At 43.3% G+C, this 144,179-nt stretch overlaps 2 protein-coding genes and 1 long non-coding RNA gene across 3 annotated transcripts; 2 read left to right on the forward strand and 1 right to left on the reverse strand.

Annotated features, from left to right (window-relative positions):
- Positions 1–15,347: 15,347 nt before the first annotated feature.
- SERINC5 (serine incorporator 5) lies at positions 15,348–105,666 on the reverse strand. The gene is made up of 12 exons (XM_058569482.1): positions 105,523–105,666; positions 65,118–65,285; positions 45,001–45,179; positions 44,442–44,524; positions 42,884–42,977; positions 37,625–37,836; positions 35,396–35,491; positions 32,849–32,975; positions 25,883–25,949; positions 22,872–22,911; positions 22,074–22,218; positions 15,348–20,127 (listed from the first exon to the last, which is right to left on the reverse strand). Exons 1-12 carry the CDS (start codon positions 105,547–105,549, stop codon positions 19,980–19,982), a joined length of 1,386 nt encoding a protein of 461 aa, XP_058425465.1. The 5' UTR covers positions 105,550–105,666; the 3' UTR covers positions 15,348–19,979.
- On the forward strand, positions 104,930–120,853 carry LOC131422380 (uncharacterized). The gene is made up of 3 exons (XR_009224078.1): positions 104,930–105,038; positions 109,468–109,585; positions 120,204–120,853. It is a non-coding gene; the product is annotated as an uncharacterized LOC131422380 (long non-coding RNA).
- A 19,101-nt stretch (positions 120,854–139,954) lies between these two features.
- Positions 139,955–141,142, forward strand: SPZ1 (spermatogenic leucine zipper 1). Its single transcript, XM_058524872.1, has one exon. It carries the CDS (start codon positions 140,012–140,014, stop codon positions 141,140–141,142), a length of 1,131 nt encoding a protein of 376 aa, XP_058380855.1. The 5' UTR covers positions 139,955–140,011.
- Positions 141,143–144,179: the final 3,037 nt, after the last annotated feature.

Genomic DNA, 144,179 nt, shown 5'->3' on the forward strand with positions numbered 1-144,179 from the left:
GAAACCACTACCACCACTCCTCAAAAAATGCAAGTGGCCCGGGCATCTCTGTCCCTCGGAGCAGCCCCAATGCAGGGCCTCGGCTGTGATGAGAGAATCCAGCAGCCCAACTGGCAACTCCCTGGAGATCTGGAATGATGTTGTGCCTGGACACAGCCTTCATATCTGGCCCTAGAGCCAGCTGGCACCATTAGACCGAGGAGAGGGCTCTGAGCTTTCTCAGCAGGCTGGCAACCTCCCAGCCTCCCTCCTCCCAACCCCCATAAAACCATCTGGAAAATAAAAATAATACCTTCTGCTTCCTACTAAGCTCCAGGGACCCTGTGAGGGACAGGGAGAGATTATCCACTAAACCCCCCACATTCCTAGAGAAGGTTGCCCTGGAATAGGCTAGTGTCTGGCCTCATTTGCCCTAAATAGCAGAAGGAAGATGCTAACCAGTGCTCTCTCCAGCTGCCTGGCTTTGCCTCAGGTCTATTTCTGCTTCTAGCCCCCTTGATTGAAGATGAGGCTTCCCACAGGGCTCCTGCTCTCAGCATGTCCTCCCCCCTGCCCCCGCCCAGCCTGCTCCCCACAGCCCAGCCCGTCTGAGTTTCAACCACCCGAGAGGTGAGTTGAGCAGTGCTATGCAAAGCCAGCGTACTCTCCAGTCACCTGGGGATTTGTTGGAATGCAGTTTCTGATTCAGCAAATCTGGCGGAGGCCCTGAGCATTCCTCCTGGTAATGCAGATCTTACTGGTCCGTGTGGAAAAGCGCTAGACAGCATAGCAGGAGGGATTTTAGTCTCAAAAGCGTTCTGGCAGAAACCTGAACTCCCAGTCAAGCATCCTGATGGTTGTTTGGAGGGAAGTGTGCTACTCTCCCTGGCGGCTCAGAGAGGGATGCAGATCTACCTGAGCTCCTGCCCAGCCACGTTTCCTCACGTTTCAAGGTGGGCACGCAGCCCCAGAGTCAAGGCAGCATTTATCCGGCTTTCAGTCCAGCCCAGCAGTTAATCTTTAAGTTAGGGGCCTGGGAATCCATAGATAGGCACAGCTCAATTTTGGAGCGTCCCTGAGAAACAACACAGCTCCTCTCCAGATGGGCTTCTCTGCACCTTCCCTCCCTCCAGCGGGGGCTGGCCAGGCCCCAGGGTGGATTCATTCTGGTTAATTGCATTTTTCCTGGCAGGGCTTCCAGGCTCATGAAATTCATCTCTTGCCAAAGGCAAAGGATCAGCTGGCAACAGAGAGCGCGGGCTGCAGCTAATCATTTGCAATCATTTTTTAATGACATCTTTTTTCTCCCTAATTATCGAAATTGTGCAACTTACTTTAGAAATTTTAGAAAATGTTGAAAAGTATAAAGAAGAAAATAATCTTGCAATCCTGCAACTCAGAAATAATCTGTTTTAACATTTTGAAAAATATCCTTCCAATCTTTTATGCGGTTAAGTGTAATCGGTATACAGTCCCACACTGGGCTCCCCAAATTCTTTGAAAGCATGATTTCCAACAGCTGCATACTAGTTTTGAAACTGAGCACGAAGAGGTTAAAAAGTCTTCCCTGGGCTAGAAGAAGAGAGCAAAAACTTGGAGATAAGCTTTGTTGACTGCAGCTGTGCATATTCAGCATAATCAACTGTTTAAAACTAACCAGGTCTTTCTGTCCCTCCTTAGTATATGAGTGAGCTGTCTTTCCCAGGAAATCAAGGTCCAGACATCAAGATTCAGCCTCACAAGGCCAAATGCAGGCTGAAGAGGAAAACTAACCAGGGGCCGGCCCCGTGGCTTAGCGGTTAAGTGCGCGTGCTCCGCTACTGGCGACCTGGGTTCGGATCCCGGCGCACACCGACGCACCACTGCTCCCGCCATGCTGAGGCCGCGTCCCACATACAGCAACTAGAAGGATGTACAGCTATGACGTACAACTATCCACTGGAGCTTTGGGGGAAAAATAAATAAAATTATTAAAAAAGAAAACTAACCAGAAAAGTCCAGACAGTGAAGGGAAAGAAATTCAGTCTTCAAGGCCAAATGCAGGCTGGTGGGAAGGTGCCAACCAGCACGGCCACATGCTCCCCCTCCCCTACCTAAGACCCCAGCACATGCTCTCCCTCGCAACCTTTAAAACCGCTTGCCTCCCATCTTTCCAGGAGACAGGACAAATTTGAGAGCTCTCGTCTCCCAGCTGACATCACCTGAAATAAAAACACTTTCCTTGCCGTAAGCCTGGCGTTCTGTCTTTATTCGGTCCCTCTTGTGTGGTGGGTAAAGAATTTGGGTATGTGTCTGCTAATAGTTTCCCCAAACAGACTTTGAGCAAGTTGAGGGCAGAACTTGCTCCTTTTTATATTCCTAGAATTTGACAAACAGTAGGTGGTGAACAAAATTCTGTTGAATAAGTGAAAATTTCCTGAGTTTACTGTTTACTGCATAAAAGACTATACATACATTTTTGCTGTTTTACATTTACTTCTTTTAAGGTATCAGTATGCTGACATTTGGCAAATATAACTTCAATCCCAGTTGAATCTCTGAAGGCTGGATAAGAATATTACAAAAAATATAAATAGAGTTCCAGTGCAGTTATCCTCTGCAAGCAAGGCCACCTAGAACTCTTCTATGGCTCTTAAACCTTCAGTGGGATTCCTGCCTCTGCTGACAAATGGGGAAAATTCTAGAAAGGATGGAAATCCTTGATTTGGGTGCTTAATGGATTGGTCACAAAGTTAATTCAACATTAGAAGGGGTAGAAGACGTCAATTCTACACAAATGTAAAAGAAATCAACAGTCTGGCATCATCTGGAAAACCCATGCCAGGGAAGACGGGGTGATAGATGAGTGTGGGGTGGAGCGGGCAACGCAAAATTGAGCCCTTACCTTTGGCCCCTCTGGCACTCATCTTGTCTCTCCCCGCCTTACAGAAAAGCAAGCTATGTCCCGTCACCTTTACAAATTCTAAAACCAGGCTTCCCTGTCACAATCAGGGCCAGAGATTTTCCATTCCCTCTTGTACCGAGGATATTTTACCTGGGCCTTAAGTCCATAACATTGAGAGTTTGAGGGAAAGGAGTAGAAATGAAAATCTAGCCTTATGTACCCCTCCTCTAACTGAACAGAGGGTGGGACCAGCCCAGTCAGTCCAGATGACTAGGAACTTCATAGGAAACTTCAGTCCGTACTCCCCACTCCCTTCTCTGGGACTTACACACCCGGCACGTGAGGTGGGCAGTGAGAGGGAGCGCTCCCCTGCTTTCTCCCCCACTGTGGGCAGAAGCTCAGCAACAGAACTCAGCAACTGGTGGCTTACCTCCAAGAGGGTGTCATACACGCCTCCAGCGGCCCTGAAGGAGCCAGAGCTCAGCTGGCATCCCATCCCAACCATTCACTCACTTGTTAACAAACATCCGCGGAGCCAGGCCTGCTGTGGCCTGGACAGGGATGCCGTACATTGAGGACTCAGGGTGGTGGAGACCATTGCTCACCCCAGCCCTCTGGCTCTGGCCACCTGAGATGGTGGAGCCCTTAACTCAATGGCTACACTTGTGCGTGAGAACTAACTAAAAGGGAAGGTGGTGTAGGGAACTGCTTAAGGCAAGACTGGGGGGTAAGACAGACCTGAGTTCCAGTCCTCGCTCTGTCATTTGCTGTACAAACACAGGTGGGAAATCGCCTCTCTGAGCCTCAGTTTCCTCATCTGTAAAATAGGCTAATACTACACCTACCTCACAGAACAGTGAGAGGCTCCACTGAGGTGAGGCAGGGGAAGTGCTGAGTCTTGTACCCAGCACAGATAAAGTGCTGTGACAAAGATGATGATGATGACGACATAAGTCTGACACCAACAAGACAAAGGGACAGATACTAACTGACAATTCCAGAGCCAGCTGGCTCCCCAAGTTCAGTTTTCTCTGGGTTTCCAGGGGTTTTTCACTCCGTCAGCGCACAACACTCCTTCAGCCCTGCATGCTCCCTGATGTTTTTACTTAAAGCAAACAGGTTGTATTACTTTCCTGTGGCTGCTGTAAAAAGATACCACAAACTGGTGTCTTATAACACAGAAATTTACTCTCTCACAGTTCTGGAGGCAGAACTCGGAAACAAAGGTGCTGCCCATCCTCTGCACCCGAGGGTCTCCATTCCTTGCCTCTTCCAGCTTCTGGCGGCTCTCGGCATTCCTCAGCATTCCTTGGCATTCCTCGGCTTGCAGCTGCCTCACTCCAATCTCTGCCTAGTCGTCACACCACCTTCTGTGTCTGTTTTCTGCTCTGTGTCTCCTGTAAGGACACTTGTCACCCACCTGGATAATCCAGGATGATCTCCTCATCTCAAGACCCTTAATGTCTTTACATCTGCAAAGGTAACATTCACAGGTTCTGGGGATTAGGAGGTGGACATATTTTGGGGCAGCTACCTTTCAGCCCATTATTCAAAGGAACTAAGCACAAGGGCTTTAGAATCAGCCTGACCTGGAGACCAGCTCCATCACCACTAACTGGTTAGATCACCTTGATTGAATTACTTACCATGTTTGAGTCTCAGTTTTTGTAAAAGGACCAAGAGTGCCAATTCCTCAGGGTTGTTTTCATAAGGTAATATGTAAGAAGCCCTCGGTAAATGGTAGCTGCCATCACTGATAGGTTTACCCTGCTAGGCTGCAAGCTCCTAACAGCAGGCACTATCTCTCTCTGCTTCCTTTACAGGTCTATCTAGCATAGTCTGCCAACAGTCCATCCTCAGTGAAGACAGGGTGATAAATTGGCTGAACAAGTGACCTAAACAGCCAATGTCACCATTACATGAGATTCCGCAGATGTTAGGAAAGTTGGGTTCAAGTTCTCCAGAGATCTGAAGGAGGCTGTTAGAGGGGTCCACCAGTGACCCCAACCTGAGCATTGCAGGGCCCAGCTGGGTGGGCTTTGGGCAGAGAAGAGGACCACTAGGGCAGGCACGGACTGTACTCACTGGGCTCTGTTGCTACCATTCTTTGAAATCCGCCCCCATGATCTCATTCCTGTTGTGGGTGTTGGGAGGGTGCCTACTCTGGAGAAGCCCCAGAATTTCATAAACAGATCAGGACTTTAATTCCCAGAGAGGGGCACTTTTCCAGATCACAACTGGGAATTCACCTAATCATTTCCCCTGTTCCAGAAGAGTCAGCTGCACTGGCATATTACAAACATCACAGTACATCTGAATAACACAGGGAGCTTGCTCAGTGCTGATTCCTGGGCCCCACCTAGACTGCCTGAATGAAGCTTTAGTGGGGTAGCAATAGGAATTAAACATTTTAAACAAGCCCCTTAGGTAATTCTGATTCACTTGGAGAAAAACAGCCATAATAATCAAATTATAATCCAACCCATCTCCAGACATGAGCTTGATCTCCAGACATTCCAGCTAGAAGCCAATATGTCAGACTGGAAAGAACAAGATCTTGTGAGTCAAACAAGATTGAGATCCAGACTTAGGTCCTCCATATAACAATAGCTGTGGGACTTTGGGCAAATTACTTGACTACTCTGGATCTCAGCTGCTTCTTCAGTAAAGTATTGTGGTGGTAATTGAATGAGAATTACATAAAATGCCAGCATACAGTAGGTTGAAGCAGAGACTGCTACTGTTCACTAATCCATTTCCTCTTCTTCATTGACACACAGTTAGACTGTATTTCCAAGCATCCCTGGCATTTAGGCACAGCCATGTGACTAATTCTCACCATGGGAATGATTGTAAGTGATGTGTGCTTGTGCAGACAGAAGCTGAAGGAACAGATGCGCCTCCTCCATGTTCTCTTTCATCTTGTACCAACTGAATGCAGGTAACAGGCCCTCGGGAAGTGGGGAGCTACAATACGGAAGGAGCCTGAGTCTCTGAATCACTGGGTAGGAAAGCCACTTACCAACCAGAATCCTGCCTTGGACTTTTTTGCAAATGAGAAATAAGCCCATATACTTTTGGGATCTATTTTTTACAACTAATATATAGGTGGTCAGGAAGTGTTCATCCTCTTTCTCCACCTCCAAATAATAATCACACATTACCCAGAATTGGTACAAGAGTTTTATTCTACTCAAAGTTCCTTTATAGTGTAAACCATGATCTCTCTGTGGTAGGCCAAATTCAAAGATGGCCTCTCTGAGATTCCTGTTCCCTGGTCATTCAGTTAAACACGAATCTAGGCACTTCTGTGAAGGAATTCTTCAGAGGTAATTCAAGTTGCAAATCAACTGACTTTAAAATATGGAGATTATCTGGGTGGGACTGATCTAGTCACATGAGCCCTTTAAAAGACAGAAGGGGAAGTTGGAGAGATTCAGGTGTGAGAAGGATCCATGTGCCCTTGCTGCTTTGAAGGTAGAGGGTCCATGTGGGAAGGAATAAGACAGCTCTGAGGAACTGAGGGCAGCCCCTGGCCAGCAGCCAGCAAGGAAACAGGAACCTCAGACCAATAGCCAGAAATAACTGGATTCTGCCAATAACTTGAAAGAGCTTGGAAGCCAATTCTGCCCAGAACCTCCAGATAATAGCCCCATCTAGCCAACATCTTGATTTCCAACATCTTGGGGTACCCTGAGCATAGGACCTAGTCAAGCCTACCCAGACCTCTGACCTACAGAACTGTGAACTAATTAATTAGTGCTGTTTTAAGCCACTAGGTTTGTGGTAATTTTTTATAGCAGCAATAGAAACGAATACATTCTCTAAATCTGTTTCCCCACTATTTTTTCAGATGTTCTGTGGGGCGGTGGTAGAAAGTAGACTGGATGAGATCCAAGAACACTTTTAGCTTCCCATCTGCTCACTCCTGCTCGGTTGTATATTAGGGGCTCCTTGCCCTATGGCACTTACGAACTGGTGGGGACATGGCGCAGCCTGGGGATTAGTTGCAGCTTTAGGAGCAGAGATGATCCACTCCCCATTTCACCAGCCCCCAAAGCCAAAACTTAGAAGAGGGACTGCTGTCAAGGAAAATAAGGTTCAGCAAAATGATTTGAAAGGTGCTCACCTTCAATCTCCCAGTGGATTTCCAAGCTGCAGAATGTTGAAGATCCATCAGTACTTAATCGCTTCTCCACCAGCCCTGGGTGCATGGGAGGGGAAGGTGGCTTCTCCTGATTACATATCCTGGAACCCTCCTGGCCTGATGCATATACTCTGATTTCTGTGCTTCTTATCCTAAGACACTCTCCAAAATCAGAAAGTGTTCCTACACACGTTACACCCTTAACCAGATGAATTTAAGAAGTTCTCTAAAGTTTCTCAGTAAACAAGACATACAGGTATCGTCATGAGATACTGAATATACAAACAGACAATGGCCAGACTGAAAATAAAACTCTGACCCACAACCTGTAGCAACCAGTCCAGGAAGCCAAACAATAACTCTTGTAGCAATCAACCCAAAATAGCCAGGACTTGGCTAATAACTGGCAACTTTCTTAATTTTTGCCCCCATTTCCAATTTAGGACTCACCAGAGAAAGCTACATATGGGCCCCTAACCCATCACGTGGGATGCCCTGCTTCTAGGTAGCCCGCCTACAGCCTCCTGACGCCATCAACCTCCAGTCAGGGCATAAGTGACTGGAGTCTTCCCTTTTTTCCACTAGAAAGCTTTCCCCCTCCTCTGCCTGCCTTTGAGTCTCTGCCAATCCCAAGTGATGATGGCTGACTCCCTTGCTACATAGCAAGCTCTGGATAAAGAGCCGTTGTTAGTTCTCCTTTAGGCAGTCTTCATTTACGTCCACCGTACTTACTTTACAAGCAGATTTAGGGCCCTGAGACAGAAAGTGATACAGTAGTTGTTTCTAGTAATGTGAATTATTCATACCAATTCCAGTAATAAAAAGGGAAATTTCATATAGGGCTTTGGGAGTGTTTTGTGGAAACTCCAGATCAGGAAAGTGTCTGGGCCATAGGAAGATCCTAGAACCAGAGTTTGGAAAAGCCATCAGAGCTCTCTCACTATCCTGCATCTTGTCTCAGAAAGCTTTATCTTGTCTTGTTGCAAACAGGTTTCTCGCTTCTCTGGTCCATATGGCAGAAAACACGACCATGGACAGGGCCTGTAATTAATGGTGCTTGTCCAGTCACCTGCAGGGAGACGACTCTTTCTCTGTCCTGATTCCAAGTGCCGGGGGAAGGGACATCCTCTGGACCACCTTGGGTCAAGTGCCAGCCTAGAATAACTTACCAGCTAAGTCCCCAACCCCCTAACCTGGATGGGGAGTGGCTGTTGGCAGTCTTGTTTATGAACGTGGCAATCAGGAGCCCATCACTATAACTCTGTGGAGGGAAGACTGGGGAAGAGATTGTGCCTGGAGAAAATGTAGAGGAGCAGACAACCCAACTGGGGTTCACTCCTTTCCTGACAGCACAGTGAGACAGTAATGACATGGTGCCAGACTCTGTACCTTCCAGTATCCCAATATCACTATCCAACGTGGTCTAATCACTGATTCTCCTTGTGAAGACATTCATCCATCTGTTCATTTAACAAACTGCAATTGCACACCCCAGCATTATGGTAGATGCTGGGTATACAATGGTGAAAAAACCCCATAATCTCTGGCCTCATGGAAAGGGGGATACCACCACATAATTGGACAATTACAATGCCATGGAAAGTATTATGTTCCATCTATAAATCAGATCAGGGGTTAGGCTGAGAGGGGGCTATCAAGAAATGCTTACTAGAGCCAGCCTTGATGGCCTAGTGCTTAAAGTTTGGCGCACTCTGCTTTGGCGGCCTGGGTTCGCTTCCCAGTTAAGGAGCCACACCACCTGTCTGTCAGTTGCCATGCTGCGGCAGTGGCTCACATAGAAGAACTAGAACAACTTGCAACTAGGATATACAACTATGTACTGGGGCTTTGGAGAGGAAAAAAAAGAGGAAGATTGGCAACAGATGTTAGCTCATGGTGAATCTTTCCTGCAAAAAAAAAAAAAAAAAAAAAATCTTCAAAACAGCAAAAATTAAAGGGAAAAAAAAAAAAAAAAGAAATGCTTCCTAAAGAACATGATACCTGAAAGGACTCTTGAAAAATGGAGAGGTTGGTAGAAATAGGGGAAGGAAGAGTGTTCCAAGCAGAAACAAAGTTCATTGTCGAGGAAGGACATTTGGCAGGACCAGAAGTAGTATAGTAAGGTTGACATGAGGTATATTGGGGTGAGAGTACTGCGAGGTACACTAGAAAGGGGACAGAGACTAGATCTGAAAGGACTTGAAAGCCAGCAGTATGACAGCAATGGGCTTCCAGCACAAGAGTGATCAAGGTGACAATTTACATTCCTGAAAGGTCACCATGGCTGAGAATGGATTGGGGGTATCTGTAGATGGGGAGACCCAGTTGGGCAATTGCTGCAGTTACCCTGGGGTTGCTAAGGTGAATTAAGACAGCGGCCTTGGAGATGGAGAAGAGCAAACTGATTCAAGAGATGTCATCACATGGGTCAAAAAAAGGCCATGGTAGGTGGGGTGGTGAGAGGAAGATATATAAATAAAGTTACTACTTGAAATAATGAAGAAAGATTGAGAGATTGATTCTATCACCATTTATTCGGCAGAATCACAAGGCTGAATCACGAGCCTCCCTGCAAACCTGAAGTTTGTTTAGTTCAGAGATTATCTGAGCGAGGAGGAACTTATAAGTCACCCATCACCATGGTCTTGTGGGCTTTCTCATCTCCATGGGACAAAGAGGAAGTAAAGAATAGTTTAGGGTCATCATTACGAGAATTCAGTTAAATACACTGAAAAGCTAAAACGGTGCGGTTAGGGGAGAACTGAAAATCTGATTTAGTCCTGACCACCAAGTAGAAGTGGAACAGAAACAACCAACTAGGCAGAGATCCAATTTGGATTACAAAAAGCCAGTTCATCAGTAGGATTGGGACAGACTGGAAAATCAGAAGCAAAGGAAGGGTCAATTAAGCACACAAGTTTTGCTGTGGCAATATGCAGTGAAATCCAAACTGCACCACATATAAAGTTTCCTGCCAAGGAGAAACGTAATCTTCCCTGGTGGCAAAAGTCAGAATCTCATGACATCAGCCAGAGAAGCACAAAAGAATGTATCTCATAATACAAGATGCCTCTAAGCCATCATGAGAATATGCTCTCCCCACCCAGCTAACCAACATTCACCATTTACTGATTTATTTATCTAACAAGCACATTCCATTTCATAGCCACATTCTTTCTAAGCTGACAGGTTGAATAGAGATATGCCTAAAACGCAAGCTCTCCAATGTACATTTTTTCCTTCAATGTTGTGAGATGTATCTTTCTAAAGCACTGTTTTACACACACCACCCTTCGTGTATTAAAAACCACAAATTAGGGCTGGCCTGGTGGTGTAGAGGTTAAGTTTGGATGCTCCGCTTTGGCAGCTCGGGGTTAGCAGGTTCAGATTCCGGGCGCCGACCTATGCACCGCTTATCAAGGCCACGCTGTGGCAGCGTCCCATATAAAGTAGAGGAAGATGGGCACGGATGTTAGCCCAGGGCCAATCTTCCTCAGCAAAAAAAAAAGAGGAGGATTGGCAACAGATGTTAGCTCAGGGCTAATCTTTCTCAAAAAAAAACGACAAATTAGTTATCCACTGCCTTTTTTGTCCAAATAAAATTTATAAATTTTAATCTGGTTACAATAGAAATTTTTAAGTTAAAGTTTTAATTTAAAGATTTAAATCTGGCTTCAAAAGAAATATATTTTCAAAGAAGAAATTTTCAAAGAAGAAAATTAAAATCACCATAATTCCAACACCCAGAAACAATCACTTCTGTAAGTTAGGACACATTGATAACATGTGTGACAGGGGGAAAAAAGTAAATTATAAGAATTTTTAAAAAATCTCCTTATTCCTCCATTATGGTAGACTGTGTTATCATTTAAAAGATGTGCGGCCCCACCCTGAGAGAGGATAACACTTTCCTGCCTCATTGCATCAGCGTGGGTACATGATTGAGGCACCCCGCCTGGCGGGAGGGTTCTATATCCCCACCCTGTTGACCTCAGGAGTGGCCATAGGACTTGCTTTGCTCAATGAGGTGATAGAAGTGATGTTAGCAGAAGCTTTAGGAGTCACCATGTGCTTCTGCCATGTTCTCTCTTTCTTCCATGAGACTAGTGTAGGGGAGGAAAAATAATTTTCCCCCTACCCTTCTGAGTTCTTAGCTGAGACCGCTGTAATAAAAGACAGATTAACAAAAGAAAAACGAACAGAAGTTTATTGACATGTATGCTCATATATATATAGGAGATACCCAGAGAAAAATGAGTAACTCCCCAAAGTGGCTTAAAATTCACTTACATACCATCTTTTATAGGAAAAGGGGAGTAGGGATGTAGGCCTTCTAAAGGGGAGTAAGTGGCTTGCAGGAAAGATGAATGGGCCCTCAGAATAGATGGGAGGTGTGATAGTTTGTGACAGTTTGTCTGGGTGTCATGTCGACTTCTACTCTCCCCTCCTGTGATAAGGGTCCATCCTCCCTGGCTGACGTAACTCCTGGGGAGGGGATCTATGACAACTGAGTTCCTTTTGGAGGATCCATCTGTAGGCAGATAAGGGGAGTTCAAAGAAAGTCTCTCCCTGCATTTGCTGTTTTTCAAGTGCTCAAGATAACCAATGTACCAAAGTGGCATATTTGGGGGTGGCCTGTTTCGCTACCCTTCCTTCTATACTGCATGTATACGTAGGAGATATCCAGGGAAAAATGAGTAACTCTCAAAGTGGCTTAGAACTCAGGCTTAAATACCATCTTCAGCTAAAGGTGAAAGAAAGAAAGGTATGGGGCAGGCCAGTTACGGGGAGGTGACCAGGAAAAGCTGGTAAACAAGACCAAGGTTTGTTATGCAGATTTAAGGTGACACCTTCTCCACTGAGAAGGGTCCAGAGTTGTCTCCAGGGATTAATGTTTGTCCTTCCTCACAGAGAGGGGAGGAGGGACACCTTTGTAAATTTATGTCTCACTTTTAGGCAAATAGGGGGAGGGCAGAGAACTTTACTTCTATCTTCTTCTCAATTACCTTCAGCTCAAAACAATCCTTCTGCCGAAATGGCATATTGTGGGGTAGCATATTCCACCCCTCTTCCTCAACAACGTCCCAAATAAGGACTGCTGTATCAGCCTTGTTCCCAGAGTGAAGACAACTCAGAGCAGAGCTGCAGACAGCCCACAACTGACATGTAATGTGAGCGAGACTGCACTTCAGTCATTGTAAACCACTGAGGTTTTGGAGTCACTTGTTACCACAGCATAGCTTAGCCTCTGCTGACTGATAAACCCAAAGAGTCAACTGAGTTTTTCTTATGTCTGAAGAGAGCTTTTACGCATTAAAATAAATAAGTTGAGTTTCAACTTACATTTTATATATTTAAATTGTATATTTTAAAACATAATTTTTAAGTCTTTAAACTCAAGCGTTATTTTATTTACAAATCAATTAATCTTGTGTTAATATTTTATTAGCCAATTTTATTTGTTTTTTATTAATGTCTAATTGGCTTATAAATTTGATAAAGCACACCCAAATGTTTATCAAATTTTTAAAATTATATTTTACATATTTCTGGGGTGGGGCCGGCCTGGTGGCGCAGCGGTTAGGTGTGCATGCTCTGCTTCGGCGGCCCGGGGTTTGCAGGTTCGGATATTGGGCGTGCACCATCGCACTGCTTGTCAAGCCATGCTGTGGAGGCGTCCCATGTAGAGTGGAGGAAGATGGGCATGGATGTTAGCTCAAGGCCAATCTTCTTCAGCAAAAAAAAAAAAAAGAAAGAGGAGGATTGGCATCTGATGTTAGCTCAGGGTTGATCTTCCTCACACACACACAAAAAAAAGAAAAAAAGAAATTTCAAAGTAAAATCTAATTTTAATACATTTGATTCTCTCAGGCCCTTCAGAAACTCAACAAAGACGACTCACATTTCTATAGACAAAATCTTTCTAAATATTTAAAACACACTAAATCTAAAAAATTTAACCTTATAAATTTAACAAATTATAATAACTTAAACATTTAAACATTGATCTCAAACCTAATTACCTGTATCTTCTTGTGAATTTATATTAATATTATAAGTCTAATTCATCAGTCTCTTTGCTCACATTCTCACCTTAAAAGGAAGAAAAATAAACACAGCATACTATAACAATTACAAAACATGTCTAGATAAAATTCATTACTAGCCATAACTTAGCTTGTCATCAAAGGGTCTTTGAAAGTATTCTTGTCTTCTGGCAATAACAAGATATTCCAGACCCTCATAATTCCTGCCCTAAAATATGCAATGTGCTTCCCTCCAGGGAGCCCCTCGCCCTTCCTTGGTCCTCTGCCTGGAACACAGATAAGATGGATCTGCAAAGCAGCCCCTGAGGGCCACAAAAAAAAGCCAGAAATTCACAGTAACCTTTGTCCTTGAGATGCAGAACCAAAATCCCAGATGTTTAAGCTGCCGAGGTCCAGTCTTACTCAAATGCAATTCCTTACTGATTATTATATGAATAGAGAAGCCAAGAGAAAGCTCTACTCATGAAAAGGACAAATTGACCTAAAGAGGAAGATCTAGGGGTGGAGGGCGATAAAGAAGAGAAAAGGAGATGGGAAAGGTGGTAGGGAGAGAGGTGAGATTTGGTAACCTCTGTAAAAACAATTGCATTTAGTAAGGATTTTTTAAAAGTTTGCCTTTTTTCCTCATGTGTAAAATGAGGATTGGAACAGTAACGTCCATAGGATCATTGTGAGAAATGCGCCAGGCAACATCAAGTGCTCAGTAAACGTGAGCTATCGTTACTATTTTAAGCTGGGTCTCCAGAATGGACTAGAACTGGGGGTTGGACACCATAGGAAATCCAGAAGTCCACTGTTGCTCTCTCTCCCTCCCTCTCCGTCTCTCTTTCACAACTGCTCCTCTGCACATCTGCTTTAATCCTATCTCTTCCTGCACATTGGCCTTCTCCCTGTGGCCATGATGCCTAAAACAGCCATTAACAACATCTTTTAAGTTTCCCAACTCCTTGGTTCAAGGCAGCAGGCAGGGGGCCGGCCGGGTGGCATAGCAGTTAAGTGTGTGCGCTCTGCTTCGGCAGCCCAAGGGTTCGCAGGTTCCGATCCAGGCGCAGACCGACGCATCATTTGTCAAGCCATGCTTTGGCAGTGTCCCATATAAAGTAGAGGAAGATGGGCAGGACGTTAGCCCAGGGCCAGTCTTCCTCAGCAAAAAGAGGAGGATTGGCATCAGATGTTAGCTCAGGGCTGATCTTCCTCACACACACACACGCACAAAAAAAAGACAGCAGCCAGTCTAAAGCTGCATTTTCAGTTTCACGTTGAAATTTCCAGAGAGGCTGACTGCCCAGCCCGGATGGCAAGTCCACTCCTGGATCAGTTAACTGTAGCTGTGACGGGGGAGTTGTATGGAAAGAACATAGCTGCTCCTGCTATAACCATGAGAACAGTTTCCAAAACACGGAGGGGGAGAGCAGGGTGGGTCTGCTGCTGTGAAGACAGAACAACAGGTGAACACTTGGGTACACTTTCGCTGAGTGCGTGAGCATGCGCATGTGTTCTGACAAAGACCCTGACGAGAAAGTCTCACATATTGAGCTATATGGGGTAACTATTTGGGTTCAAAACTGATTTGGCTAGAACTAAGAAGCCTGATTTATGGCTTTCAAACATACACTGTACATCTGCTTAACCATTAAAGAACACACTCTCTTAAGATAAGAATGCATACTTCCACTCCTACAAGTAACGCCCTATTGGTAATGCCCAGATTAGTTCCCTTTCCCCGCATCAGGGTCACGTTGACCTACTTGCAACTAAATACCTCTTTGAAATTTTGATGAAAATGGTAACAATTTTACTAAAGAAATTAAAGACGATCTATATAAATGAAAGATATAATCATAGGTCAGAAGACTCAGTGTTGCTATGACATCAATTCTTCCCAAATTCATCTAAACAATCAATGCCATCCCCATCAAGGGAATTGACAAGTTAATTCTAAACTTTAAAGGGAAATGCAAAAGACCTAGAATAGCCAAATCTTGAAAAAGAAGGACCAGGTTGGAAGACTAACACAACCTTCTTTCAACGTCTATCCTAACTGTCATATTTCAGATAGTGGGTCACTAGCATAAGCACAGGAAAAAGGAGGCAGGTCACAGGGATATTCAGCAGCGAATAAGGCAAAAAGCTTGGGTTTTCAGGTTTGTATTTTCATTCTCAAGAATCAGAACAGACTCTATGAGTCTGACTTAAGAGAAAGCTGATTGACATTTGAAGGCAACATCTTTGGAAAACTACCTGGAGGACTTCAATTAAATGTATGCAACAGAAGGGAGAAAAAACAACGTGATTTTCAATTTTTTAATTTTATTAAAGTACAGAGTTAACAAGTTTTGAGTTTTCTACATAGGAAAAGACTGGTCAACTTCAGACATTTCATAGAAAAATGAGCATTCAAAAAACAAACATAAATCCATAGTTGCCTTTGTGACTAAAGGGAAAAAAATAACTATTTTAAAAGTTACCAAAATTCTAACCATATCCGAGACCATTATAAATTTCAAACAGTAGATTTACCACACATATTACATTTCCAAATTCTAATAGCAAGACATAACCACATAATTTGGCTACAGCTAATTGTTTCAGAAAAGTTAAAAAAATTAACAAAGTATGCTATAAAACTTTTGTAGAGTTTTTTTTTGCAAAGTAAAAAAACCTTAAATCTTCAATAAAGGAAAGCAAAAAAATCCTCTTAAATTTCTTATAAATAGCTCTCAAGACATATATTACGCATCTGCTGCAAGCTCTCTTTACCTGAGAGAATTTCCCAGGATCCTTTACCCCAAAGGATTACCTTAAAGAATTCTTCCATTATGTTACTCACATAAATATAATTAAATTTTATAGAAGTGGATTTGGACGTATGTATTCTTAATCCGCCCTTCCCCAATTAAGTTTTTTCTGAAAGGATTTTGCTTTAAAAAAAAAAACAAACCTCTTTGGTAAAAGCCAAATATTTTCCCCTTTCAAAATGAATGCCTCTGCAAATGATTTTCTAAGGGGAAAAAAGAGAAAGAAAGATCTTTAGAATGGCTAGTGTTAGTTCTAAAGACCTGTGTAAACAGCTCTCCGGTCCTGTGAAGTAGTTCCAACATTAGAGCCCATCTCTGCCTGAAATGCAACACTAGATTAAAATGTCTGAGGCTTTACAAATATATTAAAGATGGCAGGAAACACAGCGGCCTTAACAACAAAGTCATAGGGAGTTAGTTCTATTAGCAAATTACAGAGATATCCTAGGGAGTTCAAAGAGCCAAGCGGCTACTGCACCGTCCCTGGTTAAGGAGGGCCCAGTGTTCTTTCTGCACATGCAGGGCCTCAGCTCAAGGTCAGAACCTCCTTAGCCGTAGGGTGAGCCCTCTTTCATTTCCCAGAGGGGTAGGACACGAATGGACACCAAAATCAGATGCTATTTAGAAAGGTAGGAAAGGGAGAAAAAAGCCCAGACAGCTTAAATACAGACTCTGGGATTCCCTTTGCAGGATGACTTGAAGCACCAACGGTGGGAAACTGGCCAACATTAAATGAGTACATACTCCTAAAAAGTCAGAGGTGGGCTGGCCTAGTGGTGTAGCGGTTAGGTTCACGTGCTCTGCTTCAGCGGGTTCACAGGTTTGGATCCTGGGCGTGGACCTACACACTGCTCATCAAGCCATGCTGTGGCAGCGTCCCATATACAAAAAATAGAGGAAGATTGGCACAGATGTTAGCTCAGGGACAATCTTCCTCAAGCAAAAAGAGGAGGATTGGCAACAGATGTTAGCTCAGGGCCCATCTTCCTCACCAAAAAAAAAAGGCAGAGGTGACAATGCCAGGGGTGATTAGTACTACACAGAGGACATCCAGAATGAAGAATCCTCTGAGGACTAGAAATAAACAGTGTGCTGTGGGAGCCCCCCAATGGTCATTCCCGATGGGCACCAGAACCCCAAAGCCCCATCACCCCACAGACATACAGTCCAGCTACTCTACAAAGGAGCTCCAAATTCTTCTGGCAAACAACTCCTTCAAGCCATTTCCCAAAAAACTATGAGGACAAAAGCAAAATCAACTAACCAGCATTACAAAAACTCAACCCAGTAAGGATAAAGGAGGGTTTCCGAAGGCTTTGATAGAAAAGTCTCTAGTCAGGTGCCACGTCTAGGTACACAGCAACACTCTCTTCCCCCACTTGAGAGTTTTCACTCAGGAAAACGAGAGGGGAAAAAATTCCCACATCATATGAACAGCACAGAGGAAACATACACATACAGTTTTTTAAAAATCTTCTCGAGCTTTCATCATTAAGGGAGTCTGACCAGCAGCTTCAGGGAATGCACTTTTTAAATCATATACAAAAAGTTGTAGGAAGCAAAGGTCTATTATTTTAAAAAGGTATCAGCGAGTTTATCAAATGAACACCGTCATTATAGCAACTCAAAGCAATTGGCACAAATTTTCCAGTTTCTTAACCCACAATAGCACAAAAATGTAGGTTCTTTAAACCCATGAATGCTGACTCATCACCTGAGTATTGTTTATTACAATTAATAACATGAAAGTCAACTTATTTATATGCCCTCAGTCCTCAGAGTACATCCACATCTCTCTTGATCATTCAGATAAACTTGCTTAAACTTTCAGTTGAGAGTAAAAGTCAGAGTGACTGTAACTCTTCCTCCTGCATCAGACCAACCTTCAGAAAGGAACTTCAGGCCACAAACCGAGCCGTATGCAGCTGGAAAGCGTGGGTTGGCTGGGCAGGCTAAGGAAGGAAGCTCCGAGGGCCCTGCCAATGGCAATGTCCTTTCCTCTGTGTTTCCCTGAGCTTTTCTGCAGGGGAAGGGGCCCAAGAAAGGCCAGCCAAGGGATACATGGCCTTGTCAGCCTGACTGTGACCTGCTGTAAGGGCCAGTTCTAAAGGCACACGGCTGGCCAGACCCAGCGAGACCCTAGCAGGAAGAAAACGTAACGAAACGAGTTACTGATACCACCCCAGCTCTTGATCTGCCTCTCCTCGTGGCCTTTCCTAAAGCCAGTCTCAGGTTCCCCAGAGCCATGTGGCACTGCACCAGCCACTGCTACCCACACAACCCCTCCCTTCCACCCGACGCATCCCACAGCACTCCCACTTCCACTGGCCACACAGGGAGGCTACTCATTCGTGACTCCAGACGACCTTCAACCCGCAGAGCTCAAAGAGCTCCTGGCCTATAAAAAAAGAAACTTGATCAAGTTTACAAAACAAGGCTCTCTCACACATACACATAAAGAGTACCTTTTAAAACTGAATCACAAACATTGTAAATAAGGCAATTCCTAGAGGAATTCATCTGTTGTATTTGTTTCCCCCCTTGTTTTCTTGGGAGGAGGGCAAAGGAGTAGAAATGAAGAATTTGACCAATTTCCCAGGCCAGCATTTTGGCACACTGGAGCCCAGCTTAGGTGGGACTCGTTTCTGCCAACGCGTACAGTGGGGCACAGACAGAAAGCACAGGCCGAGTCCTCTCATTCTCAGACCCTCTCTGCCAGGAAGCTCGAGAGGATTCTTTCCATCCTGAATGAAATAATACCAGGAGCGTCCCCACCATGACTCCACTGGGGTCGCTAATGGACTTTCCACTGAGTAAAAACTCTTCCCTGACGGAGAACACCAACACTGAAAATGGACATATTGGGCAGCTGCTTAAAGTCAAATCTCATGAGTATTACTTCACAAGTATGTATTCTAGAAATTTCTGTGGATGTTGTTTATGGCTTAATTAAATGCCCCTACCACTCACCTTTTCTTCTAAGTATATGTGGTCACTTCCCAACTTGTACGATAGGCCTTACCTGGTCAGCCCTGTCTGAGGTGCTGCCTGGGATCTTCACTTCAGAAAACCTACTCCCCAAAACCCACAATGGACGTGAACGGTGTGGTCGCATTAAAGATCTAGAAAACAAAAGCGCTTTTGCTTTTAGGCCTCAAGGTGGAGGAGAAACCAGGGGGCTGACCTCAACAACTGGAAAAGGGGTGCAGCAGGCTTCAGCCAAGAAGCAGCTTTTCAGGTAAGGTCCTAAAGTATTATTACTATTAACAGCACAAACGAGTAAGAACTATAGCCCTCCGCCGTTAAGGCAAAGAAAACAACATGAAGATTGTTCCCTAATCATGTGAATAACACCACAAGAGTCACACTTATTGCAGTAACTCAGATCAGGTAGTGATAGCACGGTGAGGGGCCACACGGGCGGTGACGGCAAATTGTGCTTCTTCACATTATAACAAAGATGCTGAACCCAGGAAGGATGCGGGACCTCTGGGAAGGGCAAGGGCAGAGAGCGAAGTCTGATTCCCAGCATCACAACTTCGAAGGGAAATGCTGGGGGCCAGGAGGAAACAGCACAAAGGTGGAGTTCAAAGCAGGTGTTTCCTCTTGTTCCCTATAAATACCAGGGAGCCGTGGGCAGGGGGCTGCAGGCCGAGGGGTGGGAGCCCCTGCATTCTGGCAGAGGCTGAAGGCTCACGATTTTGGCATATTTTTCTATTCCAAGAATAAGAAGGATGGCCACACAAAGTAAGTTTTTAATCCCTGTGCTAAGATGTTGTGCCCCAAACTCTGTTTTGGTAAAAACAGGAAGAAGGAAAAGACTAAGCTAATTACCATCTCGGTTTTTAGGTATAAAACACATACAAAATATATTATCACCCATAATCACTTTGGTTGAAAATTTCAATTTTGGGGGGACAAACTGATAGTTTCTCTTCAAATTTCAGAATTAAAAAGCTGATTAGGAGATTTTTTTCTGAAAACTTTTTCAGACCCATTCAAGCCAGCCAGGGGATGCCAGCTTGCCCAAAGCGCCAGTCACTGCTCAGACCCCTGGGACACCTGTTCAAAGGACGTCACTTCCAGTCTGCAGGCCTGCTGAACCAAGGGGGCTGCTCAGATCCTCACACGGAGAACTGCCGAGAGGGACAGCAGAGGGGAGCGGCCAGCGTCCACAGGTATAACAGCACACACATCCAGCAGGAGGCCATCTTGACCCAGAAGATGGACCAGCTCCTGCTGAAGAAGGTTTCGATGTTGGCACTTTCATAGCTGTGGAAACAAGAGACCCGGCTACGGTCAGAGCAGGAAGAGAACAGGTGGGGAGAGGGTCTCTTCCGCCAAGTGTCTCCCTGCTTCTGCCCCCTCCAGCCTTTCTTTCTTTTTTTCGTAACAACTCAATTCAGATATAATTCACATCCATTTAAAGTGTACAATTCAACTTATTCAATTCGATTTATTATGTTCGTAGACTTGTGTAACCACCACTACAATCAATTTTACAACATTCTCACCACCCCAGAAAGAAATCCTGCACCCTTTAGCTGCCCTCCCACTTCCAGCACATGTTGTTTACCCATTCGTCAGTTGGTGGACATTTGGGTTGATCCCACTTTTTGGCGATTATGAACAATGCTGCTATGAACGTCTGTGTATAAGTTCTTGTGTGGACAAACGTTGCTGTTTTTCTCATGGGTGTATACGTAGGAGTGGAATTGCCAGATCATACCAAAACTCTATGTTTAACATTTTGAGGAATGCCCAACTGTTTTCTAAAGTGGCTGCACCATTTTACAATCCCACCAGGAGTGTAAGAGTTCCAACCTCTCTATATCCTCAATAACATTTGTACTTCCCTCTATTCTTCCTCAAGCTTCCCAAGGCGAAAGTCTCCAGGAATTCTCAAAGTATCACTGGGAAACATTAGAAACTCTGCCCCGGCATTCTCCCTCAGGAGGATGTTTGGGAAGAATTTCTTCAATGAAACCTTCCTGATCACTCTGTTTGAAACTGTTTTGCTCGCCACCCCCACCCCACTGGTCACTCCTTATTCCTCTTCCTCATTTTATTTTTCTCCCCATACTCATCACGGTCTGACATACTGGATTTGATTTGATTCTCCCCCATTACAATATAAGCCCTGCCACCCAGAACAGTGTGCACATAGGAGCCACTCAATATTTGTTGAATGAATGAATAAAAGAGCACAAGGAGCCTGAATGTCTCTCCTAAGTTATAAAAAATTATGATCCAACAGAAACTCTGGATCAGTCAAAAAATTATCCAAAAAGAAACAAATAGAATCTCTATGTAGTGGCAGGGAAGTCAGGTACAACATGTATCACCAAGTTAAAAGATCTCTCAAGAAGGAAAATATGTGTAATCGCATTTATGTCAAAAAAAAATTACATAGGCTTGTAAATGCACAGAAAATGAAAGGACGCACACCATGCTGTTAGCAGTGGTTACTGGGCGAGGGTGGTCTCTGTTACTTTTCAGACTTCCACATTAGTCAGTTTTTAAAAAAAAAGATGTTTCATACTTTTGTAATCAAAGTGTAAAAAAAGGAAAAAAAAGACTGACAAAATACAAAGTAGAAAGACGGGTATTTTCTCTTTCTTAAAAGCAGATGATTGCTTAAGAATTCCCAGTTTTTCCTCCATCACTATTACTATGTTCTTCAAGGCTGCTCTTACGGAGTTAACCTTCCATTTTCTTAAAGGTGCAGTAAGCACTGCCAACTCCCAGGGTTAAAAACGTGCTGACAGACTTTAAGAACTCAGAACTGTTTCTGTAAAGGTTGTGAAGACAGCAGGACTTGGAGAGGAGTTCAGTGGACTCCAGATTTGAGCTGTGTCTCAGCACTTTAAAGAACAGGACTTGGGGCCGGCCCGGTGGCACAAGCAGTTAAGTGCACACGCTGCGGTGGCCCGAACTGGGGTTCGCCAGTTCGGATCCCAGGCGCGCACCAACGCACCGCTTGTCAAGCCATGCTGTGGCGGCGTCCCATATAAAGCAGAGGAAGATTGGCATGGACGTTAGCCCGGGGCCAGTCTTCCTCGGCAAAAAAAAAAAAAAAAAAAGAGGAGGACTGGCAGATGTCAGCTGAGGGCCGATCTTCCTCACAAAATAAATAAAGAAAGAAAGAAAGAACAGGACTTGACTTGAATTTTTAAAAGACTGCCCCGTTGAAACGTCTAAGACAACAGGCCACTCACTTGAACCAGTTGGTGACGGTCATCATCACATAGAGGGAAGCCAAGAAGAACACGAAATGGAAATAGGAATAGCTGTAGACGGTGCCCTTCTTCTCATCATAAATGACCCGCGGTCCCTCTTTCACATTCTGCTGCTCTTCAGTGTCTGGGAACCACAAAGCCAGCGCAAACTCAGTGAATGAACACGCGCACACGTGCTGTTTTAGCAAAGCCACACTCACTAATTTCCACCCCAAGGGCTGCTGAGTGGAAAAGATGTCAAAAGCCATTTGTACCCTCAGGTGATTTTCATCTATGTCCTAAGTCAAAACCTCCACCCACCCCAGAACCTTCCTTAACAGGATGAGTCACCTAACATCACATTTATTTTAACAGAGCAGAAGAGAAACTTAAAAACAAAGCTTATTTTAAGCTCAGAAGAAAGTGAGAGAGAGACCCAAGCCCCCAGGATCCTCTAATCCAAGAAGAAAGTTCAAGGAAATAAATGGTCCAACAGTGAGGTGTCAGGGCCTCTTGGTATTTTCCAAATTGTTCCTTTAAAAAATGTACTTCCTGCTTCTCTAAACCTCACTGGATAATTTAACAAATATGAGCCAAAATGCAGAGTGATTTTCGCCTGCCAGAACCAAAACAAATAAAATGCAGCAACCCTTTGGGAAGAATGTGAAAAGTATACAAACAGTAAACCAGCTTTGGAATAAAAATTGCCCCTTACCATTTCAGTTACTTGTGCCCACAGACTAGAGATACAAGGCTGCAGGCCCACAGGGACGCACAGAAGGAAAGCTCCCCACTTACCCTCTCCACTGGGGCCGAAGCAAAAACAACACCGAGCTACCTGCGAAAGCAAAACCAACAGTCAGGTGGCCTGCTGTCTGTTCTTCGCTCTCCACATCAGGAAAGCACTGCAGGCCACCCACGTGCCACGCCTTCCCCTGCCTGAACTACTTTCCAGGCCCTGAACTGCCCACATTACCCTTTCAGAAAGTTCTAAGCATCTGTTCTTCCCAGATGCTCAGGTGCTGGTGACAGGAAATACAGTGGACATGGAGGTGAGCCACCTGCAGCCCCTTTAAAGGCGCGCACTGAGAGCTCGCTCAGCTACTGTGAGCGCTGGGAGCAGATGGAGACCCACTGCTCCAGGCTCTGCCCCAGCTGCAGAGTTGCCTTGCCCTAGAGCAAACCCTTCCTGGGCATCCCACACTGAGTGCTCCTGGCAGGGGTGTAAAGGCCCAGCCACTGATCCCTGGGCACAGCCCTGATGGGTCCTATCTGCTCTGGAGCCCCCACGGGGTCGGCAGAGGTTTTGTCCAGCCTGCAGCACCCTTCAATTTCACCCTCTACCCAACGCTACCTCTTCCCCTTCCTTCCTTCCCCATGTGTTGATCCCTAATAAATATCCTGCACGTCCTGCACTCCATCTTGGCAGCTGCTTCTGGAGAACTCAACCCGAAACGCAGGGTGAGCGAGACAAGATGCTCTCTTGTCTCCTGCTGCTCTGCTCTACTCCCTATTCCATTCAATCCCCTTCTACCTCGGAGGCTGGGGCTATTATCCTGTTTACAGTTGAGGAAACTGAGGCCAGGCAGGTTAAACAACTGGCCTGATATCACAAAACTAGCTTAGTGGCAGGGCTGAGACAGAATGCAGGATGGGAACTCTGAGATCCACAAGAGGCAGTAGGCAGCATGCAGCATCCAGGAGATGGCGGACCCGACAGAGCCAGAGGCAGTAAAGCTAAGGAGTCTGGGAGCAGGAGGCCTAGCCTCATCTCCTATGAAAATCAGGCTGCCGAACTGCTGCCTCGATGGAGGCAGGGGGCCGGGGCCGGGGCCGGGGCTGGATGGGATGCTGTCCTTTGAAGAGTCTTTGGTACGTTTCAAATTTCGTACCATGTTTCTGACCTACCCAAAACAATCAAGTTAGTTAAAAATATATCAGGTTATGGAAAATTACTGCATGATTCCAGAAGGGCTCTGGTAAACAGAATAAGGAACATTACATGTATCAAGACAGTCTGGGAAGTTCTGGGTCCTCAGCACTTTCTGGCTGATGATATTTTTACTGCAGAGAGCCAGAGACAAGGACGTGGGAGCTTGAGCCTTCGCCCCATTTATACACCTCAAGGCCAAGGCCTGGTTTCCCTCCTGCATCCAGGAAACTTGTAATAGAGGGATTGGCCCTGGCGGAATCTTGGATCAAGGACACAGCCTAAGATTCGCTAATCCATTCATTGGGCCCAAGACACGGTGTGCTGGGGTCCTCGTTCTTTTGAAGCGCATGCAACCACAAGAAACCACTAACTTTCTCTCAAAGGTATATCTTGTGAAACATCATGTGAGGACAGCAAACCCACTTCCACGCTGCCTGCTCTCCAGTTCCAAAGGAAACACTGGGACGTTTTTCCTTGGAATGAGAAGAAAAACATCCTCTCTGAAATCTAACTGAAAGACTGTTCTTTGAGCTTTAACTCTGTACACAATGGGGATACTGAAACCATAACAGTGCAGCCTCAGCAGGTGGCCACCCAGTCAGTGGTGAGAACAAAAGCCTGCCTTCTAGAGACCATTCTCTTCTGCAGAATAGGCAGGAACCTATTCAAACTCAGCACAGTGCTCTCCTTTTTTAAGTGACAGAAAGAGCTGGTGAATGATGCTGGCAGATTGACAGCCCTTCATAATGGTTCACTATCTCTAGGTCAGGTGCAGGAAAGCCCATCCCCAGAGACCCAGCTGCAGAGAAAAGTGCCCATCTCTGCACAGACAGCAGGGCTCTTGCACCCAGGGAAAGCGATTAGAGTGCAGCCCGGGCCGGATGCCAGGCCGGGTTAGCAGCAGGGCCAGGAGACGGCAGCTGAGCTCCTGGGCAGCAGTGGTGAGGAACACAGACTCTGGAGCCAGGGTGCACGGTTTACATGCTGACGAATCAAGCGTAAATGACTTAACGTTTCTATTTTTCCCTTCTGTAAAATGGAGATAAGACCCTCATTGGGTTTGTATGAGGATTCAACGAAATCACACACATAGCGCTCAGACCAGTGCATGGCACACAGCAAGTGCTCTATGTCTTAGGCCTCAGTGAAACCTCCCATTCTTTCCATTCTTGGGGTCAAGACTGGGTCTTTTCCTGCCTGCCTCCATCTGATTGGACCTTTTTGGATGGACGTTTGGGGGGTGTTCCATTTAGGACCCCAGAAAAACACTTTTACACAAGTAAGAAAATAACAGACATCTGCGGACCACCCTGATTCTTGGGACCTGCGTTGTTCACAATCCTGTTCCCAATGAAAGGCCCAGGGGGTGGAACTGATGCAGTTAAACAAGCTAATGTATAGGCGATGCTCAGGAGTGTGGCACAGAGCAAATGCTTGTTCCTTTCCTCCCTCATCTTTCTCTCCTCCTCCAAAACAGCTAGTATATAACCTCGTGGTCGTGCTATGTATGGAGGGCACAGACAGGTATAAAACAAAGGAATGGACTAGAAGTTTAAAACACCACACATATTCCATTATGACAAAGGAAAAGAGAAGAGAGAAGCATGATAAAGCTAACCAGGCCTCTGGTAGGAGATGGGCAACAGGACGCCACATAAGAAGAGGCCAATTTTATTGGAGAAAAATCAAGGTTCATTTTAATCCCATTGTATACACAGGACATTTCTTTTTTTGTACAAAAATTGTATTCTTCTTCCCCAAGGAGAAAAATGGGATCATAAAATGCAGATCAATGAAAATGCAAATAAACATAAAAAGGCTTCCTGAAAAATGGGTCTTCTGAGATGAACAGGACAAGAAAAAGAAATGAACTTACTTCCAGTTCAGGAGCTGCATACCGCCCCTGCAGAGCATCAGAACTTGATCTTGTTGTCGATGTCAAACTAAGAAACAAACAAAAAGGAGAGAGCATATAACGTGTCATATCACATTGCAGAAAGGGCAGAGCTGCCCGGCCAATGCTCCAGGGAGAGGCTCGCTGTAACCTACAGTTCAGGCTGCTCAAATAGAAGTATAGTCATGTGCCACATAATGTTTCAGTCAACGATGGACCGCACATACAATAGGATCCCATAAGATTAGTACCACAGAGCCTAGGTGTGTAGCAGGCTATACCATGTAGGTTTGTCTAAGTACACTCTATGATTGCACAATGACAAAATCGCCTAACGATGCATCTTTCAGAACATGTCCCCGTCATTAAGCAACATATGACTGTAGTCTGTTTTAACATTCCACTTTATTTCAAAAACGGCAGACCGATTCTACAGTTGATGTCTTTTTATACGGACTACATTAGATCATTTTATGCCACGAGAAATTTCTAGGTAAGAAATAAGATGTCTCTTGGTCCTGTGATCTTGATTTTCACTATTGGTTTTTGCTTCTTCTCCCTCAAATGCCAAAATAATTTTCCGATTTCGCTTTTATCTTTCCCCTCCCTTTGACTAGTCTCACAAAAGAAATGAAAGAACCCAGAGACGGCAATAAAAAGCAAAGGCCTGAAAAGCAGAGGTCACAGTTATTTACTGTGATAATCAGCCTATGGCAGAACAAGGTTTTCTGTTGGGAAATTCAACACTGAGTAGGTAGGTGTCAGCATGATTAAAAAAAACTCTTCCGGGGCCGGCCCGGTGGCGCAAGCGGTTAAGTGCGCGCGCTCCACTGCGGCGGCCCAGGATTCGCCGGTTCGGATCCCGGGCGCGCACCAACGCACTGCTTGGCAAGCCATGCTGTGGCAGTGTCCCATATAAAGCGGAGGAAGATGGGCACAGATGTTAGGCCAGGGCCAGTCTTCCTCAGCAAAAAGAGGAGGATTGGCAGATGTTAGCACAGGGCTGATCAAAACACAAACACAAAAACAAAAACAAAAACAAAAAAAACTCTTCCCACCACGTTCCCCATACCTACAAAGGCAAAATGCTATAAAATTTGGCTTACGGGAGTAAAAAAGGTATTTATTTTTCCTGGAAAAAAAAGTAGGGGGGAACATTTTAAGCAAATAGAAATATATACAATACTTGGAGTTCCAGCTAAATGTATAGGTTCATTTAGGAAATATTTGCTGAAGGCCTGCCATGCGTCAGACCCTGTTCTAAGCACTGGGGACTCAGTGAAAAAGACCAACGACGCAGAGGCGGGTGTTGTTGGCTAGTGGAGAGGCAGGAATTAACAGACTCATTTCAACCAAATAACCCACGTGAGGCAACACTGCCTTCTCCACTCCTTCTCCTCCTCTTTTCCAAGGAGAGAAGAGATCAGTGAGATGCAAATAAACAATAAAAATCCTTCCTCACCAAAAGGTCCTCTGGGATCCAAGCGCATTGTTTCTTTTGTGCTCCACTCAAGCCCAATAAGCATCACTTTCATTTCTGCTGTGAACAGACGGATGCTAATCAAGGCCCACTCCACCCCCACTTCCCGACTTTGTGCCCGGTCAGAGGAATGACAGAGACGTTTCCCAAGGGCTGTGCACCCAAGGAAGACATACGCCTTGCTCCTGCATTTATGAGTGTGCTATATTTTGTGCATGTGAATTATGATTTAATACAGTATATAGTTTCCATGGGGGTGGGGATGTAACTTTCAATTTTAGGAAGAGATTAATATCTGGAATTTTCATCTGAAAGATGATATTCCTTCTTTAAAGAGCTAGAATAAATATTCCATTTTACAAGGTCTTTGGAATAAAATGGTTTCAGAAAAACAAACTTGATTCTGGTACCTTTGCCACTTCACTTCCACCATCAGAGAGCACTGAACGGGGAAGTATTCCTTCTTACTTCTAAAAATACCTATATTCAGTTCATCGTTAGTGACACGTGACTTCTACGAGTATAGATATCACTGAAAAACAAGGTCTTTATTCAGTCATGGCCTTTCCCCGCAAAACACTCTTCGTCGAATTATCAAGAAAACATTGTTTTTACAAGCTCTTAAAAGGCATCACAAATTCTTAGTGTCTGCATTCTGGCTATAACTGACCCATCTGTTTGGTCAGTGCAAGACAAGTTGCTATGAAACAATTCCCGGATTATCCCTACCCTCTTCTCTTCCACGGCTAAGGTATGAATGACTTTAACCTAGTCCTTCCTGTGCAGGGTGGAAGGAGACTAACAGCATTTGGTTGAGACAACGTTTTACCGTACAGAGAATGTCAAGTGCACCGAGCGTGTTGACTCTCTCTCACCCCCACTCACAAAAAGCCAGTGGTGCCTTGCAGTCTGTGACAACCAACCTGGGAACCACTGCCGCGCCCAAGACCTCTTCCATATTGACAGAGAGATTCGAAATGCGGGTACCCCTCTGTATCTGCTTCAGCTGCTTTAGAACTGGCCAAACTCCCCTAGATGACAGAAAATCTCTAAAAACCACGTCCAGACTTTCTGGTTGGAGACCACAGATTCTATTCTGCCTCCCTGACAAAGTTACAGGGCAGGCCCTTGAGAGATCTCATGACTATTCCTAGCCTTTGTGTGATGAAGTTCAATTATGTTTCCCGTACCGTGTAATTGGTGACTCAGAGCTCCCAAAGGAGACCAGAGTCCTATATGAGCTGGAGGCGCACCTCAACATGCCTCCTGACACAGAGCCATGGACATTTCTAGCTGGTAGTTTAGGGAGTGGCACGAATCCCAAAATAAAGATACAGTGCCCCCCTCCCTTTTTTCCTAAATAAGAGTAGCAGATCCAGAACACACCAAAAGAATAGATACTCCTCCTTGATTTGCCAACTTTTCTCAGTTTAAGCCAATCTTCTCTCCAATGCCATTGTACCAACCTTGTATCTATTTCACATGGTCTGCCATATTGCTGTGAACGTCCCATTTTGAACTAGTAAGTTGTTTGACATTTTATAAAGATTCTTAGTTTTTCTAATCTTGTATTCAAATTCCTAGACAGCTTAAATAATGTTTTTTCTCTTATGCATAGCTAAAACTGAAGTAGCCAGGGACTGTCTTCTAGCACAAATGCCTCCTAATAATATAATTATGCGAGTCATCCGGCTTACCCTTCTACCTCAGTGAAGAACCTACCTTACTCCAAACCAGCCCAGGAAAAAGAAAATGACCAGTCTCTCCAAACACTCCAGCAAAGGAGACTTGAGGAAGGTTTCCTGAAATTGGGGGTGGAGAGCTACAGGATCGGCTCCATGCCTCAGTTTCCTTTTATGTACAATGAGGGGATTGAACTTGATTGACCCCAGGATCCTGTCCAACCTGGCAGCTTGAACTTGAAGCCAACAGAATAATAATTTCAATCAAAATCCAGAGACCAAGGAGGGAATTAGGAATAGTTGGAGGAAGCTGGGGCCTGTCACAGCAAGGATCCAGGGCTAAGGGGCGTGGGGGCCTCGGCCTACAGAAGGAGCCATTGGGGAACTCGTGCATGGGTCCAAGTCATGATGCTTCTTCACAGCAGTAATGCCTGGGTACAGTAGAAGGGGCTTCTGGAGCAAGGGCAGCCTCAGTCAAAAAGCCAGGGAGTGGGTTTTGGCTGACCCCTTCTTCCATGCTGAGACAGCGAAGAATAAGATATAATCACAGTGAGTGTGCCAGAAGTAGGACTGGGGACAGAAAACCAGAACCTGAGGATGGAGGTCCTCATGACAGCCCCCTAAAGAAGTGTGTGTGTGTGTTGTTGGGCGGGATGTTTAGAGGGGACTCCAGAGGGGTGAGAAGATAATGCAGTGAGCCTTCTATGACCTTACAGAAAAGTCAGCCCCAGGCCATCTTGGACTTCATTGAAAATGGGAGATTGCTTCTCCCTTTAATGTACACACTATCCAGTCTTGTGGCGTCCTATAATTTCTATCAAGAATTCTAGATATTCCTGCAATTGTGTTCAAGTGACAGTGTCCAGCTAGCCTCTTTTTGTAACGTCTTCCCCCCTTTCATTCCTCTGAGTCTGGGAGGAAGAGGTAAACCCTAGGAGTCAGGATGTGAAAGCCTCCTAACCGGGCGCCTCCCACCCCAGCAGCATTCCCTTTTTTCAAGGCCCTACAGGCCTGAACTCACTTCCTTGTGAGCTCCAAGATGCCTGGTTATAGAGTTCAGCGAGCTGGCTCCTCCTGGAGCTACAATGGATGATCCCAGCAAACACTAACCCCCAGATCCCAGCGCGGCCTTCACTGACCCCTGGGAGGAACCAGCTGCCGTCGCAGGGACTGTGCTCAGGCCACGTGTTGCACGAACAGCCCAGAGCTGCCTGGTTTCTCCTCCTCTCCACTTGGTGCGGCTGCTGTCCCAGGGCACTAACGGTTTTACAGTTTAATGACCAGCATTCAATAACGTTTGCTATTGGCATTTAGAGGTTTTAAGTAGCATCCGTCAGCTTTGAAAATTATCATCTTTTGGGAACATCAGACTAGACCATACCAACCTCCACTAGGGTGCCTCTGAATTCCAGAAGAGGCAATGTTTTATTTATCATCTTTCACTCAAGGGTGGCAGCAAAAATCGGACAGGGTGAAAATTCTGTGATGCAAAATAACGCCATTTGTGGCAATTCTATCAGCCTGCTAAGTAGAATTTTTGCCCCTTTCCATCAATGGGTTTATAGCAAATCTAAGCCTTGTTTTATCTGAGGGGCAAACATTTTTTTCATGTGCTATTAGGCATCTAGCAACCCACAAAAACATATGATTTTATTCTGTCAAGTTATCTTTATAGCTTTTTTCTTTTTTTGTGAGGAAGATTAGCCCTGAGCTAACATCTGTGCTAATCCTCCTCTTTTTGCTGAGGAAGACCGGCTCTGAGCTAACATCTATTGCCAATCCTCCTCCTTTTTTTTCCCCAAAGCCCCAGTGGATAGTTGTATGTCACAGTTGCACACCCTTCTAGTTGCTGTATGTGGGACGCGGCCTCAGCATGGCCGGAGAAGTGGTGCGTCAGTGCGCACCTGGGATCGGAACCCGGGCCACCAGTAGTGGAGCGCACGCGCTTAACCGCTAAGCCACGGGGCCGGCCCCTATAGCTTTTTTCTGATAATACAAAAACAAACAAGAAATGCTAGCTCACTGTAAAAATAATTTTTTAACAAAAAAACGATACAAGAGAAAAAAATAAGTTATCCCTAACACCACCATTATTTTAAGTGTGGTTTATCTCCTTCCAGGATTTTTTGTATCTATGTAAACATAATTTATTTTAAAAATAGAATATTCTATATTTACACTTTATTTTTTTTGTGAGGAGATCAGCCCTGTGCTATCATCTGCCAATCCTCCTCTTTTAGCTGAGGAAGACTGGCCCTGGGCTAACATCCGTGCCCATCTTCCTCCACTTTATATGGGACGCCGCCACAGCATGGCTTGCCAAGCAGTGCGTCGGTGCGTGCCCGGGATCCGAACCAGCGAACCCCGGGCTGCCGCAGCAGAGCACGCACACTTAACCGCTTGCGCCACTGGGCCAGCCCCTACATTTACACTTTAGTAACCCACTTTCTCCTCACTTGATTTACCAATATTTTTTATCTATCAATACAAAAAAAAAAACGGAGTGACCAATAAAATTAGCCATGTTGCTGCCATTTCTCCCCAAAGCCCAACAATAACAGTCTCAGCAAGCAAACGCTTGCAAGAGGACCTAAGAATCAGGACTCAAAATTTGGGTGGCTTTATGGTAGTTTCCTGAAAACATTCATTGACTTGGGCCCAAACTCCATCTGCTGCTGAGTACACGGCAGATACTTACTGAACAATTACGGAGTTAATAAAAACGAAGGCCTGAAAGTGGGCATCACGTCCCTTCTGCTGCAACAAGGACACTGTCACTACGTCAGAGACAGACTGGGAATCAGTGCTACACAGCCTTCGTTGTAACCACCACCTGCAGCACAGCAAGCAGTCTACGGTGCGTGCACGACTCTGAACAAGTACTTGACACAACTCCGCTCTCCGGTCTCTAAGATGTCTGTGTCTATTGGTCCCCTCCTAGCATTAGGGGGTGTTAGAAGCCGTAAGAGAAAACGCCAACGTCTTCAGACAGACATTTTATTTATACAAGCTATCATCACCAGGATTGTTTAGTTTTAGCCAAAGGAAGATTATAACGCTCCTATGACAAGCTGACATCTTTATATGCTGAAATATAACACACAAAATATAAAACACAGAAGTAAAACCTAAATGGGAAAAGGTGACTGTCAAAGGCAAGTTCAATTACCAGTGAAATATGTACCCAGAATGAGAAGTTAATCATTTCTGTCCTTTTCTAGCCTTCTAGCAATCTGTGAAACATCTTAAAGGTGGCATCAACCCCACCATGAGCATCTGAAATGTCATACGTACTTTTGGAGCAGCTGCCTCCCCTCCTTAACAGCACTGTGGGGTTTTACATAAAAGAGAAGGGACGTTTCCTGTCTTTCTTGGACCAAGCACAAAATGACCCTGTGTGTAGTGCTTCGTACTCTTTCCATCAACAGCAGAACAAATGGTATTTCCCTTGGATTAGAAAGTTGCCAAAACATCCTGGCTCATACCATCTCTTCCTCACTTTGTGCTCCTCTGTCCTCCAATAATGCTTTAGCAAGTAACAATCAATTGTCTTTTAAAGGATGGCAACATACCATATTTATTTACCCCATATAAATACGAGTAAGGCAAATAAAGTCCAAACACCTAGATTTCATGGTGTAAGACTACCTTTTTACTTCGGGCTATTTTCCCTCTTCCTCAGATGGTATTTGTTTTGCTGCCTCATGGCTGCTGAAACTTATTTAAATTCTTCTCCTGTACTTTTAAAGTCTGCAAAGACAGCCTCAGGTAACTCCTAAGACTTACCATGAATATAAGATGCACGCAATTAAGAGAGTGGTACCCAGTCCAGTCACCAAGTTTTCGTCTCTGTACAGGTCCTGACCAAAGTCAGGCACACAGATCGTAACGTTCTTCCCATGTTCATCTAGAACTTGTAAAGAAAAGACAAAGTAATCATAGTCAAATTAGAAAAGCCTGTTGTAACTCACAGACGCATTCATTCTGGGAAAATTCAGGTAGCTTAGAATAGTGAAGACTTATCACTGGGAACTTCCACTCCACAGTCTGACTCGACTCAGACTAGACTGCTGCTATGTCAGAGTACCCCTCTCCCATCTCAGCACCCTCTCAGAACAAGACCCTCAGATTCCAGCTTAGTGCTAAAGGGTTCTTCAGTTCCAGGACCTTAAAGAGTCTTGCTCTTTTTCAGTACTGTTTAAACAATAATACAAAGTAAATTTAGATCCATTTGATGTGGCAACCTCTGAACAGACGTGGCGTGCAGATAATTGAGAGCCTGCTCCGTGTCTGTCCTCTCTGGAGGACTGTCGAGGCTACTCACCAATCAAACACGTACCAGCAGCGTAAGAGCCGTCTGGCCAACAGCCTCCACCCAGATGAGAAGTCGTTTTACCATCGGTAACAGGATGGTCATGACATCTTTCAGGCTGCACCCCGGGAACCTCCGAGGTGGTCTGGATTTTTTAAAACTTTGAGAGGCTACATCACAAAGATTTCTATAACATGACCAGGAGTGGTAGTTTACTTTTTATCTAACAGAGTCTTCAATTTTGAACCCACAAGCTGGGTCTGATTGCCAACTGTACCCAAAAATCAGGAACAGAAACATAAAATAACAGTCTAGAAACCATTTTACAAACATGCACAGCCTAAGTGTTTGAAGTTGGACTAAAATTATCACTGGTACTCACACTTGACACAGTAAACATAACTGTGTAGGCTGTGGTTTAGGGAATCTTTATTCTCAGGCCAATGAAAAATGCTTTTTAAAAAACTGACCAAAATATGGACTTTGTTATTTAAGTAGTACCACCCAAAATTAAAAATAGAAGTTTTTTCTGTTTTTAAGTGATAGCTGCCATTAAAAAAAAATTCTGTAACCAAAAACCCCATTAAATCAAAACCACAGATTAATAAACAGGCATAAAAGAAAGTCTTAGGGAGACAAGATTTAAATAAACTTACAGATCCAAGAAAGATTTAAAAAAAAAAAAAATTATATCCATGATAGACTATAATTAATATGACCAACAATTATATCACTCTGCACTATAAATGGCTATAAAGACAAGACCCATACACAGCACGTGTATATGCTAAAACTTTCAAAATTATCTTTGCATTTGCTTTCTAAATTTAAAAACTTCAATTTTCTATTTTAGAGAAAAGGGTACATTTATTTAACTTGATTTATACAAGATCAAATGTATGCAAACATGCACACATTTATATACACTTATGTGCATATATGTGTGTGTATACATTTATATATTACAAAAGTGATAAAGACAATGAAATAGGACGAGTTTGGAGGTCAAAATAAGATTTGGTCTTTTACTGGCAAGGCTCCAAGGCTCATCTAACAACATCTATAACATAATCGTATTTTCCAGCTCTCCAGGACTCAGGGCCACTGCTCTGCAATAATAAAAGCTAACCCTTGTACAGCGCCCACCACGTGCCAGGAACCGTACCTACATATACATATACACACATACTCACTGAATTCTTAAAAACCACCTTATAAAATAGGAATCTTACTTAATAATCTGGTAAAAATAATAATTAAAATTCTTATTTTAAAGGTGAGGTGTCTGGGCGGAGAAAGGTAAGTCACTTTGTACAGTTACGTAGGTGGCAGAACCAGGCTATAAACCCAGGCAGTCCAACCCCAAAGCCCATGCATGCTCTGTCGTCTCTAGAAATAAATGTCATTTAAGATGGTAATTCAAGGTCACACAGCCAGCAAAGGGTGCAGCTGGGCTCAAAGCCTGTCTCCTGCTTCCCACTCCTATGCTCTTTCCACTCTCTCTGTTACAGTCAGAGAAACGACCACCTGAAGAAAAGTAAATTAATAACCTGCTAAAAACCAAAACAGAATAAACAAAGCACAACACAAATGTTCCTTGAAAACACAGAGCAGGAAAATGTAGATCAGGCCTAAAAGCAATTTCAACAGCCCACGGCTGTCCATGTCTTTCCTCCACAGCAGGAAGGCTCAAAGGAAGGAATTTTCATTATCATATCCCACCTTAAGGATTTTATTTAATGAAAAAGTCTAGACCCTCTCTCTATTTTGATTTATTGCAAGCAAGGGGGCACAGCTCAGTGGGAGAGCACGTGCTTGGCATGCATGAGGCCCTGGGTTCAACTTCCGGCACCTCCAATCATTAATTACTCAGCCTTCAACGCCACCCCTGGAGAAACACAGGCTCAGCTTGATTTACTGCACCCCTGATTTTAAACAATAGCTCACAGAGACATATTTCTTCCTCCACAAATGAAAATATTCATACTGCAAGCACACGCTCCCTAACAAGGATGGCTTACCTACTTCTACAGGTTTGCTGGACAGAGCCGAGAAAGTGAGGTACGTGACATAGCAGCTTATGAGACCAGACTGCAGCAAGCCGGAGTTTGGCTGTCCTGGAAAACGACAAGAGACACGCTTTAAGTCAGTGTTTTAAATTTCAACAAGAAAGCATGTACCAAAAAAAAAAACAGGTCTCCCCATCCCCTAAATGATATTCCTCCAACTTGGACCCTCACCTTTAAAGGAAAGAAGGGTATATAATGTCTTTCTCAGATAACACTAAAAAGACTTGAGGGGGAGGGAGTTATACACTGACCCTCACTGCTATCGTAGGGACGCCGCATTCTGCCAAGTTCTCTACCAACACCTTATTTTGATAACAACTACAGCTGTACTTAAACATACTGCCTCGTCCCCCTGAGATTCATAACATTAGTTCTTAAATCACAAAATCTCAGAAGAAAATTTACTGTCATTACTTGTGAGATCACATAGCTTAGTGGGGTAAATGACAGATTTCACAGGGCATGGATTCCGATTCCACAAGGTCATCAGATACTTACAGTCCATGACAGTGGAAAATAGCCCTTATCTGTCAAGGGACAAAACCCTTTGGGAATATCAGAGTTGGTCCAGGCCCAAGAGGAAGGAGATGGGGCTCAGCATTCATCGGCAGAAGGCCTTTAATGTTACAATATTTAAATTAAACTAAGTGTCTGGATGGTTGAGAGTAACCAGGATGTGATAAAAGGGATTTAACATTTTTTGGTGAAATTTTCAACCAGCTGTTGACATGAAAGGATTTAGTTTTACCCAGTCTTTCCTCTGGTTAAATTTGTTGCTAGAATTAAAATTATTAAATTATAATGAACAATAAAGATATAGAAATGGACCCTTTTATAAAGTTGCTCTTTGGCATGGGAATAAGATTTACCTTAGCACCTAATGAATGGCATTAAACCAAATACTTCAAAATATTATAACTATTTCAAAAGGTAGGATTTAAGCCAAAGGATATTTTAATCTGAATACTAATAACATTTTAGGAAATTCTTAACTGACCAATTAAAGGGATTGGGATAATACTACTCTCAATTTCAATAATGGACTTGAAATTTTTAGTACAGAAAAACTTTTAAATTATTCAATACCAGCGGCCTTTTTAAATCACCATTTTAGGGCCAGCCCCAGTGGCCTAGTGGTTAAGTTCTGTACCCTCTGCTTTGGCAGCCTGGGTTTCAGTTCCCAGGGGCAGACCTACCACACCACACATCTGTCAGTGGCGATGTCATGGCAGTGGCTCACATACAAAGAGAGGCAGATTGGCAACAGATGTTAGCTCAGGGTGAATCTTCTTCAGCAAAAAAAATAAATGAATCAATAAATGAATAAATCACCACTTTAGAAAGGATTCAAGGGGCTATACATTTTTGGCCATATTTTCCTTTTCCTATCCAGAAACCTGAATGTCATGTGCATTTTCATCATCTATAGAGTTAGACACCTACAAAAGACCTACAGATACCTACATTTTACTGTAGAGTAAGAGAGCTACACTAGACAGGAAGGGACACTTCTCTCTATACCCAAAGACAGCAGACTGACTTCAGATATCAGTCGTTTATAGAAGACAATCTAGACCTATGCTTTCTAAAGCACTTTCAAATCCCATCATCATCTCTTCCTTTTGGCTTTGAAACACCCACGAGCAAGGTCAGGCTCACAGGTTTCTGTTGGCCTTGCTGAGGAAGGACTTGGGTCTGAGGAAGGTTAGCTCAGGGGGCCGGCTGCTGGCTGCGTCAGGATCGGATTTCCCGCTTCCTGACTCTTAGATCACACCATCCCTGATTTCTGCTCCACAGGCCTTGAGTGAAAGATGAACCCAGAAACAGCTCCTTCCGGAGCCTTCTCATTCAAGTTTTACACAGGGATTATAGAGAAGAACTTAATACACACTAAGAGCATTTTCCATTTAAAGGCTCCTTATGGTACATGATTTAATAATGGCAATATCTATCACCTTATTTATTGACTTCACTACGTTCAGATCTTTCTCAACATGAGGCATGGTTGACTGTCACATTCAGCCCAAGTGTGGGATATGAAGAGGAGACTGGAATCCCACCTTTCCTATTGCTGACCTATCCACGGCATGTTAAGGAATGACCATAATTTTTTTAAAAAATTGGATTAGCTCAAAGACATTTATAACATAAATAAGGAAGAACAGAAAAAACTGTGCTTACGATTTTGGACACAGGGCAAGATGGCTACCACTGAAATTAGCAGACACAGGCCTCCGTTTGCCCCCAGGAGAATTTTGTTTTCCATGCAGCCATCTTTCTGTGTATAAAACACTGCCATCAAAATCAAGCCTCCGGTGGCAATGGAGTACATGACGAGCGTCACCAGGGCCAGCGAGGCATACCACAGTTTGTTGCTGGCTGTGCCTGCAGTCCTGTTTCTCCAGGAAGTGGGTGGGAGGAAGGGGAGAGAAGACAAGTCAGTGGAGCCCCTGATCGATTCTCTGACAACATCTACCACCTCTGAGGCAAGAACTAACGCTATCAGGCCCCAGGCCATCTTAACCAAGCTATCCAGAAGACCTACCATTTCACCCATGACGGTGCCGCATCAAAGCTAGGAGGCACAGTAAATATGCAAAAACTTGTTGGTTCAAGCCTAGAATTTTTTCGAAACGCTAAAAGAATTCCGTGTTTGACTCAAGCGTATTCATCAACTAAAATGAATATCCACAGACTTTATTCTAGCTTCCCCATTCTGAATGTGAATTACCCTGGGACAGGTTTTGGCAGTATTAAAAAGCGGCTCTTTGCTGGAGTTCTCTTCAAGTTTTCCCTATCAACACAGAGCCTGGAGGTACCACTGTCTCTTACTCCAAGTGCTGCCAGCAGCTTCTGCCAATGCCTACCCTCTCTTGTGAGAGAAGCAAATTAACTTCCCTCAGAGAAACACTGGCTGACCTCAGCTCTTTTATCTCCACACTGAAAAGAAGGATCTGTAATAGTGCTGCTTCTCCAAAACAATGCAAAGTACGATTAAGGGAGAATGTGACATTAAAAAAAGTGGAGAATAAAATCAGCCAGAAAAAGAATAAAAATTCTACTGGGATTTACAATAAAGAATCTTAAAGAAGAAACTAATGTGCTTTCTACTTTATATACATATTAATAAAGGGATGGGAGAAATAAGTGGTGGTTTAACTATCTACAGAAATTGTTCAGAACAAAGAAAACAGTGTTTATAAACACTAGATGAAGAGACAGAACAATAGGGAGCAGGGACTGAATCACTGTCATCTGCCTCATGAGTAAATCGCCCTTTGTAACCACATTCTCACAGACCTTCACAGAGAAAGCAACTTAATGTTTCACAAAACTGGAAAGTGTTCAAGAAACCCAGCAAAAATGTTTTAATGATGAAAAAGTTACTGCAGCCAGAGACAAAGAAAATAGGGAGGAAAGGCCAAAATGATAATGACCATCCTATTCCTGAAACCAAGCCAGGCGCTCCAATGACCACAGAATAAATCTACAAAAGGGACAAAAAGGAAATGAAAGAAAAGGAGACAAGAAAGAAAAAAAATCTAAAAGCCAAATAGTAATTGATGACAGAATGCATTATATAGGAAAGGGTCAACAGTGCTGACAGCTTGTGGGTGGGGTCCAATTGTTCTTCTCTAGCCTTTTGGGTTATGTTACGAGTATATGAAGGACTTCCTTTCAGTCAATTTATGCTTATACTCCCAAAGTTAAATCTCCAACCCTAACCACTCCCCTCAACTCCAGACTCACGTCATCCAACTGTTCAACGCCTTCACTTGGAGGTCTAATCAGCATGTCAAACTTAGCAGGTCTGGATGAACTTCCCAATATTCATACCTCCACCCCCCAAATCTGCTTTTCTTTACCTTGCCAACCTCAGAAAACGATGGTTCCATTCTTCCCTTTGGTGGGAGAGGAGGGTAGAGAAACAGAACAGAACTGCAGGTGCCCTTAACCGCTGTCTTTCTCTCCCTGCTGCCCCACCACCGCCATGCCATTGCCATCAGCAAACCCTGCTAGTTCCAATTTCAGGATAAATCACAGTCTGACTGCTCCTACCATCTGGCTCCAAGCTACAGTCGTCTCTCACCTGGATTATCTCCCGCTGGCCTCCTTACTTACACTTCTGACTCCCTCCAATCTTTTCTGGACATAGCATATACATTACATCACGTTCCTCCTATTTCAAAACCCTCTGATGACCTTCCATCTCATACAACGGCCCCAGAAGCCCTACATGATCTGGTCCAGCGCCATCTCTGATTTCATCTCTCGCATCCATCCCTCATCACTGGGGTCCAGCCACAGTGGACACCCCTTTGCGCCTTACACAAGCCAAGCACAGGCCCAGCACAATCCTGCCTCCAGCTCTCCACTACGTGCTTCCTTTGTAGTTCGTCTCCCTCACACCTTATCATGAAGCCTTTCCCTGCCCTGCTCTCAATCTCCACACTCTGCTTTCTTTTTTTCCAGAGCTCTTTTCACCATTGAATCTGTTACTTATGTGCTTGATTATAAACTGATTATCTATCCACGTCCCCCCACCCGCCAGCAGAAGAACGTGAGCTCCACACACACAGCAGGGCAGAGTTGTGCCCACCGCTGTTCTCCTGTTTAGCAGCTGGCACACAATGAGTGCTTAATGAATAGTGGTGCAAGGATCGTCAACAGTTAAAAAATAACTTTATGCAGCAATATCAGCAGAGTGGCTGCTACTCCTGCTGCTCTGGATTCCCTTGGTCCTCCTGACGACATCTTGTTTTTGCAGACATCCCAAATAAGTGCCGTGACTTCTTTATCTTTATACTCTCGGTACCTACCACATCGTCTGGCACACAGTTAATACTCCAAAAATTCTGAATAAATGCTAAACGGAAAGCACTTGGACGGAGATAAGAAAAGGACCAGGCTGCAGAGCAGAGTGCACAGACACAGCAGGAAGCAGGTACCAGGCTGGGAGTGTTGGTGAGCTCGGGCTTAGGGTGAGGGTTAGGAATAAAAAAACCCAACAACAACGTGAATTAACAGTCCAGTCCATTTAGAAAATGGGCCTTCATCAGAAGCACCTGAGTACACTATCTACTTTTTTACTCCAATTTTGATATAGAATTGACACTTCAGATCACAAAATTTGACCTAGAAAGAAAACAACACATTAAACATCTAGTCCAACCACATCATTTTACAGGTGTGAAAACATGTCAGAGAGGCCAAGTGATATGCCTCAAGTGAAAGAGCAAGCAGTGTCCTGGTCTCCAAGGCCACGGCCTTTCCAGCCTCCTGCCTTTGGGATCTTCTCCTCCTCAGGATGGCTAAGAAAAGGGAAGAAAGAAAAGGGAAGAAAAGGCACTTTGGCTGCTCCCTGAAGAGTGATATGAGTATTATATTTTCTAGACTCATCTTGTAAGCAAAAGTCTCTGTTGAAAAACACAGCAAAAAAAACCTACTAAATTAGATGAATTTATCTGAAAAATAACAATATTAGTGAGCTTCCTAGCTTAATCCTAACTTTAGGCAGACAAGTCAACTATGAATATATTGACAAAAGGGATTTTGTTGGGATATCAGCCTCAAAGCCCAGACAACAGCAACGTCATTTGTTGCAAAGCTCTTAAGCCCTTATTATTGAGTGGTTTCTGGAAAGTTTTTAAAGCAACCAAACTCTTCCAAAATGCCTGTTAAAAGTTGGCACCAATTAGTCCCAGAAAATGGTTTCAGAATCAATCAAAACATTCAAGTCAGAGTGAAGAAGCACAGGCATTCTCAAGAGAACAGACTATTTAATGGGCAAATTAGGCACTCATGGTTAATATTTTACCATGAAGTACCCTATTTTGAAGTAGATTTGTGAAAATTTTAGGAAAAATTTAGGACGACATATTTTTTCTGTCTAATAAAAAATTCAGAAAGTACATTAAGTACATGAAAGTACATTAAGAATTATTATAGAAAGAGTGACAATTAAATTAATATCATTAAAATGCATTTCTAACCTATTGCGAGTATTTCTTCTGCACAACTGAGAAAACAGGGTCCCATACAAGATAGTCACCCATTTGGCTTATATTTAGGAAAACTCCACTGCCTCAAAACAAGATCTAGTGGAGAACCCAAACACAAATCTTGGGTTTCAAGGATGACTCAGAAAGCAGGACAGCATGTAATACTTTATATACAAGCATAACTCAGACCCGGAAATCTGTGTTATTGTAGAGACTGAGACTTGAGAAAATACCAAAACACATCCGTAGTGCTATTTGTATGACTATTCAATGTATCATAAACATTTCAAAACTAGGCTAAGTGTTTGAGTACTTACTCCAATATTTACCAAATAATAAAATGATCAACATTATCCTTTTACTCATGCATCTCATGATTTGACTTTTTAAAAACAAAACCAAAGAAACAGCAACTACTAGTACCAAGCTGAGGAATATAACCATAATGAAAAGTATTTTGAGAGAATTTGGACAGTACATTTTGTTTTGTCCAAGATAAATAAAATTCACACTCATATAGGACTTTCTGATTTTTTTCCCCCAAAACAGTATAAAATAACATTAATGCCCATAAAATCTACAAAATAACAAAAGCCTTACTGGGCACAACAGGCAGTTATTTTCATTCATATTTTGTAAGTAAAGTAAGACAGAGAGTAGCTATGTGCTTTGCCCAGAGTCACAGAGAGTCATCATGGCCTCCGCACTCCAGGGGCTAGACCCCTGTCTAGCTGTCATTTCCTCAATGAGGCCCAGCAAGACATAAAACTAGCTATTAATAGTTTGGCATTTCCCACTTATCCTGGGATGTGAATTCTATTTTCACGGCACTGAGAAAGAACCCATATTTTTAAAAGTCAGGATGGCTTCCCAAGGCAACAACAGCTCTTCCTAATGAAGGGGTCCTTCCACTCTTAGGCAGTTGAGAAGGAACAAAAATTTTTTTTAAAGTAGAGAACTCTTCCATTGCCTCTTCTTTGCAGAAAGTAAACCTCCAGCTCCAAAGTACTTTTTCTTTTCAATCTCCTAAGGATGGAAGCTTAGGATAAAGCCTACCCAAGTTTTCAGCCACCACCACAATCATAGAGCCGGGACCAAAAGGTGCCAGCAACATGGCTGAGTGAGGCTAGGTCACACCATTGGTTGACTTGGAGCCCAAATGAGAGACCGTGGGGGAAAAGAGAGCCAAAAAGGGAAAAGAAATGAAGTGGAAGAAGGAACATAGAAAGGAGAGAAAAATAGCACGGGAGAGGAGTGAACGAAGAGGTCCCAGGAGCAGGGGTGAAGGGAAGGCGCCAGCAAAAGCTGTTTTTGGTGTCCACAGGCTGCTGATCCCTGCCAACACAACTCAGATCAGAGCTTGATCAACGCTGTTCCGCGGGCAGTTTCTCTGAGTCAAGAGGTGAGTTCACTGGAAGCTCTCCATAAAGGCACATACCAGTTCTTGTTCCATTTATGTGCAAACTCCACAAGCAAGATGAGCTGGATGCCAATAAAGATGAAGCCTCCAATGGCCCCCACATAGCGCCAGGCTGCAAAAGAAGACCATCCAGAAGGAGATGAGGTGATTGCCCCAAGTGTTTAGCTCAAAAGAGAGTAATGACTACAGTTCATTTTTACTGCATGCTCACCATACCTGCAATACATTTAATTCCCACACAATCATATGAGTTGGGTACTACTATTATACCCACTTTACCGACGAGAAAGCTGAGAGTCTATGTAAATCCACAAAGTCCTGTAGCCAGTAAAGGATGTAGCTGGGAAGTGAACACAGGCAGTCTGGCTCTGGAGCATCCAAGCTTAACCTCCATGCTATCACTGCCAGACATCCTAACAGAGCAGTAATTCATAAAATCAACAACAACCCACAATTTAAAAGTAAAAACACTTATCACCAGAAAAATCAAGGGTTCAAATTTTATTGGACAGGGAACCACCAACGTCTGGTGAGGAAACGAGGTTCAGACTTGGGGTCAAGGACTCAGATCCTACTTCTGGCTCTGCTACAAAAAGCACTAACCTTGGATGAGCCATGTCACATCTCTGGGTTACAGCTTGTCTATAAAAATGACTGAGCTATTTCTCATTCTAAATATATTATTCTAACACATAAAAGTAGGTCTGTGGGGAATAGAAAACTAGTTAACAGCATTTCAAGTAAAAATGAGACTTGGGTATAACTTCCCTAAGGACTATGACCCTGAAAACTAGCCAGACTCTGATATGTGACTATTAGAGGGACTATGGCCCGTCCTTACGGACCGACACAGGGTGAATGTTTTGTTGTCTTAACGAGGAAGGTGAATCCACTTGGGCTGAATAGTGTTTTGAACCACTGAAATTCAGGCTTTTTTTCTCCCTAGCTCATAGAAGAAGGGTCCCCTGTTTCAACTCTGATTGAAGGCTTCACATTAAACTCATTTTGGTAAGTTCTATCAATAAGGAATGCAGTTCAGTGTCACACGGTTTCACATCAGGTACATTTAGAAATAGACTGGAGGATGCCTTTCTCATCCCACGAGAGCTGCCACAGGTTTGGAGTTGCTGAGAAGCCCTGTGCTCCGTGTCCCGGGCTGTTCTGGGTACTGCTCAGAAGGAACCAGGTCTCCCTGGGCCTCTCCAATTATGGCTGGTGGTGTCATGCTGACATGCTCAACTGCCTTTCAAACAAATTTTAAGTGCCTCATTTTCCTTTCAGGCCAATAACCTTAAAATTACCATTTCAATCTTCAGCCCACAGAGTAACTAAAGGTCTTCTCACACGCGGCCAGGGCGAGGAGGAGGTGGGGGAGAGGGGGAGAAGAGGTGGTAGGGAAGGAGGGGGACCGGGGGTGGAGAGGATAGATAAAGTATGGGCAGGTAAGGCAGGAATTTTTTTTAAGCCATAAGAAAATCAGTAATTCAAAACATCAAAGGCACCCTGGACTACGCTTTTGAATAATTTTACAAAACGGGTAAAAACAAAATAGGTACCCAAAATACCCCATCTGTACCATTCAGAAAGGTCTCCTGATCTGGAACGAAGAAAGCTCCCGAGCACATGGCCGCCAACAGCAGAAGTTTGAAGAACCAAAAGCTGGAAGGAAAAAAACAAGGAAATGTATTTAAATGATATTCAAGGAAGGACAAAAGGCCTCTTAGAACAGAAGCATCTCAGCCAGGATTCTGCCACTGGTGGTGGTCTCTCCAAACCGAGCGGAAGTAATTAAGTGACTGGAGACTACCTTTTCCCATAATTAGACAGCCTCAGTGTGGCCTTGGATTGTGCAAAACACCATTTCATTGCAGGGGTGGAAATGGCCTGGGGAAAGGTCTTCGTACAAGAAATTAACTCTTGTCTCCAGCACATGTCTCGTTAGGGTACGGGGTGTTACACATAGGATTCTAGCTCTCAGGCCTCTGTGTGGCAGCAAGTCCCACCTTCCCTGAAGTCAGTGTCACCAATTTCAACTAGAGGAAGAGCAGTGAGAGGGCTGATGGTAGAAGAGGCCCTGGAATACTGTTCTGAAAGTAAGGAAAGGGGAAACCACCCCCTGAAGAGCCAGGACTGACCCATTGTGAACACGCGCTCGGCAACTCTTGCTGTTGTTGATGTTTAAGGTCAGGAGGCAGAAGATGAAGAAGAAACAGGCCATCCCAAAACAGACTCTGTACACGGCGGAGTAGCCCACCAGGTTCTGGCAGGTATCTCCTGCTTTAATGCCTTTACAGAGGTCTTCGTAAAAAGGAATCTGAGGAAAAAGAGAAAACAGTCGTCTGTTCAAGCTGGGTGAAGAAGGGCTGTCATGCCCACAGGTCAAAATCTAATGTAGAGGGCCGCCGGTGGCTTAGCGGTTAAGTGCGCGCTCCACTGATGGCGGTCCGGGTTTGGATCCCGGCGCGCACCAACACACCGTTTCTCCGGCCATGCTGAGGCCACATCCCACATACAGCAACTAGAAGGATGTGCAACTATGATGTACAATATCTACTGGGGCTTTGGGGGGGAAAAAAAACAAATAAATAAAAATTAAAAAAAAAAATCTAATGTAGAAACGGACCATGCGCACAGAAAACGACGACTGAGGAGAAAGTCTCTCTTCCAAAGACTTTTTCTTGATTTTCTCTGAATCTTTTTAAATGATACAGTGTTCATAACATACCACTCAGCTTTTACTTACCTGAATGAATTCTGAAATCCAGCATCAGGATTTTTTAAAATTACACCTGTAATACATGGATATATTTTTCTTGAAATGCATAAATATATAGAAAAAAGTGAGCAATTTCCTTCACTCCCACTCCAAAATGTCACTCCCCTCCTCAGGAGAGTTAATTTGGTGGGTATTTTTATTATTTTACATATATGTGTGTGTGTGTGTGTGTGTGTGTGTGTGTGTGTGTGTGTGTATACATACCCCCATACTTATATACCACACACACACATATATATACTTGTATGGTACCATATCCATACCTATATAGAGAGACAGCTTTATTAAATAAGAGTATATGTATTGTTCTGCAATATTTTTTTTCCAATGGACAATAAGCCATGGAGATCTTTCCCTATTAATACATAAAATCCCACCCCATTCTTTTTAACCACTATGTAATATTTTATAGTAAGGCTGGATCAAAATTGATTAGCATTCCCATATTGATCTTTTGGGGAGGGTTTTTTGTTTTGTGTATTTGTTTTTGCTATTATGAACTCTGATTCAATAAACCCCATTGTGATGCCTCATTGCACATATGCTGTGATTTATATAGGAGAGACCCCTGGCCTAGAAATGGAATCAATGGGTCAAGTAGTATCTACATTTTAAAATTTCAAGAAATAAAGTCAAATCACACTTTCAAAGGCTGCAACAATTTATATCCCACCAATAATATCTGAGAATGCTCACATCCCCAACCTGAACACTCAATTTAAAGATAAAAAACACTATCTTTTTGGGGACCGGCCCAGTGGCGTAGTAGTTAAATTCGTGAGTGCCGCTTTGGCAGCCTAGGGTTCATAAGTTCGAATCCCTGGCACAGACCAACACACCACTCATCAAGCCATGCTGTGGCAGTGACCCACACACAAAATAGAGGAAGATGGGCACAGATGTTAGCTCAGAGCCAATCTTCCTCAGCAAAAAGAGGAAGATTGGCAACAGATGTTAGCTCAAGGCCAATCTTCCTCACCAAAAAAAACCACTATCTTGTTTCAACATCCATCTTCCTCATCACTAGCAAAGTTCACATCTTTTCTTAAATTTATGGTCATCTGTAGTTTTCTCTATGAATTGGTTGTTAATTGGGTTTTTTTCTTGATCCACTTTATTTACGTGTCTTAGTCTTCTAATAAATGTTGACAATGGTTTAATCTAGTCCAATTAGAAGGTCTTGATGTATTTACATTATCAGAATAATTAAAATCTTACATAAGGAAAATAGCAGTACATTTCTATTACTGTCAGAACATACGGATTTAGTCAGTGGTAAAAAACAAAAACTTGCTTCTTATCAACATCAAAGTTGAACACTCTTCAGAACAGAAAATCAGTTGAAAATCATATTATAGCTGTTATTCATAAGGCAAAAATATCACAGAGAAAAAGTACCACAAAGCTGGAGGTAAAACTGAAGCATGCTAGTTTAGTTTCTTCTCCAGAAAAGATCTTGAAGAAATAATAATAACTGAGGCTATTAAGATTTCCATCAACAAAAGGAAGACTAAACTTAACTGGAGTTCACCTTCCTGAATGAGGATTCCCTCCCCTCAGAGAAGGTCTGCAGTCATTACTGCACCTGAATCTTAGACATGTTCCTCCAAAACAAAACATGTTTTTCCAAAGTAGTGCCTCAGGCAAAAAGGCATTGTTCCGGAGACCCTCCCTATACATATAGCACCATTTTCATGAACAGATACAAAAGATTTCATAAAGAAACATCAAACATTTTGCAGTCAGCAAGTTCCTGCAACCACAATTTTTTTAGATCAGAGCAAGATATAAACGCATAAAGAGGCTACTATATTTTTTGACCAGGCTACAAAACAAAGTAACACATGTGTAGGGTTGCCAGATAAATACAGAACGTCTATTATTTTGGGGCCAGCCCTGGTGGCCTAGTGGTCAAGTTTGGCGCATTCCGTTTTGGTGGCCTGGGTTTGGTTCCCGGGCACAGACCTACACCACTCGTCTGTCAGTGGCCGTGCTATGGTGGCAGCTTACACACAAAAAAAGAGGAAGATTGGCAGCAGATGTTAGCTCAGGGCAAATCTTCCTCAGCAAAAAAAAAAACCAAAAAACAAAAAAATTTAATTTCAGATAAACAATGACTAATTTTTTAGTGTAAGTGTGTCACATACAATATTTGGGACATATTTAGACTAAATATTGCATGGGACACACTTATACTAAAAATGTATTCCTTGGCAAGAGGCAAAGCACAAAAGGCAGCAGAGTCTTGTTGGGAAGGGCCAGGTGTACACCATGCTAAGAAGTCCGGCCCCCATCCAGCAAGCAAGCAGAAACAACTGTTTAAGCTGGAATGGCTGCAAAGTGGAGGACTTACTAGAAAGGGGGTGGGTTTGAGGCAAGAGGGTAAGTTAGAAGGCCACTGTTTTAACAGTCCAGGTAATGGATGAAGAGGGTGAACCAGCGCCAGGGAAAATAGCAATTCTGTGGGTAGAAGTCACAGTTGGTAGGATTGTACAGATGACAAGAATCCGTACTGTGATTCGTGCAAGTGAAGGATGGAGGAGGGCTCCCTTTTGCTTCTTTTAACACGTTGCTGTTTGGGGTGGAGGGGGAAAGGGTTGGCAGGGGACAAGGTGTGGAAACAGAAGAACAGATCAGAAGTATGTTCTTAACATACAAGTTGGAGGCACCCTGGGCATCCCAGTGAGAATGTCTGTTCTGGAAACTGCTCCAGAACAGCAATTAGGACTAGACACGAGGACACAGGAAGCACCTCCACGAGGGTGTGGGAGGGGTCAGCAAGTGCTTTCTGAAGGGCTCTGAATTGTCAGCTGTGTGTCACCATGAGAGAGCAAACTCACAGGGTTAACATCTTCAGATAGTGAAGTAATGGGGGAACCCCACACAAAGTGAACATTGCAGAGCCCCAAACCGGAAACAAAAGCTATACCCACTGAGTGTTTGGGTAACAAGGAGGTGATAGTGCTTTAAATCCGTAAAAGCTATACTCACGGAGGAACCACACCACCTCACTCCTTAGGCTGTTGTATTTACATGGGATTTATTGCTCCATAACACTCATTCAACTCTTTTCTTCCCTCCTTTCTCTCTCCCACTCTATCAGCAAAGCTAATTCCTGGCCCCACTATAATACATGCATGTCAGCACCCCTTCCGTCTACCCCAGCCTGTCTTTCACCTTCAGGCTCTTCTCTACCTCCCCACCCCAAACCCACTTCTCTCCTCTCCTTCTCCTAGAATCCATTTCAAGGAGAATGCTAGACTTGAGCTCCACACCTACTAGCCCCAGCAAAGCCCTTCTCATGTTTACTCCCAGAGGCCCCTTAGGTTCATCATAGGGTGAGTATGTGGCAGCGCATATTTCATTCAAAATACAAGTATGCAAACAACCCCTGCTCCACATACTAAGACCTGCTTTATGCTCTGTGTGTGACTTAGTCATTTAGCCTTCAGTAAGTGGTGAATATTTTTAGGCAAAGAACCTTCCAGTTGAACAAGCTGGCAGGATTTAGCAAGGGAAATTTGCTCTGATCAAATATTTGCTGTTCCAAGCTCCAACCCAGTTTTGAAAAAAGAAAACATACATCACACACAGATTCCACACTGTGGGGTGAAGGGGAGGGGTATGCTCTGGGTGGTGCCTCTTCAGTCTGGCTCTGGGCATCCAAGGACACCGCATCCGTGTTGGTTCTGCGCGCAGCTGAGGCAAGGGGTTTCCTCCCAACCCTCAGAGAAACCAGACTCAAAGCCACAAATTATCAGTAAGAATCAATAGCTCACATGGACTTCCAACCCCAACTCCACCATTAACTTGGGCAAATCACACAGCCTCCTCGAGCCTCAACTTCCCCATCTGTACAATGAAATAATACTGCCATCCACCTCATGAAGATGCCCTGAGAATTAAATCAGTTAATCCTTGTAAAGTGCTGGCACAGTTCCTAATCCACAGTAGCCATTAAGTAAACTTCCTCAATGCTAAAGTACTATCTATTTTATAAAAAGAATTTCTGGGGGAAGGAGTCAGGCACGTTACATGAATCGCTGACTGGCTGATGCATTCTGATTTAAACACGGAGGAAATGAGCATCTTAACACTCAGCAGATGCTCTATTCACTTCACCAAAGGATTCATATGGAAAGATACAGGGTATAACTTTCAATAAGGTGATCCTTCCCTGGCACATTTATATAAGAACTGAGCTCCAAAACAGCACTCACTTACCTGTCTTTCAGAGACCTGGTCACCACCCAAAAGAAAATATATCAACTTCCAAATCAAGGAAGACATTTTCAAAACATCAACACAAGTATTAAGCTCAAAGAGAGGGGAGCTAGAAGAAAATCCACATAATTTTGTCTACATAGGAGAGATGCTAGCTATACCCCCAAAACAACTTCAATCTCAGGCAAGTAAATATAAAGAAACAACAGAAGAGCCATAGACATGCTTACAGGTCTAGTTGGCCAGGGACCCAGACACTGCAAACTTAGGAATAAACGCTAGACTTTGGGAGTGGTTCATACAGAAATGGAGAGGAGGAAGATGAGAGTCATGTTCCTGCAATATTAAAGTATTATTTGGCAGAGATGAGAAAATGGTCTATTAGCAAAGCTAATGATTCTTACATTTCATTCTATCAGATTTCTAGGGCACTGAATGAAACCAAGCTGCAAAGAAAGCTATGGGCAGCTCAGCATCAGTAATACCATGAAATCTAGAAGAACTGGATCTACAAATTCTGTTTAATATCCCTCACTTGAACATGAATTTCAGAACTGAGAGCCTCTCTCAGTCTGCCTCTCCTCTTTCTGATATTCTCAAACTTTTAAGACAATTGATTTTTCTCTGTGGAATAATCCCAGAGTCCATCACAATGCTGTCTGTTAGCACGAGTGGACAGGAGCTGTGAAATGCGGGCCACTAAATTCAGCTTCCATCTTCCGATGGACAGCCCCTCGGCAACCAAGACTCATTTCCCAATAAGTAAGTATTTTTGAGGACCTTTTTGGGATGTGGGGGCTATACAAAAACTGTAACAACAACCAGCACTCAATTCTCTTTTGTTTGGGTTTCTGAACATTTTAAGAGAAAAATCGACATTGTGTCATTATTAAAAGCCACAAAAGGAATTAAAATTCCACAGAGTCTGGTTTTATTCAACTCTGCCACCTCCAAAATCAGGAACTTAATACCCCCAAACAGTAACTCCTCAGAACCTGGGAAGCACACAGGACAGAGACTGACGCGAGCGCTCACAGCTCCCCCACCATGAGCAATGCATCAGGACCAAACAGCCACAAACACTATTAGACAGTTAGAAAACAACTCAAATCAAACTTCAAACAGTATGCTTTCAATCCAAACAAGACGGGCCTGGAGGACTGGCTAATTATGACAGTATGAAGGGCTCGTCCACAGAAGGGGAACGGGGATCAGCTAATGCCAATCTCTGTTTAGAGAATGAGGTAATGTGGAGGCGGAATGTACAAACAAGAACCACACTAGTTACGATCTTGAAGGAGAAATAAGAGTTAATCTAGTGAGAACCGATGTAGCCCTTCACGAGGCAATGGCAGTAGGGTTTGGGGGCCTCGGAAGGGATAGGTCCTGTTTGCTGATTTGATGTGGCCCATGAATAAAGGCAGAGGAACCCAGGACTAGCAATCCCGGTTTCTAGCTTGGCAGCTGATCCGATAGCGGACTGGTGGCGGACAAGAATGACAGGAGAAGAGCGGTTTCAGGGTGGCAGAGCAGTAATTCACTTAACAACAGGTTACGGCGGAGGCGCCTATATCAAGGGGAAGTGTGGGCTGATGCCTAAGTGGGCAGCGCTCCAGAAAGATGGCTGGACTAGAGATAAAGATTTGGTAGTGAGCAGCAGAGACGGCAAAGGAGGCGTTCAACGGGAGTAAATCAACTCCCCAGGAGAGGAATGCGGTGAAAGAGGGCCACAGCCCAGAACCCTGGCAGATGCAAACATTCAGGGGCCGGGAAGAAGAAAAACCCCAAGGAAGAAACTGAAAAGGTTCTGAGCCAGAGAGAAATTGAAGGAGAGGCTTTCAAGAAGCAGAGTGTGGGCAGCAGTGTCAAATACTGCCAATGGGATGAGGCCTGAGAAGTACCTGGATTCGGCAACAGGCAGTCATCTGGGACATGGATCAGCATATTCTCTAGAACAGGGTGGGAGCAGAAGCAGGACTGCAGGTGGCTGAGGAGACGGTCAGGGGGTCCAGGTCTGGGTCAGGAAGTGAACCCAGCAAGCCTTTTACACATGCTTTCAAGAATCTAACTGGAAAGGATCCAAGGTCCAAGGATCCTTCCTAAATTTTATTTATTTGCAATTATACAAGCAATACATAATTATATTCTTGTTGCCAAAGAAAACGTAAATTACAATAAAGATGCAGAAAACAGAATCACCTTGATCACCATTACCCCAACCCTAACTTGATTGCTTCCCAGAGGTAACCACTGTCGTGGTCGCACGTGTATCTTCTAGACCTTTTGCTGTGTTATTCTACACTCATGATGGCTTACAGATTGTTACATGTTGAACACATAAATCTATTTGCATCCTTTTTAACTACTATACACAATTCCACAGTCTGGACGAACCACAATTTAGTTTCTGTTACCCAACTGGCAGACACTTAGGTTGTTTCTGATTTTTCACTATTATAAATAATGCACAATGGACATCATCTGTATTGTGCTTATCCATGTAAAGCAATAAGAAGGACAGACAGCAAGAAGGTGAATACTGGGTCATAAAGTCAGTATGTTTTAAATTTAACAGATACTGCCAAACTCTCCCCAGGGAGGGTTTTTGAAAACTCTAGAGTTGGAAGTAACAGGAGGGTAGAAGAGAAAAACAGAAGTGCCAGCAGAGCCACACACACACCCATCTAGTAGCCAGGAAATTCTCTGCTGCCCCTCCCCACCGGGGTCAGCATCTCAGTCCTCATTTCTGAGGGTCTTTGCCCATAAGCACTGCCCTAGCAATCAAAGGGAGTGGGGTGGGAACGGGGCCCTCTGAGTCAAGGAAAAATCTACACCTAACCCCAGAGACAATGTAAAACCGTGGCTATAGAGGTCTGGACTTTGCTTTAGCTGGAAAATACGGCCATTGCCCCCCACCCCCTCCCACAGAACACATGGTCTGATGGAGGGCTTGGTGCTGCCCTGAGACGAACAAGGCTGACCGAAGGATATCTCCTGAACACAGAGATGCTGGGGTTTCTATAACAAGACAACTAAATGTCTAAAGAGGCAAAGTTTTCTATTTGGACTACTTATCAGATGGAAGATGTACTTATAGCCTAAGTGAGCCCCAAATCAGCTTTGTTCTTAAACGTGTGAACTTGGAATATAGTGGTGATGTATTATATACAAATTCAACTATGTGCATGACTGTCTCCTGTAAATAATTTTTAAAAACCCAGTGACATTACAGCTGGCATGTGCATTCTTTTTCCCATACTATACATTACACTATACAGTTAAACATATATTCTTGCAGAGTTTGATCTTTCACATCTACTAGGTGCAGGTATTGTTAGAGGTTATGGGGATACAAGCAGGGAACAAAATGGGTTTAAAAAAATCCATGCTGGGGCCACAGCCAGTGGCCTAGTGGTTAAGCTCAGCATGCTCTGCTTCAGCAGCCCAGGTTCTGTTTCCAGGCACAGACCTATACTACTCGTCCATCAGTGGTCATGCTGTGGTGGTGGCTCACATACAAAACAGAGGAAGATTGGCAGCAGATGTTAGCTCAGGGCGAATCTTCCTCAGCAAAAAATAAATAAATAAATAAATAAATGCTAACAAGGAGATAACTTTCCAGTGAAATGCTGTATAAACAAAACCATGTGTGCCCTACTTATGGATATTTCAAGCATTTTCATGGTTAATTTTGACTATTCGTGATTTTTGCCTTAGGTGAGACACAAGAAGCTAATATCCCCAAAAAGATCGGACTCTATGGTACCTCTAACCTCAAGATTCTGAGAGCCCCTAGTTACTTGTTGCCCAATCCTAGTACTGAGGACCAGGACATGGCAGACATTTAGGTTTCTGGCCCAGCATCTTTCCCATTTTACCATTTCTGGACCTGAAATTGGGGGTCCCCAGCAGCAGAGGAATTAGGATACCCACACACTCATTTTCTCCAACCCCACTTCTTCCCTAATCACCAAAATGCTTGGTTTGGATACATAAAAAGAGTACTAATTATTTCTACCTGTGAATGATTTACCATTTATTTCAAAAAGTCACATACAATAAGATATATATACTGTCAACTATGTCATACTAAATTTATTGCTACATTACTCTTGCCTAGTCTACCCAGTATGTGGTTCACACAGTCCAGTTACCTGCAACTGAAGCAACAACTCCAGGACCCTCAGCACAAAGTTCAGGCCATTGAGGTTTCCCCTTTAGAGAGTAGGAGAGAATACGTGGATGGGATATCCACAGAGCCCCGGAGTCTAACACAGGAGTCAGCAGATGACAGCCTGTGGGTCAAACCCAGCTAGCTCCTTGTTTATGTACCTCAAGTTTTATTGGGACACAGCCATGCTCACTTATTGGCATATTGTTTTGGCTGCTTTTGCCCTACAATGGCAGAGTTGAGTAGTTACTAAAGACCACGTGGACCCCAAAGATGAAAATGTTTTCTAGCAGGCTCTTTACACGAAAAGTTCGCCCACCCCTGGACCACCAGGAAGAACAGCTGAGGAACTGTGCTGAACTGCTGAAGTATAAATTAACATCTCAAAGGCAAATGACAGCTGGTGATAACTTACTCTACGGATTAAAAGCTAGAGGAGCAGCAGAGAACAGAGCAGCTCACTGGACTGTCTTCTGAGTATCCCTGCGCTGTCCTGCCTTCTCGCCTCCACCCAGACTCTTCCCCCTCTCCACAGCTCACTGCTGTCCCCAGAAAGAACTGGTGCTTTAAATGAATCAAACTGTATATTTCCCATATGTCATTTTCAGAGCAGCAATTTAAGTATTTTAATTTATCTGCCTGCAAAAAAACTTCTGTGGAGGGGGTGGTGGAGGGACTAGGGGAGAACATGCCTGTGAGTTCCAATGCTTCTCTCTGTGGCTCAGAGACCTCAGTAGCTCTAACAGAAACAAGTCCTCACATCTGTTATGCAAACACAGCCCATGGTACCAAAAATAAAACCCACACTGATGAAAGCTGGCGTGTTGAAAGATAATTTTAGACTTATTTGAAGACTGTAGAAACAGTCTCACTGAAATTTAAAACCACACCCCCAAAATACCTAACCTCCTTGTGATTAAGCTCAGGCCTTCTTTACAGGGGTTTGTAACACCCTCCACTCCCTTCTGCAAATGTCCGACCTCACCTCAGCTCCCAGTCTCCAGACAGGGACGGAGAAAGCATTCCTGAGTTCTAACGGGACCCCAAAGGTCATCAGAGTCATAGCTAAGCTGACACCACCGTCTCCAACAGTCGCTAATGGAATTCACATATTTTTAGCTTTCAAACAACCATGTGCTCACACAGTCTAAGCTGGGGGCTCCTTCTGTATACACTTACCACTGTTCTCTCTCCCCTACCCGTGGCCCAGTCCTCTAAGGACATGGACCGTGTGTTATTCAGACCGACATCCGCAGCACCTCCAATGGTGCTTGGCACATACATGGGAAGGAAGGAAGGAAGAGAAGGAAGAAGGGAGGGAGGGAAGGAGGGAGGGAGGAAGGGAGGAAGGAATTACGTGACTTAGATTTTTTAAAACAGGAACTCAGATTACAGTTTAACCAAGTAACACGATCACCCTTCAAACGCTTAGAAGAGTATCAAGACTCAACGATTCACAATATTTATGTTTCCTGCGCCCGGTGTTTTAAAGCTACTGTCCCTTAGTTTGTTCTGTGTTGTGCCATTTATTTGTCTGTTCCCTGTGGCCTCGTTTTTATAAGGACAGAGCTGTTGTTTCCAAGTGCAAGCTCTTGTCTGTCCCATTTATCTGCAGAGTGCTCCAAGGCCCCGTCTGGACAGTTGCTAACACGTGCTTTTGATGATGGCAGAACAAAGGGTTAGGAAAACTGCAGTCCGCACATCCCCTCATTCTCCCCCTCCCACTGCCAGACTGATCCTGAAACAGAGGTCCTGCTAACATCCGATGCCCCCCAACAGCTTCCGGGTACCAGACCCTCCAGACCAAGGACAATGACCATTGTTTCCTGCTCTCTGGCTCCTGGCAAGCTCATTATTACTGGACAAGGATCAAACCTCCTTGTCTTTGGTTCAGACTCAAAAAGACTCTCAGCAGGGTATGTTAGTTCAAATCGCTGCCTGAGTACAAAACTATTTCCCACCCTCCTTTTCCTGGCAGCCACTTGCGTGCGGGAGGGTGGGGCCTGAGCTACGCAAGGAGCGAGGGATGGGAGGGCTGCAGGGACTCCTGTTTTCTGCCACATGGTGCTATGTTTGGACAGAATTTAGACCAAAGATAAAGTTGCTTGGAAACATGTGTCTCCAGAGTCACCCCTATTTGGTGGGGAGGGGGACACAGAGGATTTAAGAGGTGGAATCTCACTGCCAGCTTCCCACAGGGAAACTCCGATTAGACCACAGTGAGAATTTTCCCTCCATGTTCTACAAACGGCTTGAGGTTCAATGGCCCAAACCCACCTTCAACCTCAAAAACATACTCGCTGATACACTTGACACATATAAGGTACAGCAGTACAATGAACTCAGCTGCTCTTCAGAAAGAGAACTTTTGAGGGGCCGGCCCAGTGGCTTAGCGGTTAAGTGCGCGCGCTCCGCTACTGGCGGCCCCGGTTCGGATCCTGGGCGCGCACCTACGCACTGCATCTCCGGCCATGCTGAGGCCGCGTCCCACATACAGCAACTAGAAGGATGTGCAACTATGACATACAACTATCTACTGGGGCTTTGGGGGGAAAAAAAAAAGGAGGAGGATTGGCAATAGACGTTAGCTCAGGGCCGGTCTTCCTCAGCAAAAAGAGGAGGATTAGCATGGATGTTAGCTCAGGGCTGATCTTCCTCATAAAAAAAGAAAGAAAGAAAGAAAGAGAACTTTTGAAAAGCATTCTCTCTCAGCTGGATTAAAAAAATACTCCAGAATCAAAGAACTGGTCAACAATATTTTTTTTTTGCTAATTCGACACTTGTTCTGATACAAAAACATAAAAGTCAGCTAAGAATGGAGAGTTCTACCCTACAGAGCTTCAGTGCTCTGTAGCCACACCTGATGCCAAGTCTTGGGTCCACAGTCCTCTTCACACTCAACCAGTAAACACCAAAATCAAAACCAGAGCCGGACTTTCCAGCTCTGCCTGAATACCTGTCGTTCCATGCTGGGACAAACGACACGGTGTTTTAGACCAAAGTGGAATATTTTTCATCGCTGATGTTTACTTTAAAAAGATGGTTACACCAAACACAATTTGAAGGCAGGTTCCATTTTACATGCAAAGCCACCAAATAAATAAATACTAGATTTGCGGTTGCCCCTATTTTCTACTTCAGACTAACAGTCGTCCCTTGAGCCCAGCTTTTGGACTTCTCAACAGGAAGGAGGTGGGGGCGGGGGGGACGGGGGTAAGAAAAGCTAAGAAAGCTGCCAAAGGCCCAAGGTGATGCTGTTTCCAGAAGGAATACTTCTCCCTCACCACTGACTCCAGAAGAAACACTAGGAATCAGGAGGAAGGATAGGTTTGCTATGGCTTTCCCTGTTACTTCCATGAACTTCTGAGCAACAACCACACCTAGTCGTAAGGCGGAAAAGCACTGCCTACGTGGCCACCAGCAGTCCCGGGTTCTAGTCCCAGCTCCACCAGTGTCACCTCCTTGGACAAGCCACTTCCCTTCCCTGGGCCACATCCTCTCACCTGTCAAATGAGGGAGTTGGTTAGGATTATGACTTAAGATTCTTCCACTTTTAAAAAATCCTAACATTTTATTCAAATTATACTCTAAAAGAGATCATTATTTTCTCTGTGTAACACTTAAGACTGCCTGATATTTGTTCTGATCATGGGGCAGAACACTTATCATAAATGTGAGCTGCATCCTTTTTCCCATTTCTTACCTCTTTAACTAGATCCTTTAACTAGTAACTTTGTTTCACGTATGTTTTTGCCCCTGTCACTAGCACAGCGCGGGCTTTCCCACAAACACTCTAGTGCCTTCACATTCCTCTTAATAGTGCAGGTTAAAAATAGAAAGTGAAGTAGCTCAGCTACCAAATTTCAGGGCCTCAAACATATCGGATCAAAGCTCTGTCAACTCCAGGAACCACCAGAGTGCAGCTGAATGTCATTGTGACTGACTGAAGGATGCTCTTATTATAACAGTCTTTAGAAATCTAAGTTGTTTCTGAGGGAAGTAGCTTCTGTATTCATCTTTGTCACTAACTAGGGTGACCCCAGAATTCGGAAATGAGGCATCACCTGGGAAGAAGACAAGTAGCAAACAGCACCCTCGGGTCACCATGGGATTGGTTATCTGGAGATAGAAGTCTGAGGGAAGGGAATATGTGAAGCTGGGGGCGCTCAGGAACAATCCAAGTCCAGATGAGGCCACGGGCATGTGACATCAGGGAGCCTGGCGCGGCTGAATCAAGATGACTGGGACGCACAGTGGAAACCCAGTGGTTTTATAACCTGTCTGGGGAGAGTATGTGGTTAGCACTGGATCTAGAAAAAAGGGGGGAAAGGATCTGTCAGGGTCCCCAGCCCTGTCCTGAGAAAAGTGTGCCCTAAGTAGCAGATATACAGGGAGAATAACCATAGCCAGAAACGGGAAAGCAGGCGCATGAGAAGGGCAGGGGGCAGTGTTGAAGGCTCCGGTGAAGAGGAGACGACTTCAGGTCTAGGCGATGGGTGACAAGACGTGGATGTGGCCTTAGGACTAGACTGGCTACAAATAATCCTTCTTCAGCTATTTCACTTTCATCTACTTCCACATAATCTTAGATTAATACTGCTAATACACACGAATTTCCCATTTCTGAATCTCCTTCTCCTTTCTCCTTCTGATGAAGACAATAATGAACAGTGAAAAAGACTGAGAAATACAGACCAAAAAAAGTTTATGTATCACTTCTAGGGAATGTGTTGTGAGAGACTGGATTTTCTGAATAAATAGAGAAAAATCCTTTAAGCCCATCCCGCTACCTTTGTTCAAAGGGCCTAAATCCACAGTTAGCAGCCTCAACATACATCCCTTTTTCCCTTCCCTGGCAAATTTTGGACTTCATGATAAATGTAGAAACTGTGATTAGAATATGTACTTAAGATTTTAAAAGGGGGTGGGGTGGGTGGGGTAGGTGATGAATTTAACTCAGGGAAGAAGGAACTGGTTTAGATCTAATTCAGTGTCCCACCTCCAGCCCACATTAGTCCTGAAATTGAGTGGTCAATGGACCAAAGTGATCAGGACAACTTCTAAATAGTTACTTGGATAAAAATGCCAGACACCAGCGTCTAAAGGGGTAGACTAGTTATGGTGTAGAAGGGCTTCTGAGGCACCAGCCTGGGGCTATGCATGTAGATTTGCACAGACCACTCTGGCACACTCAGCAACTTCCATGTTGCCCACCATAATGGGTGGGGGTCAGAGGGCTCCCCTGTCCATTTTTTTTTTTTTAATAATTTTATTTATTTATTTTTTCCCCCAAAGCCCCAGTAGATAGTTGTATGCCATAGCTGCACATCCTTCTAGTTGCTGTATGTGGGACGCAGCCTCAGCATGGCCGGAGAAGTGGTGCGTGGGTGCGCGCCCGGGATCCGAACCCGGGCCGCCAGCAGCGGAGCACACGCACTTAACCGCTAAGCCACGGGGCCAGCCCTCCCCTGTCCATTTTGACATTTACAGCCTTTTCAGAAACCTGTGAACTCAAAGGATTTAAGCTATTTCAGGAGTTGCAAATTCAAATTCTTCGGGGGCCAGAAGAAAGAGTAAGGGTGTCAGACACAATGAAAGTCAACATCCAGTGATGAGGCCTGCGGTGAGCTACAGCATGCTAGTCCTTCCACAGGCAGCCAAATTTAAATTTAAAAATATATATATACATATATCTGCTGGCCAAACAAGAGCCTGTAGGCCAATTTACAACTCCGAGGCTACATTCCCAGGCTCTCCTGAAATCTCTGGGTGTGGCACTGGCTAATGGGTGGGGCTGGGGGGCCAGGGCTCTAAACCTCATACCAGCTGACTTTCATCAAGTCCAGGGAGAGGATGGAATTCAGGAGCTGCTTTTATGACACTGAGGAAACTGCAGCTCTGAGCCCCCTTCATGTCCGGATCCCGTTAGATTTTGTCTAGTGTTCCTCTGAAGCCCACTCTACCCTGCAACATCATCCTTTTCATCCAGGGCAAGAGTAACCAATCATAGGAGGATACAGTTTCCACACCAGCACTCACTCAGAGGAAAACTGACCCAAACCCAGCAGCAGAAAATAACATGTAAAGTAAAACATGTTCCCAAAAGAGATCAAGTAAGATTACAAACAAAATATAATGCCTTCCAAAACAAATGAAGGAACAATAAAAGACTATCAAAATAAACCTCTTAGTTGCCTCTCCTCTCAATACAAGAAATAATACTTCAAAATTTAAATTTATTTTTTATTTTTTTTGTGAGGAAGATCAGCCCTAAGCTAACATCCATGCTAATCCTCCTCTTTTTGCTGAGGAAGACTGGCCCTGAGCTAACATCTATTGCCAATCCTCCTCCTTTTTATCCCCCAAAGCCCCAGCAGATAGTTGTATGTCATAGTTGCACATCCTTCTAGCTGCTGTATGTGGGACGCCGCCTCAGCATGGCCGGACAAGTGGTGCGTAGGTGCGCGCCCGGGATCCGAACCCGGGCCGCCAGTAGCAGAGCCGCGCACTTAACTGCTAAGCCACTAGCAGAGCCGCGCACTTAACTGCTAAGCCACGGGGCCGGCCCTCAAAATTTAAATTTAAAAGAAACATATAACAGGGCCGGCCCTCAAAATTTAAATTTAAAAGAAACATATAACGGGGCCGGCCCTCAAAATTTAAATTTAAAAGAAACATACAACGGGGCCGGCCCCCATGGCTTAGCGGTTAAGCGCGCGCGCTCCGCTACTGGCAGCCCGGATCCCGGGCGCGCACCGACACACCACTTGTCCGGCCACACTGAGGCAGCGTCCCACATACAGCAGCTAGAAGGATGTGCAACTATGACATACAACTATCTGCTGGGGCTTTGGGGAGAAAAAGGAAAAAAAAAAAAATGGAGGAGGATTGGCAATAGATGTTAGCTCAGGGCCAGTCTTCCTCAGCAAAAAGAGGAGGATTAGCATGGATGTTAGCTCAGGGCTGATCTTCCTCAAAAAAAAAAAAACTGACTAGTTGTCAACAATTAGTACATTTAAAAAGAAACATATAACAACACCACAACAAAACCAGTCTCCTGCGATGTGGAAGATGTGTTTTGGTTCTGAAAAAATAAAATGCAAAGTTCCAGCCATCTCAGGCACTACCTACTACCCAGCTCCATGAATCCGAGCAGCCCTGGGACCAATGGGACATGGACAAAGAGAATGGACCTAAGATGCTTCAGGTTAGGAACATTTCAGGCTCTTCCTACCTTGGCCTGGCACTGAGCTCACAGGGAAGAATGCCTGAGGGCCACATAGGTCACCTGTCCTCCCTTCTCCAATGCAAGAAAGAATCTTCTTTTCTCCTCCCTCCCAAAATGCCCACGTAGCTTCCCAGTGCACCCACACTCCAAGTGTCATCGTCTGCCTCCAAACACAGAAGTTACATCTTGATTTAGTGGTGCAGGGTTAAATCTCTCACCCATTTTTACTTTTTTTTTTTGGCATTCTACATTCTAAAATGTAGATTTTTAATCCCCCAGGCATCAGATATCTCAAGACTGCACCTGTTTGAATAACACGATTATTGACAAGAACAACCTGCAATCAAATGGCTCCCAAGTTTTGAGATGGGAAAAACGCTCCAGGAGAAAACAGAAATCACGCCCTATTCAGCCAGCACAGTAGAACTTTCTCTGAGCCAAAGTTCTCATGGGAAAGAGGAGTTTCCCTAGTGAAAACAAACAAGACGAAGGTTGGCCCAGCATCTCCTCGCAGTTCTCTCTCAAACTTAAACACAGGCTGTATTCTGAAACCAAGGAAAAACTGAAAAGGGGCTGCCCTCGTGTCCTTAACCCACACACCAGAGGCCATGTGGCCTTGGACGGAGCCCCGTCCACTGCGCACAGAGGCGAGAACGCTGGGTGGGAGGCAATTCCACATTCCCATCTGGGCTATTAGAAGCATACATGCCTTCTCCTCTTCCCGTCACATCCTCAGACATTTCCACAGGCCAACAAAGAGAGGGCGAGGTTTGCAGCAGAAGCCCAGTGTGCGTCCCCACAAGGGACCTTTCAACGCCCACCCTCAAGCACTGCCTGAGGATGAGGTCAGCCTCCATTCTATAGGCCACAAAACAAGCTGACTTTGTGACTAGCAGGCTGGACCTGTGAGGCCCTAAAGATGCAAAAGGATTGGTCTCGCCCACAGGGACCTCATTCCCCACGCAGGAAGCCCAGCCAAACCATTTTTAAATCAGTACATTCAGGGGACAGGCCTCAAGACATTTATAGGAGCCTCTGGGAGGCGTCGGACTTAGCCCTCCCTCCTTCTGCTCTGACCCCAAATCACACTGCACACACACCACTGCAGGGCTCACCTCCCTAAATACCTCTGTGTTTCCATTAGAACCTCCCACCAAGAATCTATAAGAGCTGCCCATTTGCCATCAGACCGTGATCAAATGCCTCACCTAGCACTGAAATTCATGCAAGATTTGGTCATTTGACCTACTCACATCTCTGTCCTTCAACGCGTGCCTTGTCCTTCTTCTTCTCTCTACATACGCAGCCTAGCAGCTAAGAACACATTCAGCCTGGGTTCAAATCCCAACTCTACCACTTAGAGCTGCAGACTTCGGGCAAGGTACTTAAATGACTCAATGCCTCCGTTTCCTCATCTGCAGAGCAGGGATAATGACGGTACCTACTGCTCACGTGCGTACAGAAGTGGTAAAGTGAGAAGATACAGGTAAAATGCTCAGAGTAAAACCCAGCACGTGGGATCACCCAATAAATACTAGCAGTTAAAATACTTATTATTATTAAGCAAGTCACTTCTTCCATGAAGGGGAACATGGTGTTCCCCCAGCAACACCAGTGCACATCTTCTGTTTCTCAAATGTTCTATGAACAGCCAGAAAGCAGAGATACTGACTGGAGTTGTTAGGGACCGTTTCATGGGGCAGGTGACTTGAATGGTAATCAAATGTTAAAATTATTATTATGAAAGTCATATCCTAAAATATAGAGCTGTGGCTCCCAGATTATCTCTGCCTCCAGTAATAATGTCTCCGATGGGCTCACCACTGAGAGATACTATATATTCGTACAGTTTCAGATTTTGTCTCTTGGATCCAAAGCTTAATTCTACTGAGACTGAAAACTTCTGAAGAGCTGGGATCGCAGCAGAGACATCCAGTACCCACTGGGAGTTGCTACCACAGTACCACAGTGGATCCTCAAGCTAACGCTAGCTGAATTTAAAACAGAAAACATTAAGTTACCTGAAAAACAAAGGGAGTAAATGGGAGATTAAGTGGACCTACAGAATAAGAGTCAAAACCTACCCTTTCGGTAATCCTCCTCTCAAACTTCTTGCCACAAACACACAAATGAAACCATCATAAGAGGAAGAGAATGGGAGGCAATCACCACCGAGACTGAGTGAAACCTGGTAGAGACTAATGAGGCAGCCTCCATTCTTGGTCTCCTTGCCTCCAAACTTCCACAGCACTTCATGCATCCTCTCATACGGCACTTACGAATTTCCACCTTGTTTTATGCCTCAGAAGACTTTGGACCTTGTCTTCTGGATTATAAGCTCCATTTCTCCCAAGTCTGAATGCCCCATAGCTCCTCCGACTATGGTGCCTTACTGAGTTGAGAGCCAATGTTTAAAGCAATCAGAGGAGAATCTAAATTTCACAAGTCTGACAGTAGTTCTACCACATTCCAGACCGTACAACCACAATCATAAAATTGCATTACCCAACAGAAAACTTCTAAGGGCCTATTCTAACTAATGGATGGGAATATATCAAGTGCTTTTAAGAAAATGATTGTTTTGAAGCCCTTGAGTGTATATGAAGTCATCTGTAGTTTCAGCCTAAGGTCAGGAGAACAAATACTTCCTGGGGAGTTGCTCCTGGCGATGCCATCTCCACTGTAGGGGGGTCCATCAGAGCGCTGCCCTGGCCTCTCTCCCCCTCCTCACTCCGCAGTGCTCTGCGGTCAGTCTGTAAGGCAAATGCGGTTTGCATGGCTAGGCTTTCCTCTCCCCCTTTCCCTCCGTCTGTAAGGCAAATGGGGTTTGGATGGCTAGGCTTTCCTCTCCCCCTTTCCCTCAGATGAGAGTGGCCTCCAAGGAACACGCCTGCTGCTCTTCCCAACACACTGTGCCCCTGCAGAGGAAGTCTGGCCCAGCCCAGCGAGGCTGGTGCACGGGTGGGGTCCCCAAGTAGGTGAGTCTGGCTCACTTTGGGGTTCAGTAGTAGGAAGCCCACTTCCCTGCAGACATGAGCTATACTGTCTCACATCAGCTTTATGAGGGATAAAGGTGATGTTTGGCATCTACCTGCTGACATGGTAGCCTTTTTTGTCAATTTGCTCAGAACCTGGGGAGGAAAGGATGGTATTATTTATTGGGCCCCCTCAAAAACCCCAACGCATCCCCCCCCACCCCGCCCGGTAATCTGGCTGATCAAGAGGCCAACTATGGGGAAAAGAGGGAAATTCCAGAAAAGGGTCCTCTATGTGTCTCCACCAGCATCACATACCAGGCCTCCTTCTGTATACATTGCCCAAGAAATGGCTGAAAATCCATCCCTTATCCTTGGAGACACCCACCCTACAAGAGACATGCCCAGAAAAGTAAAAATCGCCCCAGAGCCCACTCCTCATTCTCTGTGGGATTACCTAAGCTTTATCATACTTCCCATAGAGGCCAAATTAAGTGTTTATAACAGCTGCTACTTGAGAGACTGGCAGCCATCCTCATGACAAGGGAAAAGTACAAAAGGCTACAAGACAAGGCTACCTGTACATATCCAGTCAGGAACAGCTATAAACAAGGCTAAGACAAAACACACAATCCTCTGAAATAAGCATTCTCCACCAAAAGCATCAGACTGCACCTGTACCACTACTCAAGATCAAGACATTGCACAGTTCACCCGCTTGGCAAGAAGGCACTGAAGAGGCTTCAGCAAGGTTGAGAGCGAGCGAGTGTACCCAAAACCACACTGCGGTGGGTGGGCCCCATCCTCCAAACTGCATGCTTCCCCCACACCCTCATCAACCATCAGAAGCAGGAAAAGTTGAAAAGACGCCCACTCACGTGCTCTTTCATCTCCTTAGGCATGGTTTTTGACATCATGAGGCAGCAGAGGAGGGCGACGAGAATGAAGTAAAGCGCGTACATGAAGCGGGTGCTCCGGGACTGTCGGAACTTGGGGCAGCAGCCGCAGCACAGGGTGCAGCCAGCAGACCCACAGCAGCAGGCCAACTAGAAAAGGAACACAGAACATCCTCTTAAAGCCACTACTTTACAAACCTATTAATCCCAGACCTCTGCTGCAGGTTGACCTTTCAAAGCTACCATTCTTCGAGGCATCCTGCCCATAAAACATGCAGGAACAGTTTAGTGTGTGAACAAGCTTTCACCAGAACTGGTCTGATATTGTCTTTAATGATAAGCATTACAGCTTGGGAGATGCCCAATAATCAAACAGAAAAGGCACAGCTCACCTGAAGCACTGTAATCATTTCTCTTAGACAAAGATTTCTGGGATCGGTGAAGAACAAGAGAAAAAGCCGAGAACTAGAAAAAGGACAAAATGAGGCGAGAAAAACGTGAAAAACAAGAAGTTGGGCCCAAGAAAGGGACCTGTCAAAATCCCTGAGCCTAAGAATGAATTGTACGAACACATGGGGACATGTGGGATGGGAAAGGCTATGTATGGTCACATCCATCCACCTTTGTGGGAGACGATGGGAGTGTGTAAATGAAGCTCAAGGGGAACAGGCGCCTCCTGAGATGCACTGTTGACCAGAGCGTCATAATGGTAAGCTTTTAGGCTAATGAGTGGGGCATGATTGGGCTTTATTGGTCAATGCAACTGGACATAACTTGGGAATATTAAATAAAATAGGGATTAAGTTTTCAAATTTGGGTCTGTTGTTAATTTTTTTTTTAAGACTTTACTTTTTTAGAGTAGTTTTAGGTTTACAATAAAATCGAAAAGGCACAGAGATTTCCCATATACCTTCTACTCCTACACATGCGTAGTCTCCCCCATTATCAATATCATTCACCAGAATGGTACATTTTTTCTTTTACCAAGGATGAACCTACACTGACACATCATAATCCATGGTTTTACCCTTTTATTGGCACGTAAAATTCCATGGTTTGACCTAAGGGTTCACATTTGCTGCTGTATATTCAATGGGTTTGGAAAAATGTATAATGACATATATTCATCACTATAATATCCTACGGAGTGTTTTCACTGCCCTAAAAGGAAACTAGATCTTTAGGACAGCGTAAGGCAATAGAATACAGTGCTGTTAAAAGCTCAGGCTCAAAGTCAGCCTGCCTGGGTTTCAGGCCTGGCTCTGCCCCCTATTAGTTATGAACCCTGGGCAAGTTATTTACCCTTTTAAGACTCAGACTCCTCGTTTAGTAACGTGAGGATGGTAACAGTACTTATGCTTATGCTCTGGTCTCTTGGACAATCTAATCAGACACACATGGTGTTAAGGAGGGATTTCTGTTTAGCAAATAGGGTATTCTACAAAAGAGATTACCGTAAACTGCAAACAACCAAATCTACATGCATTAACTCTATACTCTATATAAAACCTAACATCTAAAAATTCAATCTCTTGATAACGATTTGGAAGGAAGTTCAGGACTTTGCATGGCTTCAAAGCAAGCATCAATTAGAAGGTCACACTATAAACATCACCTATAATGAGAAGAGATCCTGGGTATACAGGTATAAGACAACAGGTTGCAATCATAATGGTGGTATGACAGATGTTCGAAACATAGACATTTCCCAAGTTATTTCACCTACATCATGAAACTGCTATTGTTTGAGTCCTTTGACACTCTGTACTATTTCATTACTTAAAATTTTTGCAAACATACTCTCTCCATCTTACTTTCAGTTTTCCAAGCCATCTTCCACAGACTCATCTTGCCTCATATGACTAGGCCACTGCTTTGTAAGATAAGCTATTCTATGAGGCTAAGCTAACAGATCACACAAGTGGGATCCTAACACTATGTATGTGTGGTGTTATAGGCCCACCTTCCGTTACACCTCTCTCCCTCTCTCTCCACCGGCTCCCCACTAGCTCAGCTGGCTTTTCTCTGGGCCCTGCATCCCTCCTCCTCTGCCTCCCAAACTCCTTCCCAACTGCCTCCTCTTTCACTGGTTGCCAACTCTTTAAGCTCTACAGTCTTAGATAACCAGTCTTATTACATTTGAAATTCAAACGTGATAAACAAAATATTTATCCTATTTGGAAAAATAAATATTTTAGAAGAAGTTGATGTTTCCCATGATAGAACTTTCCCACAGCAGAATCAACATTTAAACTTAACTGTCTCCACAGAGGGGAAAATGAACAGATACATTCATAATGTGAGACTAATTGGTCATTTAAAGAAGACAAATAGTGACAGAGGGATGTGATTATGGAAAATGTGAAAAGAAAACCATACTGGTTCAATCCTATTCTATCATTAAAGTCATGTATCATTGTATGGATCTGATTTTTTAAACTTTCCTTATTTTTCACTTTACTTACTGCTATGGTATTAAAAAACATATGCGTGTGTGTATATATACATATATATGTGTATATATACATACACACATGCCCAATATTAGAATCCAATAGCCGGTCTCTACTAGCCTAAAAGTTCTTTATCAAAGCAAACTACGCCAATAACCAACGGTACAAGTGCATTACCTTAAACTAAACATTGATATATACACCAACTGAAAATTCAAACCAGCATCCAAAGAAATGTTACGTTAGCCCTCAAGGAAAATCTCATAGTCCTCTTGACTTGCTGTTTCTTTCTGGAAGGGAATAATTTAGAATAAAATGGGTTTACATCCAGCCCTGCCACTTACGGCTTTATTACTCTGAGCATGTCACTCCGGATCTTCACCTTCAAAACTAGAAAAATCAACTCCTGGTCAGCCTAACTTCCAGGGCTGTCACAAGCTTGCGGAATTGCCTTTGTCTTGTTACCCCTGGCTCCAAAGGACCTAAAGCTTTTACTGAATAAATCAGGATATAAAAAACAAATAAATGTAAGATGTACAACACCAAGAGTGAATCCTATTAAACTACGGACTTTGGATGATAATGATGTGTCAATGCAGCTTCATCGATTGTAACAAATGTACCACTCTGCTGGGGAGTGTGGATAATGGGGGAGGCTGTGCATGTGCAGGGGCAGGGAGTATATGAGAAATCTCTGTACCTTCCTCTCATTTTCGCTGTGAACCTAAAACTGCTCTAAAAAATAGTCTATTAAAAAAAAAACAACATATGAATAAATGGATGCTGAATGAATAATATATTGTAAAGTCATAATCGCAACACTCCTCAAATGAAAGGGCTGGCAATCCACTCCACGCGGCCAAGTGCACAAGTCATGTGTTGCACCCTGAATTTCTCACACCAGCATTATATCACAGAGTATTAAGGCTTTAATTTGTAGATACCGCACACTCTCCTTTTCCTTATAATAATAAGAAATTATTACACATTCTAGAGGAACCCAAGACAATCTCTTTAGAGGGCAATGCTTGCAATTCTAGAAGTTCACCCTGCAGGTACACTTGCACAAGGGCACAGAGATTTAGGTATAAGGTTGTTCATTAGGGCCAGCCCCGTGGCTTAGCGGTTAAGTGTGCGCACTCCACTGCTGGCAGCCCGGGTTCGGATCCCGGGCACGCACCGACGCACCACTTCTCTGGCCATGCTGAGGCCGAGTCCCACATACAGCAACTAGAAGGGTGTGCAACTATGACATACAACTATCTACTGGGGCTTTGGGGGGAAAAATAAATAAATAAAGTTTAAGGTTGTTCATTAAAATCATGGAAACAGTCTTATTCTCCAGCTACACAGGGATTGGATAAATGAATTATGGACTATCCATATAACAGGATATAGTTAAAAAAAAAAAAAATAAGTCAGTGTTACGGGCTGATTTGTCCCCCCTCCCACCTCCCAAAATTCATATGTTGAAGTCCTAACCTCCTGAAAACTCCCTAACCATAGACTGTGATTGTATTTGGAAATATGGTCCTTAAAGAGGTAATTAACATTAAATAAGGTCACTGGGTTGGGCCCTAATCCAATATGATTGGTGTCCTTGTAAGGTGAGGAGATTGGGACACAGACACACACAGAAAGAAGACCACGTGAAGACACAGGGAGAAGATGGCCATCAACAAGCCAAGGAGAGAGGCCTCAAAAGCGACCAATCCTTCTGACTCCTCGATCTCGGACTTCCAGTCTCCAGAAATGCGAGAAATTGAATTTCTGTTGTTTAAGCCACCCAGTCTGTGGTATTTTGTTATGACAGCCCCAGCAAACCAACACAGTCTATGCCAATATTTTATATTTGTGCATCTCTGTATGTGGGGCGTACGTGTGCATACACGAAGACCACTAACACTGATTACTTGTAGAGTGGGCCTAGATGTGGAGACAAAAAAAAAGACACCTACTTCTCACCCTTCTGCCCTCCTGTTTAGGTTACCATGTGCATGTATGACTCTTATGACTAAAAAAAAGAAAAGAAAACTGACTATTTAAGAAAAGAAACTAAGTTTGAAGACATTGATATAAAAGCATTTGCAAATATGGCATTGACTTATGTGCTTTTTTTCTTTCTGAAGAACCTTCCCTTCCCCAAAACATACCGAAAAAGAAAACTTTCAAAGAGCCCTGCACACCCTCTAACTTCTTTTGAAAAAGCAAAGTATGAATAGCAAAGGCTTTTCTAAATAGAAGGTGCTTTGTCCTCCCAGGGCAGAGTCTAAAGGAAAAGGGTCAGCCAGCTGCTACCTGGAGCTGGGACTCCCCCGAAGCATTACTGCTCTTCTCCTACTGCTCTTCTCCTAAGGACCACATACACACACACACACACACTAAATAAAATACCAGTCTCTCTCCCTGTCCTCCCCACTGGCCTTGGGCACAGACAGCTCTTCTAACGACTGATCCTCAGCATGTGAAGAAATGATCACAGAAACGTGAGCTAGGACTGGTAGTAACTTCCGGGTTCTTCTTTTGTTAAATTAGAAAGCACAATTCTTTTATTACCTAGAATTCCCAGCCGGCAACAACATCAACAGGAAACAGCAAGAATTAGGAAGAAAGCCAAATACATGTTACAGAATGAGAGAGCGCATGCACACACGCGCGCACGCACACGCACACCCCATGAATCTTACTCATAAGAGTCCCTCTCTCCCTCCCTCGAGTCTTCTTTTCACAGTTCCTCCAGGCTTGCTTAAGCCCACAGCGACTAGGAGGGACAGTGGTGGGAAGAGTACAGGTCTGAGAACCAGAGGGCCTGGACTCCAAGTCTGTGCGGCTCTGGTCTCGGTTTTCCTCCCTTGTAAACTGAAGGAGCCCAGGTAGATGAGAGGAGATAGGTAAATAGGTCTCATCTCGCTTTCAGCTCATTCAGCTCACGGGCAGCGGCAGCCTGGAATGCCGTGTTGGGGCGGGTTCTAAGGCTGAATGTCTCAGCAGGGAAAAGGCAACGATCAATGAGTAGTATCTGCCAGAGGCATGGTGGCATCCAGGCCGCAGTCTTGTCACCCCTGCAGGAGGTGATCGGACGTCCCCACCCTCCACAAATTCTTAGATGTTGAAAAAAACTGCGATAGGCAAGCACACTGAGTTAACCCCAAAGCCAGAAAAAGAGAGAGAAATCAATCAGAAAGAGAACTAAAAAGTGAGGCAGCCGAAGCTCTTCAAGCACCCCACAGTAACAGGAGCATCACTACCGCTTCACCGTCTCGGTTCTGCACGGTAGCGCTCACACGGCAGTGGGACAACTCACATGCACGACACTGGCCCAGGCGTCACATGAACTCACATTCCATCCGGTCCACTGAGGAAGGCAAAGAAGCGCCTCGGACGCTTCTGGCCCAAGAATCATCCCAAATGTGGGTCTCATTTTTTAGTTTCGGTGCTTTAGTTTTTGGAGTGTCAATCCCTGAGCAACGTGGAAACACCCATTCAGAGAGACTCATTCCTCGAGAGCTCTGGACAGCCAAGTGGGCTTTAGTGTGACTAAATAAGTCCAAACTGCAAAAGGAAAGAAATCTTCCGATGATCTGACGTCACCCTTCATTCAGTCCTTCTTCCCGACTTGGAAATACAGGAGCCCTAGCAGAACTGAGGAAGGACATGAGAGATTTTTTTGTTAACTACAATAATTATAATACTGTTCCTTAATGAATAGTGGGGTGAAGGGGCAGCAGCAAGGAAGTGCCTCAAAAATTGAACTTGTTGAAGCTGTGAGAAGCAGAACCCAGGTGTTCCTGGGCATGCTGGAGGGTTATAACATCAAGGAAACAGAAGAAAAACATTAAAGACAAAAAATTGGGTTCAAAATTTTTTATTAAAGTAGACAATGCTCTCTACACTTTACTATATTTAGATTTCCACATCTTTCTGGAATATATAATACTGCTCATACAATGTCATGGCCCACTTTCCTTTCTTCTCTTTTGAGGTTTTAGGATTACCTATGAATCACCTGTGGTCAGTGGCAAGGCAGTGAACAGTTGACTCTACTTTGATAGTAATATTTATTTAAATTCTGGACCCCATAACCAACATTTTGCTGCTCATTCTCCTCACTCCAAGCTCAGAAACAGCTTCCCATTGAGCTTATACAGAACTTTTTTTCACTACAACAAGAAGTCAGTGGTGGGGGTAAATAGCAACTCTTGCCACCATGGTGCCAGGTGCTACCCTTTACTGGTAGTATGCAAGGGAATGATGCAACCTGAAAGCTAAGAGAACAAGAACATACAAGTCTTCTGTTCAATAAAGGAGTATCTTACTACACAACCAGTATAGCCGCAGGTAGTCCCTAATTCACAAAATGATGTGTTTCAGAAAACTCAACACATAGTATACATGTGCTAGTAAGTAGGTTTATTTGGGGCCTACACTGGATTTCTCCCAAACAAAAGAACACAGAGCAACTTATTAAAAAGGTTACTTAATCTATAATAATACTAGCTAACAAGAGTTAACATTTAGTAATCTCTTACTCTCTACTCTCTACAAAGCACAACTATTACTATTATCTATTATATCACCCCTACTTCCAGAGCTGAGACTGAGGCTCAGAGGTTGGGCAACTCAAGGTCAGAAAGCTGCTAAGTGCAGAGCCAGGATTTAAACCTGGTAGGCTCTTTGCCATTCTGCTCGACTTACTGCTGGAATAACGTGAGTGAAAAGGACAGACAACACTGGCCCAAAGCTCGATTTCCTACGGAAGGGAAACTGGCTGTGTAGGAAGGAGGAGGCAAAAGAGGAAGCAGTTTTTCTCTCCTGGCCTTGGGTGTACAGTAAGCATTCAACAAATACGTGAAAAAGGCATCACCCCTTCTGTGCCCCTTCCTCTCTGCCAGGCAACCTCTGGCCTCAGTGGACCTGGATGACCTCTGTTAGAGCCCTGCCCCCAGCAGCTCAACCATCCCAATCACCAAGATCCTCCTCTCACCACCAAGACCTACCCCATATAAAAAGCCCTATTCCTAGTCCTATGGAAATAACCAGGCCATTCACTCACTCAACTAATATTTATTATACTACATACCTACTATATGCAGTGGTAATTCCTGGCAATGCAGCAATAAACAAGGGACCTCGTTTCTATCCTAAGCAAGAATACCAAGATATATAAAAGAATGACCATTTATGTGTTGTTTAGAAGAAAGAAGGGAAACCTGGATGTTCAATGAAAGATTACTGATCACTGAAATTATGATACATGCATCTTATTGAATACAATGCACTCACTGAAATGATTACACTGATTATACAGAAAAACTTACTGCCATGGAAAGATGTCCACACTCTATTAACTGAAAATAGTTAATAAGACAACAGTATAGAGTATGATAGCATTTGGAGTAAAAACATAAGACATAGATCAGCAATAACAACAACAAAAAACATCTAGAAGGATAAATACCAATATCTCAACAGCAGTTAACAGAGTTGTAGGATTATGAGTGACTATGCTTTTCTGTATTTTCTGAACTCATTGCAACAAGCACATATCTTATAATTAGAAAAACATTACAAGTTTCTATTTTGGAAGAAAACAAAACAACATTCCTGTTCTACTCCGTAGGTGGTAAGCACTCAAATATTTGTTAAATGAATCAGCCAACAAGTAAATGAAATCTACTTGAGCTACGTGATCGGTAGAAAACAGCCAGAGTGAACTATCACTGTAATTGAGGCACAGAACTAGAACATTCCTAATGTACTGTACCTTTAAAATGGTTAAGGTAAATTTTCTGTTTTTTACTACAATAAAAAAAATGAAAATTCCTTAACTCCTGTAATATTTTTTACAGTTTAATTGATATAAATTAACTCCCACTTGGTATAATCTGAAGCAAATAAAAATGAAATGAGAAAAATTAAACAGCTACCAAAAAGTTCAAGGAGTGGAACAGAAAGCTGTCTACATATTCGCCCTGCCCCGAAATTCTCCCTTGTATTTCCTTCATCTCAGTTTCTTAAGTTTTTCTCTCCTGAGTTCAGAGAATCCCTTAAAGCTCCAAGGTTTTCACAACCGTTCCCATAACCACGGCAACAGGACCCTGGGGGTTTGTCAGAAAGGAGTTTCCGACAGGTGGTTTCTCATACGGGTTTCAATATACTAGGAACATGTGAGTTTCCATCAAAAGCATCTCCAAGAAAAGCACCGTCGAGGGTCAGCGTCCTTCCTTAAATGGCACTTAGCACCCACAGCCATTAGGACCAAACCTGAAACGGGCAAGGACAGGCTGCGAACACACACGAAGCCAGCACCGGCTTCTGCGTGACACGGGGCCTGGACAAAAGTGTTCTTGCTGGGAGTCTCTTTCTCACGGTGTTAGGGTTACCTTCAGCACCAATAGAATGTTGATAAAGTTCTCAGTTCTCAGACAGCAGTGGATTCGTTGAATCATTCCACCACACCACCCTCCACTTTTATACCTTCTAAAAATTACCACGATTGATATATTTTAGCAGGTCGGAGGAGAGACTCTATAAGGCTTAAGGTTAAAAGGTAAACTACCTCCTCTCTCTTTCTGACAGTTCAACAGAAAACAAACACTCCTGGGAGCAGACCATCTAGAGCAGGGTTTGTTACACTCAGCACCATGACGTCTGGGGCTGCACAGTTCTGGGCTGTGGGGGCTGTCCTGTGTACTGTAGGAGCTTTAGCAGCATGCTTGGCCTCTACTCGCTAAACGCCAGTAGCAAGGGCCCCTCTCCTTCACAAGTGGTGACAATCAGAAACATCTCAGACAATTGCCCTCCCCCTTCCGTCGAGAACCACTGATTTAGGGGCTAAGAACAAGAGCTATGGAATCAGGCTGTCCGGGTTCACACCCCAGCTTGAACACTGCCTCGTTATGTGGCCTTGGACCAATGCTTTACCTCCCTGGGCATCAATTACCTCATTTGTAAAACGAGAATAAAAATACCTACTTCACAGGGTTGTTAGGAGGATTACAAGAGACAATTCAGGAAAGTGCTTAGCACACAGCCTGGCACATGGTACTCAGAAAAATCCAGCTGTTCTCATCATCTCCCTCCTCCACAGAGATGTCCATTCTCCTCAGTCCATCAGAAGTCAATATGGAAAGAGGTAAAGATGGGAGGAGGTTGGGATCAAATAATTAATAACTGATTTATAACAATGTTTTCATTTTCTGCTCTAACATGGATGATAGATGCATCTGTTGTGGGAAAATACTTTTAGAAATAAAACTCCTGAGATCTGACCCAGGAGAGCATCCTAGCCTTGGGGAAAAGCTGTTCCACGTTTCCACATGTGTAAAAGCGCTTGCCACGTCCCTGAAAGCTAAAGCCATCTTTGTACCTTTGTTGCCACTAAGGAACAAACAGGTGGTTGGAACATTCATTTGTACCCACTGAAACCACAAACATCTGCAGCAGAACAGGGCTAAGTCAAGCAAGTTCTCGAAAAAAAGGTGTCAGAAAATGAAACTTTGAAATTCAAAATGGAAAAGTGTAGGGTGATGGGAAGAAAAGTGCTCATTAGGTTTAAACCATTTTTAAAAGTTAGTTTAAATCTTCTCATCAAAATAAGAAGGGAAAAATCCTGCTGCTTCTACTTTATAATAGCTTTATCAACGAGCAGTTAATGAAACACAAAACCCCAAATTTGCCTGATTGTGTCATGGAGATTATGCTGCGATGGAGAAATCTGCCAAGCCCTTTCCAAGAGGAGCTGCACGACAGCCCAATCCACAAACCCTGCCAAGCCACAGAATGCTTCACAGGCTGGCGACGGAGGCCACAGAGCCAACTAGATCCAAGTGTGCTCTGGGACGGGGACCAGAAATGAGCTGGTTTCACCCGCACACAATTCAAGTGGGGATGACCTCAGAGTTCAGGTGGGCCAGCAGTTTCTAGGGGTTAACAGCGCACTCCTCTCCCCGTGAAATGAAATTCTATGTGCAACTCCAACGCAAAAAACATATGGATGCACTACAATACTGCAAATACACTTATATATCCACACAAGTATTTATGGATGCTTACTAAGAATGAGCTTATGTATTCATACAACAAATATTTATCAAATGCTTACTAGAAAGCAGGCACTGCTCTAGTAGTACAGTCCCTGCCTTCATGAAGCTTACATTCTAGCAGATTTACCTCAAACTCAGCATCCCAAAAATTCTACCCAAACTGGGACAGGTCACAGCACCGAGGTTGAAAACCTCTGGTGCAGTCCAGTCCTCTCATGTTCCTGACGTGAAATCTGAAGCCGAGAAAGGTTAGGTGATTTGGCTCAAGGACAAATCTAGTGATGGGTATCCCTGAACCAGCAAAACACACACTGGTCCAAAGAACTCAGTGGTCTGGAAGAGGGACGAGCTAACAACTCAGCCTTTGGATCCCACACTTCTGTATCTATAGTGCCATAAACTAACAGACATTCAAAATAACTAGAAGTCGTCTTCGTAAATAGGCTTTAAACGATGCTCTGTTGACCCTAGTAAGCAGGCAGTAAGTGTCTAAGATCTAGCACATTTTGAAAGGTTTCCATCACAACAGTTGAAATGAAAGGCTGGCACATGATGAGTTAGCCTTGGGGTGGCCACAAACTGAATGCTCCTGAACAGCTCGGGCTATGGCTGGTAAATGCCCAACCCCTGATGTACTTCCTGCCCCACTTCTGAGAAGCAGATGCAGGAAAGTTCTTCCCCCAGCCCACACACAACCCCGTGCAGGGTCCACTACTGGCCACTCCCCAAGCCACCGAAAGGGGCCACTACTCAAAAGACCCTCTGACCCGCTGCCCCGTGACAATACACCTCTCTTTCAAGGTTACTCTGGCTCCAGTGGCTCTGTGCAAGAAACAAGCTGCGCACCACACCTCCCTGAGATTGTGCAGCAGTCAGCATCTCACAGAATCCTATTCTTTACGATTCACAAAATGCCCAACAAAAGGTGACATTTCAAACCTGTTTTCACATAAATGAACAGATAAGTTGGAAACAGAAATTTCAGACAACAAGCCACGGCCGGCCATACCTGGACGGCACCAGCACTCAGAGGCAGTCGCAGGGAAGCGGGGAGCGAGGGGAAGGCCCAGACCCGCTTAGACTCCTGTTTGCCCCGGGGAAACGCAGGACTCTCGTCCCTCCCACAGGGTCACCCTCACCCCCTCTTTCTGGATGAGAACCTTGTGGCCCCAGGAAACGTCCTGGTTTGACAGCTTCCTCTGCAGCTGAAGTAACAGCTGCGCTGTTCTCCTGCAGCCGAGAAAACAGCTTCTCACAGTTCCTCTCACCGCTCATCAGTCCCCCAAAACTTCAGGAAGCCTCCTCCCAGCTCTCGTCTCCCTTTCTCCTCGAGATTCATCTCCTTCCCCACTTCCAGCCCAAAGAGGAAGGGTCAATAGATGTGCACCTGTCCCCCAGAGCAAACAGCTGCAGTTAATGGCCCGTTTCAACGTAAGCAGAAGCGCTGCCCAGACGCCCAGTGGATTTTCGCAGCATCCCCACCCTCTTCTGAACCAGGTCCCCAAGATGCAGCGGGAACAACACCTGAGCAGCACTGCGAGGATGCTTTTATTCAGGCACAGGCTGCCTCGATGGCACCAACTGGCCGAGAATATTCCCACACATGCAACTCCCCCCACACCTGTCCCGCAACTTGAGAAACTTCCTGTCAGCGCTCTTAAAATACATTTGCAGGGCCAGCCCCGGTGGCCTAGTGGTTAAGTTCAGCGTGCTCCGCTTTGGCAGCCCGGGGTTCAGTTTCTGGGCACTGACCTACACTGCTCTGTTAGTGGCCATGCTGGGCTGGCGGCCCACATACTAAAAAAAAAAAAAAAATAGAGGAAGATTGGCACAGTTGTTAGCTCAGGGTGAATCCTCCTCAACAACAACAACAAAAAAATACATTTGCAAAAGGAACCGGGGCCAAACGCAGGAGCCCATGAATCATATTTTTTCTATCAAAAATATCAACAGAAATGAAACTATTCTTATATAGGAGCCTACCACCCCAACCGTCACCTTCTTAGTTTTTATTCACCAGGGCATTGGCTATGCCACCAAGTGGGGCAGGGGAGTCTAAAGAGAGGTTTCCCCCGGGGTGTTCATTTTAATGAAACAAGTCACTTCCTCATGTTGGGAGTGGTGTTCCCTCTGCTGTTTAGAATCACCAAGATGGAGCTCTTCTATCAGCCCTAGACTGTGAAGAACTGCAGCCCAGCGTCAATCCAAACACAGAGGCCCACAGGGCTAGGCTGAGCACACGGTAATGAACTGTTGTTGGGCTGCAAGGTAAACAGGCCCCAGGGCAGGCAGTTCAGGAAACAGACCTTAATCACTGCTATTTGTTCAGTCAAACCTAGCATTTCTCGAGTCACAGGGTGGAGTGGATGCTGGACTGAAGAGAGGGCTTCTTTGAAGACTCTGGATCTGTCTCGCCCCTCCTTCCTTCCCCCAGGGAGAGCCAAAGCCTTGGTGTTCAGGGAGCCCCCCTCAGGGGGAGCCAGGTTAGGGTCAGGGCAGCGCTGACAGCCAGCACCTCTGAAGTGGGAGCCCCACTCTCCATGGAGAGAAAGGAATCAGACAGCACCAGGCCTGAGCTCCCAGACAGGAAGCGGGGGGCGCGGGGAAGGAAGAGCAATGAAGTGGGAAGTAACTAAAATATCTCTCTGGACCTGACCTGGTGGTGGTGGTGGGAGGGGGAGACCTGGGGCAACTGAAGGGCTGGCTGGAGTGCTGGAGTGAGGAGAAGAGCAGGTTTGCTGGGAATGTGGGCGTGAACCCAGGACCACAGAGAAGAGCTGCAGTCTTGAGCAGCCTGCATGAGGGGATGGAAACAGGAAGTGGAGGAAGGCCCCAAACAGACCAGCCCAGAGCAGAACAAAAGCAGAGACCGCTTCACGGCAAAAGCGGAGTGCACTCGGCAAATTCTGAAGTGCCTCAGCTCAGCAGTGCTCCAAGTGTGGTTCCCGGGCCAGCAGCCTGGGCGTCACTGGGTACCTGTCAGGTCCCACCCCAGACCTATGGACTCTGAACTGGAACCCGCACTTTTAATAAGCTCCCCAAAGCCCCACCCAGCTCAGGAACTATGGTGAGAGCTTCCTTTCTGCAGTGGAAGGGCCTCTCGTTCTGAATATCAGAAACACACCCTACGGCAGGCACAGGTGTGGGTTCAAACAGTCCCCTGTCTAAAGACGACATTCCACAACCGGACAGCAGGTTTCCCTAGCTCTTCATTCACAAGGACTCTTTGCTGATGGCAAACAATTAAAGCCAGTTTCCAGTGAGATCAAACGCTACCTCAATATAACAAGATAAAGGAATTACACAGACTAGCAGGCAGTCCCTGAACAAGATGTCTTTAAATAATTTAACATGGAAAAATACTAATGGACACATCCTCGGGAAAAGATAAAGTAAATACACTAAAATACTAACTGGAGTTGTGATGTTAGATTATCTTTCTTTCCTTTATTGTGTCCCGGCTTTTCCAGGTTTTCAACATTAGCACAAATTTCATAAGTTTTTTAAATTAAGAGAAAATTACAAAAAAAATTAACAGATGAAGAATCAAAGAGGAGAAATCTGATCCAGAAAAAAATTAAAAGCCCTGTTAATTTGCTATCTTCCACATATGCTATGACTTGCTGTCTACCTTATTTATAAAATTCATTTTACTGGGGTACATTAAACGTCAAGACAACAACCTTGGCAAAATCAAAGAATATCAGAGGAAAAGAAATATCATACAATGGGTTTCAAGGATAGCTTTAATAAAAATGGTCCCAACTTCAGCCTCTGGGGTAAGCCCTTCTAAGACACTGCTTTGACACAGCGCAACATTCTATTGTACCATCCTCCCTGAAGAAGACTCGCCCCGTGAAGCAACCACCAATGGGCCACTGTTCCGAGATGATTTCTCAGTGACAGAACAGAGCTTTGCTGATCCACCATCCCCAGCCATTACCTCTCGCACACACCAGCAAGTTCGATGTCTACCAGGAGACTTGAGAATTTACAATACGGTGGCCCCTAAACAGAGATTTACTCTGTAAGCACACAATTGGGCCACACAGGACCAGACCCAAAACTGTGAACTTGTCTGCTCCAACCCAGGAGTCCTCACACTCTGCTCCTTTCACTGCTCCTGCGCCACATGCTGGATCACGGGGTCCATCACCGAAATTAAATTACAGTCCTCTTCTCCTAATTTGCAGGAACAAAATATAATACAGTTATTTTCTTATTTTCCATATTTTTGATGTTCTGGCATTTGGGGCCTTGCTGACCCAGGAAGGACTGTCCCTCCCAGGGCTAGCTAATTCCTAGAGACAGCAAATTACTCCCCTGGGAGTAGCCTTTCATAGGCAAACCAATAATCCACATTCTGGACCACCTCTTCTACCCGGCTCTCACACTCCAAGAGATATTTCTCTGTTCTAACCACCCCAGGGCCGGGTACCAGAAAAATAGCGATCACCCCTACACCTGGGGCCTGCTGAAATTATTCAAACTAGCCAATCCTAAACCTGCCTATCCTGCCCTGCCTTGCCTTGCCCAAGGAAGCCACAATAAAGGCCAGCCTATACCTTCCTCTCACTCCTGTCTCCTGACAGATGCTGGTGCTTCCCCAAGTGGCCCTGTATGGCATAGGTACCCCTTCTTCTTAGGAATTGTAACAAACTATCTTTTCAGTGGCAGCTGTCTCTTGATCTGTTGGCTTCACCATACCTGAATAATAATAAAACCTACATTTTAAAACACACCCAAAAAATGGCTTTATTTTCTCAATTTTCATTTTTTAATCTCATCAATTTTCCTTAAGCCTTTACGGCCTACAAAACTCCCAATTATGTATGGCAGGTGGCAAACAGAAAGAACACATCACAAATATTCATAGAAAACTAAGAATCAGAAGATGACATTTTGTTTGCCTTTTCATGAACAAATACGCTTGGGATTTTACAGAACATATATAATAATCATATTCTGCTATAGAATCGTATCTAGTTCCTGTCACTAACTTTCTCATGGTACTCAGTAAGGAACACCATGATTTACAAAGAGTATCCAATCCCGAGAACAAGTTTAAGAGTTAATGTTCTAATTAAAGTAAAACTCATTTTATAGACTAACTTTCTGGTACCCTTAGGCAGGCAGAATAACTCGAAATGAAGAATTTCAGGGCCGGCCCCGTGGCTTAGCGGTTAAGTGCGCGCGCTCCGCTACTGGCGACCTGGGTTCGGATCCCGGGCGCGCACCAACGCACCGCTTGTCCGGCCATGCTGAGGCCGCGTCCCACATACAGCAACTAGAAGGATGTGCAGTTATGACATACAACTATCTACTGGGGCTTTGGGGGAAAATTAAAAAATTAAATAAAATTAAAAAATTAAAAAAAAAAAAAAAAAAAAAGAATTTCAGAGCAGGAACAAAACAAAAAAAGTAGCTGTCAAGAATAAATGGAAACCCGAAGATCCAACCTTTGATGACACAACTTCCCATCACCAACTAGAAAGCAAGAAGGGTTGATGGGCAGGCATTTTAGCCAATGTCCACTCTTCCCAAAGAAGGCAAGAGAGAAACTGGGGAAACGTAGAGAAAACAGGGTAAAACAGGCAGCAGAATCAAGTCACAGAAGCAACAGCTACTGACGAGTGTGTACAAATGTGCAACACATACTGTACTAGATTCATGATATACATTACAGAATTTAACGTTCATCATAACCCACGTTGTTATCATCAACCTCCTTTATACACGAGAAAGTGGATCAAATCACAAAGACACACCTAGTAAGTGGAGGAACTGGGATTTCTGCCTCAGGCGGGTGCCTAAGTCCATTTCTTTCCACTACTTTATAATGTTAAATTATCAGTACCACTTTGATCATGCCTTCACAAGCTTCCTCTCATTCTCTGCTGATAACCATCCTACCTGGTAGGCAGGGGGAGCAGCATTATTCCCAATACGGAGATGAATGTGAAGCCTGGATAAGTTACATTACTTTCAGAACTCATTCCCGGTCCTTCTAACAGGGAACCCTGCAAGGACGAGAGGAATGAGCAGCAAAACCTTGATGGTGCAAGCAAGAGAGGAGACTGTAACACCAGAAAAGACGAAGAGAGCAGGTCGGCTACCTCCATGTGGCCTTGAAAGCACAGGGTTACTCCGTGTGTGTGTGTGATACGCACTTGCACGTGCACATGTTCACGTGCACCCAAGAAAAGCAAACAAAACTCGGCAGACAGAACAAACCCCCAGAGCCCCAGCCCTACTTCAAAGTGTCAAACTTTGCAGCAAGTTCCATAGTTTAAGAAGGCAGAGAATTACATGTTTTGCTGCCATCAAAACACTGAAAGTTAAAGATGGGAGTGTCTTAAGCAACCAAGGAGATCCTTCCTTCTACCCAGTACTCATTATACATAATAGTTACCCACCATGTCTTAAACACTTCCTCTGTATTGAGGCACTACATACACTATGCTGCTTTCAAGATGTTCTTTCATTTAATCTTCAAAAGAGCCCTGGGATGTATCACAATCCCCACATTACAGATGAGGAAACCTGAGTCTCTGATCGCAAAGCCCACCAGGATTCCAAAAACTGTTTTGATATCACCACATCTCCAGGAGACCTGGAGTACACTGTTTTGAAGCCTCCTCTACCTGCCCCCATATAGAAACATAAAATCAAGAGACCCTAAAGCCAGTATATGCACGTGAGGCCTGAGGCAGTCTGAAGAGCCTATTGGACCTGCGTCTTCCTCACCTGCCCTCACTGAGCACCATTCCAAAGGCTTTCTGTGCGAAAACAGCCATGGCCTTAGGCATCCCAGTATCATTCTGAAAGGCATTCTTCATTCTTCTTGTAAGTTCCAGCAGTGTTAGCAATAATAATTTTTTGAATAATATAAAATTGTATTGTGTATTTTCTAGGTGCCAGGGAGAGTCCTAAGCTCTTGACATAGATTCATTTCATCTTCACATCTCCATGAGATAAATACTCATTTACCATTTTTTTCATTGGTATTTTTGCCATTTTTTCACAAACGTGAAAGTATTACTTAATTTTGTGGCATGAAAATGTACTACTTTTAGAATCAGAAAGAAACTATATAAGCTACACCAACTTTGAAAAAGTGATAGAAAGACAGAAGAAGTAGAGAAAAGACACAGGAAGAGAAGAGAGAAAAAGGAAAAGGAACGTCAATTCCATTTTTTCACAAATGAGAAAAGTGAGGTGGACAGAAGCGCAGCAACTTTCCTAAGGTCCTGAGATGAGAACTCAGTCAGCCAGGTCCTAAAACTCTTACTTTAACTTCTATGGTGCCGTCTCTGGAGTGCCGCAGCCACGAAGGGGTGCTGACACACTCGCGACAAAATGATGTTAACAGAGAGGGACAAGGTTCAAGTTTCTGGCAATTATTTTGGACTCTAGTTAAAAATACAGACACTAAGCATAAAGCAGCAAAAACCGAGTTGGGCACTGGTAGCAAGCAAGCAAGCTGATCCACGGTCCACATCTCCTTTCATCATTAGCCGCCTTCTTTCAACTATGATAGTAAGCAAAAAATTTTAAAGTTGCCTAGATTCTCTTTCACTATGATTCTGCACAAAATGTCCCACAATTCACATTTTTCCCGTTGCTAACATGAGAATACTTCCCGCTCTTTCTAAGATACGTAAGAAGATCATTCCAAACTCTTCAAAGTTAACTATTACAACAAGATACAAAGGCAAAAGACAGAAAACAAAAATTACACTTAGGGGGCCAGCCCAGTGGCAGAGTGGTTGAGTTCGTGCGCTCCACTTTGGCGGCCCGGGGCTCGCAGGTTCGGGTCCCAGGCATGCACCGACGCACAGCCTGTCAAGCCATGCCGTGGCGGCCTCTATAAAGGAGAGGAAGAAGGGCACAGATGTTAGCCCAGGGTCAATCTTCCTCAGCAAAAAGAGGAGGGTTGGCAACAGATGTTAGCTCAGGGCTAATCTTCCTCACACACACAAAAAAAATTATACTTAGGCTTAAAGCAAATTTAGAGATAAGTTCAGAAAATTCCCTTTCCCTCAAAATACCACCTAATATGTTACATACATATAAATCACGTTTTTTGCTAATTTAACATCTTGGGATCATCATTTTCAGAGACTAAATAAAACAAAATAGTTTTGCAACCAACCTTGGAAGTTATTGGACAACTGACAAATGATCAATACAAACAAACCAGAATTTGAACTCACGTATATTAAACATTCATGGTGTAAGTCAAGATGAGGAACAGGCAAAGTAAATAACAGAAACTTGTTCCCTAATGTAGGTGGGAACCTCCCAGCCAGTGGAGCGATGCAAACAACATAGATTAGTTCCCGTGTATCAAAGTTATGATGATGGACATCGGCAAGGATTCCATGAGATCAGCCATGTAAAGACTTAACCCATGTGCCTGCATATAATAAGGGTTCAACACAGCTTGTATTAAATGCTCAGTGCATTCAATCAAGGTTACTTAACTACTCTACTCCTTGGTCACCTCATGTACAAAATAGAGATAAGACTAGTTCCTACATCATAGGATTAGTAGGATGGGAAATGAAGTATTCAAAGCACTTAGAACAACAACATTAGCTACCAATATTATTCTTAGTACCCTCAAAAAGGAAGCTCAGAGGTTTACAGGACTGGGATCTGAACGTAAGTTGCTCCAAAGCAGCTAGTATCTCATTTCCTCAAACTCAACCCGGAGCTGATGCTTAGGGAGACTCACCTGGTTGCCAGCTCTCTTCCCAATTCCAAGGAAATTCCCAGGGGACAAGGAACCCAAGGGCTCCCTTCCTCTTGGCAGTTCAACCAGCTCCAGGAACTTGCAAGCTTTAGCATCTTCAGTCCCATCACCCAAACCTCACATGTGACTAAAGAGCTAGTCCCCTTTGTGTTTCTGTTTGCCAACTTTTTCGAAAGGGGCTTTGGGGGAGTTTTATAACTATCTAAACAAACAACACCAACAAAGGCAACAGCTCCCATTATGCAGCACCCACTTCCACGTGCTATGATGGACTCTATTACACGTGGACAATTTCTCCCAACATGAGAGGCAGTTACTTTTATTATTATCCCCACTGTACCAATGAGAAACTTGGGCTCAAGCAAATAAGTTGCCCAAGGTCACAGCTCATTAGGGGTGAGGCCCAAACTCAGATGTGACTTCAAAGCCAGCGTTCTTAACCACCTCGCCAAACTGAATGCGGAAAAGAAAAAAGGAAAAAGGGAATAGCACTTTAAAAAAAAAATAATAATTATTTTGGAAAACCCAATCAAAACTCATTTTCCAATTAAGTTATTGCTTAATAAATGAAAATATTGAATAAAGAACCAGCGACTGCTCCATATGGCAAGGAAGTGTACTTTAGTCCTGACAATTCCTCTACTCAGGAGCAGTTTAACTGTGATAGGTGGATGGCTCCAGCTTCTGCTGCCACAGTATTTATATTTTGTGATTTGTATAAACAAAATCATCTCTCATGCCTCTAACGACATCTACTACAGTCCTTCGTAACTTACAATTAAGCCTCTGTAAATATTTAATCTCATGATCACACAAAGATGAGTCAACCATCTAAGAATGATGTCACCAGTCCCCAGACTGCAATCTCCAGCCCACTGGCTGGCAGTCCCACTGTGTAAATCCCAGAAGAATAACTCCACCAATGGAGAGTCAATTAGAAAAAATTAATAGAATTGAGAGTCTAGAAATAAACCCTAACATTTATGGCCAATTAATTTTTGACAAGTGGGCCACGATAATTCAATGGAGAAAGAACAATATTTTCAATAAATGGTGCTAGAACTGTATATCCAAATGCAAAAGAACGAAGTTGGACCCCCTCCTATGCCATACACAAAAATTAACTCAAAACAGATCAAAGACCTAAATGTATGAGCTAAAACTATGAAACTCCTAGTAGAAAACACAGGACTAAATCTTCATGAACTCAGGTTAGGCAAAGCTTTCTTAGACACAAGACCAAAAGCAAAAGCAACAAAAGAAGAAATAGATAAATTGGACTACATCAAAATTAAAAACTTTGGTGCTGCAAATGATACCAACAAGAAGGTGAAAAGACAACTCACAGAATGAGAGAAAATATTTTCAAATCACATATCTTATAAGGAGCTGGTATCTAGAATATATAAAGAACTCTTAAAATTCAATAAATATAAAACAACTCGATTTAGAAATGAGTAAAGGGTCTGAAGAGACATTTCTCCAAGATAAATATATGAACGGACAATAAGTACCTGAAAAGATGTTCAACATCATTAGTCATTAGGAAAATGGAAATCAAAACCAAAATGAGATACCACTTCACATCCACTAGGATGACTATAATGGAAAAAAAAGAAAAGACAATAATAAATGTTGGTGAGGATGTGGAGAAATTAGAACCCTCACACACTGCTGGTGGGAACGGAAGACGCAACAGCCTCTTTGCAAAATTATTCGCTAGTTCCTCAACAGGTTAAACACAGTTACCTTATGATCCAGCAATTCCACTCCTAGATACAGACCCAAGAGAAACGAAGACACGTCCACAAACAAACCTGTACACAAACGTTGATAACAGCACTACTTAAAACAGCCAAAAAGTGGAAACAACCCAAACAACCATCAACTGATAAAGGGATGAGTAAAATGTGGTACATAGTCCATAAAAAGGAACGAGGTACTGACACAGGCTACAACACGGAAGAACCTAGAAAACACACCAAGTGCAAGAAGCCAGTCATCAAAGACCACATATCATGTGGTTCCATTCACGTGAAATGTCCAGAACAGGCAAATCCAGAGTCAGCAAGTAGATTAGTAGCTGCCAGGAACTTCTGATGAAGTTTGGGGGGAAATTGGGAATGACTGCTAATGGCCACAGAGGTGACAAAAATGTCCTAAAATTAGACTGTAGTGATGGTTGCACAATTCTATGAATATACTAAAAATTACTGAATTGTACACTCTAAATGGGTGAGCTGTACGGTATGTGAACTTTATCTCAATAAAACTATTTTTTAAATTTTGCCCCCCCCAAAGCCCCAGTAAATAGTTGTATGTCATAGCTGCACAGCCTTCTAGGTGCTGTATGTGGGACACGGCCTCAGCATGGCCGGAGAAGCGGTGCGTCGGGGCGCGCCCAGGATCCGAACCCAGGCCGCCAGCAGCGGAGTGCGCACACTTTAACCGCTAAGCCACGGGGCCGGCCCTATTTTTTAAATTTTTATAAAGAATTTCTTTAATTAAAAAATAACCTAGTATACTCCCTTTAGACAAATAAGGAAGTGTCTGAAAAAAAAAATCTCAAACAATTTTGAAAGGTTGGACATTTCTGCTCAACAGAGAAGTAAAAGCTTGGGCATTTCTCCAACTCTACCTTAAGAATAAAAATAAAACTGAGGTTTTTTTGGACACCTGTTAATTTAAAGAGGAATAAAGCGTCCCCAAGGGCAAATTACCAGCACTTTGGAGCTGAAATTGTTTCATGTATTTCTTAAATTATTGGTGGGCTGTAAAACGCTTTGTAAAGTTTACACAAAGTATTTCATGGATCTTTCAACGCTTAGTTTTCCTAAAAGACTGCACACTGGAAACGGCTGAATCTTAGTACTGGAGCTTCCATTTCTCTAACAATTTTCTTGTCTTGTACCAAAGCAGCCCTTTCAATACCTCCTAATAACCCACAGCCAGCTGGGGCACAAAGACTAACTTGATAGTTTAACTGTAATCTTGGTACCCACTTTTATGGGTGGCATACTCTTTTTTTTCTAGTTCTATTCACCTCAGTACACTTTAGTTAAGAAAAATCTACATTTACATTATGTAAATTGTGGATAACGCAGATAAAAATAAATTACATCACATATCCATACCAGCTGTGCAAGTCAATAACCTCAGTTTCCTGTCTTAATGCAAAAATAGGTTAAATGTGTTATCTCTAAACCCACTAAATACATCACACACACACCCCCCATCACCATCACTTGGAGGGGTAGGGCTGATACCAAAACAAAAACAGTGCGAGAAAATGCAATTACACAACATGCTGAATTTCACACGTTTAGGTTTGCTAAAACTTAAAGCTTGCTAAAACAAGCTTGCGGATTTTAAAAGAAGAAACCAACACATGCTCATGATAAATTCAAACAGCATAGCAAGGTGTCAAATGAAAAACAAATGCCCCAACATTATTCTCTACCCCCAACCTCCTGTTCTTTCCCCACTGCAGCAACCACTGTGGACAGTTTCTAGTATATCCTAAAAACCCTCAGAAATCTTTATACATATACAAGCATCTACATACTTAAATACGTATGTGCCTATTCCTTTTGAAAACCATAAACATGAGTTCATCATACACAGACTGTACTTTAACCCCTACTTGACACTGTATCTTGGACATCTCTCCCTCTCTGCACACACATTCACCTCATTCTTTTTAATGGCAACACAGTATTCCATTGTATGAAAGGCTAGTAAATTTATTTTAAATTAGTCTCCACTAACAATGATCCATTGAGATGTTCTGCGTTTACTTCTAATACCAAAAATAGTAGAATTGCTAGATCCAATAACACGGACATATTTAATTATGATTCCAAGAGATTATACTAATTTAAATATTCCTCCAAAGGTGAATGAACATGAACCCACGAAAGTAGGTCTTTCTATCACCTTGTCAACTCTGGGTATTATTCTTTTTCACTTTCCCAATCTGATTAGTGAAAAATATCTTCATTTTGAATTGTACTTTTAAACTATGAGTAAGACTGAGCATCTTTTCACATATTTATTGGCCACTTGCATTTTTTCCTAAACTATCTACCCCTGACCTTTGTCCATTTTTCTATTTTGTGTCTTTTCTGTTGATTCATAGGAACACTTTTTGTAAATTAAGGGAAACAGATCTCTGTCCTATGAATCACTCTGCGTCATTTGTGTTTTGACTTTGTTTATATTTTGCTATGGACAAGTTTCTAATTTTCACATAGTCAAATTCATCAATTTGGCTTATGTATCTTCTGTCACAACTAGAAAAGCCTTGGCCATTCCAAGATTATCATTTAAAAAGTTCACTCTTTTCTCTTAATAATACTGTTTATGGATCCACTTTTAACACATTTTAATATGGTTATATATTACAGCTACATACTATTTATTCTGCTGTAAATAAAGGGTATGGATCCAACCTCAAAAGAAGCTATTCACAACTTATGATTTGGGCACTGCTACCCCAAGGGAGAGGGCCAGGCCTCCCCATAACAAGGAATATTTATGAACACATACTCTGGGCCAGCTACTGTTCCCAGTGCAAAATCATCTGAAGACACTAGTGATCACCCCATTTTACAGATGAGGTGACTAAAGGGCAGATCAAGGGCACAGCACTGGTAAGGGGCAGAAACTACATCTAAACTCACGCTCCCTGTCACCAGAATCAGCTCTTAACTACTGAACCAGACTGCCTCTGGACAGGCAACCAAAAAGCCTGAAAATGCACACCAGAAATGCGTCTAAGTGAATTCTCTCCTGCAAAGCATGCTTTCCCTTTTCCTATTAAACATATAACTTTACCTAGCTTAGCTTAAACACTAAATCTTAATATGATACTTCTGAGCAACATCAAACTACATGCAAACCTCCCATGTTCACATCAAGTTGTGAATGTATGTTACATATGTCAAGGTGTGCTGCGGTGCAATCATCTACCTTTCTCATTGCGTCCATTTTCATCCCCAATCCCTAAAGCTGTGCACCACTGGAAGTAGCATTCAGTCTATTTTGCAGGAGTTTTAAGCTGTATGAGAAGTCCAAACCACTCTGTGGTTCTTATCTGAGCAGTACCACCCCAGCTCCCTGGGGCCTTGTGGGTCAGTGGTCAGAAAGATGGGGGCAGTGTTTTCACAAAGACTGATAAGTGCTACTGACATCTGGGGGTTGTCAAGCATGCTAAATATCAGCTCTGCACAGGCTCCCTCAAGAGAAACAACTGCACCACTCTAAACACCAACAGCCCTGCCCCCGGGACACACTTGCTGAAATCATTGCTCCCAAATGCCACAGCTCACTTAACAACCTTATGGCTTTTTCTTTATCTCTTCTAAAATAGCCTTATAGAATAAATACTTTTTTGATCAGGAGCTCTGGACTTTGTTTACAGTACCTAATTTTTTTCACTCTCAAAGTCTTACAAACACCAGGAAGGGGGAATGGAAGGACAATGCTGAGTGGAATAGAGGGGGTGAAGGAAGTAAATTATATTAAAAATTTAAAAGTTAATACCTTAGAGACAGGCACCTCCACACCCTAAGGATTCCTGGTATAAGGGGGAACGTTTATCGATCCTGACTGACTCTATTCATAGAAGACTCGCCCTAAACTGTTCGGGGAAAATTGAGACCAAGAGAGTGCTCCAGAGGGATAAGTTTGGGAGGGTCGGGGTGGAGGGGGTCCAGATGGGGACGCGTGTGTGTAACCTGATAATTGCTTCGCGCCATAGCAATTCGCGCCATAAAATGTAACTGTTTAAATGTTTTAAATTAGCCAATCATGTAAGACCGCGCCAACCTTTTCCCTCTTTATGCTTCCGAATCCTATAAAAGAGCTTGCCCCTTAAGGTTCGGGGTCGACCCCTCTGTCTCCTGCGAGAGATACGTGTCGACCCGGAGCTCCGCTTAATAAAACCTCGTGCATTTGCATCAAGCTCGGTCTCCTGTGTCTGTGGGTCCGCGCCTTCCCGAGACTGGAGTTGGATTTCCTTTTTGGAATCCTACAGGGGCACCTCCCTAGTAATCCGGGAATACCTTCAGGTTCTCCATAATGAGGGGCAAGTGGAATGAGCATCAGCCTTGCTCTCCAGCACTCTGAGCCCTTTCTTTCTGCCACGCCACAGCAGGAAAAAGAAGTCAGAGACTCAGCTCTGCTAGACCTCCTGCTTCCAAGAAAATGCTATCCCCTGACAACCCTCATCCCTCCCCCCACCCCCCATCATAAGGAAATAATTTACTGCTTCATGCTTTTCAAAGCCTGTAGCCAGAAGCCGCCGCTGGGCGTAACGATTTGCATAGAGCAGCTCACTGGTTAACCAACTTTCTAATCGGCCTAATACCCCTTACTCAACAACCTGCAACATTCACATACTACATGGCTTGGTAAGAAAGCACACTCTTAAAACTGCTTTCTGTTAAATCCTATGATCCACAGACAGAACTTTCTGAAAAAAATTTAAACAACTGCTTGGGAGTTTAAGAGAGGCGACAAAAGGTTTAAACTGATTTTATTACAGCAAAATACAGTGTACAAAAAAACGATGTGAGATTTCAACCACAAGATTATGCTTAAAATCTGTAGCCATGAGTTCTTTGTTGAACTGCTCTGCAAAGACAGCAGATGTCTTCAGAAAAAGCCCAATCTGCACCCATTTACTCTTTTGTCATTTACCAAGTATCAACCGTGTCCTGGGTGCTGGAGCATGGCAAAGGCCAGGAGAGCAGGTGGCAGCCCCTGCTGCACACTGATTAGCCCTTTGGCCTTGAAAGAAGCCCTGACCTCGGGGGGCCTATCTCCTCCTCAGTGACATAAGAAGGTGGACATGCCACTCCCTTAAGACCCTTCTAGCTCCAGAAGACCACTGTGTGACTTCCCAGATTCTCACAGTCCACTAGGAGTACGAGCATCACTCTCATCAGAAACCTCCCAGTCAGCAGCGAGCCTTTCTCTGCTTGCTGCCAACCGAACACTTCCTAAGATGGTTCTCACTTCAAACTGCCTGACCATTATTCTTAAAATCTATTTGAGTGTGCTAAAAGTTCCAATATTTTGGCTTCCAATGAAAATTTCTCATACCCAGAGGCACAATTCCCCTTTGTCAGCATGTCCCAACGTGCAGTCTATGGTTTGGGTAGACGCTAGGGAGTCCCATAACCAGGAGTCGCAGCATCAGCCCAACTGTGGTCCTCTACGGCCCATGAGCCATCGTCCATTCCCACCTTCGACGCTGCCTCTTCTACTATACAAAACCACTGCATCCCTCCAGAAGACCCAGGCGAGCAAGTCATTTCAGGCTTGGGAGGCCGGCAGGAAGAGGAACTAAACCAGAGCTCCCTAGAATGAAGTCGCGCTGCTTCTGAAGATAGGAAGTTCCCGTCTCTGGAGTTGTTCACTTATTATAGTACAAGAAATCTGAGCACAACTGGGCAGGAGGAGCAGAAGACTCTTCCAGCCACTTCCAGCACTAACTTTCTGGGAGTTGGTCCAAATGGAGGTGGGGGGCCAGCTCCTCCCTCACACACCTAACAGGAGTGTGAACTGGTCAGTCTCTCTGAAGGAGGTCTGCAACGGCTAGGGCTTCTGAGCTCATCATCCTATAGTCGGTTCTGCAATACGTACTTGCTCTGGACATGCAAATTTGTTCCAACAGGATTGATACTGAAGGAGTTCAGAGCACCTCACCCCAAAATATGCTGCCTTTGGCATATTGATTATTTCGAGTTAAAGGCATTTGAGAAACAGCAGGTGCAAAAAGGGCACTTTTTCTTCCTGAAAGCAGGAGATAAAACTCCCACATGAAAGATGTCCTCCCTGTACCAGGAGGAAGACATTCTTATCAAGGATGAGAAGCTGAGATGGAGAGAATTCTATTTAAACAGACCTTGTTAAAATCATTATCTTCCTTTCGCCTCCCCACATAGATTACTCACTTTTCCACAATTGCCTCTCTTTGTGCAGCCTACTATAAAAGCAAGTAGGTTTTGCTGTTTCTTTGGGCCTTCATTATGGGGTCTCCCAAGTCACATAAAACTTACATTCAATAAACGTGTATGCTTTTCTCCTGTTAATTTGTCTTCACCAGTTTAATTTCTGGACCCAGCCAGAGACCCTAAAAGAGTCAAGGAAAGCTTCTTCCTCCTCTACCATGTTAGCGACACATTTGAGGATAACAGGACGTGCAATTTTTGTCTGAGAAACACTAACTGAAGGCAGAACACTGCGCCCAGCTTAACTGAGCTGCGTCCATCAATGCACACACTTCAGTTCAGCAAGTGCATTAGAGTCTCTCCAAAGCCCATATGGAGTTACAACATTCCACCCAATTTCAAATAACCCTTCGGCTACTTCACAACAACTAATACGCTGCCACTCTTCCAACACTCACTTTCACAAGCAAATTTGAGGTCTTTTTCAAGGTCAAGTGCCAAATTTTTCATAATATTTATACATTTCTTAACCATTTAACATTTGTAAAACTGTAATACCATTTTTTCTAGGTTCCTTTTTTTTTTTTTTAACGTCACTGACAAAGTTTTTGAATGCTGTGCCCCTAACCCCATTTTTCCCATAAGGCCTATGGTTTTTATTGTGCGATTTCACATAGTGTCATTTTTAGGATTGCATATTCACGTTGCATTACAGTAGAACTATTTCCTTTAGGCTGTAGCCTAAAGTAAGATGCATGGGCTTAGAGAAAGATTACATGAGTTATTTACAATAATTTTTTAAAAAAGAGCAATACACTAAATGTCTAATAAGAAGAAAATAATGAAATAAATGTTGAGATGATCAATTAAACATGATACAGCCATTAAAATGCTTGCTTTTAAGAATTCTTATATGTGAAAATATTCACAATGTCATGTGAAAATGAGTTAAGATATAAAACAGTAGAGAACAGTCTAATTTATTTTAATACTAGAATAAAATAAAATACTAACAGAGCTTGTTCTGAGATTACAACTGATATTTATTTTCTTTATACTTTTCTATATTTCCCAAATTTTCTATGATAACTATATATTACTTTTAGAAAGCAGAAAATATTGTTTTAAAATTGGTTTTCATATAACATTACTTAATTTATCATTTGCTATAAAGATTCCATCAGCATCTAGTAAGATGACCCACCTGTGTTTCCATCACTAATGCTGAAATTCTGACTCTTATCCCTTCTTCAAGGTGCTACGTACTGTAATCCTTACAACAACATTTTGAGAAATAAAAAGGCAATAGAGGAGTTAGAATACTGAAAAATATTCAATGAATGTCCCCCCCCAAAAGATAAGAAAGAACAAAGAACAGATGGGGAAATGAAAATACCAACAATAGGGGCCGGCCCCATGGCGTAGCGGTTAAGTGCACGCACTCTGCTGCTGGCAGCCCAGGTTCGGATCCCGGGCACGCACCAATGTACCGCTTGTCAGGCCATGCTGTGGCGGCGTCCCATATAAAGCGGAGGAAGATGGGCAGGGGTGTTAGCCCAGGGCCAGTCTTCCTCAGCAAAAAAAGAGGAGGACTGGCATGGATGTTAGCTCAGGGCTGATCTTCCTCACAATAAAAAAAGAAAAAAAAAGAAAATACCACCAATATATAGCCTTAAGTTCAAACACGAATAATTACATTAAACGTAAAAGATCTAAACATCCAATTAAAAGGCAGAGATTGTCAGACTGGATCAAAAAGCAAGGCCCAACTATATGTCATTTATTGGAGACACACCCTTACATATAGTACACAGATGGGTTAAAGTTGAGAGGATGGTATGGCCATCAGACAAAGACTTGAAGATAAAGAGCATTACCAGAGATAAAAAGGATCATTTTATAAAAGGATCAATCCACTAAAGAGACATAACAATCCTAAATGTGTGCACACCTAATAGAGCTTCAAAATATATTAAATAAAAATTGGCAGAACTAATGATAGAAACAGATAAAAACACAATCATAATGGGAAACTTTAATACCCTTCTCCCAGTAACTGACAGAATTAGATCCACCCCCCCCACAAAAAAATCAGTACAGATGGAGAAGATTTGAGCAACATCAGCAACCAACTTGAACACTATACCCACTAACTATAGAATATATGTTATTTTCAAGGGCACATGGAACATTCACCGAGACATACCATATTCTGAGCCATAAAACAATAGGTTCAAAAGAAACAAATATATACAGAATATGTTCTCTGATCACCACAAAAGTAAACTAGAAATCAATAGCAAAAATACTCCTGGAAAATCCTCAAATATTTGGAAAATAACAACACACTTCTAAATAACCCATAGATCAAAGAAAAAAATCACAATGGAAATTAGAAAATATTTTGAACTGAATGATAATGAAAATACAACATATCAAAATACGTGGGATGTAAAATATGGCTTTAGTTAGTTATTTTAAAGAAAAAAGAAAGATTTAAAATAAAAGTCTAAGCTTCTGCCTTAAAAATCAATAGAAAGGCAGACTGAACTCACAGTAAGTAAAAAGAGGGAAATAAAGAACAGAAATCAATGAAATAAAAAACAAACAACTGACAACGAAAAAAATTGTTTCTTTCACAAGATTAATAAAATTGATAAACTCTTAGCTAGAGTCATTAAAAAAGGTGGGGGCACAAATTACTAACATCAGGAATGATCAAGGGGACATGTATTAAGTACATTGTTATTTAGAATATGTAATCTTGAAACAAACCCATAACAGATTCCTACAAAGGACTTGCATTTAGAAAATCCATTACATTAACCCCAATCAGTGTTGAAAAATCAGGCAGGGGATGACATGATTAGAACTGTACTTGAGCTAGTGGTGTGGAAAAATGATCATGCAGTGAAAGGACTAGAGGGAGGAAAATCAGTTCTATCTTCCTGCCTCTAAGTCAACCCCATCAACACTGGCCTTACTCTGAGGTTGTCGCTCCCTCTTTGGTCAAGCCACAGTACACTACAGTGCTCACTAGCGTACAGTTTATCAAAGTAATTCCTCATAACTTGTCCTCCACACGGACAACTGTCTCACTCAGACTCCATTCCCATCTTCTTCTGTGGGTCTTCCAGGACTGAAGAATCGAAAAAGTGAAACCACGTTTCCCAGACTCTTTGCTGTTAGGGTCCTGACAATTATCAACACTCATAATATTTGGAAGGTGACAACAAGGTGGGGGTCACCCTTCTGCTGTTGTGTCTGCTGCCAGGCAAGGTCCTGGGACAGGACAAGCAGTTGCAACTGCCAGACTCAGGGCTCCTACGTTGAGCCACCAGCTGCGTGGGTGTCTAGAGGCAGCTACAGTGGTAGCAGCAGCTTTGGCTTCCAGACGTGTGGATTACTGCTGCAGCGGTGTGTTCTTAAATCCAAGAGCTCCAAGGGGAGCCCCCTGATTCTTGTTCCTCTAGTTCTTCTTTCTTAAACAGCTAATTCCCTACATTAAATCCCCTTCTGCTTAAAATATCTAGAACGGTATCAGTTTCCTGCATTGAACCCTGACACACCTGCATTACCACTTTACAGATAACAGGGAGTCTTAATAACGTCTTATTTTAATCCCTTTCAACAATCACATAAGGGAGACAAGACACCATCTGATGAACAAAGAAACTAAGGCTCAGAAAAACTTAAGAACTGGGAACAGCAGTGAGCTCCCCAACACTGGAGAAGTTCACACACACCAGATGTACACTTAGGAGGGGCATTAACAAAAGACATCTAAGCTTCAGATGGGGAATTAAAAGGGATGCCTTTTAAAGTCTCTTCCAAAAGTTTCTCTGATTTCACGACCTGCCTCAAAAATCACCACACAAACAGCAAAACCTGGATCTCTCCAGAACTAGACTTGCCTCTCCAAAATTTTCCAAAGAACAATAAACTCCCAGTGGATTAGATTCAACAGACTTAAACAGAAAAAAGAGGGTTCGGGGTTGAAGGAAGAGGAAGAAGAGGAAAATCAGGGGGTTGGAGGCTATCTCCAGACTACATTTTGGCAGGTTACAGGAGAAGTGAGAATAAATGAACTTCAGTATCCTGCAATTTGGAGACAGGAAGCGCCCAAGCCTCTTCACCACCCACCACGGGCCAGCCCCCAATGTGCTCAGGCTGTAACCTGCTCCTCCTTTGCCCTGGCAACCTGCTCAGATTCCTCCCTAAAGTCAACCCCAAACCATATTCCACTGAAACCCCACTAGCTACTGGTCTCCCCCTCCATTGCCAGGTCTTAAAAGATAATAACCTACCCTCCCTGGCTTCAGTTCCTAAGCTCCCCATTACCCCCCAACCCACAGCACTGTAGCTTCTGCTCCCTGGAAACCAATGCTGCCAAACCCCCTAGGATTCTTGGTCTCCCTCTTACTGACTTCTTGGTGTCATCCAACAGCTCCCTCCCACTTCTCAGGCTCTTTCCCCTCCAGGTAGGCTGTACCCTCATTTAATTTTCTTTCTTTCCTTGTTTGCTACAGGGAATGTCTGCCTTTTAAATGGAGATGTCTCGGTTGTCGTCTTTCCCATCTCCTTCTACATCTGGTTTTTTTAGATCATAAGATTCCTTTGAGAAGCTAAGGACCCTCTTCTAGGAAAAGGGTTCAGAATACACAGAGACACAACTGTGTGTGTGACTGCAGGGCTGCATGGAAACCCTAGAGCCCATTCCTGGGGACCCAGCTCTCCACATGCTCCCAGGGTGGGTTCATCTACTCCCAGGGGAGTGTCTCCCTCAAGGAACCGCCTGCTTCCTTCCCCTTCCCAGGCATAAAAAGTCCTAAGCTGAGCTACACAAACCTCAATCTGGGTCTGCGAAGAAGTTCTGCCGGAGGAGAAATCTTATTGATACACAAGGAAATCCAGCATCAATTCACTAGTTGCTCCCAAGCATGAAAGTCGGCCTACTTACTGCCTTTTAATTACATTATGCTAGGTACCCAATTAATATTTATCAATTCACATATTGCTTTAGAGGTCGTCGGGATTTTTTTTAAACATCAAATGAAATAAGTCAACAATGTCCTAGGGTCCTTAGAAGTAATGCCACCAAAGCCAAAGAAAATTCACTTTGCTAAAGAATCCTATTACAGAGAACAGTTTCATTCCTATGGTTACAAAATACTGCCATTGTTTCTAAGAACGCCACTGGAGGAGTTCAGTGAGCATGGATGGAGTCAAGAACAAAAGGCTGAATTCTTCCCCAGTTTTGGTGAGCCACACACGCCAAGGATCAGAGCATTAAGAGACTCAGCCCTCTGTTAAATTGCTGAGATACAAAGGGAGAACAAAAAACTGGAAAATAAATCCCATTAAGACCTCGACAGCTTTGTTTCTAAGTATGGCCAGTTTATAAAAACGATACTTAAACAGAAGTCTGATTTTCCATCTCTCCTGGTTATCTTCGCAAAAATAAGATTTAAGGGGTCGTATGTACGTGTTTTTCCTACTTTTGTTTTGACTACACAGTTTTCATGAGAGGGAAAAATGCTGTCTAATCACTATATATTGTAACCTTACTTCAAACCCACAAATTGTTTCAAAATTTATCCTGTGATAAAAACTCACTCTAAGTTTTTCCATAACAGCTGTTTTCCTTACACATCAGCTCGACTTTAATCTCACAAGGCAAACTACAGAAGAAAAGCCTAAAGTAAAAGCCTGTTTCCTTTAAAATTCAAACACATGTTTTATGTAATCAAACCAATCCACTATTTGAATGTCCTACACACATACTACGCTGACTCCCGGAAAATGTTCTAAAACCTTTTAAAATATCGTTAATACACAAGCTAGGCGATAAGAGGATATCCTCACTGGCAGCATTTTAAAATACACTTTAATCAGGGATGGGAAGATTCACTTTGGACTACTTGGAAAACCTGACCATCAGGGACAATCACAGTGGTTTAGATTAGTAACTAGATCGACATTGCTCTCAGCCTCCAATCTCAACCCTAAATTCCACTGACAACAGCAACATGTAATGAAAATTCACTAACAGTGCTGCTCAGGACACTAAGAGAACACAGGATCTTTATTTATAATTATAAATACTGAAAACAGCTCAGTCAAAGGATAAAATGGAATTGCGTCTAATGGCTCGTTCTGCAGACGTACCATCTTCTATGAGGACTCCCTTTTTAACGTCAAATTATCATAGATGAATTGGCCACTGCTCTGAAATACAAGTAGACGATGCCATCATTCTGGCTCTACCCTCTCTGAGTCTTCTAAATGGTGATTTACATTAAAATACCTGGGAAACAAGTAACTTTCAAGCTGCAGAGTTGACTCACTCCCAGATATTCAATATCTGTGGGAAATCTACAGGTGAAATTTATACAGAAAACAGGGCGGAAGCATGCAACGGGGATGGGGGTGTTACCTGCTATCTCATCAGCAGAGAGGTGAGTCAGAGGCTGCCTTCCACTCCCTACAGGTCAGCCCTCCTCAGCTCTCCCAGACTGGCCGCAGCCCAAAGCCCTTTGTCAGCTCGCCCACAGCAGCTATAAAGCTGCCCAAGAAAACAAATGTGAAGGAGCAACCTTCATGCTAACTCTCCACCTAACACGGCCACCTTCACTCTCCTTACTGTTCAAGGTAAGTGACAGACTCAGCTTTCCAACACTCTGAACCTGGCTAACCACACAAAGGCGTCTCCAAACCACCCTTTCTGCATCAGCTCACCAGTGAGCTACACCAGCCAACAGTTCCACATCAGCCAAATCACCACCACCTTTGTCGTGTGGGAGAGCAATTATGTGGGCGTTTTACTGCATTTTGCCTGCGTTTTATAAAAAAAAGTATAGAAAAATAAAACTGCCGATACTAGTGATAAGAAGCATAGGATTCAAACTTTATGTAATTGAAACAGAGATGAGCACCTTCATAGAGCAGGAAAACAGGGACTCCGATACCATCTAGACAGTTGGTATCTGTCTAAGTAACTGGAAAGAAAAAGATCCAAGTTCAAGAAAATGTTGAAAACGACTGAAATATATTGATGATGGCATCTAAAGGGGGCGTAATTAGGAATTTTCTCCATTTTTAGGCCTTTTGGGAATTGAAACACACAAACTTATTAGCACAGAAGCCTATTAACTGACTTTCACGTGGTCAACCTCAACGCTTCTGGAGAAATCGTCATGTTTGAAGGCAGGGGATGACTTCACCCGAATCTAAGCCCAGAAAACATTCACGGCTGCAGAGGAGGGGCTGCGGTGTGTTAAAAACTTCCTGGGTCACCCCACAACTCAGCAAAAAGAGTAGGATCAAATATAGCACCTACAACATAATCCCAATTTTGCAAAGTAAAATCATAAATATCAAATATGAGTGACTGGTTTATAAAATATCAAAATACAGTTCTCTCTGGGTGATGACATGTGATTTTTTCCTGTGTTTCATAAATACCCCAAATTGTTCAAAAAGCATCAGTCATGGAAAGAGTGAACTTTTGCGCCTGGATCCCTTCCAAGGGTGGAAGCAACACGTGATAGGAGGGCCTAACATTTCCAATCACTATAAACAAAGAGCTGGGGGGGGCGCGGGGAGAGTTTTGTAACCAAAAGCACTCCAGGGGGTTCAGCCAGGTCACGGGCAAGTGCTTGTCTAGGAGAGAGGAAGCACATCCACACAGTCGCCAAGAGTCGATGTCTGGGCATCAGATGACCAAGTGCCAGAGCCGTGGGCAGGTCTAAGAGCAAGTTCTGAGAGAACGCTCAAAACAGGGGAAGATCATTACGGAGGAAATGCTTCTTGAGCTCGTCCTTAAAAGTAGAGATTTGAGTTTTACAAAGAAGGAAGGACATTTCAGGGAAATCATTACTATTATGTGATGTGTAACTGACTTTTTAAAGTCTTCAGGGACTGTGTGTTTCTGCTTTAAGCGACAATCTAGAGGTGATCAGATGCCCTGATCAGGAAGCCCCCTTCCAGCTGACATTTAATCAGAGGCCACACTCTTCAAGTCTCCTCCGTGGGCTTCAGTTACCTCTAACTCAGATGACCGCAGGTTTTGTTAAACAGCAGAATGGTGAGAGGGTGAGAGCTGCAAGAACTCTTGGCACATAGCAAATCCGTCCAAATCCTTGCACCAGGAACCCGACCAAACGTTAGCATGGCTTCCAGCAGCCTAAGGCTGCATCCCTGGGATGACCCGGCTGCATTTTGCCTTTTGAGTTCTTATCTGGAAAAGCTCAGGGCTGTCAAAAGAAATTTACTGTTGGTTCTAGCCAACAGCTCAGATAGGCCCTGGCCTCCCTTTCTTAGAGAGTTCACTAAAGAGGGCTTACAATAGTGACTCCTTCCTCTGTCCTTGGAGGTGTTTCTGTATTTCCTACAACTCTGGAGTATCTCTCTCAAGGACCCAAATGCCATTCCTTGGAAATGTAGTCATCTGGAAGGATGGGGCCTGTGTCCCAGTCTCTGTGGAGGGACAGAAGCTAGCAGACACAGCTGGCCTAATCCCCTGTGCACTGACCAACCCCCTGTAACTTTTTTCTGCCCTGACTACTCGGGCCCCCACTCACTCCTGCTCCCTACTCCCTCTTTCTCCCTCTAAAACCCCCAGTTACCTCCACACAAATCGGAATAGAGCTCAGCTATTTCCCCTACTGTCAGTGGTTACTGAATGAAACCTGTTCTCACTGCTTTAACTAAGGTCCAGCTTTAGGTATCCTTGATGATGGACAGTCCCTGGTGGCATTTGTGGCTTTGTTAATTAACATAAGAAACATCAGAAATGAACTTTCATTGGGGAATATCTCAGGGATCAAGTAATATGATCTGCCTGGAAATACCTTGGCCTGGGCATGGCTGCCCTTACATGAACTGGCTATAAGGACAGAGGGAGTCTTCACCAGAGAATGGTACCGTGGGCTGGATGCATCCCTACAGTCCACTGGTTTGGCCATCTTGGTCAAGTTCTGCCTACTAGATTGTTGTCACATCTGCCTCAGGTGAGCATGCAAACTGCATGTTGGTGCACCAAGGGCCAGGAGCTGGAACTTCGTGAAGACTCAGATTAGGCTGCAGGACTGTTCTGTGCCTGCCCGCCAATCAAGGTCTGCATGTGGGGCAGAACTGGTTTTCCTCATAACCTGGACCACATTATGAGGAGGAAGCCACACCTCGCCCACCCATAACTACTGGCAACCGCCAATATCTACCAAAACAGCCTAATAGCTGTGTATTCAAAACTGCCTTAGGTCCATTAAAAGTAACAATAATGAGCAACAGGTACTCATTATTTACTCATATTGTAATACGAATAACAAGGAATAGCAGTCTCAGTTAAGAGCCCCAACTCGAGTCTGGTGGACCAGGGTTCAAGGCTGGCTCCACCCCCACGTAACATCAGTCAAGTGCACTTATTTCTCGGTACTTCAGCTGCCTCACCTGCAAAAGGAGGCCATTCAGAACATTACCCACCCCAACTTGAAGATATAATGTAGGTAAAAAGAGCACACTGAAGGCATGAAATAATCTTCAGTATTATTATTATCATTAATTCTCATACTTCCCGGAGTAAACCCTGCCCAGCCTTACTCTCAAAGTACCTTGAACAGGTTGTCCAGATTTTTCAATTACACATCTCATTTCTCGTCTGACAGTGTGTACTGTCATTTTCTGTGGCTAGCTTCCTCCACATTTCCACCCGCAACTAGCCCTTAAGTCCCAGGAGAGCAGGGAAGCCCTTTGCCCCTCACCCAGTCCCCAGGGGGCTACCACAGTGCTGGGTACCCAGAAGGTGTGGAGTGGCCATTCTCCTGTAATCTCTGCTCCCATTAGTATCCATTAGCCAACAGCCTAGGAAAATCTAAGTGTATATCAGAGTCAGTGCAAAAATAAGATGACCTGGAGACTGTCCAGGCACAGGTGGGTAATAGCCACCAACAAACTAAGATTTGAGGGGTTCCTGACTCTGTGCCAAACGCTGGACTAGAGACTTTATGTCTGTTATCACACTAATCCTCATAATAACCCTAGGAGGTATCACCACACTCATTCTACAATTGAGGAAAACTGAGGTTGACAGAGGGTAACATGTCACAGACACCCCTTGTTGTCCAGATTTCCCAATTCAAACCCAGACCTGAGTCCAAAGCCCAGGCTCTTTCCTGGATTACACACTGTTCCTGACTGTCCTCAGTTAAAGTCCTCACAATGTCTATCTCCAACCTCAAACTTCTGACTTAAATATCCAACTGGTGACTTACCATCTCCATTTAATTTATAAAAGGCATCTCAGATGTAAGACAGCCAAAAGAAAACTACCAGTTTTCCTCGCCAAACATCCTCCTCCCTTCAAGCCTCCTCCCTCACCTCAGTGAGTGGCACCATCAGCTCTCCAGTTGCTTGGGCCAAAAACAGAACCTCTCATTCCAGCACCCAACTTCTAACCCATGCAGAAGTCCTGCTCTGCCTCTGTAGTATGCCCAGAAGCCAGCGCCATCCACTGTGAGCCCCATTCCTCTCTCCTCCTCGGACTACAGCAACAGCAGATGGCCAGGACTCAAGCTCCAGCCGGAAGAAGTTTTGCTCACTGCTGAAGCCCAGAACACTGCCTGCACACAGGAGGAGGCAGTTAAAACTATTCACTGAATGAACAGCTCTGACTGCTCTCCCTACCTCCACTCTAGTCCTTGATCCAGTCGAGCCTTCACAGCACCAAAAGATCTTCTAAGTCAAACCACAGCTCTCACTGTAACAGGCATAAAACTCAAACTCCCAATGGTGGCTGACAGGCTCTGGCCACATCTGGCCCTGCCTGCCTCTCGAACTCATCTGTGACACTCCAGCCGCCCTCGACTCCCTCCTGTTCCTCCAACACCCTGGAAAGCTCCTTACCCAGACTTTGTTATGGGTGCCTCTCCTTACTGATTAGTCTCAATTCCAGCGACATCTTCGCAGATAGGCTTCTCCAGCAACCCTATCCAAAGCCACTCTGCCACCCAGCCTCATTACAGAACCAGTACTTACTGTGTCATTGTTCACATGCTTATGGAAGGCCGCCCCAGCCCCAACTGGACCCACCACTGAGGGCAGAGATGTCTGTCTGGCTCACTGCCATAGCTCCAGCTCCTGGCACATAGTAGGTGCTGTGATACTGTGATATAATCAGAAATGTATATTTGGTCTTTGTCCCCAGTAGGGGAGACCCAGGAGACTTGTGATTGGAGTCTGAAATGGGGCCGGGGTGGGGGGGAGCATTCTTGTGGGACTAAGCCCTTAACCTGTGAGATACTAACTCCAGATAGTTAGTGTCAGAACTGAACTGAATTGTTGTACCTCCAGCTGGTGACCAGAGACCTGGGGAACTTGGGGGAGGGGGGACACCATACATTTGATGTCAGAAGTGCTGTAAGTTAAAGCAGTTCATAGGTGCTCAAATTTAAAAAAAAAGGTTCATAGACTTAGCTTCCGATGGTGCTGAGTCTTTTTTAAATGTAAACTTAACAGCCCCATGCAGAGGAAATCACAGTGTCATCACCCCCTCAGTGCCCTGAGACCCACCGCAGCGATGCCTCAAGCAGTCCCAAGAAAGCAGAAGTCAACTTCCCTGTGATGAACAGTCAGGACTGGGTTCTTTCCAAAGTCCTGAGAGGGGGATTTTAGAAACAAGTTATTAAATCTTGCCAAAATATCAACCATACCAATAATTCTTTTACAAGACCCACTTGAGTACTGGTAATAATTTTCAGAGCTCTAAATTAGCTGCTTGGAGTCACAGGGGCTTTCAAGGGACTAGAGGACAGATGCTCCCTAAATCTCTGTAATGTAATTACTATATAATGAAAAGTGCTGCATCAGATTGGAAATAAAACAACAATGAAAGATTTGCAAAGCTTTCTTGAGATTCATGACATTCAGAAAACAGCCTTTTCTGGTCCACCTTGGTCTCAGAAGCCATGGTAAGGTGGTAGGCATCCTTTCTCTCTCCTTGCCTGACACACGGCAAGTCATTACACTTCAAGTCAAAAACCAGCCTGAATGCATGCCAAGTACAGTATCAGACCTCAAAAACCAAGCAATAGCTTCACATGGCTACTCGAAAGAGGACCGATCATCTTCCGGTATAATCGGCCGGTTACAGAAACCCACACTTAACCCCTGCATCACTCACGGGCTGGCCCCGACTGTCACAGGGCTGCATGTACTAGGAAGCAAGAACATCCCCGTACCTAACGCCCCGCGGAGTCAGATTCATTTGTGAAAACACACCATTAAAACTCTGTAAGAAATGCTGATCATCAATATGAGTAAGAAGGAGGGTGCTCGAGTCTGGAAGATTTTACCTACTTCGTTTTTTCTAACTCTGCAGGAAGGAGTGAAATTATCATTAAAGGGTTAAAACCTACTAATCCGGCCCTGATGCACCACTAACTGGTAGGAGACGCCTATCTCAAGTGGACGTAGGTGTTTTAAGGTATCATGAGTTTAACAGGCGAGAGCTGCAAAACAAGTTTGGACAAGTTCAGTTGGAAGGAGGGACGGGAAGGCTCGCGCTCTGCCAGGGAGCCGTGTTTGGCTCCAGCCAGGGCTGGGTCGGGAACCTCAGCGAGCAGGGCTGAGTCTTCCCTGCGCCCAGACCTGAGCACCGGAGTTGGGAAACCAGGCTTGAGAGGTTCTTGAACGTACAGAGCTAATGCCATGCGCAGCCTGTTTGGGCCATATGACCCGAGTTTTGTTCAGGGCATGCGAAAGGAGACGTTGCCCAAACCCATGTCCTTCCTTGGGTTCATCAGGTGGGCAGAGACGGGCATTCTACGGAGCTCAGAACTACACACTCGCGCCCTAGAGGGAGGGCGACACGCTTCAGAAGCAGAGGGGATCCTCCGCCCGAGCCCTGCCCGCCCCGCCCTAGGCGAAGTCCCTAAGGCCGGACGGGAAGACCTCGGGGTCACCCCTCGGGCTTCCCCGTGTCCCCTTACCGCACAGGGTTTCCCCGACGGTTGAGCGCTGCGCTCGGGCCCGAGGCAGTCACCCAGGCGGCGCGGAGTCGGCCCCGAGCGACCCACCAGCCACCCAACTTTGGGCCGCGGAGCTGGAGCGCGCACCCAGGGAAGCCCGGGGTGCCTGGGCTCCCGGCCCGGTCCCCGATCCGCCGCCCCCGCTCACCTGGCCGGCACAGCACTGCGCTGACATCGCGGCGGCCGACGACCCCGGGCGCGCGCGCTCGCTGCCAGCTCCCCGCCGGCCCTCCTGGCTCCCTCCGGCCTCGGGCGCCCCTCTCGCCCCAGCTGTCGCCGCCACGCCGAGCAGCCCCAGCTGAGCGCCAGGCACCGCGGCCTGGCTACAAACAAGCGCCGCCAAGCCCCGCCCCGCGCCGCAGGCCCCGCCCGCCCCCTCTGGCCGCGGCGGCCGCAGCCCCGCCCCGCGCCCGCCCCTTCCCGGGCGCACGGCCGCCGAGCAGGCTCGCCGCGGGCTCGCACTTCCGCTGGCGTCAGGCGGCTGATGGCCGCGGCCGCTTCCCGGTGAGGCGCCGGCCCGCAGTCCGCCCACCGTCGAGTCCGCCCACCGTCGGGCCCGCCCGGCGCGCCTGGGGTCCTGCGCCGGCCTGCTCGCGCTCGGTCCCTCGCCGAGGAGGGCGCAGCGCCCATCTGGCCCCCGGCTCCCGCGAAAGAGCTGGTGGCCGACCCCAGTAGAGCTTCGAGCCTTTAGTGAGCGAGTCCCGAGTGTCCCGCCCTAACCCGGCGCGGTGGGGACCGCCGGGTGCCGGTCTGCGCTCGGCCTCGCGCCAACTGGGATATCCGCGGGATCCCCGTTCCTGAAATCCCGATACCCCCCTCATCTGCCACGAAGACTTAGCAACTTTTGGGAAGGTCCCCTCCGCCCAAGCTTCCTCGATTCCTTGGCTGTTCTGCCCTGACGTTCCCACGGCACTTTGGGGGATCCGGTGAGAGCCGTTTCTGCGCTTCCCTGGATATTGAGCTCTTTTCCAGCCTCTCCCCCGCCGCCCGCCTGCCGGAGAGCACATCCCGGCCCGGGGACTCAGTTTGCATCCCTGCTTCCTCACGCGACCTCATTAACAGATAGTCCCCGATAACTGCTTGTTCTATGCAGAAGGCAGAGAGGACGCCCCTACTTTATCGCCCTACCCAAATCTGCTCTCACAGCCACTTCCCCAGGAAGAGTAAGCGAGTTTGTGTTAGTGCGAGCTTTGCGCCAAGCCCTTTTACTCTTTAAAACCGACAGTACTGTACCCACTTTAGAAATGAGGCCACTGAAGCCCAGACAGGTTAATTAACTTGCCCAAAGCCTCACAGCAAAGCTGCAGAAGCAGAACGGGGACTGGAATCCACGTGTCTGACCCCTCGCGCAGGATGCAGTCTGACTGGACTCGCTTCTAGACAGAGCCCTTGGCAAAGGATTGTCTTGTTGGGCAGTTTAGGAGCTGGAAACTAAGAGGAAAGTCACGTGGGAACCAGTCCTCGGTTATGAGCTGCACAGAATCTCCTAGAATCTCAGATGCGGCGTTTAGAGAAAGAGAAAGAATGGAGCAGGCCCTACTCAGAGCCATGGAAAGTGATGCGAGTTGGCTCTTAACTACAATTAGAAAATAATAATAAAATAGAATTTTTTTTACACAGCATAAACAGTATGAGATCAGCGCAGGAACCTGCTCGGTTGTGGCCTGTGATTCATCAGAAGCGGAGCATCCGGGCGGCCCTGTGGCCTAGTGGTTAAGTGCCCGCGCTCTGCTGCTGCCCGCTGGGTTCGGAGCCCCGGTGCGCACCGCCGCCCGGCTTGTCAAACCCTGCTGTGGCGGTGTCCCATATAAAGCAGAGGAAGATGGACACGGATGTTAGCTCAGGGCCAGTCTTCTTCAGCAAAAAGAGGAGGATTGGCATGGATGTTAGCTCAGGGCTGATCTTCCTGACAAGAAAAAAAAAGAAGCCAATGATCTCACCAAGACACTCGCTTGAGCTTCATTGTTGGCTGAGGCGGTCACTGTGACCCACTTCTCGCCTAAGGAGACTAGCTGGGCACCTAGAGTTTCTCAGCCAGGCAGCTTCCCGCAAAGGGAAAGGTGTGCAAGCTACATCAATTTGAGCCGGCTGGGACTCCAGGCCTCCTTGCCTTTTAGGGACTGGGGCTCAGGAAGGCGGAGAACCGTCGCCAGGGACCGCTGGGTTAGAGGCAGAGTGGGTCCTAGGATCCAGGCCTCCTGAATCCTGTGCTCTTTTTGCCAAATCCATGCCAATGAGGGAGGATTCTGTTGCTATATCAATGTCGGCCTTGCAGAGAAAGAGAATGCAAGTCTTGTTAATCCAGGAATTTGTGGACTGTGCCCCAAGTTACCAGAAAAGCACAGTGGACGCCGGAGCTCTTGGAACCAGGAAGTTGCAAATTTTACCTCCCCCAAGAACTGGCTCATGACCTCTGAGGCTTAGTTTTATCATCTGAAAAACAGGGCTAATAGTACATTCTCCAAGGATTAGATCAACTCACCCCTACAGACCATGCGGTACAGGGCCTGGCCTTCTTAATCACTGACTAAATAGTAGCCCTGAGTGGTGTTAATAAACGAGTTAAAAAGATGTTAAGAAATAATCTATGTAGGCTGATTCCCGCTCCCTGCTGGAAGATCTCAGAGGACTGTGGCCAGGTCTGGAGGTTTACCACCCTCCTGGCTCTGAGGGCTGCACAGTTACTATTTAAGATCTGGTTGGTAGCATCGTTTGTGTCTGGTGGTCGGTTAACAAGAAAAGAGGTAATGTCAGCAGACATAACATAAAACAGTGGCACCTTAATTTTATTTTAAGTACTCTGCAGACTTTTTCAAGGAAGACGGTTGTACACCGTGTCCCTACCATGCAGGCGGTTTTACAGTCCATCTCTTTTTATATGGATTTTTCAGGAATAAGCAGTAATAGATCTGTTTTCTTAAGACTGTAGCTCTTGGCAGACCATATGAAATATTTCCCCCACAAAAATTTTCTTAAATTAACTGAATTAGCTCCTTTTATACATTATAATTATATATGTATATATGACATATTATAAATAACCAGTTTATAATTTTCTTTTTTTCCTCTCCTCAATTTGAAGATTTTTTTGGCTTTTCCAAAAGCCAAAGGAAGGAGAAAATGTTGAGTTTAAAAACACTGCTCACTGAACTGAAAACAACAGTGATATACATTAAAGAAAAAAGCATAATAATAAATACTCGCTTTTTTTTTACCTTTAATGAGTTTAGAAAACTTCATTACAAATTTAATTTCTAGTCCAAGAATGGCTTAGAAGTAAATAAAATTAATTATTCTAATTCCCTAGAACTTTCTCAACTTTGAAAAAAGCCTAATGATGTGTTCTGTTGGTTTTCAAATATAAAAGGAAAAAATTCTCTAATTTTGACTTACAAAGTCTCTAGGGACCTCAGTCTAGTAGTGGAAGTTTAATTTATTTCAGTTACAAGTAAACAAGAAAGTATTCATTTAGAATAACTATAAATTTGGGGCCCCACGCAAAAAATAATCGGAACCTTGTAGTGCCCCCACCCCTCTCCTGGCAATTTCCTTTATTTCATTATCCTTTATTTCTATTAAATTAATATATGCACAATGTTTTTTAAACGGCAAAAATATTACAAGACATAAAATGAAAAATAGCTCTCCCTTCACCACACCCTGCCTTTCAGTCTCCTCCCCACAGGCAACCACTTTCAATTATTTTAGCAGTTTTTCCCTATTTACCTTCATATTTTCAAATAATATTCTTATGCTGTTATTTCCTGATCTGTTGATTGTGTTTCTTGTGTGTTATCTTTTATGTTCCATGTGGGCTGAAAGCTTAACCCACTGAGCACTTTCATTTGCTATCTTGCCAATATAATTATATCACAGTTTTCAAAAAATTAACAGTCAATGTTTATGGAATTATGGCTAGTAAGAATTATTCATTGCATAGCCACATAGTGTATGATGATAGCATTTCTTTCATGTCAACCTTTTACTTTTCAATCCCATCTCTCTTCCTGGAGAGCCGGGATGTTCTCATGTTTAGGGGTGGGGACTCCAGACCCAGACTCTGGGATGAGATCTTTGCATGGTCACTTTTTAGGTCTGTGATTTTGAGGAAGTGACTTCATCTGTCTGCCCGTCAGATTCTTCCTCTATAAGAGGAAGAGGATTAATCAACGTATGCACATTAAAGCACTAAGAAGGGCACCTAGAATGTAGTAAGTATTTGGTGTTATGTTTTAGTATTTGGTGTTATGTTTTACTTGGGTGGTTTTCTATGTAGCTAATCTTGATTTTTCTCCATTTGTCTATCTAATCTGTCATAATTCTTTTTTCGCAGATAATCAGCCATGTCGGATAATCTATCAATTTCATTTCTTTCAAGAGCCCTTTCTTTCTCCTAGAACTCTCCAAACTACTGCAGTCTGGGTCCCTCCTGGCTGCCACTGCACCACGGCCCTCCTGGCCTTCCCCTTGCTCTCTTCTGTGGGATATGTCTTTCTGGACTTCTCTTTCTTGGTTTACTCCCTTCTTCTGGTGAGCACATCAGTAGCTTTGGGACTCCAAACCCCTGCTTTTAACCCCATACTGACCTTCCTTGAGCTGTCCAACTTAAAATAAAAATTATTCATCTTTCTTTTTAACACCGTGGGGGATCAGAATTGGCCACCTCAAAATGTGTCTCTTTGGCTTGATTGTTTTTAAGAACAAAAGACTCTGAAAGAAACTTTGACCTCCCCACTAACTGCCTAAAAGAAATTTAAGATAAAAAACTGTCCCCAGGGGCTCACCCCGTGGTGGCGTAGCAGTTAAGTGCACACGCTCTGCTGCTGGTGGCCTGGGTTTGCATCCCGGGCGCGCACTGACGCACTTGTCAGGCCATGCTGTGGCGGCATCCCACATAAAGTGGAGGAAGACGGGCACGATGTTAGCTGAGGGCCAGTGTTCCTCAGCAAAAAGAGGAGGATTGGCATGGATGTTAGCTCAGGGCTGATCTTCCTCACACACACAAAAAAATTAAAAACAAAACACAAAAAGGCTGTCCCCAGGCAGGCCATCACCGTAGATAACTCTGGGTATCGTAGACTGGGAGCATCCTTGCTAAGCCCATTTTTATCTAAGTTCTACCTACCAAACTTTTGCTTTTTCATTTCCGTGTGAATTGCGTTCCTCGCCTTTAAAGCCCCAAATCACTACCCCCAACATCCTCCTTTGTCTTTAGCTAAAGATGCTATTTAAGTTGGCAGCTTAGGCCATTCTGGCAGAGTTACCCAGTTTTCTTGGGTTTCTCCCATGTATACGTGTTATAAAGCTTTGTTTGATTTTTCTCCTGTGATTCTGTCTCGTGTCAATTCTTAGGCCAGCCAGAAGGACCCGGAGAGGGTAGAGGATTTATCTTCCTACCCTATAACACAAATCCTTTTGTTGTGCCCTCATCCTGCTTTTAATTCCATTACCTCCTGTCTCCTCAATTTTCTCTCTTCCAGGCATTTTCAATCCTTTCTTTCTATTGAATCATTCTCAAGCTATGCTCAAATTTCTCCTAAATTAAACAGCACATGAAAACCTCTCTTTGACTCAGCTACCACCCTTCCCACTTTTCTTTGTATTAAAACTTCTAGAAAACAAAGATTGGTGCTCCACTCTCCTGAACCCTGTGGCCTGGCTTCTGTCCCTCCAGGCCACTGGAGCTGCTGCTTCCATGGTCACTGGGGCTCCTGCTCCTCAGCCCTTCCCCCTTACTTTGGACAGGAGGAATAACTCCTCCTTAAAATAACCTTATTTTCGTCTCTTTATCCAAAGGCAGAAAGAAAATTGAATGTAATTCTACTGATTCCTATTGATAGTAATTTTTAAAGAAATGTACTTTTATTTTTCCAAATTCAAGTAATGACTGCAAATAAGCTAACATTGTGTTGCCTGGTCAAGCCTTTTAGAGTAGACGCTTTAGGGAACTGGAGAAATCTTTTGTAATTATCATCAGTTATTTTGCAAGTACAGAAAGCTAATGATTCTTCAGCACTCCAATGGTGCTGTAGGAGTTTTGCCTCAGGGCCGGCCCGGTGGTATAGTGGTTAAGTTCGCGAGCTTCAGCGGTCTAGAGTTTGCAGGTTCGAATCCCCGGTGCAGACCTTTGTACCACTCATCAAGCTATGTGTGGCGGTCTCCCACATACAAAATGGAGGAGGAAGAGTACAGATGTTAGCTCAAGGCTAACCTTCCTCAGCAAAAAGAGGAAGATTGGCAACAGATGTTAGCTCAGAGCCAATCTTCCTCACCAAAAAAAAAAAAAAAAGATAAGAGTTTTGCCTTGGTATTTTAAAGATTCTCCCTTTAATCCATTTCACATTACTGATCTGCTTGGCAAGTCCTTTGAGTATAGATAATAACAAAGGAAAATACTCGTTTACAACACCCCAGGGAACCCAAAGTCCAAATTAATGGAGAGGGTAGAGAGTTGTTCAACAGGTTCTTCAGCATTGCTCAACTCTTCTGGGAACAAATTAATTTTTTAAAAATCCTCTCAGATTAGGGGCCTAGTCTTAATATATGGAGAGAATATATACTTTTTTTTTCCCTCCACCCCCATCTCTGAGTTGTATCATGTGCACTCAGATTTTGAGTTAACCTTTCTGTTAAGAAAACTCAGTGGGAATGTTTAGAGAGGCTTTGCCTCTTTAATTTAACTAAAATACGTAATGTATAGTCTAAGTAGATTTTTGAAAGTCTTCATTTTCTTGTCTTAGAAATAAATATTTGGGTAAATCAGGCAAGTAATCCTTATAGTCACTATTCAACTATATTATGAACTTTAGAAAACATTTCTTTTTTTTTTTTTTTAAGATTTTATTTATTTATTTATTCCCTCCAAAGCCCCAGTAGATAGTTGTGTGTCATAGCTGCACATCCTTCCAGTTGCTGTATGTGGGACGCGGCCTCAGCATGGCCAGAGAAGCGGTGCGTCGGTGCGCGCCCGGGATACGAACCCGGGCCCCGGGCCGCCAGCAGCGGAGCGCATGCACCCAACCGCCAAGCCACGGGGCGGCCCTAGAAAACATTTCTGAAAACAGCATACCAAGGAAAATTATTCTGACTTCTTTGGTTTTGAAACTCAATCTACAAAACTTTCCATATCCCGATTTCAAGTAAACACCTTCAGAGAGGCTTGAGGTTGAGGGGGGTAAGAAAAGACAAAAGAGAGAACAGGCGCCCATCTCAGTTTTCCGGGTTAAGCCATTCTAATTAATTTCCTGAGGGGAAGTACAAGAGGGGAGCCCGTTTCTTCAAATCAGAGCACATTGTGTAGTCTTACCTTTTTAATGTGTATTTGAAGGGACTACTGTTGGTTTCTTTTAAATTTGCTTTTTATGATGCATCCTTTAAAATAAGTGCTCTTTGGAGGCAACTGGTTTTAAAAGAACCACAGCCAGTTAACTTCCTGTGAAACCATATAGTTTCATGAAAATCAATAAAAGGCTTTCACTGAGGGTTTCACTTGTAAGATGTTTACATTGTGTGAAGAATGGAAAAGCGGAAGGGACTTCCTGAGTTTTCGCGGAAAAACAATCCAGCTTATTTATTCATAATAGGATTTAGGTTACAGAAGAACATTTTAGATTCAACAGTAGGAGAATTTTCAGTGGCCGAGAAAAGATAGTAAGAAAATGTTCAAAGACCATTTTATTTTTGTTTCCCTCTTAAATGCAAAAGGAAGAGGAATACACCCAATGAAGAAAGTTAATGACTCTGAAGCCCAAATGAGAAGTTTAGAAACAGCTGCTTTAAAAAAATAATAATAATAAGATTGGCAACAGGTGTTAGCTCAGGGCCACTCTTCCTCACCAAAAAAAAAGAAAAGAAAAAAGAATGAAAAATAAAATAAAATAAAAAGAGAAAAAGAAAAAAAAGTATGCATTTATTGAACTGACATCAATCAATCAATCGACAATTTTCCATATTTTCTTTTTGTGTTTTTTCTCCGTTCCAATTCTACAAGTTCAAAGCTAGATTAAACACTCCTATTCTTTTGCTTTATTTAAAAGCAATGGGCTTCTATTCTACAACTGGACTGCATTTTCTGAAGAAGCAAATGGAGCCTTAGGTGTGTTTGTTTCTGACCTGAAGGAAGTAAAAATTATATTAAAAATTAAAAAGTTAATACCTTAGAGACGGGCACCTCCACACCCTAAGGATTCCTGGTATAAGGGGGAACGTTTATCGATCCTGACTGACTCTATTCATAGAAGACTCGCCCTAAACTGTTCGGGGAAAAATTGAGAACAAGAGAGTGCTCCAGAGAGATAAGTTTGGGAGGGTCGGGGTGGAGGGGGTCCAGATGGGGACGCGTGTGTGTAACCTGATAATCGCTTCGCGCCATAGCAATTCGCGCCATAAAATGTAACTGTTTAAATGTTTTAAATTAGCCAATCATGTAAGACTGCGCCAACCTTTTCCCGCTTTGTGCTCCCAAACCCTATATAAGAATTTGCCCTTTAAGGTCCGGGGTCGACTCCTCTGTCTCCTGCGAGAGATACGTGTCGACCCGGAGCTCCGCCTAATAAACCTCTTGCGTTTGCATCAAGCTCGGTCTTCTGTGTCTGTGGGTCCGCGCCTTCCCGAGACTGGAGTTGGGATTTCCCTTTTTTTTTGGGATCCTACAGACCCACTCCTCAAAGAATGAAATCCAAAATGTGTGACTTGAGCCACAGTAAACTGAGGTAGGGACCAGGCACCAAATTTTTTTTGCTGGGACATGGAACCAATTAGTGGAAAATACATAGTTAAAGCCACATTGTAGACTTGAAGGCAAAGGGCTGGAGACAAGGAAAGAAAGGGGAAAGCAAAAGACTGGCCATTTAACAGAGAAAAGTCTCAACTGAAATCTCTCCCTAGGAAAACCATAGATACCAACCTGTGAAAGGCCTGTGCTGTTGTCAACCTCCACATTCACCATCTAGCCCCTGAAAGGCTAATGGCGATGACTTAACACACCCTCATCATGAGATAACTTTGGAAGATTTCTCTTGTAGAGATATGTGCCAGATTTCCTGGTGCTGTTACTTTTAAATTCCTTTGGAACACAGAGGCTTTTGGAGAAGTAGGAGATGGAGTAGAAGGTCTTAGCTTCTACCCTAAGAATAAGTGTGAGGTTCAGTGTTGGAAGAAAGAAATACTAGTCAATGTAAAGCGTTCTTAGCCTTTACGTCTTTAAGAATGTCAAATTCTGCCTCTACCTCTATGCCTACTGCAGGCGGATGCGTGCAGAGACCAGCCTGGGGTCATCTGTACAATAGGAGATGTTTGTCTCCATCTTCCCTCAAATGATGCTCCATGGAAATCCCCAGGAGGAGACAATACTTTAATCTAATCTAAATTCTCTAACTCTGGGACTCAGTCACACAGGGAGTTCCTGGAGGCAAACAGGTCTTTGAATATCTGTTAGTTCAGATGGGATCAAAATTTTCAGATGTGAACCCCTGTGGTGTCTATTTTACCATAGGTGGTATTGGGGCCCCTGGATTTCAGGGAAGAGCCTGAGCCAAGAACTACCACCTTTTGTGTGACAGGAGGCTGGGGCAAGGGAACCCCATCATGTCCCACTGATTTCCACTTATATATCATGCCTACTTCAGCTGTTATGTCCAAAGCAGGACAAGGGTTCACAAGGGCATTCAGGATGAGGACAGCTCTACAGTGAGGCTTGCCTTGTATTTTTGTTCTGGTGAAATAATTTTAAAACGAAGGGGAAGAGGTTTCAGGTTCAAAATGGCAGACTGAGTGACTACATTTACCTCTCCTCTTAATATCTACGTTTATTTTTTTCCTATGAGTTCAGTTTTATTAGATTTCACCTATAAATGAGATCATACAGTATTTGTGTTTCTGTGTCTAACTTACCTCATTTACTCCAATGCCCTCAAGTTCCATTCTTGTTGTCACAAATAGCAAGATTTCCTTTTTCACGGCCAAACAATATTCCATTGTGTATATACCACATGTTCTTTATCCATTCATCCATCGACGGACACTCATGTTGTTTCCATGTCTTGGCTGTTGTCAATAACGTTGCACTAAACTGGGGGTGCAGGTGTCTCTTCCAGATAGTGGTTTTGTTTCCTTCAGATATATACTCAGGAGTGGGATTGCTGAATCATATAGTGGTTCTATTTTTAATTTTTCTTTTTCTTTTTTTGCATAGTGGCTGTTCCAATTTACATTCTCACCAACAGCGTACAAGAGTTCCCTTTTCTCCACATCCTCACCAGCACTTGTTATCTCTTGTCTTTTTGGTAATAGCCATTCTGACAGGTGCGAGGTGATATCTCACTGTAGTTTTGATTTGCATTTCCCTGATGATTAGTGATGTTGAGCACTTTTTCATGTACCTGTTAGTCATTTGAATATCTTCTTTGGAAAAACATCTATTCAGGTCCTTTGCCCATTTTTTAATTGGATTATTGCATTTTTTGCTATTGAGTTGTATGAGTTCCTTGTATATTTTATATATTAACCCCTATTGGATGTGTGGTTTGCAAATATTTTCTCCCATTCCATAGGTTGCCTTCTCATTTTGTTGATCTTTTTTTTTTCTGTGCAGAAGCTTTTTAGTTTGATGTAGTCCCACTTGTTTATTTTTGCTTTTGTTGCTTGTGCTTTAGGTGTCGTATACAAGAAATCATTGCCAAAACCAATCTCAAGGAGCTTTTCCCCTATGTTTTCTTCTAGGAGTTTGATGGTTTCAGGTCTTATATTTAAGTCTTTAATCCGTTTTGAGTTAATTTTTGCTAGCGGTGTAAGATAGTGGTCTTACATTTATTCCTTTAAAATGGTAGTAAATGAATAAAAGGAACAAGTTCCCCACATTAAAGTAAATGGAGGGGGCTGGCCTGGTGGCATAGTGGTTAAGTTCATGCACTCTGCTTCAGTGGCCCGGGGTCTGCAGGTTCGGATCCCAGGCGTGGACCTATGCACCGCTTATGAAGCTATGCTGTGCAGGCGTCCCACATATAAAATAGAGGAAGATGGGCACAGATGTTAGCTCAGGGCCAATCTTCCTCAGAAAAAAAAAAGAGGATTAGCAACAGATGTTAGCTCAGGGCTAATCTTCCTCACGCACACAAAACATTTTTTTAAATAAATAAATAAAGTAAATGGGGGTGGATGAGAGATATGGACAGACTTCTGAAAGAGAAAAAGCAGGAAGGGGAAAGGTGATGGATGAGGCAGGGTGGGGGAAGCTGCTACGAGGAGTACCAGCCACAAGCCAGGGCCCCCAGGGAGGGCACTAGTCTGACCAAAGAACCCTGGAGAGGTCTTCTAGAGACAACAGAGAGCCAGAGTGAGACTCCATGAAAAAGCAAGATTATTAGAAATTCTGTAAAAAACAGTAGATTCCCCACCCCCACCCACACCCCCACCCAACCTCCTGTGGATAGAATTCTTGGGAGCAGCATTCCCCCTACCCCCACTCCCCAAAGTCAAATCAAGCTATCTCATTTGCAACACTGGACTTTAGTAACACAGTGGAGCAACACCTTCAAAATTCTGAGGGGAAATTATTTTGAGCCTAGAATTATATTATGTATTACAATAAGTAAACCCTGTTTCCTGATATTTCAGCTTTTAGAATGAATCCATAAACAGAGCATAAATGATATAATTATAGTTATAAAACAGTATATAAATGAGAAAAAGTTTGATGTCAAAGTGTAGATGGGAGAGGTCAGAGGATGAGAGGTGTGAGGCCAGGAGGTTAAAGGAAAGGTAGAACCCTTAATACTCTTGTCTTACTAAGTCAGGAGTTGTGGTTGGCAGAACAATGGCCCCTCAAAGATGTCGTCCTAATCCCAGGAACCTGTGAATATGTTAGGTTACATGCAAAGGAGAATGAAGTTTGCAGATGGAATTAATGTTTCTAATGATCTGCCCTTGAGATGGGGAGGTTATCCTGGATTATTTGGGTAGGCCCAATATAATCATAAGCCTCCTTATAAATGGAGGAGGAAGGCATAAGAGAGAGAACCAGAGAGATGGCAGCTTGAGAATATTGATAAAGGAGTATTAATTTAGGATAAGGAGGTGACCATCCAAAGAGCTGAAAACAGAAACACTGAGATTCAGAAAGTTGTGCCTGAGAAACACTTATGCACTGGTGGTGGAAATGTAAATTGGTAAAACCATTATGGAAAATAGTATGGAAGTTCTTCAGAAAATTAAAAATAGAACTACCGTGTTATCTAGCAATCCCGCTTCTGGGTATTTACGCAAAGGAAATGAAATCTGGGTGTGAAAGAGATATCTGCACTCCCATGCTCAGTGCAGCATTATTCACAATAGCTGAGATATGGAAACAACCTAATGTCCATTGATGGATGAATGGATAAAGAAAATGTGGTCTAGTATACAATAGAATATTATTCAGCCTCAAAAGAGAAGGAAATCCTGCCATTTGTGACAATATGGATGAACCTGTAGGATGTTATGCTAAGTGAAATAAGACAGACACAGAAGGACAAATGCTTCATGATCTCATTTATATGTGGAATCTAAAACAATCAAACTCAAAGAAGCAGAGAGTAGAATGGTGATTGCCAGGGGCAGGCCAGGGGTGAAGGAGAGAGAGGAAGATGGGGAGAAGTTAGTCAAAGGGTACAAATTTCAGTTATGCAAAAAGAATAAATCTGGAGATCTAATGTACAGCATCGTGACTATAGTTAACAATACTGTATGGTATACTTAAAACTTGCTGAGAGTAAAGCCTGTGTTCTCACCACAAAAAAAGAAAGAAAATGATGACTATGTGAGGTGATAGATGTGTTAATTAACCTGACTGTAGTGATCATTGCACGGTGTATACATATATCAAAACATCAAGTTGTACATCTTAAATATGTACAATTCCTATTTGTTAATTTAAAAAAAGTTGTCTCTGAGGAGCAAGACCAATGGTGAGGAGGAGTAGGGTAGAGGAAGCTCCTTTTCATTATCAAACTTTTCTTTCATGGTTGTATTTTAAGACATATGCAGGGGTGATTTCATTAAAAAAAGGGAAGGACAACTATTGGTTTCAGAGGGGACATCACAAAGGCCCAAGGAATGTCAGATTTTCCAAATTCCAAGGTTGACTCTGTCTGGCAACTTCTTTAAGAGGAAGTTGACCTCACACCTGGGAGCACACACATAATCAGTGCTGATATGTATGGCAATGTTTCATCATTTAATAGTTAATGTACCAGTATTCGATAACGTTTTGCTTTAAAAAACTAATTAGAGCAGTTCTAGGTTCCCTGTCCCTCAGTTGTATTCCCAAGTGTTTTCTTGGGCAGATGAGACAGGAGTGGAGCCTGAATTTCATACTGCCCTGGTATGCCATGGAGGTGTCCCAGGAGTGAACGCCATCCATCGAGGGTGTCAAGGACCAAAGCCAGACAACTACTGTGCCAGAAGACTACCCTAGGTAAAGAGCTGGGATAAAAACCCACCCACAGTTCCTGCCCTGAAACAGTCCTCAGGAGCATATGCTTTGGGAGCACCTGCCTACATTTGTTTAACTGTAAAATATAGCAATCATTTACTAAAAGCATATTGGCAGCAGTTTAAAGAATAAAAGGAATACCTGTGTATGCCTTTCTTCCCCCTTCAGAGGGAAAATGTATCCTCAGTTTTGTCTTACTCATTCCTTTGCTTTTCTTTATTGTTTTACCAACTATGTATTCTGTTCTGAATGTTCTGTAAATGAAATCTGATTTTATTTATATATATTCTATAAATAGTTTCTTTGGCTCAAAATTATGTTTTTTAAATTAAGCTGTGTTTATGCACATAGTTATAGTTCATTAATTTTTACTGCTGTATAATATTCCCTTGTAAGAATTAATTGCAATTGATTTATCCATTCTACTGTCAATGGCCATTTGAGTCCTTTCCAGGTCTTTGTTATTATGAAGAACACTGCTGTGTACATATTGGGAGAGGCAATCTACCATGAGCCCAGAACGTCCCTGCACGTTCCTGCTGGGAATGCCAAGACTACAAGGCCCTGACTGCTCCTTGCTTGGGCCATTTCTTAGGTTGGCACTTACAGCCAGCAACCTTGAAGTGGTGGAATAATGTTTCCTTCCAGGACAAAGAACTGGCTTGCTATAAAAAGAGGTAGATTCCCCAAGCTCAGCATTCCTCAGCTGTGACGCAAACCCACTAGGTGTGCAGCATCTATCTGAGCCCCTCCAGTGTCCCTTACTTGGGACTTAGAGGACAAGGAGAACTCTTATAAATACGGTACTCAGGCAGCTTGCTGTGCTGTGCGTAATAAAGTCCTTTGACTCAGAAGTCTCGTTTTCTGCCAGTATCCATAAAACAAGCTAACGTAACCACCCAAAGTTCTAAAAGCAGAAACAGTTTGAGATTCAAGTAGTTGCCCCTGAGGAGCAAGACCAGTGGTGAGGAGTAGAGTAGAGGAAGCTGCTTTTCAATATGAAACTCTTTTTTTAGGGTTGAATTTTTAGCCATATGCAGGTGTGACTTTATAAAAAAAAGAGAGATTGGGGAGGGACAACCACTGGTTTGAGAGGGGACATCACAAAAGCCTAAGGAATGTCCGCTTTCTCATAGGGTGAAGTTCCAGACCCTGATGGTACATTCTTGTCCCTTCCTCTTCGTGCACGTATCCAAGGGAGTTAGGCTTGCTGGACCGTGGAGTTTGCACTTTACTAGGTAATGGCAACTCTTCCAAAGTGGTTGTACCAATCTTTATCCCCACCAGCATGGGTGAAGATTCTGATATCTCTAGAGCTATGAGTTAGAGTTAGATGCTATTATTATATCCTTTTGTTGTAGATGAAGAAATTGAAGCTGAGAGAACTTAAGCAACTTGTCCAACTTTGGTGTGCAAGCAGTGAGTGGGAGAAGCAAAGATCTGAACCCAGACAGCCTACTTGAGTCTGTGCATGTAACCACTCTACTAAACTGCCCTCCAGTATTTAAAGGACTTCTAAGAAGTTAATAAGTCAAGGAAAATGTACTTTTTAAAAATTGGGGGAAAAAGGCATTTTACAGAAGAGGAAACAGGAATGGTCCAGAAACATAAGATAAAAGACCAAAATTATTTAGTAATCAGAAAACGCAAATGAAAATCAAGAGATACCATTTTACATCCACCAGATTTTAAAAATTAAAAGCACAATGACAAGTATTGAAAAAGCTGGAAAGTGCTTAAAATGGTTCCTGACATACAGTAAATTTTATAGAAATGTTTGCTATTATGTTATCATCATCATCATATTACTACTACTATTACCACTATGAATCTTTTGTCAGTTACCTGTGTCTTCTCCTAGTGTGTGGCTACTATCTTTATGGTGTTTTTTGATCAACAGAATTCTTTATTTTAATGTAGTTGAATTTATCAATCTTTTGTCTTGTTTAAGAAACCCTTCCCTACATGAGATTGTAAAGATATTCTCCTGTATGAGAATAAAGATATTCTCTTTGCATATATTTTTGAAGCTTTATAGTGTTGCTTTAAGTCTTTAATCCATCCTCTGTAATTTATTTTCATGTATGGTTCCAGGTAGGGAACCTGAGTAGGGATCTAATTTTCCCCCAATATGACCAATCAATTGTCCCTATACTCTTCATTAAATACTCTATTCTTCCTTTTTTTTTCCAGCTTTATTGAGATAGAATTGAAATACAACATTGTGTAAGTTTAAGGTGTACAACATGATAATTTGATACATGTATACATTGCAAAATGATTACCACAATAGGGTTAGTTAACACCTCCATTGCTTCATATAATTACCTTATGTGTGTGTGTGATGAGAACATTTAAGATCTACTCTATATAATACGATATTGTTAACTGTAATCACCATGCTGTACCTTAGGTCCCCAGAACTTATTCATCTTATAACTGGAAGTTTGTGCCCTTTGACCAACATCTTTCCATTTCTTTCACCGCCAGCCCCTAGCAACCACCATTCTAGTCTCTGTTTCTATGAGTTCAGCTTTTTTAGATTCCACATATAAGTGAGATCATACAGTATCTGTCTTTCTCTGTCTGACATTTCACTTAGCATAATGCTCTCAAAGTCCATCCATGTTGTCGCAAATAGGATTTCCTTCTTTCTCACAGCTGAATAATATTTTATTGTATATATATGCATATATACATACATATATTGTATGTATATATGCATATATACGTCTTCTTTATCTGTTCATCTGTAGATGGACACTTAGGTTGTTTCCACATCTTGGCTATTGTGAATAATACTGCAATGAATATGAAAGTGCAGGTATCTCTTCCACATCGTGACTTCCTTTGGGTAAATACGCAGAAGTCAGATTGCTGGATCATACGGTAGTTCTGTTTTTTTTTTTTTTGAAGAACCTCTATGCTGTTTTCCATAGTGGAAAATGCTATTGTGAATGGGATTGATTCTTTACTTTCTTTTCACATATTTGGTTGTTAGTGAATAGTCTATTCTTTCCCCATTCATTGATTTACGTTCCCATCAACAGTGCACAGGGGTTCCCTTTTATCCTTTTCCTCACCAACACTTGTTATCTCTGTCTTTTTGGTAATAGCCATTCTAACAGGTGTCAGTTGATATCTCGTTGTGGTTTTGATTTGCATTTCCCTGATAATTAGTGATGTTGAACATCTTCTTATGTGCCTGTTGGCTATTTGTATGTCTTCTTCGGAAAAATGTCTTTTCAAATCCTCTGCCTGTCTTCAATGTTTTGTTTTGTTTTGTCTTGTTTTGTTTGCTATTAAGTTGTATGAGTTCCTTATAAATTTTAGACATTAAGCCCTTATTGGATAGATGATTTGCAAATATTTTCTCCCATTCTGTAGGTTGCCTTTTCATTTTGTTAATTGTTTCTTTTTCTGTGTAGAAGCTTTTTCTTTTCTTTTATTTTTTTTTTTAATAATTTATTTATTTTTTCCCCAAAGCCCCAGGAGATAGTTATATGTCATAGCTGCACATCCTTCTAGTTGCCGTATGTGGGACACGGCCTCAGCATGGCCGGAGAAGCGGTGCATCAGTGCGCACCCAGGATCCGAACCCAGGCCGCCTGCAGCGGAGCCCGCGCACTTAACCGCTAAGCCACGGGGCCAGCCCTGTCATAGATTAATTGATCATATATGCATGGGTTTATTTCTGGGTTCTCTATTTGATTCCATTGAGCTCTGTGTCTGTTTTTATGCCAATACCATGCTGTTTTGATTACTATAGCTTTGTAATATAGTTTGAAATCAGCAAGCGTGATGTCTCCCGCTTTGTTCTTCTTTCTCAAGATTGCTTTGGCTATTCAGAGTCTTTTATGGTTCCATACAAATTTTAAGATGGTTTGTTCTATTTCTGTGAAAAATGTCATTCTAATTTTTGGTAGGGATTGCATTGAATCTATAGATGGCTTTGGGTAGTATGGACATTTTAACAATATTAATTCTTCTGATCCATAAACATGGGGTATCTTTCCATTTGTTTGTGTCTTCTTCAATTTCTTTCATCAATATCTTATAGTTTTCAGTGTACAGATCTTTCTCCTCCTTGATTAAGTGTTTTTATTGTTTCTGATGCTATTGTGAACGGGATTGTTTATTTTTCCTTTTCAGATATTTGGTTGTTAGTGAATAGTCTATTCTTTCCCCATTCATCTGCAATACTCTCTAAGTCATGAGTCAAGTTTCTACATATGCATGTATCTGTTTCCTGGGCTCTTTATTACGTTCCATTCCTCTGTTTGTCTATCCCCGCATCTATATATACTGTTTTAAATTCTATAACTTTCAAATAAGTCTTGATAGCTGATAGATTAAGTCCTACCACCTTCTTCAGTAGTATCTTAACTGTTCTTGGCCCTTTTGCACTGCCATGTGAATTTGAGAATCACCCTCTAAAGTTTCACAGAAATCCTGTCGGAATTTTTATTGGAATTTCATTGAATCTGTAGATTGTGAAGAACTGACATCTTTACAAGAATGACTGTTCCTATCCAAGGATACAGTATATATTTCTCCATTTATTTGAATCTTTCTTATTAACTTGCATTAAAATTTTATCATTTTCTCCACATAGATTTTGCACAATTTTTGTTAAACATATTCTTGGATTCTTTTTTTATGGTTATTGCATGCAATATATTTTTTATTTTTCATTGTGAAATACAAAATAGCTACAATGAGTAAGTAAACACTCATGTACAATTTAAAGAATAATCATAAAGCCATCACTCATGTAACCTCCACCAAGATGAAGAAATGAAGCCTGGCCTGCAGTGTGAAGCCTCCCTGTGCCCCCTCAATCACATCCTGCTCTCTCCACCCTGGAGACAAGCACAGTCATTGCCTGTCATTGTAGTTTTATTACCAATGTATGCATCTCCAGATAGCAGAGTTTCACCCACTTTTGAATCTTGTACAAATGGCATCATATTGTATGTATTATTGTAGACTTCTCCTCATCATGGCCATTTTGTGAGATTCATCCATTTTAATATATCTAGCTATTTTCATTAACGTGTATTCCATTTTATTAATATAATACAATTTGTTTATCTAGTCTACTCTTATTTCCAGTTTTTGGTTATTAAAAACAACGCTGCTATAAAAATTCATGGTCATAAGATTTGTGTGTATTTTCTGGGGCACATGAACAAATACTTTTCTAAGTCAGTGGTTCTTAAAATGTGGTCTGAGTACCCCTGGCAGTCCCTGAGACCCTTTCATGGCTTCTGAGAGGTCCTCTCTTTACCAGGTACATATCTCAGTCAAAATTTTCTTCATATCCTTCGACAAAAACAGTATATCACAGCATATTGAAAGCAGAAGCAGTTATGAGAATCTAGCTGCCTTCTATTAAGCAAATGTTAAAAAGGTTTTTAAAAAGGTAAAACAGTAATTGTTTTGTATTATAGTTATTTTACATAAAATGTTATTTTTGCTAACTTGCAATGGGTTTATGATATTTTAAAATGAATTATGTAGTTAACATTTTTCTGTTTTAATTATTGATACAGTAAATAGATACAACCCACATAAAAAACATGCTATTTGCTGTCCTCTACAATCTTTAAGACTGCAAAAGGGTCCTGATTTGAGAGCTGCTCCTCTAGGGCCTGATCTTCCCTCTGGGTGGATCATCCAAGGTGTGCACACGGTACAAAGAGTTTGGAACAGTCTATTTTCAGATCCCTAATGTTCATCTGGTCTCCGTCCTGCCTTCACATAGTTCTCCTTTCCCGCCTCCCCCTTTACAACACTCTGCCTCATTAATCCTAAGATGCTCTTTGCCGCCTTCACCCCACGTGTTAATATTTCTGAAAGCTGATGCATGTCACCATCTGTATCGACCAGTGCCAGTCTTCCCAAGGTTGTCTTTGCCTGACACCTTCTGGTCAAAACAAGCAAGTGCCAGGCTCAAAACCTGAGATTACTCAAGCAATCTCAGAAGAAACCCCCTGAGACCAGAGTGGAGCAGTTTTTTAGGAAATGCTGCTTCACCATTGTTCTTGATGTCCCTGAGACGTGTTGTTTGGGGAAAAAAGATACTGACTCTGAGTGGAAGGGAGGTTCATATGAGCCAACCTGACGGAAAGACAGTTTAAAATTATTTTATTTCGCAACTTAAAAAAAAAATCTGTCAATAATTTTTTAAAAGCTCTTTTAATAAGTATGACATTTCAATTTTATATTACTAACAACTGAGTTTATAAAACTTAGAGCCTTATGGTCACAGGAAATCAAACAAAACGAAAATTTCAACTTATATACACATTTTTGTTGCAAAGAATTATGAGAATTGATATAAAAACACTTTCAAGCATAAATACATGTGACATTAGGATACCATTCTGGGGGGAAAGTGGATTGGAAATATGACCTCAAGGAGAAGAGGAGTGCTGTCAAGTTTCCTGTTGTTACAGAGGAACTTGTTTGTGTATTTTTTAAATGAATGGTGGTGCATACCAAAATCACTATAGTATTTAGATCCCATTGGATACATTTAAAAGAATGATACAACAGTTAAGTTTATGTCAGAATTTTAATATGCAGGAATTATATCCTATGTACCTAAATGAAATTGGATGAGAAATTTTAGCTGTCAAAATAGAAATATGTGAGGAAGTATATACTTTTTAAAACTTTTATGTGGAGTATACTAGCAAAAAGATTTGAAGACTGCTAATCTAAAACGTTGTTCACAGGATTCAACCCAGCAATAGGAAAAAGGAGCTGTGGTGTTCAGTGGGGTTGGAAGGGCTTTGTGAGTGTTCTATCTTTGCGGTTTGCAGGGACTGGGATAGAGGCCTTAAGTCAGCAGTTACATTCCAGATAACGGAACTCCCTAACCCACTACAACTCCGGCTCAGACCAGCACTGTGGCCTGGAGCCCCAGGCCCCGCATGTGAGATAGGGAAGGCCTGGTTTGCTCAAGGGCAAGACACTGATTTGCAGATAATGTGAGACTGCTTTGAGGAGCACAGAGAGGCGGGTTAGGACAGATGAGGAGAGGAGCTGAGGAGTGCAGAACGCTGGATGTAGGTTCAGTTCAGGCCTAGTATTTGAAACAAGAGCTCCGACAAGCACATCCAGGAAAAGAGATCATCCAAGAAATATTTAAATTGCACTGGACCTCTCTCATAAACACACACATAAACTCACATTTTTTTCCTCTTTTCTGAGTAATTCAACCCAAAACTCCTCCCATTTCCAGCCCACAGAATGTTCCCAATTAGTTTGGAATGAAGACAAAAATAACTCACTTCATCTCCCTCCACATTCCATCATTAATTAATTTCAAGGCAGCTATCTTGGCTGAAACTTAGAAGATCCCAGGGTTGGAATCTTCTTTAAAGAGTAAGAATCTCTCTTGCTCCAGTGAACATTCTGCTTCTGCAACACCCTTTCCATGTCTCATTCACCTCAGCGCCAGGGCAGCAGAGACTGTGATTCATCTCCCCCATACCTTTCTCAGAACTCTGAAATCAGACAAGGTTAGCACAAGAAAAGAACATTAAAATTCAATCTCATTTATGAATGTATGTGGAAAAATCCTGAATGAAATACAAACATCACTTCCACTTACCTTCCACTGGCCAGAACATACAGTCACACGACCATCCAGTTGCCAAGTAAGACTGGGACATATAGTCTTTCCTCCAGGCAGCCTCGTGCCCAAGCAAAAATTGATTTTAAATTCTCAAGGAAGTCATTTCCCCCTCCCTCCACTCAGCAGCAAGGTCAAGAGAAGCAAGTTTCCTACTGTCCCCTTCTGTGATGTGCGTTTATTTTTACTTTACCCTTATACAAAGGGCTTAGCGTTTTGCAGACCCAGCTGCATAAAGAAGTCTTCTACTAAACTCTGAGGTGGCTTTCGTCACCTGTCCTCCTGTATTAGACTCGACCGTCAAAACTGAAATTCAAGTTTACAAGGATTTGGAGATGTCTGAGAGAAGAATCTGATTTCTTGCTTCCTCTGAATTTCTACTTTCTTTTCTTTTTTGATTTTTTTTTTTTTTTGCCAGCTCAGCAATACAGTTACATAATTTTTTAAAATCTTACTCCAGGGGCTGGCCCGGTGGCGCAAGCGGTTAAGTGCGCGCGCTCCGCTGCGGCGGCCCGGGGTTCGCTGGTTCGGATCCCGGGCGCGCACCAACGCACTGCTTGGTAAGCCATGCTGTGGCGGCGTCCCATATAAAGTGGAGGAAGATAGGCACCGATGTTAGCCCAGGGCCGTCTTCCTCAGCAAAAAAAGAGGAGGATTGGCGGATGTTAGCTCAGGGCTGATCTCCTCACAAAAAAAAAAAAAAAAATTTTACTCCAGCATGCCTAGTTGTTTTACTAGGAAGTTTGTCCAGGGTCTCCAGACACCATCCTGCCCAAGTGGAAGTTCACTCTGATATTTTTAGCGGTTTGTTTAATAAAACTTCAAAGGATAGCTAGTCGTCATCTTATACAAATGATTTCAGAGAACAGAAAAGAAGGAAAGTTACACAACTCCTTTTACAAGACTTGTGTAACCCTGACACCAAAACCAGACAAGGCCAGCACAAAAAGAGAAAAGAGAAAATTGAAAATCGCTCTCCCTTATTAACATAGATGGAATTACCACCGGCATTTTCAGTTAAATAAGCTAATAAACTCTTTTGTGCTTGAAAGATTGTTTATAGACGTAGACGGAAATGTCCCAAGTAAAATACAAGCAAATCCTAATCCAACAGTATATTTAAAAAGAACATGATTCCAAAATAATTCAAAGATGGTTTAATATTAGAAAATCTATCACTGTAATTCACCAGATTACCAGATTTAAGCAGAAAGCCACGTGATCCTTTTAATCAATGCAGAAAACACATTTGATAAAAGTCAACACTCACTCATGACAGACTAGAAATAAAAGGAAACTTCCTTAACTGATAAGTGGACTCTACCCAGGAGCTTTAACACTCATTCATACTGTGGTCAAAGTTTGTAAATTTAGAAGCTGGAAGGGGCCCTGACTTTTACATGAAAGAAACCCCCGGGAAGTGTCAGGCTGGTGGTTCAGGTTTGGGAGTACGACATCCTTCATTCCTCCCAGGTAAGCAATTTCTCCCAAGTCCTGTCACCCCAGAAGAGCAGTGAACCTATTTCCAGGGTCCCCACTGTTCCTTCCGTCTGGTCACTGACCCCTGACCACTGGACAGCCGTAGAACACCAAATGCAGAAGCAGCCCTCACGATCAGCTGGCTCAATCCACTGTCTCACAGTGACACCTCTGAACCTGGAGTGAAGTGCCTGAGATCCCCTGGCTCAGCTAATGGCACACCTGGCGTTGGGGCCCAGGCATCGTGATGCTCAGTCCCATGATCTGTACACCTCCCTCTCATGAGAAAAGCAAATTCTTCTCAATTTCTTATCCAGGTTATCAATTCCCTTTAAGTATTTTAGGCTGCTGTGGATGCTCACCACCCTGGGGACTTACCTTCCATCTCAAGTGGCAATAGTGGGAGGGGCCGGAGGAAGAGGGAAGGCAGATGGGATTAAAGGAACTGAAGACCGTCCGAGAAGGAAGGCAATGCCATTTTTAGGATCATTCTAGGCTAGGGAATTAGAGAAGCCCAAGGGGGATCTGGAGAAAGAGGTCACGCTGCAGGGGGCAGGAGGAACAGGCCACTGTGTCTGATTGTACAGGATGTGGATGGCATGACTTAGGGGACACAGCTGCATCATACTCATTGTAGATTTGTACATTAATTACAACCATCCTGGGGCCGTGGCAGGAAAGCATCCTGGAAGGAGTGTCTGTTTCTAATTCCTGCACAGGTGCGGCTGGGAGAGGGTCTGACTGTAGCAGGGCTGGAATAAGATCTGGGGATGGATGAGCCCCGCCTGTTTCTGGAATTGAGATCTGGGTGCCAGGGCCAGACGCTGTAGCGCAGGAAGTCCGGGGGGACCGATGGCTCCTGAGCTCCAGCTCTTCCTTCTGGACTTTTCTTCTCACCTGCCTCTGCTAGGAATCAGCTTCACCTGGTGTATCCCCACCTGTTCCGGGGCCCAGGCTCCTTCTGTCTCTGGTGCCTGCCCGCCTCAGCCTTCTCTCTTCTCCGCCACAGCACTGCCCCCCACTGCAGTCTCCATAGCCTGATTTTCAAAGGGTGCTTTGGGAATCTCTAAGTATAACTGCCTTACTAGGAAGTAATTACTTTGGCATTTTCTTCAGGGAGAATGCTTCTATCCATAAAGAGAAAAAGATATGAAGTGACTGGCAGAACACTGTGCAGAAATTTAGGAACCTCTTTGGGGATAAAAGAAATTCTTAGACAGTTGTCAGATTATCAGCAGACCATCAAAGCTACAAAGCAGTTTTTTGAGGAACCCAAGATCCAAATCAGAATAAGAATCTCTTTGAGGAAGTGGGCTTAAAGATGCAATTGCAGAGCTTGAAGGAAGAAATCAAATGCCAGTGGTAAATCCACTTGTTATTTTAGGCCCTGAGAGCAGGAATGTAAAGACCTAGTACAAAATATTAGAACACAGGAACTCAGTGGAAATAGTACCAGTTTTTACAAGGGCTTTTGCAAAGTTTCAGAGAAAAGAGCCTTTAATGAAGTTAATATAAATAAAGGGACAAGACCTGAATTCCAAAGGGTTAAAAAACAATACTCTGGACTTAAGAGCCTTAGACACTTACAAGGGGAAGCAGAAGACTGAAACGAGCTCAGGGAGCTAATCAAACAGTGTTAGAAATTTCCAAAAAACATAGCAAGTGCTCTTGCTCACAAAGAAAATGAAGTTCAAGTTTTGAGTAACGGCATTGTACAGCTGAAATAGCGGGCAGGTGACCAGACTGGGAAGTTAAAAAACAGATGATAGATGGCTCACAAAAGGAAACTTTGTTAGCAATGGTTGAAAAAGATAAAGGCATTTCCAATCCAAGCTTCGTGCTGAGATGCTAGCTCAGCAAGGGCTGGAAAACAGAGAAGTTGGAACACAAATCTTGCTCACCGCTTTCAGCCAAAGCTCTACTGGAAAATGAATACAGAACTTTGCATCAGAAAGCTGATATCCTTAATAAACTCTTGGGCAGAAAGGCAGCATTCTTCCAAAGATGCTGTTTCAGGAAGAGTAAGAACGGGAGGAGAGAAAGCAGAAATATCAACTATAGAGTAGCTAAAATTCTTGTTTTTTTATTTTCTTATTATTTTTTATATTTTATATATTTTATTTGTGTGTGTGTGTGTATGTATGTGTGTGAAGAGATCAGCCCTGTGCTAACATCTGCCAATCCTCCTCTTCTTTTGCTGAGGAAGACTGGCCCTGGGCTAACATCGTGCCCATCTTCTTCCACTTTATATGGGACGCCGCCACAGCATGGCTTGCCAAGTGGTGCGTCAGTGCGCGCCTGGGATCGGAACCTGGGAACCCTGGGCCACCGCAGCGAGCGCGTGCACTTAACCGCTTACGCCACTGGGCCGGCCCCAGAGTAGGTAAAATTCTACAAGGAGAAAATTCAAGAAGTGGAGGATGAAATATGGAAAACAAAGATCCGGGGCCAGCCCGGTGGCGCAAGCGGTTAAGTGCGTGCGCTCCGCTGCAGCAGTTCGCCAGTTCCGATCCCGGGAGCACACCGACACACTGCTTGTTGAGCAATGCTGTGGCGGTGTCCCATATAAAGTAGAGGAAGATGGGCATGGATGTTAGCTCAGGGCCAGTCTTCCTCAGCAAAAAGGAGGAGGATTGGCATCAGATGTTAGCTCAGGGCTGATCTTCCTCACCAAAAAAAAAAAAAAAGAAAAGAAAACAAAGATCTTATGAAACCCAGATTTCTCTTCATGATAAGAAAAGTCACGACAGCTGGCTGATTGCAGGTACTACAGAACAAGCTCTAGCAAGAAGATGCAGCTGCTAGGCCAAGACAGATTTAATATGTGTGTATCAAAGGATAACAATTTTTCAAAACCCAGGGAATGTCCAATTAACCCCAAGAAGACCATAATGATAAAAAAAAATCAAACGGAGATTTACTGATCCAAGATCGGTCTTCCGGTCCACCTTTGAAACCAGTGACAGCCTCTGCTGTTACTGATGTTGTATCCACGTAGAATCTCTTACTCTTGTCTTACTGGAATAGAGGTGTTAAAGTGAAGCTGTGTCTGGTCCTAGGAGGTCATTTCAGGTATCTAAAACAATATCTGTTTCTTATCTGCATGTTGGTATAGTTTCATCAGTAAATCTTACCAGGGAAACTTACCAAGATCTCGCATTTATTCATTCATTCCATAAACATTTATCAAGTGTCTTTCACGAGTCAGGGATTTTATAAGTGTTAGAGATACAACAAGGAACAAAACAAAATTCTTGCCTTTGTAGAGCTTACATTCTAAAGAGAAAACAGCCAAATTAATAAGAAATTGATGGTCTAATCCCAGGCAGGGATTGGGTCTCTAGGGACAACTAAGCAGAGTAAAGGGATAGTCACGGGAGGCCATGTTACCTATGATGGTCAGGGAAGGCTGCACTAAGGAGATAACTTCTGGGCAGAGACATGAGTGGAGACAGGGAGTGAGCCATGTGAAGATCTAGGAAAGATCCTCTCAGACAGAGGGAATAGCCAGTGCAAAGGCCCTGGGCCAGAACAATGTTTAGTGTGTTGGAGAAACAGCAGGTGTTTCAGGCAGAGACAACATCTTTGAAGGCTGAGAGCTGAGAGGTGAGAACTGAGAATGAACATCCTATGCTCTTGTATATACGAGGAAATGAGATTTCTAATGGCTCCAAGATGGGGTAGGCAGGGGAGTGATGAGAGAAGATGTTGGTAGGGTAAACTCTTGCCAAATGCTATTGTACATTATAAGTCATGTGCAAGAGTTGGAACTTTAGTCCAATAATATATTACTATCATATGTTGAGTCCTTACTACATGTCAGGCAATGTAATATATTCTTTATTAGGATTTTCTCACTTGATCTTCATAAATATCTTATGAGTCAAGAACTAATGTTATTTTGGTTTTACAGATGAGGAAATTGAGTCACAGAGGGCATAAGTAATTTATTCAAGGACCCAGAGCTAGTAAATAGCAAAGTTGACATAGGACCCCCCGTCAACTTAAGTCCTAAGCCTGAACTCTTATCCCCCACTATTCTGCATTTTTAAATGATCCCTATGACTGCAGTGTATGGAGGATATAGAGGGGGAGGATGCCCATTAGAGGCAGGGGTTAAAGGGAGAGATGATAGTAATGGGACCTTGGTAACGAGAGTGGGGTTGAGAAGAAAGAGATGGGCTTGAGAGAGGATTAGGAAGTGGAATGGTTGGGATTTGGTGTTTGATTGGATCCAGGAAGGGAGGGAGGGAGGGAGAGAGGAGTGGAAGATGATTTCCAGATTTCCAGTTTATGAAACTTTGTGGGTACCATTTAAAGAGACAAGAAACCAAGCAGGAAGGGCAATGTGGGGCTTAGGGGGAAGATAGTGAGTGGTTTTGGATTAAGGATGGTAGAATAAGGACCTCTGAAAATACACTCCTCCATGTAAGCAACCAGATCACTAGCAAAACATTGTCAAAATCAACTTTTTAGAACTCTGGAAATTAACCAAAGGCTTGCAAGAACCCAAAGAGCATTTATTCAAGAAAAATGACTGAATCTCAGTAAGAACAGTGAGCTTTGTGGTGTTTTAACTTGCCCTACTCCCATCCTCCTCTCCCCAGCTCTGTGGTGGCCTCACAGCATGAGTAGCTATGAAAATTAGCAATCTAGCAGCCACCAGAGGGGGCAGAATAGGTTTGAAGCTCCCAAAAAAGCCCCACGCCAGAGAACTGTCACTATTTGACCCATCTGGAAGCTTCCTGAAAAACTCCACTCTCAAGACTTGTCTCTATTTAACCCAAGGGCTCACAGTGTGGGAACAGCCCTAAAACCAAGGCATTCATCCAAAACTATTAGCAGCAATTGTTTAACACTGCAGCTGCCTGAGGCGGCTAATCAGAGGCTGATCAAAGAACTTAAATGGAAACACTGGGGAATGAGATATTCAAAGGGGGCTTTGAAAAGTGAAGGCATATTCCTGGGAATCTAGAAAGCCATGCATATAGAAAGGACTGAGTGAGTGACAAGAGTGAGGCAGAAAATCAGGGAAGTTGGTGCCATTGAAGGAAAAAAAGGAAAAAAAAAGTCACAGTTCATTGAATGCTTATTGAGTGCCAGATACCGTGCTTGTGCTACAATATCCTGCCTCATGGGAGCATATCATCACAATCCCCACGTAACTGTTGAGGAAACTGAGGTTCCGTGAGCTTAAGTAACTGGCCAAGGTTGCAGGGCTAGTAAGTGGCCAAGTCCGGATTTGAACTCAGGCAGGCTGACTGCAAAATTTGTTCTGGATCTGGAAGTCTAGAATGGCCAAGAGCGTAAAACGCAGCTGAAGGGACTAGTCAATAAAGATGCAACCTCGTCCTTTGGATTTCTCAGCAAGGAGGTCTTGAAGGAACTTCTTGAAGTGCTGGGGCAAGAAGGCAGATTCTAGTGGTTTGAAGAGTGAGTAGGAGTGAGGAAACGGAATAGTGTTCAGCTGTTCACTTGGAAAGAGAAGAGAGGTGGGGCCTTAGCTGGAGGATGAATGAGGATGCAGTGTTCTTTTTTATTTTTTAGAGATTTCAGCATATGTAAATAGTGCCCTGTAGCCAGTAAAAGGCCTGATCTCTCAGGAGGTGAAAAGGCCTGGCATCCCGGGCCCAGAGGAGAAAAGGAAGAAAGGAGGAAGGGGATGCTAATCCTGATAGGCAAGAGAACTGAACTCTAACACCTAGAGACAAGCTACCCTCGTTCTTCTTAAGCTCATTCTCGGATCGATGTCATTGTTTGCCCTTTTTGCTTTAGAGATAAAAGCTTGTCTTTAGAAATTAAGAAACAAGGAAGAATTGATGACTAAGAAACATCATAGTGAAGGAAGATTAATTATTTACACCATTCAAGTCTTCTGCAATTCTTTTCACGTAGTTACATAATCATCGGTCTTATTAATTGCCATAAAAGCATGCCAATGTTAGGTTTATAGAATGTCATCTTGACAACCTGTCTTCAGAGCATCCTAGGGATCCTCAGACGCTGTCTGTAGGAGTTTGAAACTGCTTGGTCTAATTGGGCAAGCAGTGAGTTCTAACTGAAAACCAGTTAAGTCTAGAGATCTAATGTACAGGCATGAAGACTGTACTTAATAATACTGTATTGAACACTGAAAATATGCTAAGAGAGTAGATTTCAGGTGCATTCATCCCACACACAAAATGCTATGTGAGATATGTTAATTAGCATGACTGTAGTAATCATTTCACTATGTATATGTATATCAAATCATCATGTTGTACACCTTAAATATATACAATTTTTATTTAAAAATATACAAATAAATGATAAATAAATAAATCTATTCACTAAAAAAAAACAGGGAAGGGACTCTACTGGTTCTCAAACTTGGCTGCACCTGGAAATCTACTGGGGAGCTTTAAAAAGTCCTGATTCATGGGTTCCAGTCTATAGACTGTATTCAAATTTAATCGTCCCAATAATGTCTTTTTTTTTTTTAAAGATTTTATTTATTTATTTTTCCCCCAACGCCCCAGTAGATAGTTGTCTGTCATAGCTGCACATCCTTCTAGTTGCTGTATGTGGGATGCGGCCTCAGCGTGGCCGGAGAAGCGGCGCGTCGGTGCGATCCCGGGATCCGAACCCGGGCCGCCAGCAGCGGAGCGCGCGCACTTAACCGCTAAGCCACGGGGCCGGCCCAACCAATAATGTCTTTTAAAGGTAATTTTTTTTCCAGTTTGGGATCCCGTTCAGGATCACACATTGCATTTAGTTGTCATATCTCTTTAATTATCCTTTAAACGGGTTCTCAATCTTTCCTTGCTTTCATGATCTTGAGTTTTTTGAAGAGTATAGTCCAGATATTTTATAGAATGCCCCTCAATTTTTGTTTTTCTGCTGTTTTCTCATGTTTAGGTTCAAATTATGCATGTTTAGCCATGAATATTAGCTTCAATCACTTGGTTAATATGGTGGCTATAAAGTTATTATTTTCCTTTTTGCTATTAATAAGTATCTTTGGAAAGATGCTTTGAGATTGTATAAATATCTTGTTTCTCATCAAATTTTCACCCACTAGTTTTAGCATACATTGATGATCCTTGATTAAAACAACCATTACTATGGTGGTTGCTAACTGGTGATTTTCTAATCCCATCATTACTTTTGCATTTACTAGTTGGCATTCTCTTGTAAGGAAAAGTTTTCTCTTCTCTCTCATTTATCTATCATCTATCTGTTTAGGTTCGTATGGACTCATGGATTCTTATTTTACTCTATTGGTAATGTCTGTTAATACCATTATTTATTTTGATGTTCAACATCCCCTATTTGACAGTGCAAACTCCTTCAAGCTAGCTCTTGTGTCCTTTTGACATCTATTCTATACGTTTCAATTATACAGGGCTGAGATGAAGACATAAATTTCTTAGGTAACACAAAAATTTCACTTTGATAATTAATCTAAATCACACTCTACCAAATATCTTAGTGTTGCCAAATAAAGGTTATGACTTTTTAAAATAACCTTTCTATTTTAGAATCAAGTTTTAGATTTAGAGAAAAGTTGCAAAGCTAGTTCAGAGAGTTCCTGTATACCTCTCAAACAACCCCCCCAATGTCAACATCCTACGCTACCATGTACATTTGTCACAACTGAGCAATAGTGCATTACTATTAACTACACTCCCCACTTCACTCAGATCTCCCCAGTTTTCCCCAATGTCCTTCTTCTGTTCCAGGATCGCATCCAGGATCCCACAGTACATTTAGTCATCGTGTCTTCCTTAGTCTCCTCCGGTCTGTGACAGTTTCTCAGACTTTCCTTGCTTTTGATGACTGTGACAGTTTCGAGGAGTACTTGTCAGGTATTTTGTAGAATGCCTCTCAATTTGTTTTTGCCTAGTGTTTTTTCTCATGGTTAGACTAGGTGTAATGGGTTTTGGGGAAGAAGACCATAGAGATGAAGTCCCATTCTCATCCCCTCAGGGTAGACGCTATTGACATGACTCAACACTGATGATGTTAACAGGCCAAGACCGTGTTTGCCAGGTTTCTCACGGTCAAGTTACTTTCAGTACCCCTTTCCACGCTCAGCTCTTTGGAGGGAAGTCATGAAGCATTGTCACAATCTGCATTCCATCCCTTGTGTCCTCTGACCTCCTGGTTGATTTTTTTTTTTTATAATTTTATTTATTTTCCCTCAAAGCCCCAGTAGATAGTTGTACATCATAGTTGCACATCCTCCTAGTTGCTGTATGTGGGATGTGGCCTCAGCATGGCCGGTGAAGCGGTGCCTCTGTGCGCGCCCGGAATCCGAACCCGGGCCACCAGCAGCGGAGCGCGCGCACTCAACGCTAAGCCACGGGGCCAGCCCTCCTGGTTGATTTTTAAATGCTTTTCAGACATTACGTTTTTTGCTCTTTGTGCTGTGTTCTGTGGGTTTTGACAAATGCAGAGTCACAGATCTATCACTCCAGTACCCTACAGCTTAATCCCATCCCCCTAAAGAACACCCAGTGCGCTCCCTAGTTAACCCCTTCTTCTCCTAACCCCTGGAAGCCACTGATCAGTTTTCCGTCCCTACAGTTTTGCCTTTTCTGGAATGTCTTATGAATGGAATCATTTAATACGTAGCCTTTCCAGTCCGAACGTTTTCGCCGTGGAAATGCCGTTTGCGTTATTCGGGTTTGTTTGCCAACGTCCTCGTGAAACAAATCAGTCTCAGCAACTTTGAAAACCTGCTCTTCCCCATAACACTTTATAGCCACTTTATAACTGTACATACCTTTATAACACTTTATGACTTTATTTACCTTTTCAACCCATAACACTTGGCAGAAATTGAGCAATTCTTCCACGGCCTCCTCATCTGCAGAGCCTGCGTCCCCTGCAGGTTTGAGCGGGAGGCTTGAGCTCCAATTCCAGCTCTCATCCTAACTAGCTGTAACTTTGGGCGAGTCACTTAGAATCTTCAGTCTCAAACGCTGAAGAATAGCTCCACGGTTCCACTCATTCTAGAGTTCGGTATTTAAAAAAAAAAAAAAAAAAAAGTAACGTTTCTGTAGTAATCCTAAAAGCCCGCAGCACCACCTGGTGGCCAAAGAGAAGAGGACATGCGGAGGAAAAAGGTTAATAGACACCTCCAGCCACATCTATGTTTTGCTTGTTTGAATAAAATTTCACATTTTCAAACAATTTCTCCTCTAAACTGGCTACATACAAGTGCAGTACTACATATAAAAGCAATCATACAGGTCATTATGTTTAAAATCACACCCTGCATAAATCCTTTGTGCATATATACTCTAATCCTTGAATAGTCATCATTAACCAGCTATTATGCTTTGGTTAAAACAAAGCAAAACACAAACTACTGAAAAATTAGAACAATTACACACAGTAAAAATATACTTCATTAAACCAAAAAAAATTCCTTCATATTAAAATTATTCGTATATATTTGAGCAAGAAAATAAATGATAGTCTTCAATTATAACCCAAAAAATAAAATAAATACCTGTGAATTCATACTTATATAAATACATGGTTGAACGAATGAATGAATAAGTAAATACAGGAAAAGAGATGGCTCTTCTTTACAAAATAATTCCAATCAATAAATGTAAAAGGAATGAGAGAAATAGAAAACCATCATTAGATCCCCACTGTAATAATTGTTGCAGGCAAGATCCACCTCTGTATACTAAAATTTTACTGTATAGGCAAAAGTTTGAGGAGAAACAGGATAATTTCATAGTCTCAAAATATCTCCCCCAAGATCTTTGTTAATTACAAAAAAAAAAAAAAATATATAGTAACTTTATGGTGGATAAATCCAGCAGATATCAGTTAATAAAGTGACCAAGGTTAACATCAGAGAAATAAGACATATTGACATCATATGCCCTTTGATATGATTTATATTTTTGTTAAGGCTAACTGGTTTTAAAGAGAGAAAATTCCATACAAGTTTTCTCTCTAATAATTTTGGAAACAGCTTTTTGCTCTTCTTTTTGCATTTTTTTTTAAGTCATTAAGCAATGGGGAACTTAGTAGATAGCAATTGTAAGACAATCCAAATGTATTTAACTTCCATAGTTATCTGCTGGGAATATGGGTCCATAAAGAAGAGAGGACCACTCTGGGTATCTTTCAGCATTTACAGTAAACTCGAATTTCAGTAAAATTAACAGAAATGTTATTTGAAATTCATTATATTTGTAAGGAGGAAGGAAATATTTAAATCCCCTTTTGATGAAAGGAAAAGAATTCTCTTGGTATCTTGACCAAGTTACCTTCAAACCGGTTTCCATAAAAATCAAAGACAAAAGTAATATGAGATTTATGTCCAAAAGCGTTAAAAAGCTGCAAGCCCAAGAAGAAAACAGAGAATACATTTTCTTTTCAAGTATCCATGAAACATATATAAACATTGATAATCTACTAGGCCAAAGAGAAAATATCAATTTCAAAAAGTAGAAATATTATATTTTCTGATTACAATGCAATAAACTAGAAATAAATTACCAAATCAGAAAAAAAATGTTCCCTTGTCCTCGAGATTAAAAAATTTTCTTAAATGGTTGCTTGAGTCAAAGGGGAAATACCAACCAAAGTTGAACCTTATGAGATGAAATCAAAGCATGAGGGCAATCGCTAGCCTCTATGGTGTCACTGTGTGAATTAGAAAAAGTACTCCTTCAAGTTAAAAAAAAAAACAACAAAGACCAACACTGCTGTATCTGTGGATAGTCATGAGGCGATGGCTCTGAGCCCAGCTGGCTGGAACATGAGCATGAGGCTCAGGGAAATAAAGTCAAACTGAGCTGGTAGCTGTGAAAGAAAAAAGTATAAATTTCTCTTTTTTAAAAATAAACCCACTAAGTATGAGTTTTCCTTTAAGATTGAAAGCAAACTTCCAGTTAGTAAAGTGCTTGCTAGCAGGATTTTGAAGACCAAGAAAAAGTCCCTAAGGAATGTTTTCTTTGATTGAACTTAATATTCTCAAGGTCTTGACTCCTAAGGACAAAAAGACAAGAACGCACTTGATTTTAAACTTCAGTGACTTTTCTACAATGCACTCTAGGATTTAGCCGTTTCAAATGCTTTAGATAAATTATGCCGTTTTTAACTAGTTCTTGTGAAAAGTAATGATTAAAGTTTTACGTCATCTGATGTCAATGATTTGGGAGCAAGCTTACTCAGCCTGTCTTATAGGAGGCCTATATTCGAGGCCAAGAAAAGTCCCAATTTGTAACTGTGTTGTTAAAGAACCATTCAGATATTCTCTTCTTACTGCAGTAGAATATTTTCAAATGGAGTGATTCTTGACATTATTTCCCTAAGATCACAAAAAGATGCAGCACTTTGAGGGTTCTATTTTGTAAGGAGAACTTCCTTTTACAGTAGCATCGCTCCTAGAGTGGGAGCAGTAAGGTCTCCAGGTGCTGTGAAAGCAAGGGGGAGCTCACCAGGGAGGGCTTCTCTCAGCTGTGCACTCAGAGGGTAGAAAAACATACTGCAGTTGAGGTTGGGTTGTGGGCAGTGGGGAGGAAGGAAGGTCAGCGACCACAGTTAGAATGAGATGAACAAAAGCCAGACGAATAGGGAGAGGAAGGCCTGGCAGAGAGCTCTTTCTGGGGTGAGGAGTAGGAGTAGCTCAAGGTTGATTTTGATGCATGAGTCACTGGGCGGGAGTCGAAGAGGCTTCTATTGTGACACCAAGGAAACAGAAGCTGGGGATAGGCCACAATGGTGCAGCGACAGATTAAGGACCTTGTTGCTAGGGTCTGGGAACAAACACCAGAAACCTGGAGGAGGAGAGATGGAGCCCTAGTTCCTGGTCCCCTTTCCCACTCCACCTCCCCCCAAGTTGTCTGAGATGTCGCCTTCCACCTAAACATCACCTTCCTGTCTTCAGACTTTAACGCTGGTCTCTGACTTCTGCTTAGTTCCACATTCGCTAGCCATTTGCACAGAAGACTGCCACCTTCCCTTCCTGGAATCTCTAAGGTTTTCTGCTTTCCTCGTGCCCTGATCACCAGCCCTACTAACTCAGCAGAGATGGAAGTGCCGGCCCTCTCTGAAACTCTTAAGCCTACTGATGATGTCAATCAAGAATCTCCGGAGCCCAGGATTATCATTGCCTTATTTGACATCGGATCACTTCCTCCTGTCTCCTGGGGTTCTCTCCCCTCCCTAAAGAGTGGTGGCCATCAAGCAACTGAAGAGCAGACTGCAAAGAACTTTGAAAATCTCCTGAAAGAAATGAAGAATATTCTTAAAAATGTGACAGGTTATGAAGAGAAGATCACAGAAGCAAAAGAATCTTTTGAGGAAACCGCTATCTCTGAGGATGTGTTGGAACTTAAAGAAAAAATCAGAGGACTTGATGAAATAAACAGAGCGCTATCGAAAAACCTGCTTGGTAGTTTAGACCTAGAGAAAGAACAGAATACAAAGAAACAGGAGATGATATTGAAAAACCAGAACTCCAAGGACACAGTACAAGGTTTTGCAAGGGATTTGGTAAATCGTTCAGAAGAAATAAGAGCCCTTGATGAAATTCAGCTAAGTAAGGAAAAAGCAAAGTCCAGTTTCCCTCATGCTCAAGAAAAAAATATGAAACTTAGGAACAGCATGGAGCAGTTACTACAGGAAGCAGAACACTGGAGTGTGCAACATACTGAGCTTAGTGAACTAATAAAATTGTACCAGAAGTCTCAGAAAGACATAAGAGAAACTCTTGCAAGTAGTGGAATCCACTTCCAAACTCAACTGAATAACGAGCTGTCAGCTAAGTGTGAGCTGGAGGAACAAGTGAGGAAATTGAAACATGACACGTATTCATTGCGTTTGATTGCAGCTTTGCTGGAGAATGAATGCCAGATCTTACAGCAGAGAGTAGAGCTTCTCAAGGAACTTCATCATCAGAAAGAGGGAGCTCGGCAAGAGAAGCCAGTTCAGATCATCCACGAACAGGACAAGAAAGAACCGAAGCTGTTGGAGGCAAAGAAGGTAGAAATTCATAAGCAGAAAATGCAAGAAACAGAGGGTGCATTTCAGAAAAGAGACCAATTCTATAGAAGCCTGGATGCCTGTCGTAATAAGAAAGCTCGTAATAACTGGTTCAATATTCATATTGCAAGAAGAGCTCTTGTGGGAAAAAAGAGGCCAGGCAGCAGCCTAAGATAGAAAACATAAAAAGTAGAAGAAAAGGCAGTTCTTCAAAAAACTTTGCTACATCCAACTCCAGGCACAATCTATCATCAAACCTAGGATAGATCTGTTGGTTCAACCAAGAAAGAGCTATAACACAACAAGATTAACACCGACTTGGTGCATTACCTCGGTAGCTACGTAAGTTTGGTCTTTAATGACCATTAGTGTCAACATCAAGTTCATAATTTTTCATCTTTACAATCTGCTTGTTTTTGTAGTTATTAGATAGAGGTCCTATGACACTTTAACCAAAAGTGAGGAGTTACAGGTCCAATTAAGTAAAGGCCTAAATAAAAACCAGATCAAACAAAGGAAAGTGTTTTTTTCTTTATTTAAAGACTACCTGGGGGGTAATGTTTCGGGGGAAAAAAGTATACAACTCTTTAGTTGTGAACCTTTAAAGGTCGCTTTTTAAATTCATGTTTCCTTTCCCTATTATCCACTGACGTGTGGGAAGCCCTGGAGTAAAAAATAATGCTGATGAACCACCCCTAAACAGTTTTTCTCTTCTCATAAATCTCCCTATCCCCTGGATCTACTTTTTCTAATATTCCTCCCTCCTCCTCAACTAGGCAGCAGAGGCCCTGGGGGAAGGACACCTTGGCTTGTTTAGAAGAATAGATATGTATCTAGATTTTGTTCTGTGCTGGAAACATTCCTCCCATTCCTCCAGGCGGGGGCAGTAGAGTTACCCAGGGGAAAAAGCAATACCTCTGTTAGGGGAGCTGGACTTCTGGTTCCAGAAAAGATGGAGCAGATGCGTTTCTCCCTATTCCTCCCATTAAGTGAACTAAAAACCCTGGACATTATGTATAAAACGAACATGAGAAGATTCTGAAAGATGGAGAGAAGGAGATGGACTGGCCAGAGTCCCTGAGACTTAAGGAATAACACGATGTTGAGTTCCCTGGCTATTCTTTTTGTCTCATATATCCTGGACTGAGTGGTGGAGGAGCCCACAACCCAGAAATGCCAATGCATTTAGACAAAAAATGGCACCCCACCTCCCGCCATAATTCTTGCTTTCTCTTGCCAAAGGATGAGGAAAAGGACAGTCTGGCAAGAGTAGGACAAAAACTGCCCTACTCTAGCCAAACTGAATGGAAAATGCCATGCCTCCACCTCACCCCCATCAGCAAATACTGAATGGAGAGCCTAGACTTTAACCCTTGCCCAGAGGTAGTGAGGTACTCCTCCCCCTTTCTTCTGCAGTGGTGCAGAGAAGGCAGGGTAGGGACTCTGAAGTTCCACCCCCACCGATGGTAAAAAGGCGCTCCTCCCTGACCACCTTCCCTCAGTGGAGTGGAATGTCAGTGGAGGCCACATGGATAGCCTAGATTTCTACACCCTTCCCCAGCTCGCACAACATCAGAAGAAGCCTGCTAAAACAGAAGATTTAAATAAGATCCAGGGCCTCATAGCATAATGCTCAAAATGTCCAGGATGTATAGAAAAATCACTCATCATACCAAGAATCAGGAAAATCACAACTTGAATGAGAAAAGACAATTAACAGATGCCAACAATGGGATGACAGATGTTGGTATTACCTGACGAGGATTTTAAAGCAGTCAGTATAAACCTGCTTTACTGAACAATTACAAACACATTTGAAACAAAACAAAAAAATAGGAATTTTCAGCAAAGAAACAGAAAATATAAAGAAGAAGCAAATGGAGATTGTAGAATTGAAAAATGTAAGTAAAAGAAACTCACTGGATGTGCTCAATGGTAGAATGTTGATGTCAGAGGAAAGATTCCATGAACTTGATGATAGAACAATAGAAATTATCCATTTGAATAACAGAGAAAATAGGCTGAAAAAAACAGAGTCTCAAGAGTCTGTGGAACAGTGACAAAAGATCTAACATCGGTGTCATCAGAGTCCTCCCCAAAAAGGGGGAGAATATGAGCTGAAAAAATATTCAACAAAAAAAAGTCTGCAAATTCTCCAAATTTAGTGAAAGACATAAACCTACAGATTCAAGACACTGAGTGAACTCCAAATAGTATAAACTCAAAGAAGTTTAAGGCACTTTCAATCAAATTTCTGAAACCTAAAGACAAAGTAAAAGTCTTGAAAGCAGTGAGAGAGAAATGACTCATTAGATGTAGGAGAACAATGATCCAGATGACAGTGACTTTCTCATCAGAAACCACAGAGGCCAGAAGGAAATGAACATCTGTCAAGAACTGAAAGAAACGTCAACACAGAATTGTTTGCTCAGTGAAAACATCCTTCAGGAATTAAGATGAAATCAATACATTCTCAGATAGAGGAAAAGTGAGAGATTTTGTCGCTATTTATTGGGAGAGCCCATTTGGTTACATAACTAATCCTCCTTTTCTTCGCATTCAAGAAAATAAGTGAAAATAACCCTTTAACCTCAGACTTTGTCCTATTCCATCTCCAAATACGAATTTCACATATGAGGTGCTGAATGAATGAAATGAGAAACTACAACATCACTGAACCAAACAATCACTTGTGTTTTAACTTGTTCATAGGCATTACCCGCACAAATTCAGTCAATGTCGTCTATCATCAAACGCTAAGGGGCTAACTCTCTAGTTCCCAAACTGTGCACAGAGGCTCCCCTGGTACCACAGCAAACTCACAAGGGAACCGGAGGATTTTTAAATTTTTGAGAGAAGCACAGCAATATGCGACACCTGTTGCACACGACACACACTGGAGGCAGTCGTAGTTTCGACATTAGATTTCACGTAGCCCCATACCCAGAAGTGACATTTCCAATGGTGAGAACTCAGTCACGAGGCCACATCTGTCTGAAAGCAACTGGGAAATGAGGTTTTTAGCTGGGCAGTCATGTTACCCAGGCAGAAGGAAGAATTAATTGTGGAACACTGTGAGGTACAGAGAAAATATTTCTATGTTTCTGCACAGTTAGGCCTTTCTGAGCAAATTTTATGGAAACTTGAGATCCTGGACTAAAAGCAAGCTCTAGAAGATGACTTACAACTGTACAGAGAAGGAGAACTCAAAAGA

The sequence above is a fragment of the Diceros bicornis genome, chromosome 1, assembly GCF_020826845.1.
Source record: "Diceros bicornis minor isolate mBicDic1 chromosome 1, mDicBic1.mat.cur, whole genome shotgun sequence".
Lineage (NCBI taxonomy): Eukaryota > Metazoa > Chordata > Mammalia > Perissodactyla > Rhinocerotidae > Diceros > Diceros bicornis.

Bases quoted from the DNA above. Each gene is read 5' to 3' on its own strand.
- SERINC5 (XM_058569482.1), bottom strand. From the start codon at position 105,549: ATGTCAGCGCAGTGCTGTGCCGGCCAG. The intron at 65,286-105,522 runs GTGAGCGGGGGC...TTCCTTTTCTAG, and splicing joins CGCAGTGCTGTGCCGGCCAG to TTGGCCTGCTGCTGTGGGTC. The intron at 25,950-32,848 runs GTAAGTCTTAGG...TTTGTTTCTTAG, and splicing joins GCGTGCATCTTATATTCATG to TTTGACATCGACAACAAGAT.
- SPZ1 (XM_058524872.1), top strand. From the start codon at position 140,012: ATGGAAGTGCCGGCCCTCTCTGAAACTCTTAAGCCTACTGATGATGTC.